Source organism: Diadema setosum, chromosome 3 (genome assembly GCF_964275005.1).
Source record: "Diadema setosum chromosome 3, eeDiaSeto1, whole genome shotgun sequence".
In the NCBI taxonomy this organism is placed as follows: Eukaryota; Metazoa; Echinodermata; class Echinoidea; order Diadematoida; family Diadematidae; genus Diadema; species Diadema setosum.
In genome coordinates, this window is record NC_092687.1 from 9,779,849 (window position 1) to 9,924,027 (window position 144,179).

At 39.0% G+C, this 144,179-nt stretch overlaps 2 protein-coding genes and 2 pseudogenes across 2 annotated transcripts in view; all 4 read left to right on the forward strand.

Moving 5' to 3' along the window:
• LOC140247021 (3-ketoacyl-CoA thiolase, mitochondrial-like) overlaps positions 1-14,956 on the forward strand; it is a 17,893-nt gene extending 2,937 nt beyond the window's left edge. The window contains exons 3-9 of the mRNA XM_072326325.1: positions 5,052-5,180; positions 7,076-7,192; positions 8,205-8,352; positions 8,908-9,080; positions 10,837-11,037; positions 11,269-11,423; positions 13,472-14,956. Of these exons, the coding sequence (XP_072182426.1) occupies positions 5,052-5,180; positions 7,076-7,192; positions 8,205-8,352; positions 8,908-9,080; positions 10,837-11,037; positions 11,269-11,423; positions 13,472-13,553 (1,005 nt within the window). The 3' untranslated portion in view covers positions 13,554-14,956. The remainder of the gene's footprint in view (positions 1-5,051; positions 5,181-7,075; positions 7,193-8,204; positions 8,353-8,907; positions 9,081-10,836; positions 11,038-11,268; positions 11,424-13,471) is intronic.
• Positions 14,957-42,403: 27,447 nt separating this feature from the next.
• Positions 42,404-55,813, forward strand: LOC140246531 (NACHT, LRR and PYD domains-containing protein 3-like). The gene is made up of 4 exons (XM_072325876.1): positions 42,404-42,605; positions 43,069-43,194; positions 46,864-46,938; positions 54,246-55,813. Exons 1-4 carry the CDS (start codon positions 42,404-42,406, stop codon positions 55,811-55,813), a joined length of 1,971 nt encoding a protein of 656 aa, XP_072181977.1.
• Positions 55,814-59,034: 3,221 nt separating this feature from the next.
• Positions 59,035-79,818, forward strand: LOC140246532 (uncharacterized; annotated as a pseudogene).
• Positions 79,819-79,866: 48 nt separating this feature from the next.
• On the forward strand, positions 79,867-85,557 carry LOC140246533 (uncharacterized; annotated as a pseudogene).
• Positions 85,558-144,179: the final 58,622 nt, after the last annotated feature.

Sequence of the window (144,179 nt, forward strand, 5' to 3'; positions counted from 1 at the left end):
CTGCACTTTTATTTGATTGAATAAATGTAATTTCTTACCTTCTACGAAGGAGATATTTTAACAGAAACAAAAACACAAGAAAGTAGAAGTATGCAGACTGAACTGAGCTGACATGTTAATCTAAAAACTGAGAACTGTGTTCTGAGACAATATAGATCTAAATGCAAAAAATCTACTCCTGTGTCACATTACATGGCATTTGTGAGGAAGAAGAAAATATGGCCTAGGGAAGGGGGAGGGGTGAGGAGGAAAAACTATTTGTTCATAAATATTCGATGACACAGAAAATCCAATCTTTATCATTTTTTTAATTTTTTTATTTATATGATTATTATTTAAATTATTTTTTTTTATTACCTTCTACTGGGTGGATGGCATAGTTGGACGAAAGCAGATGGGGGGCCAGTTTATGTAAATCTGAATTATTTTCAGCGGCCATGTTCTTTATTGATGTACATGCAGGTAGGCATTAATTTTGTGTGTGTGTGTGTGTGTTTATCACTATCATGTGTGTGGTACTGTCTTTCTTCCTATGTACATTGTTTTAAAGTGTTTTTATGTATTAAGTACTAGTAATTTTTGCTACAATTATGTGTATGCACCTTCTTCCAACAAATCCTTCCATATTTCCTCTCAGATGTTGTCCACATTTACAAAATCATGTATCATCCTCAGGGCTGCCAACTCTCACTCATTGAGAGTGAGACTCACTCATTTTGGTCCTTTCTCACTCTAAAACTTTATTTCATTTGCATGCATTTCTATTGATCTCACTCATTTTGACTCCGAAATTATAGCATTGGCCTGTGGGAGTCTCACTCTCAAGTAGTTTCCAATGTTGGCAGCCCTGCATCCTTCTCACACATTCCAATAGCAGCATCACTTTCCTCAATGATTGCCTCTTCCAACTCGGTGCACATTAGATTCTAGTTCACAAGTTAACAGAGGGATGATCTGCATGATTGAGTGCTTTGATTTCTACTTGAATTTTATTATGATTTAGAGTTTAAATGTTAGTGTTACTTCCGATTCAGCTTTGCTGGCCATGGTCATTGCTAAATTCATAACTAGGAATAGAAAATTTCATAACAAACACATTCCTGCTTATGATTTTTATGAAGAAGTTAATCGCATGTGCTACCAAAATCGCAAAAACAACGCGCAAAATCACAAGCTTCACACCCGGGCCTCACACATTCACAAACACAATCACAGGCTCCTCTCAGCTTTCTACCAACTGCTAAGGTCCACCGCCCGGGCCGGCCTGGCCGGGCCGAACCTCGAACTCGGCCTCGACAGAGATGCGCCGCAGAGTCCGAAACCACATCATGTCAGACCGTTACATTGTTATGATTATTTTACTCATTTAAACGAGCCCGGCCATGGTCCAGTCGAAAAAAAACAGAGAGCATGTTTTGCGAGAGGTGATTTTCAAAAAGCTTTAATATCTCAAGTTCTAGTGCAGCAAATTTCATAATTTTTTCATCAAAAGGAAGATTTTTAAAAACTTAGATAGTGTGGGAAGTTTGAGTTTACTAGCGGCACGCATAGCGGCACAAGGAGAAGGTAAAGATTTGACTTTTTCATGCACTCAGTTTCGGGCAGCCGTGGATGCCCGTTGGAAATTCAAATAGAACGGGGCGATAATGAGATGCAAATTGGGGTGCTCCACCGCGCCTGGTAAGTTTCTGCCAAATCCCATACCGGCAACTACTTTTTGTGTTATTTTGCACACCCATGGACAAACACACACACAAACAAACAAACAAACAAACAAACAAACAAACCAAGGGTAGTGAAAACATAACCTCCTCCCTTGGCGGAGGTAATAATACACCTACAATATGATGCAATGACGATGTTACCCAAAATACGTCGTAGTGACTATACTGTTAGTACCGGTACACATTATTAGCATTGATGCAGCTTGATCTTGTTGATAGACTATATGAAGAGTTTGTTTGCAAAAACCGATAAGTCCATTTTTGAAGATTTTGAAGTACGGTCTCTGTCATAAAGCACAAAATCTTTTAAATGATATATTGGTCACTACATATTAAGGTACATTTTTGAAGTTATGGTCAAAAGAAGCAAAATTTTTCGTATTATTCTCTTTGTTTTTCTTGACCTTTAACCGCGAAGATCTCCATTTGGCAAATATGGACTTATCGGTTTTTGCGAAAAATCTCTTCATATCGTCGGCTGAGAATGATAAGGGCGTTAAGTTGCCACTAAACCCATAGTGTTCATGACCACTTAGCGCCCTTCTCATTCTCAACAGACGATATATTCTGTAGAACCATCAAGAATTTGTTGACGATCTGTATTATCAGTTCACGAAAAACACTCAGTAAAGAGCTACAGGAATAGCATCCTGAAGACACAATTTCATTCGTCGGTGCATTCTGATTAAATAGTTTTGTAATTAAATCGTTATCAACTCTTGACAACACAATGTGCAGTTACTGTAGGCCTAATGTAAATATTTTTGCACAGGTGATCAAAGAGGGACTTGAGAGTTTATTTGTTGTTGTTTGTTGTTTGGGGGAGGGGTAGGGGTGGTTTCAATGAATTGTAACTGTAATACGGCTGTAGTATAGAATAGAACACAGAATTGCTTCAAGTTAGAGCACTGCTTTTTCTCTGATTTACCATTGCTATCTGTACAAATGCCCATTCTGTTTAAAAGGAATAATTTTTATTGGCATCTATGCAGTATTACATCTTGAGAGGTTGAATTTGATGATGCATTCAGATTACATTGACAGGTGTGTAATGACCTCTGCCAAGGGGGTTTAAAGGTGCATGGTCCCGGTGTTTTAGTCAAATGCGTGTAACTACACGCGGGCGCACGGCGCAAGTTTCCTATAGAGACCTACGCTATCGACTTCTCTTTAGCACTTACGCTGTGGCCCACTTTCCCGAGTCCGAAGAAGTCCGATTCAGTGTAGTCAGTGGTCTGATCACAGTTCGGCTCATAAATCAACTGAGGGGGATGACAGCTTTAGCAAACTTCTTTTGTTTTGTCATAATAAGAAACACATATGCACGCACCCTGACATTACTACAGACTGCGTGATGTGCAGAGAAGACAACAAAGGCAACGTTACTCTATAGGAAACTTGCGCCGTGTGCCCGCGTACGCATTTGACTAAAACACCGGGACCATGTTGTACCTTTGAAATGTTTTTGTCACTGTTGGTTTGTTTGTTTGGCTGTCTGAACATTGCAAATTAACTCAAAGAGATGTGAAGAGATAAATCGGATGAAACTTACACAAACAGTTGATAATGACAGAAAGAGCAGATAGTTACATTTTTGTAGTGATCTATGAATCTTTATCTTTAAAGAATTGTTGTATCTTTTAGCAAATACTTTTTACGCTGAATATTTCACGAGGTTTTTATTTTTTGTGGATTTGGCGAGTCAGCTACTAGATTGCGAAATTAAAAACACGCAAAAATATGAATTGACTCTGATCGTGATATGAATGCGACGTACCCGTACACATTTCTCCATTCAGTACGGGGACTCCACAATCGGGAATTTACCACTTTCAAAATCGTCGGGAAGTCTCGATTCGCGAAAATTTAGACTTGAGAAATATATGGCGTATACAGTAGGCTGAATGAACTTGAAAGTTGTGGATCAGCATGCGTGTATGGTGGAAATGAGCTGCGTGGCAGAGGTCTGCACTCTCGGAGTGCTTTTCTAATTTCTTAGTTACCAGTATGTCATACGTACCATTACTATACTTGTTTGAACTTTGCTTGTGCTATTGTACCAGCACAAAATATGACTGGGTGGATTCCAGGGACACACCTAGAGAATTTACATGTACAGTATGTGAGCACACACACTAGTCTTTACGCGATCGCAGGTACCTGTACATAATTATAGACTATTATGCACTCATGTACAATTGTACACTCACCTCAAATACAGTCACGCACATTTGCATATTTATAGATTGCATACATGCCCCCATTTGAGGCACATTTCTATGCCTGTAAAAGTTGGTTATAAATATTGCAGATAAAGATCTTTGTACATATGATATATGTATTATTGAACAAATTGATGGTTGTTAGTACAAAGGTTTGTATAGGTTATTCAAGTCAAAGCATATAGTACAGTGTACACTGTACAAGTATGTTATAATAATTGGCCCATGTTCCGGCATGATCTCTGGGATGTAAACTTGAATGTGTTGAATATCTCTTCGAATAACTGCTCTAGAAGCTTTTTTTTTTCTTTTTTTTTTTTTAAATAGCAAAATAACAAAAGTTGGTTGCATTTTATGAGTGAAGCTGCCTTCTCTGGACCTTTTTGGTTCATGTTTGAGCAAATTTCGACTGAATTCACCCTAGCAAGATGTGCTGTAGCACAGTCATTGCTTTAGTTGGGACTGAATACAGCTACTTAGAAATGTACAGTATGTAAAGGCCTTTTCTTTTATAGTACGTACACATTGTACACTGTACACGTACAGGTGTACCTGTATGTGTGTGATTTGCACCAATCTGATTTTGTGAAACAGCCAGAAGTAACATCAACTTAGAGAACATACTTAAAACTGTGTTTGGCATTTATGCATCCAATATGCAAACATTGATTTGGGTATGTGGGGCAATGTACACATACAATCATTATGCTGTATGTAGGCCTACAATTTGTGTGTCGTTGGAAGGTTTAGTCCTAAAGAATTTCAATACAGCGGTATATCCCCAAACCGTGCTTTCATCAGTGAAATATAGTTTAATGAACCTTTGGGTTTTTTTCTCTCAAGTTCATTACTCAGTAGTAAATAATTATGTGTGATTTCATTGATTTATCGAGTATCAAGCATTTGCAAATTTGGTTTTGAAATTAACCAATTGCGTAAAACAACACTGGGGTCAGTCATTATGTTGGCAAACCAAAGATGAAATTGCAGCATAACTTGCTTTTAGTAGAATCAGTTCTGGTGATGAGCACTAAGTTTTTATTCATTTATTTATTATTATTTATTTATTTTTTCTTTTTGCTTTTTCATTTGTTTTTCACTTCAGACATCATCCGATGCAGCATACACAGCTAGGCATGTCGCTCTACGGTGCGGAGTTCCCAACTCGAAGCCTGCCCTCACTGTCAACAGGCTGTGCGGGTCTGGCTTCACCTCCATCGTGTCGGCTGCTCAGGTAGGTTTGGGAAAACGGTGTATCACCATTATCATAGTTCATTCCCTGCCCAGTTTGGAATAGGTACATTGAATTTTGAAAGCCACAAAAAACACTTGAATGTGTGCATCAAAGTGTGGGCTCATGGGTAACAGTCAACTCCAGTTAAGTTTCTTTGGCTGTGTACATGTATGTACTGTAACTGAGATCAGTGATAAAGCTATAAACAATTCAGTGGGGATTCTTGAATATATCGTCGCCGGTCGCACGAACCGACGAATCACTCGATTTTTGGTCAAATTTTCGATTTTGAGATTTTCAGTCATTTCGATAGTAGATATTCCATACTACATATTCTGAAATTCTCAGTGTGTAATTCGGTGTAATTTTTACGTAGTTATCACTTTTGTAGAAGTATGTAATTCCATTTGTGAAAATTAGTTGTTTTCCCCATAGACATGTGTGTTAAACAATCAGGCGATTCGACGGTTCGGTGACCGCGCGAACTAGTACGCGCGGACTGAACCGACGAATCAGTGCCCATTGACTTGCGTGTAGTTTTTGAGATTCAACAGTTCATTGACCGCGCGCACAGTGCGCGTACTATGTAATACATGCGTTGACAATGACAACGCTCAATGTACATGTACATATGGACACACATGGAAAATGACAACGTTCTTTGCAGACCGAAAATACATGCATGCAGCTCTTTGACGATTTCCCGCTTATTTGTTAACAATACAATTCGATAAAAACTTCACAAGTTAGAGCAAGAATTGAAGTCTGATGTACTACAAAAATAATTGGAAATTATAGACATGAAAGTGTAGCAACCATAAGTCAAAAATGGGTTAACTTCAAACGCGATTTTCTCGAATTGTCATTCTTACGCAAACCTGAGGGATTCGTCGGTTCGTGTGACCGGCGACGATATATGGGGGGTGTTTCATCAACGCTTGCAGCGCCGACAACTGTCGGCACTGACCAATTTCAGCAAAATCCTTGGTTTTGATTGGCTGAGATGCTCTGGTCACTGCCTGTTACTATGGTGATTCAAGTTGTCAGCGCCGACAAACGTTGATGAAACACCCCCCCTGAGCTGGGCTACAGACCTGTGTAGCCTTCCTACTCTGTGAATCCCCACACTATCTGGCCTTTTATCAAATTCGTTATATACCGGAAGGTCAAACTCAAGGAAATTGTATGTCTGATATAGTATATGTTTATAAAGGTGAAAAATTGTGCTGTAGTATGAAAAATAAAAAGTTTTAAAGATTCATAATGTGTTTGATTTTTAAAGTGTATTTGCATTCCTTAAAGTCACAATAATGGCAGAGCTGCAAAGAATACACTTTAAAACAGTAGTGAAAATGAATGAGACTTTTTTTTTCGTAGTCTTTCTTCTTTCTTGCGCACGCGCAGTAGTGCAGAGACTCCAACTCTCCCGCTTTTGACAGGAGATCTCCCACTGAAAGCCCATTTTGTCAAAATCTGCCGTTCTCCCGCTTGAGATTTAATTTCTCCTGCCCTGGCTCTGTGTCTCCCACGAGAGAGATTTTGAACCCGAGCGCTTCCAGGGTTCTTAAGCGGGCCCTGGACCCCGGCCGCAAGGGTTTAGATTTTAGATGTTAGATTATAGGCCTACAGCTTCGCGCTCATGATGTGCGCTTCGCGCACATCAAGTTTGAGTCTCCCGTTTGCTAGGGGTTTCAGGCGGGAGAATCTCCAGATCAGAAGGCGCTTGGGGTTGGAGTCTCTGCTAGTGACCCAAACTTCTCAATCTTTGGATCGAGAAGTTTGCCTACCGGTGTGAAGGGACGACGAAAGAAGGTAAAGACGTCCACAACCGTAACCTTCTCAATCTTTTGCCAGACTGACCGCGGCTTGTGATGTCATCTGTGTCTTAAATACAGGAAATCCAGTCCGGAGATGCTGAGGTCGCCCTCACGGCAGGTACGGAGAACATGAGCATGGCTCCATATGCCCTGAGAGGGGCGAGGTTCGGGACCAAACTTGGAGAGGACCAAAAGGTAGGGGGGCAGAAAGAACATTAACCTAGAGAGATGCCAATGACTGTATTTTTTGCAATATTGTTTACTTTGTATCTGTGCTGTTTTCATCATCTAAGGAAACAGTGTACGTACAATTTAAAAGGTATATACAATATATATTTGTTCCCAAAGTTCTGTTGAGAAAGAGATAGATAGATAGATAGATATATAGATAGATACAATGTAGATAGATAGATAAATTTTATTGAGGTAGATTCAGGTCTCGCAGTCATAGGACTAAATTGCACATTTCAGTATTTAAAATTACATCGTAAAAGAGACAACAAGGATTACAAAACAAGTATTCATACAAAAGAAACATCATTTTGAATGATGAGCAATGTACTGTTTGTTTGTTTGTTTTTTCCTTCTGCTTTTAATCAAAACATGAATTTTGCTTTCAGGTTATTATTAGTGCTAATGTGCCCACATATGCATCTCCGAGGAGAGACCTCTGCCTTGGACAGCTACTGTAAAAGTGGATATTTTCGCGCGACTAATTTTTCGCGCTCGGCCGGATAAGAAGAGTTTCGCGTGTTTTTAATTCCGCGGTATCAAGACATCAACTACAGGAACATATGGCAAGCAGAAATATTCGCGTGCTTTTATTTTCGTGCTAGTTTCTGTTTGCGCGAAATGCGCGAATATTTCAACATCGCGAAAATTTCCACTTTTACAGTATTCCTTTTTTTTTTTACTTTATGTTAAAAAATACTAAAGGTTTCATGGGAAATAATGTTATTTTCACCAAAACTATGCCTTTTTAGTCCCTCAGAATGCTGTTCTGCATTTTACAAGGTTAGTATTCCTTTGCTAATATCAATAACATCAACTGGCCATACTAGTTTAACCCATTGAGAACGAGTCCCAAGTATACTCAGGCAGGTGTCTATGGGAAATGCATGTTTTAGCAAAATCAAACCATCCTCAACGGGTTAATATCACTCAGATTGCTTGACCATCCGAGTTCAAACTGTCTGTACGTATGCAGCTAGAAGACACACTGTGGGCGACACTGACCGATGCACACATCAAGACTCCAATGGGCATCACGGCCGAGACCCTGGGGGCCCAGTACAACGTGACCAGACAGGACTGTGATGAGTTTGCCCTCCTTGGCCAGCAGAGATGGGCTGAAGGTGAGTCCCGAGCGCCAGCCACTGGGCCATTCCATTCCATTGGGTTGTGGAAAATTGTTATGATAATCAGAATGTAGAAACTATGTCTTATGTAATGCTGAGAAACATCTGCAGTATTGTTTTCACTGATAAAAACATGGCCAATAATGTGAAAGTACACATGCAGCATGGTTTTAAAACTGACATATATCTGAAATTTAGTGTCAGTAGATAATGATGTCCATGTAATGTACCATACTTAAATAAAAAATAGCGGAGTTACTTCACAGCAAATCTATCGAAAATTACCAAAGGAAACATCACTGGTAAGACACAACTACGTATTCACTCCTCAAACTATGGGGTTGATCAGGTGGAAGCTAAAGGTCAATTTTATTCTTGCAGTTTTTGTGCCTAATGTGCATTTATGGTATATTCATGATACCTTTGCTGCAGTAATTACATACTCTGCTGCTATCCCCCTCCCATCTCTGTTAGTGCAAGCTCTCCTTATTCAGTTTGTACAGTAAAAAGTCACCATAAAGCCATGATAAATTCTGCACAATGTTGCCGCAGCAAACAAGGCAGGAGTGTTTGAGGCCGAGATGGCCCCAGTGGAGCTGGTTTCCAAGAAGGGCACCAAGGTGATTGACACCGACGAACATCCACGAGAGACGTCCCTGGCGCAGCTCGCCAAACTTCCTCCCGTCTTCAAGAAGGATGGCCTGGTCTCAGCAGGAAATGCCTCCGTAAGTCTCGCATGGATTTATAGAGTCATGGAAGTAGAGAAATCTACATGACTGAGATTTTCTGTAGCAGTCTGCAGCCTGGGGTCTATCATTTCCCTCAATATTAATTACAAGTCTTTATCCTTTAGACTCCCGTATATTACAAAATACATATACCACAGTAATAATATTGATGATACTAGTAGTGGCTATTTTTATAGCCCATAGGTCCACCTTTCTGTGCTCGTAGTGCTTCAAAAAAGAAAAAAAGAAAGAAAGAAAGAAAAAAAAATATATATATAGTATTTGTGACCCTGCATCCAAAACCAACAAAAAGTCGCCAGACATGGATTATCAGTTAAGGACAGATTCTAAAAGAGCAGACTCTAAGCTATAAAATGATTTATAACTCAATTCAAATGGATCCCTCTGACCTATCTAAATACAGTGCACTCCCGTTATAACGAACACGGTTATAACGAAATTTTGTTATAACGAAGTAAATCTTCTGGTCCCAAAATTACCACCACTAAAGTCTATGATAAAAAATTCGCTTATAACGAACACGGTTATAGCAAAATTTCCGTTATAACAAAGTCTTTTCCGAGCGCCACAGACAAAGAAAAACAAAAGAAATGTGCTCCGTTATAACAAAATGCGAATTGCTTTCGAAAATACGTAGCGGAACAAGCATTTATAGCGTCTCTGCATGGGTGAACGCTTCACACCACTCTGTGTTCGCTCTTTGTGTCACGCACAGTTTGTGAGGGGAACTTGCGTTTATTATTGTGATACAGTTATCCCATCATACTTCACATAGCTTTCCAGTGTATGATGAGTATTCAGCAAACAGATAAGTATATACGTGGTTTCCTTGTTTTCGTTATATATTGTATTTGTTCGGTTATAACGAAATTTCATTATAACGAAAGAAAACTGCCAGTCCCGAGCATTTCGTTATAACGGGAGTGCACTGCACTGGAAAGAAAGCAGACACTCTGGAAAAGTGTGAACTAAGAAAAGAGGTTTGAAGTACAAGAGGCTCTGAAGTACTGGGTCCATTCAAGCACTTAATCTTTCTCAAGCCGTGTTAGCTGTGTGATGAAAGGACAAAACGCAGGATGTAAATCACCGAAGCAACAACAATGAAGATAAAGCTGAAATTAGATAAAGCTGAAATTGGGCATGTTCTATATACACATTCTGTCCATTATTAATACCAACTTTCAAAGCAGTGGAGTTATCCTTTTAAAAGTTATTAGACTTGAAAGTGAATAGTGTTCAAAGGATTTCAAGAAATGAAAAGGGGCCTCTAAGACATATCTGGTCATTCTACTTTCTCCCCTAAAAAGGGTTGTAGAAAGTCTCCTGAAAACACACCTTCCCTTTCATTTTATGATCCAGAACTAAAAGATAATGTAGAAGAAGGATACTAGTAGTTCTTTCAGAAAATATGAAAAACGTAAGATTGACTCGGTTGACCCGTTTCACCTTTTTTGAGTCCTTGTGTAAAATCAAGGGGTGCAACTTTTTGTTGGTTTTGTGATGCAGGGTCACATATGCACTGAAAGTCAGTGGTGATTCGCGAAAATTTCTTACCACAAAAGGTGCTGTCGTCTCCAATTTCCGAAAATTCATGCCACAGATAAATTTTGTTTCACAGAATGTACACATAAATCATAATGCAGAGAATTTACTTATAATGACTTATTAAAAACACATTAAATGAAAGCCTAACCGGTTGAGCATATTTATCTGTTATCTATCACTATTTTAGGGTATCTGTGATGGAGCCGGAGCAGTGATCATCGCCAGTGAGGAGGCGGTTGCCAAGCACAACCTGACTCCACTTGCCAGACTTGTCAGCTACAACGTTGCCGGGTGTGACCCCAAGATCATGGGCATCGGACCGGTGTATGCTGTGAGGAATGCTCTGGGCAAGGCGGGTCTGTCTCTGGATGACATGGACCTTTGTGAGGTAATCTCCAGAGACTCCAACTTTCCCGCTTTCGATGGGAGATCTCCCACCGAAAGCCCATTTTTACCAAATCTTCCATTCTCCCGCTTAGCTTTAATTTCTCCGGCCCTGGCTCTTTGTCTCCTGCTTGAAAAGTATTGTGTTAAGGAAAACCCAAAAGAAAATGTAGGAACTAAAAACCATTGAAAAATTTACTTGCATTACCAAAGTTTTGACAATGACTTCTCCCAGGTCAACGAAGCCTTTGCTGCCCAATTCATTGCGGTGGAACGGGAGCTAGGATTGGACCGTGCCAAGACCAACCTCAACGGGGGCGCTATTGCACTTGGCCATCCTGTTGGAGCCTCGGGGGCCAGAATCACCACCCACCTAGTGCATGAACTCAGGTACAATTTGGTTGTGACATGAAGGCAGCTGATGAAAGAAACATGGGGCTTTCTTGATGTTCAACTCTTTCGCTCCTAACACTTCAACATTTTAATTTTCTAGTGTGATGAAAAAACACTTAAGTAGCTTACCTCTTTCAGGAAAAAAAGGGGTAATATGTGTTACCTTTTTGATAACGTATGTTGGTATCAAAAAGAGAGACTGTGTGCTTTTGAAAAGAAATATATCATGTTTTTTTTTTTTCAATTATTCATTCACAGCAGCCAACTAAAATGTCTTTTAAATATCAAATATGTGACTGCTTAACTCAAAACCCACAAAAAGTAGGCCAAAATGAATTTTCACTTTTCTTTGTACGTATGGCTAGTAACTAATCAGTGGGAATCAGTTGGATTGCTGGGGAATGATTGTTCCAATCCTCGTACAGTGCCTTAACAGTGTTGGGGTTTGTTAATGGCCAGTTAACGATCTCCCGGGCCCGACACTGTACAGGCATGCTAACCTGGAAACATTGAACTGCACATTACTTGAATATAGGACCATTCTGAAGCAAATAAATTTCACACAACGTTAGATATATAATGTCCTCTCAATTGAATCCAATAAGGATTGGAACAATCATCCCCCAGCATTCCCACTGTTTCCCACTGATCAGCTACATTGTACTAGCCATCCCTTTTAAAAGAGTAAGCTCTGAGCTTTGAAATAATAACTTGCTGAAATTGGACAATACTAACCCATTCAAAAAGTGTTTGAAAAAAGAGAGAATTAGGAGGTGCAGTTTTATAGAAAAGGGAGAAAAGAGGATTTCAAAATTAGGGTCACTCAGGGGTGCTGAGCAGAAGTATGTTGTACATGTTGTATCAGTGAAAATAACAGTGAAGCAGCGCCTCTCTGAATGAAATATAGTCCTGAAAAAAGAAAAAAGAAAAACAACTCTCAGTTTCTGGATTTGGCTTTGTTTTAAAGGAGACCTCCAGATGATTTTCAGATTTTTACATTTGAACAACTATTAATTAGTTATACTGAGGACAGAGTTTCAGAATATATGATAATTGGAATGAAGAAGGATGATGACATGGCAGAGTCGTCATAAGAATGCATGAGTTGGGGCTCAAGGAAGCAACAAAAAAAGAAGGCATGCATAGATTATACACGGGTGAACTTGCAAGCAAACAGTAATGTAATGGAATTACAGTGCTACATTTCTGAGATATGTGAACCTCCTATGTCATCATCATTGTACAGTGTAATTTGTTTAAGGTTTTTCAGAGTATTTTTTCTCTGCTCAAGAACCACAATAAATTCCACAAATCAATACATGGAGTTGTCGATTTATGTACTACATGATGTGAAATTATGAAAATCGTCTGGAATGCTCCTGTTTCTATTAGAGATGACAAAAAATTCTGTCCCATGGCCTTTTCTGTCATAGTATGTACAAAAGGCAGGGCTGCAAACATATCCTTTTTTTCCCCCTACTGGTCAGACCTGTCCCTGTTGAACCAGTACATAAATGTAGATGCCTGGTTATTCCATTTTTTTTACTAATTCTGTTCTTTTTTAGACTGGCCCCAACGATGTTATTTTTATTTTCTTCTTCTCCCCCCCCCCCCCCCCCCCCTCCCCGTAATATCACAACAATAAAGTTGTCAATTCTTTATTAAAGTGTTACTGGACTGACAGTGATTTTTACGGGTTTCAGACCTTCGAACCAGTGTCAGTGTCAAGCCTTGCAAAAGTCATGTAGTTGATGTTTACCATCTCAAAAGGATTACCATCTCAAAAGGTTTACCATCTCAAAAGGTTTACAATCTCAAAAGGTTTACCATCTCAAAAGGATTACCATCTCAAAAGGTATTCATTTATGAAATTGACTAGGCCACCAGCCTACCTTAGAAGCAGCCATTTTTAAAGAAGGCCAAGTTTGTATTTTAATAGACAGATATGCTCGTTTGAAAGTCTACTATTTTGTCATACATGTATCAGTTTGTGTCTAACCCACCACCCACCTATTCTTGTCTCGTGAATGTTTTCTGATGTGCAGGCGCAAGGGTCTGAAGTACGCTGTGGGATCAGCATGCATCGGTGGTGGCCAGGGCATTGCTGTCGTCTTGGAGCGAGTCTAGCGAACAAGACTAGCTGGTCTGCAAGTTTCATCCATGTGCCCTGTCCTCCAGATTAAAACCCATTAATTTCATTTTCAGTTTTGATTTCATTATGTCGGTTTCAATTCATTTTTTTTTTTGTCAGAATTACCGTACAATTCAAAAAGAGTGCATTAACAAAAGTGCATATATGCAAACAGAAACTACAGTTTAATTCATTGTTCAAATTAGGTGAAACCTAAAGTCTACAGATATAAAAAATAAAGTTATTTGTGAATTCAAGTGGTATTTGTGACTGTAATCTTGCAAAGCAAGTGAAATAACGCCTACATAAATGCAGGCCTGTGAAAAGATGTATATCGGTCAAAGGAAAAGTGCATCTAAAGCATGGACAACTACTGAGACCAAAGTGTTGAGTGAAAAGAAATAATGAATAAAAAAAAAAAAATCTTTATTAAGATTTATCCTGAAGACTAGCATGGAATTCACAGGTTAACCTGTTCAGGATGGTTTGATTTTGCTACAACACGCATTTCCCATAGACGCTTGCCCGAGTATACTTAACGATCTGTAGGACTCGTCCTCAATGGGTTAAGGTCCATGTCAGTAGCTGAGTAATGACCTAGCAGAATCTGACACAGCTCTGTGTCTGACTGAACAGAAATCAGTTGCAGGCAGTTGGGGATGTTCCTCTCTTTAACCTGTTGAAGACTAGTCCCGAGTATACTCGGGCAGGTGTCAATGTGAAATATGTACTGTGGCATTATCGGCTTGTCCTCAATGGGTTAACCCTGTTACTGGTGTCTGTATCCTGTGCTACTGTACATCAATGACATTGTGTCGATGGCAAGAGGATTGAAGAGAGTTGATTGACTGAAGGACGAAGCTCGATGAAACATGCATATTGCCTTCTCTCTCTAGGTTTTTCAGAGGTACATGTGTCACATGAGTTCAGAATTAATTTTAAAATCCACAGTTTGAAGTACAATTTCACGTTTACAAGCTCATGAATTTTGTGCATGGTATTCATTTGATTTAAAAAAAAAAAAAAAGAGAATAAGAAAAATGAACTAGAGTTCATTGGTAGTAAGAAACAAAAAATTGATAATGCCTCGAAAGTATTCAGTGAATAAGTGTGTACAGGGTGAAATTTTGCAATGATTCCAACAGTGAATGGTGGAAGAAAATCATTCAAGTATCATTACTGTGCCTGAGCTGCACAAGATATAAAAGACTTTCTGTGGCTTGGGAAGAATAATGCAGTTACCGGTATATGGATTTTTTTTTTCTTTTTTATTTATCATTGTTTGCTTGTGTCTGTACTTGTGTGTACAGGAAATACTGAATGGTTTATTTTAATGTTGTATGCTTTCATGGCAAGTCGGCCTGTCATATTTCTGAATATATGAAATATATAAAACTATCAAGGACTCTCGTGCCTACAGTTTTAGTCTGTTCTGTTGTGTCCTAACGTGATTATAATACATTATACACTGTACATACATATGAATAAATAACAGCAATAGGTTTCTGCTCGGAGTCCAAGAAAGTATAGATTCACAACAGTAGTTCAACACAAAAACTACGTCTCTCACCGAGTTTTCATATTGAACTACTCTTGTGAATCTAAACATATAATACACATACATACATTTTGGGGGTAGGAGGAGTGAGGGCCTTGTGTTAACCCGGTTCGCCCACAAGGCCACAAATGAAAGCAGTCCTTTCTACATTTTGCGAACATGGCATATCAGGTTTGCGTTATGAACGGCTTGAATCAAACTGGTAATTGTCACGTACTGTATATCGTCAGCACAAGCAAACAACGCAGTGGTTGTTCCTTGGATAAAAACAAAACATACCAAGAAGCTACAAATTCTCAAGTTAACCATGCTTTCATGACAAAGGGGTCTAGGGCAGTGACCCCCTGGGCAATTACCCCAGAGCCTTCCCTGACCCTAACCCTATGTAATCTTTATCCTGAACCTGGTAAAACATGGTACATACTTAGCTTTTATTGGTTTTCCTGGCCAGTTTCACACTTTTTGTCAGTCCACTTGATAGAAGGTTCATTTGATTTAGCAGAAACCGTCGTTATCATTGCCTGTCTTTCAACTTTGCAACTTTTGCGTTCAATTCAGCATTTCAACCAAATGAAACTGGTTTTATAATTTCAACATTATGGCTAACGAATTCATAAAAAGGGTATTCAAAATCGAACTTGTAAAAAGGGTATTCAAATAGGCAGGTACACTACTGTTCGTTCAAATGCGCCATCAATGGCCGAAAAGGGTATTTTGAGTCATTCAATTTCGCGAATGGGCAGTCAAATTCCAAACATTTTCACAGAATTTACCTCGGGTCATTTCTATGTATAGTCAAAATGTGAGAACATTTCTCAAACTGTGTAACTTCAATATAACCTGTATTTGTTTTTCATTTATTAATTTTATTATTTATTTATTTATTTATTCATTTATTTTTTGTTTCATCCACACACTGCTAAGCAGCAAAAGTTTCATAGTTTTGACCGTACATAACTATTGGCCGGGAAACCTAATTGATGTGTTTAACTGTTTTTGGGAATCTTAGCCGTTTCATAACCGATTTTCAGCAAATAAACTTTGAATTCCTCTTGAAATGATACACGTGTGCTCTGTTACAAGTGGTTTCTTATAGTAGGCCCTATCTCGCGAAAGTTAAAAAGCTCAATCTCTTTAACTATAAAAGAAAAAATCACTACGATGTACAGTAAGTTTGAAAGAAATCACTCCTTCCCTACAAGTACCTAACTTGTAATTCTAATTGGGACCACATGTACTTTCACAAAATCTACATTTACATTTACTTAATTAAATTACTTAATTAAAAGAGGCCCCAAGTTGTATATCTTTCAAGATTGATCAGAAAAAAAAAAAAAAAAAAACTGAATGGCAGGCAACAAAATTTCTCCGTGTCTCATTAAATTTCTTTTTGTAATATTAACATTAAGATATTGTAAAATGAAGCTGACTTTTTAGTGGTTGCAAAAGGACTGGAACATTACGCTTTTTTTTTTTCTGTTTTTTTTTTTTTTTTAAGATGAAGCCATTACTATGTGTCTCCCAGCACTCATTATTAAACTATTGCGTTGATATCACATATGGTATGGGGTATGGGGACAAGACTCCCAACTCCCAATCGGAGGACCCGAGTTCGATCCCCACCGAATGCTTCTGTCCTTGGACAAGGTGTCTTTACCCGCCATGTACGGTAGGGGAGACCGGGTCTAGTTGTTACAATTTTCACATTTTTAGGTCTGTACAAAAAACGAATAGAGGAATCGGCTTCATTTTTGCTGTGAGGATACCTTATTTCCTCCTTTACTTAAAAACAGTACAAACTTTGGAAGTCCAGATAATATAAACAAGATATTACGTAATGTGTGTGTGTGTGTGTGGGTGTGTGTGTATACAACCATAAATTCAATTGAAAGTGCATTGGGGTAAGTTGTTACACCACTCGATTCTCCAGACGGGTCAAGTTGTAACAACTTGACCCAGTGCGTTTTCAAAAACTTTTCACACGTGTGGCCAATAAACAATCATACATCACGTGTTGCTACTTTCACCAAAAGACAGCCAAAACACGCTTCTTTCAACCACATACCCATCACTTACTGGAGAAGAATGGATTTGGTGTAATAAAGAAAAATCGAATTTTTCAAAATTTTACTCGGAGAGGTAAAAAAGTGTTTTTTGGACCTACCTTCTACATGTGACGTCCAGGCAACGCCAGATTTCGCATGCAGAGATCTTTGGCTATACGTTTTGATTTGATATTACTTGTATAACGCCATCTTTTGATCATAATAGAGAAAAATAATGACAGTGTAACAACTTGCCCGTGTAACAACTAGACCCGGTCTCCCCTACAGTCAGGCCTCTCGACCTGGCAACGCTATAGGGCAATAATAAATAATAATGACGGGGCCCTCTTAGAACGGTGGCAACACTGCAAGGGTATCCTCTTTAATAGAGGATACCCTCGATAAAGATTGTCCTGTTTATAGTTATCTACGTTTTTATCTTCACACCACGAAATTAGTCTCTCTTTCTATCTCCCTCTCTCACTCTCTTCCTCTTCATATCTGCACGACAGCCTCTTAACAAGGCCTCGTGGATGAGGCTTGGCTTGGAAAGGCCAGGAGGCCGTTTTGAACCTGGCATGCATTAATCTTGAACTTTGTTTTCCGTCGATACTGCTACCAAAAAGGTAGCGGCCAATCAGCGACAGCATTGTTTACAATGACGTCACATCTGGATGCATAAACATGCGTGAGATGCTGCTTGCTCATCCGTAACTCTTCGTATTGTAATTCAGCCTGCTACCTGCGTTGACACACGATTCATGTGCCTTGCAAACTGCGGATTGATTCCTGAATATTATAATTAATAACTCATAATATTCGCGTACGTCGTGAAGAGGCAGGGAAAAAAAAAAAAACAACCCAGGTTTGAATAGGTCTCGTTGAATCTGCGCCACTGTGTCGCGGGTTCACCCGTAACTCACAATGCTTGGTGTGACGAGTTAGTCTCATTTCTCAGCCACGGGGTCTTTTGTCGAGAGGCTGGCATGACAACGACTATAGTTATTGTAGGAAATTTTATAGGATGCTTGTTTCGGTTAGATAGGTTTGCATAATCTTATTGAATTCGTATTTCCTCTCTTTATGTATAACAGTGTATATCCATCGTGTGATTTGCTGCACAACGTGTGGGTAAAATGCACCTTGAGCAAGCATTGTTGTTTAGCATTTCTACCAAATTTGATATACTTGTGTACAGGAAATAGAGAAATAAACGTATAAAGAAAAGAAAAGAAATATGTACATTCGTGGATTCGCGGTTTTGAGCTGCTTGAGTAACGATGCAAGCATAACCCTTCAACATTATTATTGTACGCGGGGAAACTGACAGTTTTCAATCCATTTCTTGCAATTTCTAAAAGCAAGAAACTGTGTATTTTTATGCCTCCGCCACGAAGTGGTGCCGCAGGCATTATGTTTTCGGGTTGTCCGTCCGTCCGTCCTTCCGTAATGAATTTTGTGGACAGCGTAACTAAAAAAAACCTTTTGAGGTGTCCTAATGAAACTTTGCATGTATGTGTATTAGGGGGTGAATTTGTGCCTATCAACTTTTGGGTGCACATGCTCAATGTCAAAGGTCAAACGTTCAAGGTCAAATACGTAAAATCTCACTATTTCCACCATATCTATGCAATGCCTGAAAGGTGCTGTACAGTCCTGGTTGAGGTGGGGATTTATGTGAGAATTAAGTGAGATAATGAGAAACCTCTCATGAAATAGGAAAGAGCATGTAATTTTAAGAAGGGTTCAACGTTCATTTGATGAAAATAGGTTTTCAAATGGCTGAGATATCCAAATAAGTGATAATAATAAAAGACTACAGGCCACAACTTTATTAGGATCTCTTTGTTTCACCTTGTTTTTGGATATCTCGGCCACTTCAAAACCGATTTTCATCAAATAAAGTGTTGATACCCCTTAGAATTGCATGCTCTTTGACATCTCATAGAGTGGTTTCTGAATATCTCGCAAAGCGTTAAAAGCTAAATCCTCACCTCGACCAGAACTGTACGCACCCTTGAAGATATTTTCTTGAACCATAGTGTATACATATATTACCCAAATAAGATTCTCGGCTGAAAGTTTGGGGCCCTGGGGTCAAAGGTCAAAGGTCAAAAGGTCAAGTAAAATATTAAAACTTAACTTTTTTCTCCGTACCTTGATATTGTTCAAGGTATCTTCATTGAACGTTGTATATATACATGTACGACTGGCAGTGATTATCTAGAGAATTTAGGGTTCATGGGGTCAAAGGTCAGGGGTCAAAGGTCAGGGGCAACACTTCAAAATTTTAATATTTCCCTCATATTTATGCAATGCCAGCAGGATTGTTCTCTTATTTTTTTTTACGCTTGGTGTATGCATGTATAACCCAATAGAGATTCTCTGGAAACTTTTTTTTTTTTGCCTCAAAGGTCAAAGGGTCAAAGATCAAGGGAAAGTGCTGAACTAACGTTTTTCTCCATATCTCGGGAGTGGGCTCAAGTTATCTTGAAACTTACTACATGTCTTTGCATGTTCTACCAGACAGTGATTATCCTATGAATTTTAGGGTCAAAGGCCAGATGAAAGTGGTAACATTGTACTTTTCAATACTGAAATTGCACTTTTTCTCCATACCTTGAAAATGACTCAGTGCATAAAGTTATGAGTGGGTCAAAGTCGAGTTAAAGTTCTTAAATCCCCAAATTTTCGTGCTTTCCTATTCATCCAATTAAACCTAGGTCAAGGAAGGTGAACATTCAACACATTTGTGACAAACTTGTCATTCTAATATTTTGCCAATTTTGTGAAAATGTAATCACACATTGTCCACATGTACTATAGACCTATTGGGAGAATCATGCATTATGGCGGAGGCATACCAGTCGCCCTAGCGACATTTCTAGTCTTATATTGTCACTATGACTAATGTCTAGTCAAATTGCAACTAATACGTCTAATACCAACAATTCATCAGACAAAATTGGAAAAAATCACTTGAGACAAAATTGTAGTTAGACCATGTGGTTATTCGACGAAATTGAAAGTAGATCAATTAAGTATAAATAGCCGTAGTAGTTGTTTCAGACGAACTAGGAAAGTAAACCATCTGATAGTAGACCAAATGGCACTTAATTTCCATAAAGTAACGCATTCTCACGACGCACATACCTATGTGAATAATGATTATTTCTTAACATGCTTAAGGGTCTGATAGTTATGCTTATATAACCTTGTTTGGATATCTGATATGAAGTTTATTCAATACGTTTTGACAGACATAATTATGCTTTGATAATGTGTAATATAGAAAATCAATACAAGTTCGCAATGAAGGGAATAGAATTACTGAAATAGCGGTATCGAAAAAGTTAATTTTCAATTCATCAGTACAGGGAAACCAAGGAAGTGCGAATCCCAGTATAAGCGAACATTGCACGTTAGTCAAGGGGATACGTCTCCTGGTGCCAAACTGTAAAAACAGCCCTTGATCCCGTTCACATACTACACTATACATGACGCAGAGTCACATGCTAATTCATATTTCAACGCTACACATAACTCACATTGAATTTACCACAAAAGAGTTTCAATGGCATTCATACGTTTTTGTCCCCTAAAAAATGTGCACCGAATTGGGTGCCGTCTCCCATGCAACGACAATGCCACGATTTGTTAGGTCTTTCAGGACATAATAGGCAACGGTGCGGCCCGCCAAAATGTGATGATGATAGAGCAATGATGTGTTTCATAAGACGAAACTTTGTGTACCATGGACCTATTTCGTTGTTGTAGGTAAATATCCAGCGAAATAATCCAATTTCGTCTCGAAATGGTGCATTTCACGGATGCGTTCGACAATCGCCACGTCTTGAGAGCTGGAAATAAAAATGTGATAATTTGACCGGCCTGTCGGACATATTACGATCGTAAAATTTGTTTCTCTGAACTGCTACATGTCTTCGTCTACTATAACCTGCTATGGATAGAAGATACAACTTCGGTCTGCTACTAACATTGACTATTTCTTTGATATCTGGTCATGCTGTAGAAGGTTAGTGTAATTTTAAAATTTCGATCCTGTGCTTGGATCACTTTAACATTGGCGGGTCTCAACATTATAAATGATATCAGCAAAATGTGTATGTACAATGAGAGAGACAACCAGAATATCACCAGGGACTATTCAAATATTAGGTTAGATCAGTGGAATTTGGAATATTATTACAGATCAAAACAAGATACGTCCGTTTAAAACGTGAAAGAGGAAAAAAGATGTTAAATTTCAAATGCATGTGTACAATATATTTCATGTGAAAATCAATCATTTGTTATTTATTTTCTATGTTTGCATTATTTCGAAGATGTCTCCAATGAAGTTATTTAGGTATTTCGTCGCGAGTTTGATAAGTGCTTCATGTCATTAGTGCCATTTTCCTCTTGTTCGTAGTGTTCCTTACACAAAGTCGAATTATTACAATTAGTTATAATAGGCTCATGTTAGTACTTACGAACTGATTAGGGACAGAATGTATAAAGTCAAGGTAAGGATAATTCATGCTCGCCCCTTAAGACGGTCCCTTGAAAACATTCCTTTCTCATTACCGTGACTCCCGCCCCCCCCCCCACCCCCATGACCCCCTTTGAGAAATTTTCGCAGGCCTTTCCTGCCTTCACCACCACCCCTCTTCCTCAGATCAAACCGGAAACCATAACGAATTCACACAAGGTGTCACTATAGATTTACTCATGACAGATCTTCAGTTTGTGTAATGAAAATGAGATTTCAAAAACTTAAGAATGAAATTAAACAAAAACGAAATCAAATCTCATGACATGAGATGAATTCTTGTAGAATCCAAACAGAAAGAGAGAAAACAATCAATTTTTTTAGAAGAAATCTAGGTGTTAATAGTAAAAAACAGTTTATGATATCATATATGTAAAAATAAGTATGTATATATATATATATATATATATATACAGCAAAAAAAAAAAGAAAGAAAGTAAACACTTTTTCAAGTTTATATTTCTTATATACAACTTTTCCCTAATTGTCAATGTATTATATACCATAAGAAAGGTTTTTTTTTTTAATTGGCTATCAACTGAGTAAGTCAAAAAAAAAAGGAAAAATTTATGCATAAGTGACAACAATGGTTTTTCTCTTCAAGGGCACAAAAGTAAAAAATTGCAAAAATGAACAAGTTGTCGTTCATTCGTAAGTGCTCTTCCATATAACAATAAGAACAAAAGACAGATTTAAGACAATAAAAAAAAGTATTCAGTTGCAAAAATCTACCCATGATCTCTGTAATATCTTTGAAGCCCTAAAGATCAATAAAGGCTAGAAATATGATGAAGGAAAATGAAGACTTTTCTGTCAAATCCAAATTCAAATGAAACGAGGGAAGAAGTAATTATGTTTAAAAAAATGACAGGAATTGAATTGATTTCTCCTATTATGAAAATTGTAAATTATATTTGGTTCTTCAGTTTTTCACATGAATTCTTAAATTATTAAGTTGAATGAATGAAATAAAGATAGTTTGTTCATTTAATCATCTTCATGCCCTTACTCCCAATGTCATTTGAAGTTTGAGTTGACAGAAAAATTTTTATTTTCCCCCTTAAGTGTCCCACTTTGATATTGTTTGAGGTTATAAAGAGAACGAAAACTTGTTTTTGTTATGCATTCATGTCTTTCATTGTGTTAAACTGGTCTTTTGTTATCATTGTTACCTTAAAGGGCACTTGCAAATGAAAGATAATATGTCAATTTTTGCAAATAGTTACTTGTGTGCCTTGATGTTCACACATGCGTAAGGTTTCCCTTGAACTTGAAATAGTGGGGTTTTTTGTGTTTTTTTTTCCCGAGTTTATCATATATATACATCCGAAAATGTAATTGCTCTGGGGTATGCGGTACCTATGACCGAGAGTCTGTGTGTGTGTGGTGGTGGTGGTGGGGGGGGGGGGGACGGAGAGGAGTCAGCGAGGGATAATAAAGCATAAAAGGCAGTTAGGAGCTACGAGGAAAAAAGACTATTGTACTGTTCAAACCACATTACATTAATGCACAGTGCGTTTTATATGTGCGTCTGCCACCCACCCCCTGGGTCGTTCAGCAATTGTCCCCCTTTGAGAAAAATACGCGCGAGATAATACAACGACGCTATCCAGGCATATAAAGAACTCTATTGTGTCATCTTCCACCACCCTACGTAGGTGCAGCTATCCATTGTAATTGCATTCTGAGTCTGACTATAAAAGGTATTGCATTCAGGTAGTGGGAATTCCCACGTGAACTTAATTGAACTTGGCTCGTCTCGTGCAAAAGCATGCTATTGGTGAAAACGGTATAACAATCCCAGAAATTTGCCTAGCATAAAATACAATGCAGTTGTAGAGTCTCATATAAAATTGCACCGGGAGATGCTAGACATTTAATTATCTTTGGTTCTGAGATAGGAAACTGACGAGTAGGTCTTCCTGCACGGTTTGAGTCGGATCCAATATTGGTCTTATTTAATTTCTTTTAAAATTCACTACAAGCCTCTGGACCGGAAAAGGTCTGTGTGTCAAGCTGAGAGACACTTGCTGATGTGCTACGTTTTCCCCGTCAAATGTCCGCTATATCACAGCAAAGCAGCTCACGAATTTGTCCTAATCACTGTTTTACAAAGATTTTTGTTTTGCATGTAGTATCAACTGCACTTTTGTTTTGTATTGTTCCTTTGTCATTCGGTTATGTTTGGGTTGAATTTGTCACATTGATGTTATTCGCTTTTTATTTGATTTGATTTGAAAAGCAAAATAAAATACGAACGAACGAACGAACGAATCACCTGATGTTTCTGTACGGATTCTTTCTTTCTGAATTTCTTTCTGTACAAATCTTGTGCAGAGTTTATCTCTAAAAGCTCAAGATCTAATAGCTACTGAAACGTGCAGCAGATATGTATAATGAGCTCCAGATGCTTTGAATATTTTTTCAGTGATCGCTCAACCGTGGTGAGTTGGCTCAGTCGGTAGCGCGTCTGCCTCACGATCACGCGGCCCGGGTTCGAACCAGAGTCTGGACTGAGCAATGTTGTGTGTAAACATACCGTCCCCTCTAGCAAGAGGCAAAACACTCTGTCCCTCGGATAGGACATAAAATGGAGGTCCCGTGTATGAGAGAGTCACAGCTCATGCACGTAAAAGATCCCGCTTCATTCATTCTTCGCAAAGAGCAGGGTGTCTAACCCGGTGAAGTGGTCCCACCCCACATCCAACTGGACCCCATGGAAGACCAGCTTATTGTAGCTGAATATGGGCTATCCAGCCATCTTCTTAGATGGAAAATGAACAACAACAACAACAACAACAACCGTGACGTCATCATTTTCTAAAATCACATTTTAGCCTCTAGCTCCATTTCCAAACATTATTTTCCAATGAAAGTTGACCGATGCATGTTTCATGTAATCATCTTTATTTCTAATATAGAAAATTGCCCTGACGCGCGTCAAAATTTCAAAATGCTCCAATCTATCTAGCCAGACATCATTTTGCATAAATTTCAGACCATTTTTAGCATTTTGAAATTTTGCGCGCGCGTACTTGCGCGTCTCTAACGGAAAACTAAATTTTCTGCATGGAATCCGTTTCTCATTTCCTTGAGCATATTTTTTCAACAAATTCAAGTTTATTCGACTTGATATGACGTCATACGGGCCTGTCAAAGTTGAAATTTTGTGTGTGTGCCAATGGCGATATACAATGCGAATGTGCGGCAAAATGTATAATTATGTTAAATCCGTTGTAGCTCATTGTAACGGGAGATGACTCCGTTATTTTCTTACATATCCTGAAAGCTGACCAGTGGTAAATGTCAACTATTTGGACTCTAAAGCTGGCAAAATTACTGAAAGCTATACAATTTCTGCATAAAATGAAAAATATAAAAATTCATAAAAACGTCATCAGATCTGAAATTCATTCAAGCGTATCTCTCTTATCTTTCACCAATTTATATCCAAATTTCAGTATGTCGTAGCTTACAAAACAATTGATTCTCTTCCGAATTTGTAAAATACAATTATCTAATACTATGACGACATCATCGTGAAAAAAAAAAAAATCGATTAAAGTCAGCATTGTACAATTTGACCATTTTCTATGGCAGTCCATTTTTCTCTCTCTCTCTCGAAATGCCCATTGACATGACTGTGTTCACCTAGCAGTAACTCACTTATCCATACACTTTGGACGTTTGAGAGTATTGTTTAACATTTAACATTTGCCATTTAGTTTACGTCTGAATCATGTCTTAAAATTGATTGAAACCGAAATTTAGGATTTGATTTACGGAGATTTTGTTAAAACATGCATCAGTGTACGTAGCTCTATGAGCGCAAAAAAAAAAAAAAAAAAAAAAAAAAAAAATGACCGGAACTTTCATATAGTGTGTTCACATTTCTATAGCCTCAGTGGTGAGCACTGCCCCCACCGTTCGAGGATGGAAAGGGGAGGACATCCGATTGCGATGTGACATCCAGGAGGAGCCTCTTGCTGTTTACTGGGTCAAGGAAAGTATCTTGCAGCAGGAGGAGATGAGGACGACCAAGGCTTCATTTTTCCAAGGGAAATTTGAGAGAAGGGAGGACCGATTCAACATCGACACAAACTATGGCCTTGTTATTACCGACTTAAAGGTGGCAGATGAGGGTCTTTACTATTGCCAGGTGGTGTTTAAAAATCTTGAGGACTTTGATAATTCCACCGTCATGACGATAAGCTGTAAGTCATAGTTTTGATCATTTGACTAGACAATATTTAACGAGAAAATATTTTCCTAATCAGGTAAGTGGAATGAATAAAAAAGAAGGCATCTAGTGAACGTTGTACTGCCAGGCTAAAGGAACTAGAAAGAATAACTTGTCAATGAACCATCTGTCATAAAGGCAATGACCTTGTTATGTGATGTAATACATAATGTGTTCAGGGATACTTGTAGTTATATTTTGCTACCATTACTATTAATATTTTTATCTTAATAAGATCAAGCCCAGATTTTTCGGGGGGATGGGTTTGGAGGAGGAATCAGACACATCAGTTTCTGTACAGCGTTCGGTAATGAAATCGCATTGCTAAAGCTCCTACACCTGATAAACCAAGTGTAGTTAAGAACGAAGGTAATCGTCACATACAGTTTCCCGAGCTCAGGTATACCACAACTGAGAAATCTTTGGCAGTTACGAAAAGGACCTCAACTCACACTTCTTGCTTCAAATCTGTATCAAATCTCTACGGCCACTTAACGTCCACTGAATAGCAGTCATACATAATTCATGTATGCCTATGATTATGACTGTGAATGATATTTGCAGGGTAAAAGGTAGCGATAACCACTTTGCTCTAATCTGGGTTGCTTAATATACGACGATATCGTTCTCAGCATCATAATTATTTCATGCCATGGTTCTGAAAGTAGAAACCTGATATCAATGATATGTACCCACATTTCTACAAAACTCTGTTCATTTAATGCAAAATCAGTAAAGAATAACCACTGACATTACTGAATTTGTACTTGACAATGATTTTGACATCATTGCTTTGACTGAGACATGGCTTAAGGAGGATGACGATGTCATTGTGGGTAAATGTACACCTGATGGATATGTCTTTGATCATAAAGTTCGACAAGGAAAAGGAGGCGGTTTGGGCTCCTGTTCAAATCTTTATTGTCGGTCAAATCGGAGCCTGTACCATACACTTATGAGTCACTTCAAGTTTATCAAGCGCGAGTTTCATGTCAGTCCCGATCTGTTCTTGTTCTTGTTATTTATTGCCCGGATACTGTAGAAGGGCAGCTAGGGAAAACGGATACCTTACAGTCTGTTCCTCGAAGAATTCGCCTGTCTGCTTGACACGCTCATTCTTCATCATCCTTCCGAAGTTCTCCTCACAGGGTATTTAAATGTGTAGGTGGATGATTGGACATGACAGATGTGCAAAGCAATTCACGAACTTACTTTCATCCTGTGGAATGAAGAAGCATGTAAGGGAGGGGACTCATTTACACGGTCACACACTTGATTTGGTCATCACACGGCGTAATTATGTCTGTTGTCTTGGGAGTTTCCGACCATCATGATGTGCAGAGTAGCCTTGATTTGAGAATGCCGCCCCAGTCCTCGAAGGACTGTCACAACTCACTCTCTACGATCTATGGATAGAGAACATTATTTTCAAGCAGGAGTTTATCGGTTTCCGTCAGAAATAGACTTTGCGAATGGTAGCATCTCTTCTTGTGTCAAATGATATAATTCTCTTTCCAATCTTCTAGACAGTTAGCACCGACAAAAACAAGAAGTGTCGTCAGTAAAGGAAATTCAAACCTAAACAGAAATATGGCGTGAGTGAAAAAAGGAACATTAGAAGAATATATAAGTGAAAGTTGGGGGGGGGGGGATCGGACAATCGATGCAAAAGTTATGATTCTTTTTTTTTTTTTTTTTTTTTTTTTTTTAGTATTGGTGTTGGAACCGTTGGATGAGGAAACTACTAGAGGTTATGTTGTGATGTGTGGATAACAATTATAAAGTAAATGCAAATTCCACGATCTTTCAAAATAAAAATTACACATTCCATCAATTTGATACGTACACTGACCATTGTAAAGGGTAGCAATTATTCCCTACTCCTCCACCCGCTTTCGGAAAGTGGTTAGTCAAGTGCACTATCATTATGTTAGAAAAGTGGTTTTTTTTTTCTTTATTTTGTTTTCCACACATACCTCATAACCTATGGTATCTCCTCGTCCAGCAGTTCCAACACCAAAACTTTGAAAATTTCATAACTTTTCCATCGATTCTCCGAATTTACTCCAACTTTTACTGATATGTTCTAGTAATGATGCTGGTTTTACTCAATTCACATTGCTCTTTGGGTTTGGAATCCCTTTTAAGCCAACAAGCCAATGTATACTGAAAAGATTCATGCTGTGAAGTGTCTGAGAAGGCGCATTGAATCGCAAATGGGTAAGTATCAGGAGTAGTGCAGACCGTGAGCTATACAGTGCATTCCCGTTATAACGAAATGTTCGGGACCAGCATTTTTCTTTCGTTATAACGAAATTTCGTTATAACCGAACAAGTACAATATCTACCGAAAACAAGGAAACGATGCATATACCATATTGTGCTTGTGGAATACTCATAAAACACTGGAAAACTAGGTGAAATGGGATGGTACCTTTTTAATTTCGATTAAACATTACATTTCAAAGAGAGCATAAAGCTGATTGTATATTGTCACACATGTATAGAAAATGATGGTTTAGGATTCGGTTACAGTTCGCTATTCCAAAGGTTCGTTTCTGTACTCCGTAGGCTCCTTATTCCGAAGTTTCGCCAATCCCGAGATTCTGGAGGAGGGTTGTTCATCTGAAGCTTCGCTCTTCCGGAGATTCGTTACTGCGAAAGTTCATAATTTAGATGTATAGCTTCGTTGATCGGAAAATGACACGAGGTTCGTCATTCTGAAGATTTGTAAATCAAAAACTGTGAAAGGTTCTCTATTCCGATGAAGGTTTGTTAATCTAAAAATGATAAAGGTAAGTTATTTCGAAGGTCCGGTTATCCTAAGATTATTTTAAGATCTGTACGTCCCAAGTTTTTGTTATTGGACTCATCTCTTTTGCTTCATGATAAACGAAACTCTTTTTTAATGTTCCGATTAACGAACGTTTGGAACTTGTATTATCTTCAGACTAACGAACCGTTGTAATAAGAACCATATGTCATTGTCGTATTAACGAACCTTATGATGACTAACCTTTGGAATAACGCCAAAATGCTCGCAATTACAAACCCTAGGCTCATCTCCAAACTAACTGACGTTTTAGGTGTATGAGAACAATATGTGTGTTTTGTAATAAGAAACCTTCTGAACAATAAAATGAATAGTTATCTAATTTCAGATTATTGTATTACAATAACTGTATTACAATAACGCAAGTTCCCTTTGGAAACTGTGCGTGACTCGACACACGGAGCGAACAAACAGTGATGTGAAGCGTTCACCCATGCAGAGACGCAATAAATGCTCGTTCCGCTACGTATTTTTGAAAGCGATCCGCATTTTGTTTTTCTTTGTCAGTGGCGCTCGGAAAAGACTTCGTTATGACGGAAATGTCGCTATAACCATGTTCGTTATAAGCGAATTTTGTACCATAGACTTTAATGGTGATAATTTCGGGACCAGAAGTTTTACTTTGTTATACCGAAATGTCGTCATAACCGTGTTCGTTGTAACGGGAGTGCACTGTATAGGTACCAAACAGCGTTAGGGTGTGTCTCTTGCGATTCAAAATGCAAAAACCAAATACTACTCAGAGTGTGTTGCAGAGTTCGTGGGTAATCAACGACGTGTCTTCACGATATTGTTGACACGCTTGGTGCATCAAAGGAATGATGCCATTCTCCATAAAACCCCTTCTGTCCAGATATATATATTTTTTTTCAGATTTTCTTCTACAAAATTACCAAGATCCGTACATACATTGATAAGGAGCATGAGTCAAGACCACTGGCGTAGCCAGGGGGGGGGGGGGGGGATGGGGGCTGTCGCCCCCCCCCCCCCTAAGATTTGGACCGAGGAGTTGGGAGGCGGAAAAAAAAATGCGTGTATACAGTATGCATGCACATGAAGCGGGTCTCCTTTGCAACCTTTCATCAAATAAGATATATTTTTTTGAATATTTCACTCAAAGTGTGCACCAGATCGTTGAATTTCAATTCAAAATATGCAAAATCTCTCGTGCTTGGGAGGGGGATACCCCCTCCCAAACCCTCCCCCTCTTTGCTGCTTTCCCTAGCTAAGTACACTTTTTAGATTAAAAAAAATTCTGAATAATTCTGAGTGCACAAGACTTTTCACTAATATTCCGAAAACTGAAGGTTCCCTCATGTATAAGGGGAATTTACCCTTTTAATCGACCCTTTCCTCCCTCAGCCCCCCCATCATTTTTTTTTTTTTTGATTACCCAAATGTTGATTCCATCAAATATGCTTATTATGCGTATACGAGATATCTCAATTTCAGCCTTAAAAAGATACAAGCTCCATCGGAAGGGAAGAGTGGAGATAACACTCGCCAACGCCTTCTTCCTGTTCCCCCCCCCCCCCGCCATGCAAAGAAGTAGACTGTGGCTATACCAAGATCGCTTTATTTCAATTCTAAAAACGCAAAAGCTCCGCGAGCGGGAGGGGGAATCCCCCTTCCCCTAAGTTCTACCTCACTAGACTTTATACATACGCACAGATGGTGCACATTCGGAATAAGAGCTAAATTCCGTGATTTTAACACTTCGATGAAAAAGTGTTGCACCAAAAATTTGCACCAGATCGCTGAATTTCAGGTCTGAAAACGCAAAATCACCTTCGTGTGGGAGGGGATATGCCCCTATCTACACCCTCGTGTGCATGCTTTTTCTGTTTGATTGCTGAACAGACAGCGTTCATGATATTCAGTGTAAGAATTAATACAAGAAGACTAGTGTGTTTGAATTATACTGTTTTATAGGCAAATTGTTCAATAATAATCTACAATAAAATATACGGCAACCTTAAACAAGTGGGACTGTTTCAACTCGTTAAAACACGCAAAAACATGCATCAAATTGCACCATTTGCAACATCAAAATGCAAAAAGTTCTCACCGTAGGAGGAGGGACACCCCCTCCCACACCCTCCCCTACCCCCTCGCTCGCTCCGCTCGCTCGGGTTCAGTCGAGTTCGTGATATACAGTGAAAAGAATTAATACAAGAAGTGTATCTAAATTATACCATTTTATAGGCAAATTGTTCAATAATAATCTACACTAAAATATACTGCTACCTTAAACAAGTGGGACTGTTTCACGTCGATAAAACGCGCAAAAACATGCATCAAATTGCACCATTTGCAAAATCAAAATGCAAAAAGTTCTTACCGTGGGAGGGGGGACACCCCCCTCCCACACCCTCCCCTCCCCCCTCGTTGGCTCCGCTTGCTCGGGTTCAGTCGCGTTCATGATATTCAGTGAAAAGAATTAATACAAGAAGTGTATTGGAATGATACCATTTTATAGGCAAATTGTTCAATAATAATCTACACTAAAATATACTGCAATCTAAAACAAGTGGGACTGTTTCACGTCGTTAAAACACGCAAAAACATGCATCAAATTGCACCATTTGCAAAACCAAAATGTAAAAACTTCTCACCGTGGGAGGGGGGAAACCCCCCTCCCACACCCTCCCCTACCCCCTCGCTCGCTCCGCTCGCTCGGGTTCAGTCGCGTTCATGATATTCAGTGAAAAGAATTAATACAAGAAGTGTATTTGAATTATACCATGTTATAGGCAAATTGTTCAATAATAATCTACACTAAAATATACTGCAATCTTAAACAAGTGGGACTATTTCACGTCGTTAAAACACGCAAATACATGCATCAAATTGCACCATTTGCAAAATCAAAATGTAAAAAGTTCTCACCGTGGGAGGGGGGAAACCCCCCTCCCACACCCTCCCCTACCCCCTCGCTCGCTCCGATCGCTCGGGTTCAGTCGCGTTCATGATAGTCAGTGAAAAGAATTAATACAAGAAGTGTATTTGAATTATACCATGTTATAGGCAAATTGTTCAATAATAATCTACACTAAAATATACTGCAATCTTAAACAAGTGGGACTATTTCACGTCGTTAAAACACGCAAATACATGCATCAAATTGCACCATTTGCAAAATCAAAATGTAAAAAGTTCTCATCGTGGGAGGGGGTTTCCCTCTCACCCTCCACTACCCCCTCGCTCGCTCCGCTCGCTCCGCTCGCTCGGGTTCAGTCGCGTTCATGATATTCAGTGAAAAGAATTAATACAAGAAGTGTATTTGAATTATACCATTTTATATGCAAATTGTTCAATAATAATCTACACTAAAATATACTGCTACCTTAAACAAGAGGGACTGTTTCACGTCAATAAAACGCGCAAAAAGATGCATCAAATTGCACCATTTGCAACATCAAAATGCAAAAAGTTCTTATCGTGGGAGGGGGGACACCCCCTTTCCACACCCTCCCCTCCCCCTCGCTCGCTCCGCTCGCTCGGGTTCAGTCGCGTTCATGATATAAAATATACTGCAATCTTAAACAAATGGGACTGTTTCACGTCGTTAAAACATGCATCGAATTGCACCATTTGCAAAATCAAAATGTAAAAAGTTCTCACCGTGGGAGGGAGGAAACCCCCCTCCCACACCCTCCCCTACCCCCTCGCTCGCTCCGCTCGCTCGGGTTCAGTCGCGTTCATGATATTCAGTGAAAAGAATTAATACAAGTAGTGTATTGGAATTATACCATTTTATAGGCAAATTGTTCAATGATAATCTACTCTAAAATATACTGCAATCTTAAACAAGTGGGACTGTTTCACGTCGTTAAAACACGCAAATGCATGCATCAAATTGCACCATTTGCAAAATCAAAATGTAAAAAGTTCTCACCGTGGGAGGGGGGAAACCCCCCTCCCACACCCTCCCCTACCCCCTCGCTCCCTCCGCTTGCTCGGGTTCAGTCGCGTTCATGATATTCAGTGAAAAGAATATTTGAATTATACCATTTTATAGGCAAATTGTTCAATAATAATCTACAATAAAATATACGGCAACCTTAAACAAGTGGGACTGTTTCACGTCGATAAAACGCGCAAAAACATGCATCAAATTGCACCATTTGCAACATCAAAATGCAAAAACTTCTTATCGTGGGAGGGGGGACACCCCCCTCCCACACCCTCCCCTCCCCCCTCGCTCGCTCCGCTCGCTCGGGTTCAGTCGCGTTCATGATATTCAGTGAAAAGAATTAATACAAGAAGTGTATCTAAATTATACCCTTTTATAGGCAAATTGTTCAATAATAATCTACATCAAAATAAACTGCTACCATAAACAAGTGGGACTGTTTCACGTCGATAAAACGCGCAAAAACATGCATCAAATTGCACCATTTACAACATCCAAATGCAAAAAAGTTCTTACCGTGGGAGGGGGGAAACCCCCCTCCCACACCCTCCCCCCCCCCCCCCTCGCTCGCTCCGCTCGCTCGGGCTCGGTCGCTTCGCTCCCTCGCAGACTAACCGCCCCCCCTAAGACGAAATCCTGGCTACGCCGTTGGTCAAGACAGTGTGTACAATCCAGTCAATCACCAATAAGTCGTTCCTGCATTGACTGATATCTCTCCAGCATCTATACTGAGGTCAACAAAGTCACCATGATCTCACCATCATCATGTAAGGTATTGGTGACTTTGTGCTGTGCATTACAGACATTTTGAATGAGTCTCTATGCAGTGCTATTACTTTCCAGCACCAATACAACAGGCTCTAGTATCTGTTAAACCTGTCTTGAAAAAGGTACAACTCGACAAACAAGACTTTGCAGGCTAATGTCCCGTGGTAAATCTCAGCTTTCTCTCAAAGGTTGTTGAACGCATTGTACTGATCTATCCATCTGCAGGCCTATCTGAATGACAATAACCTTCAAGATGACTTCCAGTCTGCCTACAGAGAAAAACACAGCGTTGAGACTGCCCTGTTATAAGTGCAAAATGGCATTCTCACCGCTTTGGATATAGTGATAAAGTGACTGGGCTTATCTTGTTGGATCTGACTTTTAGAGCGTTCGACACTGTCGATCACGTTGTGCTCTTTGAACGACTCAAACATATTGGCATATGTGGACTGGCACTCCAGTGGTTGCAATCCTATACCTCTCAACTGTGTATAGATCACAGAGGGTGTGTATTCTTCATTGACTTCAAAGACGTGTTCATCTTGACTTCTCCTTTCCTCAAGGATTGGTTCTTGGTCCTCAACTTTTCAATATTTACACTCCTCCACTGCGCATCATTATCATGCAACACAATCTTCATTTCCATTATAATTGTATTTATACGACACTAATCTATACTTCTCCTGCCTGCCATTGCAAGCACAAGTAGATAGTTGGATTGCTCGTGTCGAAGCCTGCATCAGGTACATTAGAAATTTGATGAAAAAGAGGTACCTGGAACTCAATGATGGAAAAACTGAGTTTATCATGTTTGGAACAAAACAGCAGCTTGTGAAGTGCAAAACTCCCAGTCTGTAATATTGGAACAGCATCCATCCCCCATGTAAACAAGGTTCTTGATCTTTGAGTAATATTTGACCTCAATATGACAATGGACTTGCAAGTGTCAAACACGATAAGACTTGCATTTCACAGCCTCCGCAATCATCGTACCATAAGCAAGACTAGTATGTGACTCCTATAAGGCATGCCGAGCAGATGCAGGCCATGCATTCATCACATCCCTCATAGAGTGCTGAAACTCTCTATTGTAGAGTTAAGTGGGGTAAGTGGGACACTTAAGCATTTATGTAGAAACTTTAACAACAAATATTCAAGTACCAAAATGTCAGCATAAACAAGAAATAAATATGTGATATATGTTTATGGTAAATTTTATCCATATTAAAGGTCAAGATGACACTTTATTCATATCTACTCCATTACGTGTTACGTGCGTCTCACTTACCCCAACCGCATGATTTTAGTCCTTTCTTATTTTTATGTACACGCCCTATATGCGCACAATCTTGTCCAATTTACCACATTGGTGTTAGTCCGATAAGAAAGGTTAAAATACAGCAATGACTGGAATTGTACAATTTTCTCCCTTAGTTTGATAGTTGCTTAAATCCATAGTTCCATACAAGTAGTTTTGTTGAGAAAGGGACCACCATAAATATGAAAACACTCTTATAATACGGATTTTCATTTTTTTCAAATGTGTCTGTTCGCTCATTCTCTTGTATTCTTCCCGGTATAATTACGTATATATAATTTTCAATATGTTCAATCCAGGCTGTATCGTACTTTTATCGTTTCTCTTACATCATGGAATCCATTGCACGTGCTGTAGTTTCTTTTTTTTTTCTTTTTTCCACTCCAAATTATTTTTATTTCATGTCAGTTCGTTTGATTTGGTTTCTGAGGGTCCCATATCGTACAAGCTTTATAGCTTCTTTAATAGTGGGACCCTCCATTTCCATCCTCATGCTTATAGTTAACTTGTATAACAGGCGTTATGCATATGGGTGAGAATTTTGAACGATGTACAATTGCCAATTTTCGCACCTTATGACATTCTTTCCCTTAGAACACGCCAGGATGATCTAAGAAACCAGATTTTGTCATGCCATCTCAAAGATTGGTAAATTTCCTTTCAGGAAACATATGGTTTGGTTGACTTTTGCCTGATATTTTTCATTTGTTTTGAGTTTCTGTCCATCCTTTGTCAAATAGGAAGCGAAATTATATTTTCAGACGAACCTCCGAGAAAAAAAGAACGTCCGTGATGATTAAAACGTTTTCGAGTGGGACACCATCTTGCTTTGATGACGAAGGTGCATTTTACCTTTGGCTCTCTAGCCGAGGAGCTGCATGTTATTTTTGGAGCGGACTGAGGCTTGTCCGCAGTTTTTGGACCATGCAATTCACCGAAAACCAAGCAAATAATTAATATTTTCTCTGAAAATATTAATTATTTGCTTGGTTTTCTGAAAATTCACCTCCCGATCCCCCTCTGAGCAATACATATGCTGTAAGGATGTCAAATTTCTTATAATTCGCATTGACAATACCTTTTCAAATTTTTGAAAGAGTTAGGAAGGCTAGGTACTCTCTGCCGATTAGTTATCCGTCCTGGAACATGACCCTATCAGTAGAACGAACGTCCGTGACAATTCCAGCGAACGTCCGTGACGTATGCAATCCCTCCGATAGGGATAACTTGTCCCGAAAGTGTCCTGTATTCTTTAAAACTTTTAGCTCCAATAGCCAAAAATAAAATTTTACAAAGTAAACAATGAGTTTAGAGCAGTAGTTTCAGAATTTTTAAGGCGTTATGTGATCATGATGAACAAACAGTTGAAAATTTACTCACAATTTTACGCTTGTTTTCCCTCTAAATTATTATACAAAAACAGCTAAACACTGAAAACAAAGTTATAGGAAAATGGAATTTTGCGTAATCTATAATTTCTGTGCATTTAAATTTCTTTCTAATGACGATCTGGAGACAATTTGCACTGTTACAGGTTCTGAAAGTTTCGCTCACGGACGTTCTGTCCGAGAAAGGAAATTTCTGATAATTACAAATATATCACTGCACATAGAGTTAATGTCAGTTGAAAATATTACCAAATCACCGAGACGCTCATACCCAAAAGTGAATAATGTTCAGCACTCAATTTACTTGTAATAACAAAAGGAAAACGTTTTGGTCACGGATGTTCGTTGGTAGAATAAGTCAATGGATTACATAGTAGGAGAAAGAGGATCAGTGCCACTTTTTAGTGACAGGTGCTCCAAGTGTTTATCTTTTGAGTATGGTAGCTGCCGTCTCAAACAGAACACAGCAAGTTGTGGTCTCCACAAGGGACGTTCGCTGTAATTGTCATGATATTAAATGCCTTAATTCATTCTTATTTTTCTCTTCATGACGACTTTTCTGTCATTCCCTCCATAGCCTGGACATGCTGCGACCAAACAGAAAACAGAAACAAAACAAAACAAACCAAAATGAATCCGAAAAGTGCTTCGTAATCACATGCAGGAAAATGACGGACTCAAACAGAACACATCAAGTTGTGGTCTCCACAAGGGACGTTCGCTGTAATTGTCATGATATTAAATGCCTTAATTCGTTCTTATTTTTCTCTTCATGACGACTTTTCTGTCATTCCCTCCATAGCCTGGACATGCTGCGACCAAACAGAAAACAGAAACAAAACAAAACAAACCAAAACAAATCCGAAAAGTGCTTCGTAATCACATGCAGGATAATGACGGAAGAAGTCTGTAATGGGCATGTGTTGAATAAAAAATGGAAACGTTTCAAAAGGACGTGGAAGCAGTCGAATGAAAATGACTGAGAAACAGAGAAGGGATCGAGCTCCAACATACAGAGAAAAGAATTGCCAGTGCACTCCCGTTGTACAAAATTCCTCTGGAGAAGTTTTTGTTTGTTTGTTTATGTTTTTTATTCATCGAAATTCCGTCACAAGCGAACAAAAATTATACAGTATACAATTATTGTCTGATGAAAACAAACAAATCCTCCGCTTATCATCACATGGTGTTGTTTTATACTCATCAATGAAAAGCAATGTTCATTTGTAATTCTTTCCAAGATTTTTTTTTTTTTCATTTTGCATTTAAAGGGGAAGGCTAGTAACTGATCAGTGGGAATCAGTGGAAATGCTGGGAGATGATTGTTCCAATCCTTATGGGATTCATTCAAGAGTTCATTGTATATCTATTGTTGTGTGAAAATTATTTGCTTCAGAATGGTCTCATATTCAAGTAATGTGCAGTTTAATGCTTCCAGGTTAGCGTCCCTGGTCAGTGACGGAGCATTAATCTGCACATTACTTGAATATGAGACCGTTCTGAAGCAAATCATTTTCACACAACAATAGATATACAATGAACTCTTGAATGAATCCCATAAGGATTGGAACAATCATCTCCCAGCATTTCCACTGATTCCCACTGATCAGTTACTAGCCTTCCCCTTTAAGAGACAGAGAGATCGTCAATTTGTTTGTGCTTCTGTGCTTACTTTGAAAACACATCTTAAAAAAGTAATGACTAAGAATAGGTTTAAGGTTGCACTTTCATACGTTCGCTCTTCCTAAGATTCGTTACTCCGATGTCCAAGGTTTGTTATTCCGAAAATGAAAAAAAAAAGTTTGTAGTTAATAAGGGAGGTTTGTTATTAAAGATTTTCTTATTCCCAAAGTTTATTAGTCCGAAAAATAAATATTAAGGATCATTATTTTTAGGTCCGTTCTTCTAAAAGTGGAAAAGGCCTGATATTCGTTTAGGTGAAAACGGTTATTAGTAGGTTTTGAAATTTGGAGGATTTTAGTTGTTAACTTGTTTCTCCACATTTGGATAAGCGAACATGATTTTTCATGTTCTAATTAATAGACCTTCGATTAACCTTCTGAGATTCCTATAATTTACCGAATAAAAAAGCTTCATAATCATACGAACTCTATCAATTTTCGTATTGACAAACTGTATGAATAACGAGCCTCCGAAATGACGCGCTACAAAACCATATTGTATAATATCGAAGTCACAAACATCCATCCAAGTTATATGGACTTATTGCGTCTTGTTATGACGAAACTTCGCAGTATCGAACCTATTATCATTTCTGACTAATGTAATAATACAAGTTCTCCTCGGTAACAGTGTGTAACACAAGGAGCAAACATAGAGGGATTTCTTCCCAACGTATTCGTTTGCCCTCCCCAGCTAAACTTAGTATTTCTATAACGGAGCACATTTCTGTTGTCTTTCTATGTTAATTCTTTGTCATAATTTTAGCTGTGACCATGTTCGTTATTAGCAAATTTTGCATTGTAGACTTTAGATAACAAATTTAGGACCTGAATCTTTACTTCATGATAACGAAATTTTGATAAATATATTCGTTCTCAAGGATGGACTACGTCACTGAGATTACACGTACGTTTGTACGTTCATTTACGAGAGACGGACAAATCGTTTTCTTTGATTCCTCAGTATGAGAAGATAAACAAGCTTATGTAATTGAGAATTGGTAATATCTATTCAGGATTTTGCAGAGGAGTTTGTTCTCGACATGAAATTGCTGTTTGTTGTGAGTAGAATGCGTTTCCAACTCAAGAGAGCTGCATCTTGTTTGTTCCGAGCTACATGCGAACCTCCGTGATGAAAACTATGCTATGTTTGTTGGGTTATAGAGACTACCTAGATCAGATACATCTTAAAAAGGTATGTTATTATTTGGGAGTGAGGATTAAAGTATGGGATAGTGAAATAAGAGGTCAAAATATTGAGTTTCTGTAAAATGCGCGTAAAGTGGAGAAAGTGTTTAGCGGAAAACCAATATTTCAACAGAAACGACGAATTTTGTTAAATCATCAGTTGTCTACCATTACGTACAGGTTAAGAGTACAAGCTTAATAATCTGCAAGCACGTACACATGTCCCTCAAGATATTTCGTTAGGATTTTGAACTGAATCAGATCTTTGTAAACTTTGTTAAATGGTATTCAAGTGTATGTGCAGTACTATTCCTCACGGACGTTCGCTGCTCTGGACATGGTAAACTTCAGCGGTGAATAAAAACTTGTTCCTTTGGGAAAATCCTAGTATAATTGGGTTCATATCAAAGCTTGAGTTATACTCTTTCAGGTAAGATGAATGATTTGGAGGATTTCCTACTTTTTAAATTTTGCCTTGTTTTGGCTCAATTGTACATCGTTCAAAATTCTGACCCATATATTTAAAAGTATGTTTTTTTTTTCACCTGTTCCACATTCTTATATGTACTCTGTTAAATCATATTCTGCAATTATTACAAATATCCTGTGCATATACATAGTATATAATTTCTTTGTTTATTTGATGGAAGTGAAAATAAATTTGAATCACTTGAAGATATCATTTCTGTGAGTAATTTTGTCCAAAAAGTATCATTTTTTATTTAAAAGATGGAAAGGAAACCGAGTCTTGTCAGGATTTTTCGGACCTGTGAACTTGTCAATGTAACATTTTTAGGAAAAAAGATATAAGACTGAAACGAGTCTAAATGAAACAAAGCTGAGGCAGGCAGCTACATTTTCTCGATGATGACGTCGCTGTCAACACGCCGTCGATCAATATTTCATCTGGCTAGGAAATATCCTCGATTCAACTGATAGCTAAAAAAAAAGTTTATCTGTTGTACAATTGCTCAATCACGTCACTAGAATACGCTTTTTGAAACAAATATGACACTAAGCACCCCACGTCTTATTCACTATTATTCATAAAATAGCTACGACGCAAAATCTTTCAGTCAGGTTGAGGGATGTTCATGATTTTTTACAATTTTAGCTCTGATGATTCATTTCTTTTTCACTAAGGAGGCATCCATTTTGTTTTTACGCATTTGTTTGTTCGTGCAAAACTTTTACTCCGCTAATGCCTTCTCATAAACGATGTAACAACACATAATCCTTCAAGTGTCCCACTTGCCCCAGTGGCCCATTTGCCCTATTTTACCCTATGGCATCCCCCAGAATCCCGGACTCCGTGAAGGATTGTGACACTGACAATGACTTCAAGAGAAAAACTAAAAACTTTTGGTCTACCTTTCTTGGAGGAGGAACATGTTGCATGTGAAGGAACGTGAATGTAATATACCGTCAGATCTGTATTTGGTTATAAACATTGATTGTGAGCGCCTTAAGCACCCATGAGTGGACATGTTGCGCGTTATTAATGTCTGTATCATTAACATTACCATCTCTTCACTTTTTTTTTTGTAACAGATGCAATACAGCAAAGCCTGTTGTTTTGAAAAGTACCAGGTGTTACAAAAACATTTTCCACTTTCGATCCTTAATAATTCAAAAAATAGGTATTAGATAACATTGATATTGATATGAGCAATAGCTGAATCGTGTACAATGTTGTTGGAGGTAATTTTAAAATGGTAGCATACATCAGTTTCGTCAAATGCAAGATTTATTTTCAAGATAGGTTTCCTATTCTGTTTTCAACCTTCCTTAAACAATTGTTATTTTGCACAGGGGTCAATTGGGGTGTATGGGAGTGTGTGATTAACACCCTGACAGTGGTCTTGAACAACAGACAGGATTGGAATGCTCAATTACGTATTCATGGGAAATTCCACTGTCACAGCTAGTCTTTATTCATCCTGAAATGCTATGTAAGCACATGAAAACACGTGCTTATATTTTCATGTGTGCATGCATTTTACCTGTAACCTTGAATTCAGACTAGCATTGCCTAGGGCAATCCATCATGAATATTATTATTGATAAAGCATGTGCCTTGGAGCAGGAGTCCAAAAGCCCGGTCAGCAGAGCTCTGAAAAGGTGGTATTTTTGATATTCATGTCTATTGTTCAGGGTCATTGTAAGCAGACACTCACATACACATCATTGGTTATTGTGTAAAATTCAATTTCGTACAGAGGGTTCAAATTTGACAAATCTGGAATTCAACTTTAGAATTAGTTAATCATGAATTCAACGAAACTGATTTATGCTCACATATTCAACCATATACCACCTTCAACTAAACTGTACACTTTTCCGCTATCATTCATATCAATTACAGCGTTATCTGATATATAGTTTTTGAACTATAAAGGATCAAAAGTGGGAAATGCTTTTTGTAACACCTAGTATATGTTTATATTATGCGTTTCTTCTTCTTCTTCTTCTTCTTCTGATTAAGTCTGCCTCCTTCAATAGACTGAAGATTCTTGCAGACTGGTGCTATTTACATTATAATACAATTTATTTACAGATATTTACAAGCACATAGAAAATTTGACGAAAAAACTAGCCATTGTGATCAACCGTTAGACGGTTTCGAAATGATCCCACAGATGGCGCTGAAACAATTTCTGACGACACGGAATTCCAGTTCCTTACAGTTCTTGGGAAGAACGAATGGCGATGCGATTCAGTTCTCGAATATGGTACCTGATATGAGTGTGGTTGCGAGGCTCTCGTTAACTGAGTAGCCTGTTTGATGATATAGTCCTGTGCTGAAAGAGGAGTGAGATTATTGTGTATTTTGTACATCATAATTAGCCTGTCATTTTCTCTGCGCTGTTCCAGAGTGGTCCAATTAAGTTCTTGTAGCATTTTGGTGACACTCGAGGTGTTATGGTAGCGATTTAAAGTGAATCGCGCAGCTCTTCTCTGGACCATTTCCACTTGGTGGATTAGGTTCTTGGTAGATGGGTCCCAAACTGTGGAAGCATACTCAACAATTGGTCGAACCAACGTTTTGTAAGCTGTGGCTTTAACATCAGAAGATTAATAGATGTGTGTGTGCGTGCCCTGTCTCTCCAAGAATGTGATTGAATAAACCCGTTTATTGTCATTTTCTTGCTGAATACAATTTGAAATTTAGATATTAACCATCCGTCATTTGTACATGTAATTTCCTTTCTTCCTAGCTATGCCATCAAAACATACAATCGAGGAATGCATAGAAGTGACCCAATCCCATCAAAGCCGTTGTGTATACCAAACTCCCTCCGAAACACATTTCTTCAACGCAACGTGTATCGTGAGTGGATTCAGGCCTAACATTTCCATGCTGTGGACCGATGAGTCTGGAAAGAGAATTAATTCCGTCGTTTCACAACAGATAACACTACCTGACAACACATTCGAGAGATTCGAGACAATAACCGTTTCAGCCAAACATAGGACACAGCAAACCTTAACGTGCAGTGCTACCGGTGTCTCGCTGAATGGAACGTCGACTACAGAAATCACTCTTCTGCCTATACCAGGTTTCGTAAAGAAATGTTCTCCGTTTTATGTTTCTTCCTGACAAAAAGAAAAAGTTACAGTGCTTGAATAATATTTCAGTCTGGATTTGTTACGGGAATGTTTATCTTGACTGGGTATTTCTAAGTAAATTTATTGCTTGACCACGCACAAGGGTACGTTTTACCACTAAAACACGTTCACACAGAAACATCGTCGAATACTGCTAGCTGACGACAAAGAACGATCAAGCTTAGAGTCATTCAACGTGTTTTCTTAAAGCATTCTAATTTCATCAACGTGTGTATGGCAGTTTTTTTTTTTTCACGTAAAATTCCACTTTATTGCAACAAGCAACAAAAAAAAAATGCTACAAACATTTTCAGGATTTTAAGATATAGAGGTATTTACATAGTCATTGTGATTGTCTTCTAAATCTAGTAAATAATGAAAACGTGTTTCGACTTTCTCCACATCAAACTCTAGGAAAAAGTGGTAGTTGGGGCCTCGTCATTGGACTAATCATTGGTGTACTTGTCGTCATAGCCATCCTAGTACTCTTTGTCGGAAGGTTTCTTCAACGATATCATCCTGACTACCTGCCGCGAAAAGGTATCGACATTGTTCTCTCTGTTTTATACATAATTATTGTAATGAGGAGGGCAGCCAATGATTGACTTTTTTTTCCTTTATTGATCTACGCAAAGCCGTTGAAAATATTTTGTGCTATGGGATACGTGTAAACTAAACGTAATTATTAAATGCATATTGTGCTAATCAACCAGCTCTGCACAAGCATTTCCGAAAATATTTAACATTATTTCAAAAATGCGAGCTACGATACTTGTATAACGTTGCAATGATAGATATTTAACAAGATATTTCATTTTTTTTTAATCTTCTGTCAAACAAATGTGACCCGCTACAACAAAAGGATGGCATTATTTCCTTACTCTTTTACTTTAATTTCATATATAGCACAACTCATAAAAGTACTCGATTGCGGGGATGTCGATGATTTTATTAGCGCATGTCAAGTGGTTGAGGAAATCAGAGTTTCGAGAAAAACGCCTTCAAAGTTTTCCTTCCGACGCTATCATGATCAAGGGGAAACGAGACAATTTTCACGGCTTGGTGATGCTCCTAGCGACCTCCGCTATGTTCATTCAAGCTTAGCGCCATAGGTCTACGCACGACCGATCAGTAATCAGGATGCCAAGCACTGACCAATATGATCACTGCCTCGTTGCTAGGGGTGGATTCTAGCTGCGGCGCTAAACCTAAATCTTCGGACACGTATCTGTCACGGTAAAAGTCGAAAAATCATGGCCTTTCCTTTAATCATTTAGCTTTGAAATTTCGGTAGATGATAGACAAAATATTAGGGTGTGTTCGAGCGCTCCTCTACAGGGAACTGCACCGTACCGTACACGCGCAAGAGGAGCGCTCGAACGCTCCTAAAGTGTACCGTCCCGTACTGTACCGAGCCAAAAGTGGACCACTTCCCGATGTGCTCAAAAAGCGTACCAAAAAGGTACCAAAAGTTTGCTGTAAAGCAGTCAGACCGCAGCACGTATGCTAATGAGCCGATCCGGAAAGATCTATTCAGCGCTCTCGTTGACGATCTTTGCGTTCGAAAGTTTGTTTTTTTTTGATAGATACTTTATTTTCTGCAAATTAATAGTATATACATAAATTACATAATCATGAACAAGGGAAACATACGAAGTATATTTGAAACACAGTCGTTTGACTTGCATAAACAACGATATAAAAGGAAATTAATGATATGATATTACAGTATGCATGTCTATGCAGCAGGGATTACAATAACAATATTATATTTAAGAAGTGATAATGCAGAGGCCCGCCATTGTAAGCATTGCTTGAAAAGATGGCCGGCCCGAGGAAAAGGCAGGGACGTATTAAATTCGTAACAATACAAATTCTGCAGCGAAGATAGCAGGGGAAAATAAACTCTGATGTGTGGTTGTGGTGAATGTGCGTGCAAGTGCTTGAAAGTGCACAGGGGCAGAAAGGTGTCTCGTCGTGCGAGATTTTGCGAGACTTTGATAGGGCTATGTTTTTCACAGTGTAGCGACTTGTACGTACATTCGTCATGGCTACAAGTCACGGTAAATTGTTTTCCAGACTTTGATCTTTATTTTGATGCTAAATTTGCGTATAACATCGGATCTTATCATGACTATATGTGACCGTGCACCTCAAAACGAACATAAAGTCGCACACACTGATTTTGCGTGAGGACTGAAAATAAGTGAAATGGGTCAACCTAGCCGAACTTGACTTTTTCATACTTTCTGAAAGAGCGGGTCTTCTTTTAAATTATGCTAAAATTTGGTATCATAAAACGGGCGGGAAAGTGTGTCTTTTTAGCAGTTTATCTCGAACATTTTTGGTAGAATAGTGTGATTAGGTGTGTCTTTAGAATCCTTTTTTCATTTCTGAAAAACCTTGTCCACACTCTTCACTTTTAACTCTAATAACTTTTGAAAGGATAGTGCTACTGCTTTGAAAGTTGGTGTTAATTATGGACAGAATGTGTTAATGAGGCATGCTTAATTTCAGTTTAATCTGATAATCCCTTCATTGTTGTTACTCTGGTGGTTTACTTCCTGTTTTTTTGTCCCATTCATCGCACAGCCAGCACGGTTTGGTAAAGATTAAGCCCTTGAATAGACACTGTACTTCAGAGCCTCTTTTCTCAGTTCACATTTTTCCTGAGTTTGTGCTTTCTTTCTAATATTTAGATAGGTTAGGAGAGTCCATTTGATTTTGATTATGCATCATTCTAAAGCTTAAAGTCTGCTCTTTCAGAATATGGTCTTAACTAAGAATTCCTGTCTGGCGACTTTTTGTTTGTTTTGACGTGCAGGGTCACATTAAATCAGTAGAATTTCCGTAAATTTTACCTGCTTTTCACGGAGATTTTGTCGTCTAAAGTTCGTTTTTGGTTCGTTGACCGGATTAAGAAACTGTTGTTTCTGACTTTGCTTTTGCGTAGAGAGGAAACTTAGATGCTCATCATATATTGGAGTCAAGGAGACGCAAGCATGAATTATACTAGTTTTTCCGTTTTGAAATGTCTGTAAAATTCACTCCTAAGCCGGAAGTATGCTCCACACAAAGTGTACAGTGGTGCAAAAGAGCTCTCTCATTGGACAGTGCATGCATTCAGTGCTTGAACTACACGCGTGCCAAGAAACCGCAAGTGGCATGAAACCGTTATGTAGCAGCGTAATGACGTAATGCAAGCGCTGAATGCAAGCGCTGTCCAATGAGAGAGCTTACTCTTGAGATTGCACGGTTTCAAGCTGATCAGCACTGACATCGAGGTATATTTTACTGGTTCCTGACCGGATTAAGCAACAAATTGTCAAAATATTTACATGGATACAAAGATTAAGATATGGACTACCACATAAAGCATTTTCATTGAGACGCAAGGTAAATTTGGTATTTTTTTTACGTCTTGTGTACTGAACGAATTACTTTTTTCATCATTTCTCAAGCTCAATTTACGCTATTATATTTTTCATTTACAATAATTTGAGTAACATGTGACGATAGTTTACATATTTTCATTGAATTTCATACCAAATTTGTGAATATGAAGTGTATTTTTGTTGCCGAAAGTCAAAAGACAACATCCCCTTACGCAGCTCATTACGTATGCGAGCCTGGAGCGGGCTTGCATACGAGTTGAATAAATTCGAGCGAATTATCGTGTGCTGCGGTCTGACTGCAAGTATGAGTGACATTCTTGCTACAAAATACGTGACCTTTCCACTCGTGAGGTACGCTTTCTCAACAGAGCGCTCGAACGCTCCAAAATTGGCATGGTGTTAGGCACGGTACGCTTTTAATAGTTCAGTTCGCTTTGGTTAGCTTTAGCCTTCGACTACAAAATTATGCCAAAAACAGAAATCCGATTGTTTTGACCAATTTTAATGATGTGACTTCAAACCGTCTGTTGAGAATGAGAAGGGCGTTAAGTTGTCTTGAACACTATGGGTTTTGTGGCAACTTAACGCCCTTATTATTCTCAACCGACGATAACTCGGTTTTCTCAGCTCAGCCGTCAACGACTTTAGAATCCTTTTGTTGTAGAGGGTTACAGATATCTGATAGAGACAATAATTGATTAAAAATGATTTCAATGCTTGAAGACATTGATATCCTACCAATGTTAGTATACATGTTGTCAACATTATTGGCAATGATCATGAATGCTTTTGTCACTGTATGGCGTTTTTACAGGATGTAACTGGAATCCATGCTGGCGGAGGCCACAAGAGCCACAGCGATTTCACGAAGAAGAAGAATATATGCTGAGTATGAAAAAAAAAATACTTATTCTGTCATCCTTTAAAAAAAAAACCTATCAAACCATCATTAATTTGCAAACCATTTTCGTACGTTGATATGATTAATGCAACATGACTGCTCATTTGGTATTATTTCTTATTCCTGATCATGATACTTCAATGATACAACGTACGGATAAGTGTCATAAAGTTCAAGAAGAGACCCAGAAATAATTGTGTGGTTTTTTCGTTGTTATTGTTTATTTTTCTGAAGAGAATGCTGATGTATCCTCTCAAATTACAAATATTTTGCGTAACTAATGTTAATTAGATGTGAACATTTATGAAAAATGTCGGTTGGCATGAAAAGACTATACATTATTTAATTCGATGCAATGATTTTAACTTAAAAAAAGAATCTGCAAAAATTGACATGCACTTTATGGAATGATACACATGTAGCAAAGAATAACGTGTTCATGTCTGTAGTCATTAGAGGAGACATACTTTATACTAACATATCTATATATCTTGTGAGTAAAATAAAACAACAAATTCAATTGAATTCATTTAAAATTCATGTTCATATTTCTCAGTGAAGGAATAATACATTGAAACACAATATTTTGATAGGATGCTTTTGAATATAATAGAACATGGCGGTCAAAATAAATATGATGGAACGATGGAACATACTTAAAAGCAAGCTTGTTCAGCGTATATCCAACTTCTGAACAGATTATAAAAATTCAGGTGAAGAGCTCGGATGCAACCTTGGATCAAATTAAAGAAAACAAAACAAAAAATAAAAAAAAAGTATCCGGGGGATAAATCAGATTCTTCTCAAATACAGATATAGAAAACAGGCAAACAGCCACATTCTGCAGACGAATGACTAGTTGTTTTAGCGTCGCTGACAATAAAGGCAGGGTGCAATATGCTACGATTTGAACAATACTGAAAAAAAAATCGACATATGGGTCTTCAGAAGAGACATGGGAAGTCTTGATAAAACGGGGTTCCCACTATCTTACGATCTATAACGAGCGCCACGATTGGGCATTCGTAACTGATCGTGGAAGTTTCGTTGAACTCGTCTGAAATTTCACGTTTGGATACAAGGTTATGCGAGACAATACGTGTTGGTTCGCTTGGATGCAATATGGTCGCGATTGGTCTATTTCAAGCAATACGATCTGTCGCGATCTGGTCTCCCGTTCAAATATTATCCGATAGGATTGTCCCGATTGAGTCCATGATTAATTCCGATCTATCGCGATCATTAAGATCGGGATTCCCGATTTGGTGCGTGCAGATACGTTCTGATACGTTCCAATACGAATACCGTGAACCAGGCTGTTGAGATAAGATATGATATCGTTCATGATCGGGATCAAAAGCGACCCCCATTTAAGGTGCGATTGGATCCGAATGGATAATAGATTTCATTGTTTCCTTAACGTCTGCAGAGCGTTTACACCTACTATCCACAACCATTCATGACGTCAAGGGTTGACAGGTTAAGGATGATGACAACGTGACCTTCGTAGTATTGCGAATGATAATTGTTTGCTTGTTTAAAAGATACTTTATTTTCTGCAAATCGACATATATAAGTTACATAATGATGAACATATAGGAAATATACAAAGTAAATTCAACACAGAGTCGTTTGACTTGCGTAAACAAAGATACGTAAGTTACATAATCATGAACATGTAGAAAATATACAAAGTAAATTTAACACAGAGTCGTTTGACTTGCATAAACAACGATATGAAAGAAAATTAATGATATAATATACACTATGCATGTCTATGCAGCAGTGATTACAATAACAATTGTAGTTAAGAAGCGATTATACAGAGGGCCGCCATTATAAGCATTGCTTGAAGAGATGGCCGGCCCGAGGAAAAGATAGGGACGTACTACATTCGTAACAATACAAAGTCTGCTGCGAAGATAGCAGGGGAAAATAAACTATGATGTCTGATGGAAGTGAATGCGCGTGCAGGTGCTTAAAAATGCACAGGGGCAAATAAGCTGGATCAGAGAGAAAGCATCACCTAGGCCAGCCACAACCTCAGATTGTCAATCCTCTGATTTAACCTTAAGAAATAGATTATTGAATCGACATGCTCACCTTGCCCCCCCCCCCCCCAAAAAAAAAAGAGCCCAAAACGAATACACGAGATGAGATCATTGCCCCCTCTTCCCCAGAAAAAAATAAGGACAAATGAAGAGTTTATTTGCAAAAACCGATAAGTCCATATTTGCCAAATGGAGATATTTGAGATTAAAGGTCAAGAAAAATAAAGAGAATAATAAGAACATTTTTGCTTCTTTTGACCATAACTTCAAAAATATACCTTTATATGTAGTGACCAATATATCATTTAAAAGGTATTATTTTGTACTTTATGACAGAGATCGTACTTCAAAATCTTCAAAAATGGACTTATCGGTTTTTGCAAACAAACCCTTCAAATGTTTTCACCTTCCTTTGAAACACATAAAGAAATTATGATGAAATTAACTTAAGCTAAAAAAGGATGATATCTTTTTGAATGCTGAAATTATCATGTGTTAAATACGCTAAATGTAAGAAAGTTGGCCGAACTGATAGTATTGCTTGCGTTTGATTAAATATTAGCATTATAGTATGTATCATATGCATTTTTATTTCAAAATGTCGTTATCTCATGGGGTATTGAAAGTTTGGCTGGTTTGGCATGAATTATTGTTTTATTTAACAGTGGTTAACAAAACTTATGTACACTCACAACAGAAAGGTAACTCCTCTAAAAGAATGTCACTTTTAGACAAAAAAAAAAGGTTTGAGCAAAATTATTTCGCAGGGGTATTGCTACACTTATTGACTAACTTCTATGTAAAAAGGTGATCTTTATAGTTATGCATGAGTGACCTTATCCACGACAATGGACCCTTTTCAAAAGTCACAAAAGTTATTTTGTGGGATATGTGAAACATTCTGCTGCTGATGGATGTTTCAGTGGTGTTGTTTTTTTATATTTCATTATGCCACCTCTCCCTTATTTAACCTCGCGGAATGCAAAATGTATACGATTTCGGAGTATATTATAGTAAGGGCAAATGTTAAAAAAAAAAAAAATCAGCAGAAGGAAAGTGAAAAACTCGATCCCGTTTAACACGATTAAGAAGCACGACAAGATAAGATTTCCTGTGTTTAGATACAATCCAAGACAATCTGATGCGATGATCACAATCAAAAATTAATTGTGTTAATCGTAGAAAATTCTTGAACCGTACAAAAATTTTCTACGATTAACGCTATTGCCACGACTGACCTCAAAACGTGATACAATTTGATACGATCTAATAACATCACCACTACTGCTTCACGATTAAGACCATGATTTCAATCGTGGTGCCAATCGTGATAATGGGAACCCCGATTCAGGGAGAACGTACATGTACTAACAATTCAAGAATGATTTGCAAGCCAGTAGTCCTGAAGTGACAACCCCAAAGCCAGCTGTTGACACGTTCCGAATTCTTTAAACTAGGAAGACGAATATTGTTGTGAAATCATCTAAGAGTGCAAACAGTGAGATTCAACTGATTTGAATGACAACAACCAAGTATAACATCAAAGCGCTCATAAAAAAGATAGAAAGGGATTTCAATGAACTTACGCGATGTAATTATTTAATTGATTATGTCTTCCTTTGTATTGATTTAAAGGTTGACAGCGATTTAAAAAAAAAAAAATGCGAGTTCTACGGGGAGACCGTTCCAGTATTTCGGCCCTGTACAGTATAATATGATACGTGATTGGGTTTTTTGGTTGGTGGTAAGCGTCACATTGGTGGATGGGATAATTATGGACGGACTAATTTATTTTAAACATATGCAGAAAAAAAAAAAACGCCAGGAAGTTTATGTTGGGACAATATTTACAGCAAAATCACTTAATTGTACACTCTTAAAACATCCGGGTCAGAGCTGACTTGGAAAGGGTCCGTTAGGCTCACAGCCCGTTCCGGGTCAGAAATGACCAGGAATGGGATCAGATATGAACCCATTCAGAGTCATGAATTGGGTCAGGGTGACCCCATTCCGGATCTTCATGACCAAGTTCCAAGTCATTTTTGACCCGGAATGGAGTGTGACCCCAACTGACTAGGAGAGTGTACATAATCAAACACTCTGTCAATTTTCAAATTTTGTTCTAATGGCAAAATTCGTCTATAGCGTTTTTTTCTTGAAGCAGGAAAAGCAAATGAAGTAAAAATTAGGACATGTTACTCCATGCCTGAATTCCATAGTCGAGGTAAAGGGAAATCATAGCTGAATATATTATTTGCAATATATTAACCTGTGTAAATATTAGAAAGAATGCACACACTCTGCAAAATTGTAAACTGAGAAGAAAAAAAAAAGGCTCTGAAATACAGGTTCTATCACAAGCGCTTAACTTTACCAAACCGCGGTAGCTGTGCGATGAGTAGGGCAAAAAAAAAAAAAAAAAAAAAAGCCAAGATTTAAACCATCGGAGCAACAACGACAAATGGATTATCAGATTAGGCTGAAATCAAGAATGCTCTCTATTATATACTGATCATGATTACTGCTAACTTTCAAAGCAGTAGCATTATTACTTTTAAAGTTATTAGAGTTGAAAGTTAAGAGCGTGCAGAGGACTTTCAAAAAATGAAAAGGGGCCTCAAAGACACACCTGATCTCATTACTTTACAACAAAAAGGCTGTATAGAAACTGCTGAAAACACAATTTCGAATTCATTTCAGACATTCCAGACTTAGGAATAATGTAGAAGAAAAATAGCTCTTTTAGAAAATATGACAAAACCTAAGATTGATTTGGTTGACCCGTTGCATCTTTTCTTTTCTAGTCCTCGCGTAAAATCAAGGGAGGTGACTTTTTGTTTGTTTTGTGATACACGGTCATATATATATATATATATATATATATATATATATATGTGACCCTGCACCTCAAAACAAACAAAAAGTCGCCAGACATGAATTTCTAGTTAAGACCATATTCTGAAAGAGCAGACTGTAAGCTTTAAAATGATGTATAACTCAAATCAAATAGACTCTCCTAACCTATCTAAATATTGGAAAGAAAGCACAAACTCAGAAAAAGTGTGAACCGAGAGAAGAGGTTCTGAAGTACAGTGTCTATTCAAGCGCTTAATCTTTACCAAACCGTGCTGGCTGTGCGATGAATGGGACAAAAAACAGGAAATAAACCACCAGAGTAACAACAATGAAGGGATTATCAGATTAAGCTGAAATTAAGCATGCCTCATTAACACATTCTTTCCATAATTAACGCCAACTTTCAAAGCAGTAGCACTCTCCTTTCAAAAGTTATTAGAGTTGAAAGTGAAGAGTGTGGACAAGGTTTTTCAGAAATGAAAAAGTGATTCTAAAGACACACCTAATCACACTATTCTACCAAAAATGTTCGAGATAAACTGCTAAAAAACACACTTTCCTCCCCGTTTTATGATACCAAATTTTAGCATAATGTAAAAGAAGACCCGCTCTTTCAGAAAATACGAAAAAGTCAAGTTCGGCTAAGTTGACCCATTTCACTTATTTTCTGTCCTCACGCAAAATCAGTGTGTGCGACTTTATGTTCGTTTTGAGGTGCACGGTCACATATATATATATATATCTTGAGTTGATTGATAACAAATCTCAATGAGCAAGGATCATGACAGAATAGCTTCATCATAAGAATGCATAATTGCATGCATCTCAAGAAAGCAGAACAGGACATAGAATACATAAATTCTACACAGGTGCCCTTGTTAAGCAGGCGATGTTGTAATGGTATTGTATTGCTACATTTGTGAAATGTTTGAGCCTCCTAAGCAAGCATTCTTATGATGAGCGCTCACTCATTCATTCTTATTGCGAAGCTGCTGTTTTTGTCCTTGTTCAGTGTAATTGTGTGTTGGGGGTTTTCAGAGTATTGTTCTTACATCTGCTCAAATAACACAATTAACTCCACAATTATAAGCATGGAGCTGCCGATTTTGTACTACATGCTGTAAAATAAAAAAAAAAAAAAATCGCCTAGACCACTCCCTTAAATAAGCAGTGAGCAATACTGCCGATTCATGTAAACATCCACTTCATCGAGAGATGACTCCTAACTTTTTCAAAATTCCCCCTTTGTACGTGTATTTCAAAGCGGATGCTGAATACCGAGGAGAAACTGAAACCCTATATGCGTTCATGTTCCATGAGAGCAAATCAATAACCACAGGTATTATTGTAAATCATGTGTTCAAAAAAAGTAACCATTAATATGACCCGAAGTACACGCACACTCGTGTAATGTTTCCTTTATCTGCATAGTAATCTGACCCTATTTTGATCCACACAATCTTTCTAATTCCCTTCCTTCCCCAACTCTCTTTTTCTTACTGCCTCTGTCTCTCTAATTTTCTGTCGAAGAGTACACACACACACACACACACACACACACGTAAACACAGGTAATATATATATATATATATATCTATACCGGGTGTCCCAAAAAAAGCGGAACGGTGGATTTTCAGTATTTTGCGTTCTAAAAGTGATGTATTTTTTGACATCATTAGAAAGAGCATTTTCCGCAGAAGACAATGATACCAAAATCATTAAATTTGGTTCGGTACTTTTTATTCTACGCCAATTTCTGAAAATGCAGTCATTTTCACATTTCGCCGGATTTTTGGGACTTAAGAGATAATAATTTGAGTGCAACACGCGATCCATACGGTGAATATTGTGTAAGCTCGGTGATCCATGTCAACAAAAGATACAGCTCTCACATTGGGCACTGGCCAGGAAAAAGCAGTGTGTGTGTGTGTTTGTGTGTGTGTGTCTGTGTGTGCGCGCCCCCAATATGAAAGCGTTATCTTTTGTTGACATGGATCAACAAGCTTATACAATTCGCCGTATGGAACGAGTGTCGCATCCAAATTATTATCTCTTAAGTCCCCCCCCCCCAAAAAAAAAAAAAAATGAAAATGACTGCATTTACAGAAATTGGCGTAGAATAAAAAGTACTGAACCAAATTTTATGATTTTGGTATCATGGTCTTCTGCGGAAGATGCTTTTTCTAATGATGTCAAAAATGTATCACTTTTAGAACGCAAGGTACTGAAAATCCACCGTTCCGCTTTTTCGGGGACACCCGGTATAATTATATACATATATATTAGTGTGCGTGTGTGTGTGTGTGTGTGTGTGTGTGTGTGTGAATAAATACAATAATGTGTTGAACGTTCCCTTCTTTTTCTGATTTAATTCTCTGTTCTTCCAAGGACCATCACATGGCTCATCGTCTCTTACAAAGGAACAGCTACAGGAATGTAAAGAAGAGCTTAAGGCGTATTACCGTGTGTCACGACGGACGGTCACGTTGAATCCGCTCAACTTTATGGAATGTGTTGACTTGGATGATATCTATACCAATTTGACAATAGTCGACCGAAGCAACATGTGTAAGACACCAATAACCTACGACGATCTTTTGATCGACATTGAACATGGAAATCTTTCAAAACGAGTTCTGATCGAGGGTGAGGGAGGTGTCGGCAAATCAACGCTTTGCGCTAAAATTGCTTGGGACTGGTGCCAGGGTAGAATTCTCCAGGAAGTGGATATGGTTCTCCTAATTCTTCTTCGAGACGTCACCGACGGCAACAGTATTGGGAGTACTATGAAGGGATATCTCTTTGATTCAAATAGAGCAACAACAGAAGCGATTGACAACTTTATCTTAACAAATCCAAGTAAAGTTCTCTTTTTGTTTGATGGGTTCGACGAGTTTAAAGGGAAATTAGGTGAAGGCAACAGCAATGAGGTTATTCGCATTCTAGAATTACAGCGACACAAGTCATGCAAGGTTATTGTAACCACTCGACCGTGGAGAACAAATGAAATCAGGATGGACAAATATCTTGGCGAAGCTTACACTTTTATAAAAGTTGAAGGATTTAACGAGGAGAACTTATCAGCTTATATCAGGAGGTACTTTCGAATGAGAGAGCAAGACACTCTTGCAGAAGACTTGATTAGTTTCATTGGAGAAAATGATGTTATTAAGTTTAGTATGGCCCCGTTTCCAATTTACTGTGCAATGCTTTGCCTAATGTGGAACGAATACAGTGAAGAGAGACGAAAAGAAATGAAGGAACTGCAAACTTTCTCCAAAGTCTTTCGAGAAATGGTCTTTTTTCTGAAAGAACATTACGCCTCGAAATTTTGTCAAAATCTACAAAATCAAAAGGCTGTTAAGTATCTAATGAAGGCCAATGGAGCAATTCACCATATAAGTGAGATTGCACTAAACGGTTTATTAGAAAGGATTCTTTCATTTCCTGAAGAGCAATTCAGAGAGTGTCGAGACGCCATGGAAACATGCTGCAGAGTCGGAGTCCTGACAATAGAAAGAGATGTCATCACAGGGGAGCGACGGCACGATGTGAACATCACATCCTTTGTTAAGTCAACGGTTTCATTTCCCCACAAATTATTCCAGGAATATATTGCTGGGCTATACATTGAAAATGTATTCAACGATGATCGCACCGTGTACTACAAGCTGAAAAAGAAACTTATTCCTCGATTTGAGGAGTTCCGTTCCCTACTCTACTTCTCTTCATCCTTCGGAAATGAACTTGGTGTTGATATTATCAATGACTTGACAAGTACTAATGACCAGTATTTCTGCGTTGACGTTGCGTTTGAATGTCAAACTGAGATGGCCGCCAGAGTAGTGGGAGAACGATGGAAAGAATATATAATATTGCCAAAAACGCCACAACATACAACGTCAGGAATATTCTTCCTGATGCATTGGAACCAGGTGGTGAGTGACACAGCTTGAAGATCAATATAATATACAGGTCTTATCCAAAACAAAAATTACACTTTTGAAAAAAAAAATCTTAATTACATTTTAATATATTTGGAATATTTTTTCACATTTATGGATGCCTAATAGTCTCATCTATCAAGTGCAATTAACAAAACAAATTTTTGTTCACGCTTGGCTGAACACGGACGCTCTTCGTCCAGAGTGTGAAAAATGGCTTGCGCCAAAATGAAAGATGGAAAATTCAGCCAGCAATTCAAATCAGTGCTCCTATTCAAACAAATTGCTCTTGTACTTACATCTTTGATTATGTTATGATAGTCTGAGATTTTTTTTTTTTGTCAGCTTTATCGTAATTTTAGTGATTTCATTTCTAAATCAATTGGTGAGAATTAGAGTGTGTAATTACTTCTAGCTCCTTAAAGCACAGTTTTCACAACACACGGACGCATCAATACCATATGCCAGTTATTCATTAATGCGGTAGTACCAAATTAATCAACATTCAAATCATTCATCCCATTAATCAATCAATTGATCGACCTATCAATCAATCAACCAATCAACCCATCATACATCAACCGATATAATAGGTAGTCAGTCATTGAGTTGATCAATCAATAAGTGAATCAACCCAATAATCAATCACTTTTCAGTCATTGAAATAATCAATTGACTGATTGAACGAAAAAACTAACAAATAAATCAGTTTTTCAAACATTGGTCAGCCTTTAAGCCATTGGGGAGGAGGTGATATTCCCTATGTCGATTTGCCACTTTTTTTTTTATAAAACATGCATACAATTGTGACTGACTGACTGATTGATTGATTGGATTGATTGAATTGATTGTATTGATTGAATGATCTGAGGATGCAATAATTTTGTACTTTTCTTCTTGATTGAGTGACTGGCATGTGGGCTCGATATGTCTGTGCATGATTTGTGATAGCAGTGCTTAAAAGATCTTGATGTTGTTAATCAACCTTCCATATAGCAGCGGGATCATTTAAAACATGACAGAAAATCGCCAGAAAATTCCTTCAATAACATAACAAAACTGTGAGCAAAAGAGCAATTTGTTTGAATGAGAACACTTATTTGGACTGCTGGCTGAATTTTCCAACTTCTTTCAATTTGGCGCAAACTATTTTTAACACTCTGGACAAAGAGCGTCAGTGTTCAGCCAAGCGTGAACAAAAATTTGTTTTGTTGATTGCACTTGATAGATGAGACTATTGGGTATCCATAAATATGGAAAAATCTTCTAAATATTTTGAAATGTAATTAAGACAATTTTTTTTTTCAAAAGTGAAACTTATTTTCTTATACATTCTGTATAATGTGACGAGCTACAACAAGAGGATTCGAAAGTAAGGGGAGGACAATTTTCTGAAAATGACATGACATTATTGTCTATTCTTCCACTTTAATTTCAAATATTACACGACTCATACAATGTAGAAGTACTCGGTTGCGGAGATTTACATGATTTTGTTATCGCATGTCGAGTGGTTTAGGAAATCAGCGTTTAGACATAACCGCCTTCAAGGTTTTGTTTTCCATGTTATCATGATCAAGGGGGGGGGGGGGTGGGGGTGAGACAGTTTACACCGCTTGACTATAGAAGGTATGCTTCTAGCAACCTCAGTGATGTTTATTCAAGCTTAGCGCCAGCGGTCTACGCATGACCAATCAGTAATTAGGATGCCATGCACTGACCAATTAGATCACTACCTCGTTACTAGGGGCGGAGTCTAGCTGCGGCGCTTAGTTTCCAATCTTCGGACACGAGTCTGTTACCTTGAAAGTCGGAAAATCATGGCCAAGAAAAATGCTTATTTCTTGCTTTTCCTTTGATTATTTAGCTTCGAAATTTCGGCAGATGATAGACAAAGCATTAGACTACAAAATTATGACAAAAACAGAAATCCGATTGTTTTGACCGATGTTGATGATCTGACTTCAAAATCGATTTACTCGCTTCAGCCATCAGCGACTTTAGGACCCTTTTGTTGTAGCGGGTCATATATATATATATATATATATATATATATATGTGCATATATATATATTATATATATATATATATATATATATATATATATATATATATATATAATATATATATATATGAAGACTTTGTTTGCAAAAACCGATAAGTCCATATTTGCCAAATGGAGATATCTGCGATTAAAGGTCAAGAAAAATAAAGAGAATAATAAGAAATGTTATGCTTCTTTTGACCATAACTTAAAAAATGTACCTTTATAATATGTAGTGACCAATATATCATTTAAAAGGTATCATTTTGTACTTTATGACAGAGACGGTTATTCAAAATCTTCAAAAATGGGCTTTTCGGTTTTTGCAAACAAACTCTTCATATACGATCCATTCATTCTAACTGAGTGGGTGCAACTTTCACTGTGTGAGACTGATTCCAGAATTGTTACTCTCTTTGTTATTTCCTGACGCGGATTTGGAAAAGAAAAATAAATTACATGCAAGTCGAATGGAAGTCGTAAGTGCGAAAGTCGAATTTCGACTTAGAAGTTATCTTTAGACTTTAAAACTGTTTTTCTCATCGATGATATAGTGCAGTGAAGGTAAATTTGAAAGTGTCTTTCTTTTTTCTCTTTTTTTGAGTAGACGCTTTTGTGACTCTTTAATTGTAATGCTTTATTTGTGATACCTCTTCGCAAGAAGTTCTTTTTTCCGGGCGGGGGGGGGGGGGGTGGCAACCAACTGCAAGTTTGGAGTCATTCAATGTATTCATAACGACAGGGTTTATGAATACATATTAAGAGGAAGAGAGGGAAATCAAAATTTTGCATGCTCTAATCAAATAAGACCTATCTTCGAAAAGTTAAAGATTCCATATTGCTGCCAGACGTAAGCACTCAGATTTGTTCATGGTCACACCCAATAAGATTTATCTCCAGTTTAGATGCCTAACTACCCAAGTATGCCCTACCTTCATTGAAGGGCACTAAGCATATCTAATGCTGATACTCATACCTATAGGCCCTACATACCTGCCAGCTGTAGTTCAGTTTTGTCGTGACTTTCCACCTCCAAAACAACTACGTTTACACATTCCAACATCACTGTATTGTTGATTGAAGGCTACGCCGTTCAATACTGCAATTATTTTTTTTTCTCCACTAGCAATCGTTAACGATTAAAAGTGTGATCTTCGAAAGGACTTTGTCTCGTGACTTAGCGGAGGGTATGTGTTCCAGCAATGTGCTGCGTGAAGTAGTACTATCTAACGCACACTTTCACCCCGACTTCTTCAAGATCCTCGGGGCAGAGGCTTCGAACTGTCAGGTAAAGTCCATGTCACGATAGTTCCGTGCATCAAACGTATATTATGCAACACAGATTGAAGTCAAAGTATCATCACAGTTTTCTATCAAACATGACAATTTTTTTAGATTTGTGTGTGTGTGTGTGTGTGTGTGTGTGTGTGTGTGTGTCACAGTACCTTGGTGTATAATAGGGCTCATATTAAAGTGAATATAGATAGGTTCGGCATGCAGTGGAGACACGGAAATCTACGTTTACAAGTCAGCGCTGCTATTTGTATAAATCACCATCATGTGACCCTGCATCACTAAACTAACAAAAAGATTTTGGTTAATGATAGATTCTGAAAGAACTGCAAATGTTAAGTTTTAACATGATCTATAACTTAATTCAAATGGATTCTACTCACCCATCCCAATTTTGAAGAGAGAACAAACTCTAGAAAAGTTTGTGCTGAATAAACTGGCTTTTAACGCTTAATCCCATCAAGCTGTCCTTTTGAGGTACTGCCGTCCTTGTACAACTTTAACTATGTGATTTACAACATGAAAAAGATGGAAAATAAATGTCTTACAAACTTGAACTTCAACTTGAACTTGAAACTGTGCTCTGTGCAGATAAATAGGGCAAATAAACTAAGGATGTAAAATTCCTCGGTAATAACCATGAAGAAATTGTTAGATTAAAGTGAAATTAAGCCTGCTCTATCAACACATTCTATCCCTCACTGACGCTAAGTTTTTAAAACAGAAGCATTATCCTTTTAAAATTTATTACAGTTGAAAGTAAACAGTTTCTAAAGGGTTTTTAAGAAATAAAAACGGCCTTTCACACTAACCTATTCGAACTACATAAAAAGTTTTCTGAAATCAAAACACTAAAATCACAATGTCCCCTCGTTTTGGAGCGCAGACTTTAAAATAATGAAGAACGATTGCACTTTCAGACAATGTAAAAAAGAAATGAGATTGACCACGTTGACCCTTTCACCTATTTTGAGTCCTCAAGTAAAATTGGGGAGAACGACAGTTAGTTTTGTGATGCACGATGTCCCATTTTAAGTGCAATGTACAAGTATCTGACAGGTGTACTGTAGTGGAAATTTCTGTGGCGTTGCAGAGATATGCCTCGTTTATGACGCATTGGATGAACACCATTCAGTTGAAATACTATAATAAAAATGGCTTATGTTAGGATGCCTCTATAATATCAGATGGTTTCTTTCTGTTTTGGGAGTACCCTTTCTGGCTATGTTGGCAAGGGAGCCCCTATTGCACACGAGGTAGCTCTTACAGCTTTAGAATTAACGCTGATCCATATAACTATCAACGATCTATAGTGCACAAATATAGGGGGATATTTTGAAGAACGTAATTATGAAATACGCTTAATCAATATTTGGTTATTTGGAGAAAATATACATTTGTTTGTTTGTTTGTTTGTTTGTTTTTATTTATTTCACCACTTTCAGTTCTCTCTGTCAATATTTTTCACAGAATAAAAAAATATCACACATCATTCAAATGGCATTTAAAGAAACCCTTTTATTGCATTTGGTGTTTTTGGATGTATTTCGAATCAAGAGCATCTTAAATTAATTGGGATTCAGCACCTTCTGGAACTGAAATATTGGCATGTCCTTCTGGGTATAATGTTCGTTCTCGTTTATTGCATTAAGAGGCTAATGACTGCCATGGAGTCATGCATACTATTACCATTAAAACCCTGCTGTGCATGAACGCCAACTTCTGATCAGGCTTTGCACTTTGATTGTAATATTTTGGGGAAAAATGAATTAAATAACGATGATGCAAACGCTAAAGATTTCAAACGGAAAGGTCGCAGGGCAGATTTTCACATTCCTCCCATTCTGAGTCATAATTTTTGTGATAAAATAAGTGAAAGAAGGAGCAGTTCTTCTTCAAAATACATTTTCCGACATCAATTATACGAATAATGCACTGGTACTTATAGTGATGTGCATTTTTCTGGTTTGAAATATTCTTCTCCAGTCTTTGTCTGTTTGTGCTGCATTTCATTTGTCAGTATATGCAAGAACGTTCTATGTACAATAAGAATTATATTATGAAGGTAAATTATGCTGGCCTATGATATTCTATTCAGAAAATATGAAAAACTCAAGATTGACTTAGTTGACCCATTTCACTTGTTTGGAGTCCTTACGTAAAATCAAGGTGTGCGACTTTTTCTTTGTTTTGTGGTGCACGGTCACATATTATGAACACAATAAACCACGCATTCACGCAGTGATTGATACCCCAATATAGCAGAAAGACCCACTAGTGTTACCCATCAACTGTGCTTATCACGAAGAATTGCAATAAAACAGCTGTCATTGATCACTTACAGAGTGAGTAATCTTTACCGTTGCAATGTTTTAAGGAAGACCTGCTTCATTTGATTACACAGTATTATGGCAATGTGTCGTGTGCCCTTTTTCTGACAGGTGATTTGTTTTCCTTAATGCTAGAAATTGATAGCTGTTTTATTGTTTAAATTGGCTTTAGCACATAGGAAGTACTTAACAAGAAAGGATGGCGAGATTAAGTTTGCGTTTAAACGTGTATTTCATTTGCTTTCTGCATCTTCAGATCCGTCGGCTTTCCATGGAGATTCACCTATCTTCGACCTCAGAACAAACTAATCTGGCTACATTTATGTGTCGTGTTCGCCATCTTGAACATGCTGATCTCAAATGCCGCAATAAGCCCGAGATGTTCTTCACAGCGATTGCTTCACAGGCCACATGCTGTAAAGTAAATATGTTTTATTGTACTTTAATAGTTTGCTAGTTGGGGGAAAAGGGTAAAAGGTATAACATTGACTGCCCACAATATACCGGGCAAGTTTGTTCACATCGATTGCCACAGCATAACTGATACCAACTTAAAAGTACAAAACCTAGCATTCATTTGGAATAGTCACTTTCTTAGTGTCTCCACTGTCTTTAATCGAGGATGTATGAAAGGGACAATGTATTTGTTCTATGGCGTTGTGAGGCAATTTATTTTCATGAACAGGAGAATCGATTCATTGAGACATGTCATTATGTGTATTGTTATTTACAGATTTCGGTTTATGTGTTTTTAATTGTTATTTTTTTTTTATCTTGCACATTTACAGCTGGATGACATTACCATGAATGGACAGCCGTTAAACAAGTTGCTCAGTGAGATCCAGTATGGCATAACTGAGGTATATAATCCATTTTCATGTAACATGTTTTACATCTTATCTTATTGTATCTCATCTTCGTTAACAATTACTATTTTAATATACATTATCTGGGATGTGAGGTTATAATAATGGTTTATTATATAGTTTTGTTATTTCATTATTATCACAGCTTTAAAGGGATGGTATAGTATTGGTGGAGATGAGGATGGGCTTTTACATAGTTTTTTTTTTTTTTTTTTTTTTGCGAGACACCAAGAAACAACTTATGAAATAATAGAGAGCATTATTATTCTAAGAGTAATTCAAAGTTTATCAGATGAAAATTAGTTTTGGGGTGGCTGAGACATCAAAAACCAAAGTAAAACAAGGGGATCTCAATAAAAGGTGCATCCCACCGTTTTAGGATCGCTCTGTATTACTTTGTTTAAGATATCTCAGCCATTTCAAAACCGTTCATTAAACAAATGTTGAATTCCTCTTGGAACTTTACATGCTAATCATTAGATATCTCTCATTATCTCACCAAAGATGTTAGATGTTTGAAGTTGGTATCTAAGAAAAATGTATGATCCCTTTAATAATAATAATTGTTTTGAATATAAACTCCAAATTTTATTGTCCAAGAATGGAAATTCATTTTGCCCAGTTGATCGTGGGCCTGGCAGCCACTGAGCAGCGCCAGATCGACGTTGCTCTAACCTTTTCAACTGTTGAACGGCAAGGTAGCAGCAACTCCCATCTTTTAACGTCTTTTGGTATGACGCGGCCGGGGTTTGAACCCACGACCTCCCGATTGTGAGGGCAGCCGCTCTATTCACTGAGCCAACACATCGTGTTGTATGTTGTTATGAATTACCTTTTTTTTTGGGGGGGGGAGGTATATAATGCATTAGTATGTACCGTGAATGAAAGACTGATGCGCCAGGCAATCAAGCCTGTCTTTTAAAGGTTTTCCCATTCATTTCTAAACTTTTTTCATTCCATTTCACAAATTTTTACTTCAATTTCGTCGCAGGATGTCGGGAATAGGCCAATCTTACTTTCAAATTCGTCTGTCGTCGTTCATTTTCAAATAAAGTTATTCAATTTAGTCATTTGGCATACATTTTCGTCATTTACAGTTCAAATTCGTCAGTCTCACTCGCAGCACTCAAAACAGCAGGATCGATTCCGTCTTTTGTCAATCATTTTCGTTAAATTTTCATTCATATTCGTCTCATATCTCTATCCGATGTGATTTTCCAGTCATTCACGTATTTTTTGTTTCTGTAACCGTTCACATTTTACATTCAGGAGTTAACATACACACAAGTGCCCCCCCCCCCATGCACACACACACACACACACACAAAACCACAGATACAGACACACACACAAGCAATCCGAGTACACACTGTTACAAACAGAGGTACCGTCTCGCCAACGAAAACACTGACAAATGATTTCTAGACAAACATGATTAAAGACAAAATTAAAGTGTAGAATTGTAGCCTCTTAATGTCAAAGAATGGATAACATAATTTTATTACATAACACTTCATACAAGCTTTCAGAGGGTTAGCATATTCCTGCGTGCTTTGGCAGAGAGATCACACAAAGGAGACTCAAATTCTTTTGTTATGATAATGAGTTTGACGCCCCAGTCCCCATAAACACCGGGCGTTCCCACCATTCGACATCTTTTCTTCGTGTGTTCGGCAGAGAGTTATTTCGCACAGTGCAACTGCGCGTTATAAGCTTCGCTTAAATTTTTCGACGTGTGACAAATCTGAAATGGCAGACAACGGTTTACAGCCGGTGGCGGCAACCGGGGCTGTAGATCAGGCAGAGCTGCGGTCTAAACTTTAAGCTCAGGAGAGCGAGATTCAACGTTTATCGGTCCAATTATCTCGCTTCTTGGATGGACAGATATCTGTCTCTAAAACCTCTGAGCCAGCCCGACATGCGCTGCATGCGGGGACACTTCAGGCCCCTTCGTGGTGTGACCGCGAAGATGATCCACTCAGCATTTTAACCGAGTCGATCAGTCAATTATCCACCCAGTCACCCGCCCAGCTACGATCCGGAGGCGGGGTTAGATAGCTTGGTGCAGGCAGCACAGCCCGTGGGAGGCAGTGCAAACGCCGGCGACAAGCTCATAGAGCTGGAAGCAGACGATTTGTACGAAGGACCGGAGGAATTCGGCCCTGCAGTTTCAGAAGGATTGGCCACTAGGCTGACCCAGGCGGTCACCTTACCCCCGCGAAAGGAGAGCGTGGAAAAAATCTCCAAACAGTACATGACGCCCTCAAATGCACGTTTAGTGTGTGCACCGAGAGTCGAAGAGCAACTATGGGCCACGATCCCCCCCCCCCCCGACAAACCGTTCAGCTGACAGCAGAGCACAAAAGCTGGAGAAGATGGTTGTTCAGGGGATGCTCCCTCATGATGCTGAAATCACCCGGGAGTTGCAGACAGCGGCCAGAGAGCTCGCAGCGGTCAGTTAATTCGGCGCTCATCGCTCGACTGGCGGTCGACGGGGTTACTCTGTGCGGCAACGTCTCGTATGAGATGAGTATGAGACGCCGAGAGGAGCTCAAGCCGGCTTTCAATCAGAAATACAGGGTCATATGCAGTAGATCAATCCCCGTGGGGGAAACGCTATTTGGGAAAGACTAAGTCTTGCAAACAACAATAAAGAATGTTGGCGAGTCCTACCTCGTTGGCCAAAAAGTCAATTCCTCCGACCGGCCGCGTCGTAGGTCGTTCGGTAACAGACGCATGGAGCCATACCGTCATAATTTCCAACAACGAGATCTACCGCGGGACCGCTCAACGGACCGGCATGGGTTTAGCCGTCGTACATCTCGCCCGACGGCGACTGCACAAATACCCCGAACCCCTTTCCCGAAGTTTCGGGCCCCATCCACTGCGCAGTACCATCAGGAATCTGCAAAAAAAAAAAAAAAAAAAAAAAAACTAGTAAGTCCCCTTTCACGTCATGTGGGACGACTCAGATTTTTCAAAGAGGCGTGGTCTCTCATTACTTCTGATCCATGGATTTTAGACACTATTTGTGGTTACAAAATTTTATTTGACGACTATCTACAACAGACCTTATTTCCTTCCTCAATTGCCACTGTCGGAGAACGAAAAAGCGGCAATTAATCTGGAAGTTCTTTCGTTGCTCCAGAAAGGAGCAATTTCAGAAATTCCCGAAGGGGAAGTTTTATTTCTGTCCACTATATTTACAGTTCTAAAGAAAACCGGGGATCTCAGACCCATCATTAATTTGAAAAATCTGAACTCGTTCGTTAAGTATGAACATTTTAAGATGGAAACATTTCGGAATATCAAAGAAATCTTCATGCAGTCCGACTACCAAACGTCACTGGATCTTAAAGATGCCTATTTTTCCATTCCTATTTATACAGATTATCAGAAATATCTATGTTTCACGTGGAATGGTCGTGTTTTTTTTTTTATTGTTTTACCTGTTTGCTTTTTGGGTTAAGTTCAGCGCCGAGGGTATTTACTAAAGTAATGAAACCTGTTATTGCCTCTCTGAGAAGTAGAGGTATGAGAATAATGATTTAGTTGGACGACATCTTGATTTTCGCCCGCTCTAAGGAGGAGAGCATCGCTAACACGAACTGTGTCATTGATTTGCTAACATTATTGGGATTTAAATTCATGAAATTCTTCCGTCGAGATGTTTTCATTGCAACTGATTGACAAATTGCCCTACATCGACGTAAATAAGCACTGAATTGATCAGTGTTTTAGTAGTAGCCATGATAAAAAATCATGGGCGTACATACTCGAGCAGGATTCGAACCTACGATCTCCTGATCACCGGACAGGCGTCATCTCCACTAGACCACCGAGCTTTCGCCCGACAGCAAGTGTTGGTTCTAATCCTTATAGCATGCAGCGGGTACTGCTTTGTTATTTAAATTCATGAAATTCTTCCGTCGAGATGTTTTCATTGCAACTGATTGACAAATTGCCCTACATCGACGTAAATAAGCACTGAATTGATCAGTGTTTTAGTAGTAGCCATGATAAAAAATCATGGGCGTACATACTCGAGCAGGATTCGAACCTACGATCTCCTGATCACCGGACAGGCGTCATCTCCACTAGACCACCGAGCTTTCGCCCGACAGCAAGTGTTGGTTCTAATCCTTATAGCATGCAGCGGGTACTGCTTTGTTATTTAAATTCATGAAATTCTTCCGTCGAGATGTTTTCATTGCAACTGATTGACAAATTGCCCTACATCGACGTAAATAAGCACTGAATTGATCAGTGTTTTAGTAGTAGCCATGATAAAAAATCATGGGCGTACATACTCGAGCAGGATTCGAACCTACGATCTCCTGATCACCGGACAGGCGTCATCTCCACTAGACCACCGAGCTTTCGCCCGACAGCAAGTGTTGGTTCTAATCCTTATAGCATGCAGCGGGTACTGCTTTGTTATTTAAATTCATGAAATTCTTCCGTCGAGATGTTTTCATTGCAACTGATTGACAAATTGCCCTACATCGACGTAAATAAGCACTGAATTGATCAGTGTTTTAGTAGTAGCCATGATAAAAAATCATGGGCGTACATACTCGAGCAGGATTCGAACCTACGATCTCCTGATCACCGGACAGGCGTCATCTCCACTAGACCACCGAGCTTTCGCCCGACAGCAAGTGTTGGTTCTAATCCTTATAGCATGCAGCGGGTACTGCTTTGTTATTTAAATTCATGAAATTCTTCCGTCGAGATGTTTTCATTGCTGTCGGGCGAAAGCTCGGTGGTCTAGTGGAGATGACGCCTGTCCGTTGATCAGGAGATCGTAGGTTCGAATCCTGCTCGAGTATGTACGCCCATGATTTTTTATCATGGCTACTACTAAAACACTGATCAATTCAGTGCTTATTTACGTCGATGTAGGGCAATTTGTCAATCAGTTGCAATGAAAACATCTCGACGGAAGAATTTCATGAATTTAAATAACAAAGCAGTACCCGCTGCATGCTATAAGGATTAGAACCAACACTTGCTGTCGGGCGAAAGCTCGGTGGTCTAGTGGAGATGACGCCTGTCCGGTGATCAGGAGATCGTAGGTTCGAATCCTGCTCGAGTATGTACGCCCATGATTTTTTTTTTTATCATGGCTACTACTAAAACACTGATCAATTCAGTGCTTATTTACGTCGATGTAGGGCAATTTGTCAATCAGTTGCAATGAAAACATCTCGACGGAAGAATTTCATGAATTTAAATAACAAAGCAGTACCCGCTGCATGCTATAAGGATTAGAACCAACACTTGCTGTCGGGCGAAAGCTCGGTGGTCTAGTGGAGATGACGCCTGTCCGTTGATCAGGAGATCGTAGGTTCGAATCCTGCTCGAGTATGTACGCCCATGATTTTTTATCATGGCTACTACTAAAACACTGATCAATTCAGTGCTTATTCACGTCGATGTAGGGCAATTTGTCAATCAGTTGCAATGAAAACATCTCGACGGAAGAATTTCATGAATTTAAATAACAAAGCAGTACCCGCTGCATGCTATAAGGATTAGAACCAACACTTGCTGTCGGACGAAAGCTCGGTGGTCTAGTGGAGATGACGCCTGTCCGGTGATCAGGAGATCGTAGGTTCGAATCCTGCTCGAGTATGTACGCCCATGATTTTTTATCATGGCTACTACTAAAATCACTGATCAATTCAGTGCTTATTTACGTCGATGTAGGGCAATTTGTCAATCAGTTGCAATGAAAACATCTCGACGGAAGAATTTCATGAATTTAAATAACAAAGCAGTACCCGCTGCATGCTATAAGGATTAGAACCAACACTTGCTGTCGGGCGAAAGCTCGGTGGTCTAGTGGAGATGACGCCTGTCCGGTGATCAGGAGATCGTAGGTTCGAATCCTGCTCGAGTATGTACGCCCATGATTTTTTATCATGGCTACTACTAAAACACTGATCAATTCAGTGCTTATTTACGTCGATGTAGGGCAATTTGTCAATCAGTTGCAATGAAAACATCTCGACGGAAGAATTTCATGAATTTAAATAACAAAGCAGTACCCGCTGCATGCTATAAGGATTAGAACCAACACTTGCTGTCGGGCGAAAGCTCGGTGGTCTAGTGGAGATGACGCCTGTCCGGTGATCAGGAGATCGTAGGTTCGAATCCTGCTCGAGTATGTACGCCCATGATTTTTTATCATGGCTACTACTAAAACACTGATCAATTCAGTGCTTATTTACGTCGATGTAGGGCAATTTGTCAATCAGTTGCAATTATTGGGATTTGTCATTAATTTCGGGAAGTCACATCCCTGACCTATTTAGGCTTTAATTTGGACACAGTGACCATGATGGCAAGTCTGCCAGACGAAAAAATTGACAAGATAGGAAATCTTGGGCACCATATTTTGTCTTCTCCCTCGACGAAAATTCGAGATTTAGCACAGTTTATTGGTTTTCTGACTTCTTCATTTGATGCCGTACCGACGGGTCGTTTGCATTATCGTGTTCTAGAGTGGTGCAAAACCAAAGCACTGCAAGCGTCAGGAGGTAAATTTTATGCATCCTTTTCACTTAACAATAATGCCATTGAAGAAATTCGTTGGTGGCTTCCCTTGCCAAACGAGGAATTTAGGTCCCGCATCGACATTCCTGTCATCTCATTGACAATTCATACAGATGCCAGCACCTCAGGATGGGGTGCACTCTGTTTGAATGATAATTCCTTTGCTCAAGGTGCCTTGTCTCGAGAGGAAGCTAATCTGCCTGTCAATGCGCTAGAATTACTTGCCATTCATCGAGGCCTTGCCTCCCTGTGCGACACCTGCTATGGCCAACACATTCATATTAAGTCAGACAATAGTACAGCCGTCACTTAATATGTCAAGAAAATGGGTGGTAATATTCTATTACTTAATAAATTGTCATGTGACATTTGAGCGTGGTCGCTAGACCGCAACTGTTGGCTATCTGCTTCCCACTTGGCTGGTGTTGCTAACATAGAAGTAGATAGTCTGTCTCGGAGAGATATGAATAAGGAAATTAGCCTTCGTCCTGACATATCTTATTTGCTTTTATCTAGACTTTCCTTCAGACCCGAGGTTGACGTTTTCGCATCCAGTGCCAATAGGAAATTGGTTCAGTACGTGTCTTGGAAACAAGACCCCCTTGCTAAGGCTATCGATGCTTTTTCAATTTTAAGGGAATTTTTCCATCCCTATATTTTTCCTCCACTTTGTCTACTTTCCAGGTCCTTCGCAAAGTCCGCAGGGACAACTCCCTTGTCAAAAAAATACCATGGTTTGACTATGAGGTATAACCATGGTTTTACATTAGATCCATCGTACGGTTAACTCATGGTTTAACCATAGTGCAATATGGTTTGATTATGGTCAAACCATGGTGCACTAGTGTTTAACCATAGTTCAATCATAGTTAAACAATGGTGCACTATGGTTAAACCATGGTAACCACGGTGAAACCATACGTTTAGCATGGGTTAATCATGGTAACCATGATTTAAAGGTGGTAAATTGGAACGCACTTACCATGACATTACTGTGGTATTACCATAGTCACTACTGTGGTTCTACCGTGCCCAAACCATGGTTAAGAAAAAGTAAAAGCATGGTTAAGGAAAAGTAAAACCATGGTTAAGAAATGGTGAAACAATGGTTAGGAAAAGATGGAACCATGGCAAACTCATGGTTTAACCATAGTGCAATATGGTTTAATTATGGTCAAACCATGGTGCACTAGTGTTTAACCATAGTTTAACCATAGTTAAACAATGGTGCACTATGGTTAAACCATGGTAACCACGGTGAAACCATAGGTTTAGTATGGGTTAACCATGGTAACCATGGTTTAAAGGTGGTAAATTGGAACGTACTTACCATGACATTACTGTGGTATTACCATGGTTACTACTGTGTTTCTACCGTGCCAAAACCATGGTTAATAAAAAGTGAAACCATGGTTAAGGAAGTTTAAAACCATGGTTAGGAAAAGGTGAAACTATGGTTAGGAAGAGATGGAACCATGATAAACTCATGGTTTAACCACAGTGCAATATGATTTAATATTGGTCAAACCATGGTGCACTAGTGTTTAACCATAGTTAAACAATGGTGCACTATGGTTAAACCACGGTAACCACGGTTAAACCATAGGTTTAGCATGGGTTAACCATGGTAACCATGGTTTAAAGGTGGTAAATTGGAACGCACTTACCATGACATTACTGTGGTACTACCATGGTCACTACTGTGTTTCTACCGTGCCCAAACCATGGTTAAGAAAAAGTGAAACCATGGTTACGGAAGTGTAGAACCATGGTTAGGAAAAGGTGAAACTATGGTTAGGAAAAGATGAAACCATGGTTTTACAGCTGCCAAACCACAGAATTACAACCCAAATCACGGTACAACCATGATCCATTGTATAGTAAACCCACTATTTAACAACAGTGCAGTATCGTAGAAAATATATTTTTTAACTACTTCACAAGTACTTTGAGAAACCATGGGGAAAATTGGTTGGAGAAATATATTTTTCCACAATTGCTTTACTATTTGATGAATAATGATCAATAGATAGCACAATAGAGTCTTCACATAAAGTGATGAAATAAAAATATTTTCAGTAAATTACCTGGAGCAGAATGATAATTCTTACAATTCCTATACATATGTATTATGATACAGTAAACATGAATATGAATCTGGACGCTGAAACAGGAGAAAACCAATTCTCTATCATTTTCCTTTTAGCTATAGTCTAAAAAATATATATTTAATGACTGACTTCCATGTGTGTGTTGGTGGATGGGTGCAGATTGTAAGTGTTAATTGATTCACTGTTTAATAAAAGAAGTTATATGTAGCAACGAGTAGGATGATGCTCTTACCAGCATTGACTCTCACACAGCCAAAGCTCTCCCAAAAACATATATCGAATACACTATGACCAAATTGAGGAAACCAAAAAGTCCCAATTTTTATGGCCTAGTCATGTGTATTCCTCTGAACATGCAGAGGTCAAACATTGCCCAGTTTGATGCGCTTTTTCAGTCAAAACTGACTGACTGGAGTTGACTGTACTGTCATTAGCATTTAAAGGCACATAGACCCGGTGGTTTGCTGGAATGCGTACACGGGCGCACGGCACAAGTTTCCTTCAGAGACCTATGCTATCGACTCCTCTTTATCGTTAGCGCTTACGCTTTGACCCATTTCCATGAGTCCGAAGAAGTCCAATCCACTGTAGTCAGTGGTCTGATGACAGTTTGGCTCATGATTCGGCTGATGATGACAGCTTTAATATTTTTTTCTCTGAAGTCATACAAAGAAGCATGCACCCTGGCTTTCAAATTCTACGGACTGTCTGACACGCAGACAAGACAATGAAGGCAACATTACCTAGCAACACCTACGCGCTTTACTCTTGACGACAGCTCAATTTCGGCAGTCTTTGTATCAATGCTAATGGTGATCGGCACTCTCATCCAAAAGCGCCGCAGCAACTACCGGGTCTAGGCACCATTAGAATAAAAAAAGTACACAAGGGTAGAAACAGTCAATTATGATTATTCATTCAAAAGTTATCTCTCAGCAGCTGGGTGTGAGAAGTCAAAGTATCATACAAATATCACATTATTTCTAGTTGCAAAACTGTAGGTTTATGTAAACAAATCAATGAAGACAATGTACTCTTACTGAACCTCAGTCAACAAATAAGACATAAGAATGCAGATTTGCTCACTTTGCTGTTACGATTGAAAGGTAGCTTTTTATGGCTTCATGAGCAGCATCTTGACTTTAGGTATGGTTTATTGCCAGTCACATGATTTAAAACTATAACAATATCACTGGCAAAGATTTAGTTGGATAATTAAATACAGTGTACATACATTAGTGCTTGTTTGATGTACATGATCATTTGTAGCTTTGTATAGATAATGCAAATTTGGACTTAAGTGACAACAGGAGCACTGGACAACAGAACAATACAGCATCTTAAAAAATATATATATATCTAGCAACCAATAGTCCTGACATGAGAGCATACATGCACACTTGACATGCTTTGAAAACTGTTCTTGTACTTCTACTGTCCAAGACTGTTCAGCAGTAAGCTTTAGTGCAACTTCTGAATGAGGCTTCGCAGGAACTAGGTCTTGATATAGCTTGGTTAGTGTGCCCTTTGTCGTTGTGAAGCCTTGAGATGTCCTTCTTTTGCAACCGCGAGCCGTGAGAAATTTCTTGGGGAAGATCACTCCTGCACCGAACTGAGAATTATTCATTGCGCTATTATTTTTTTTAATAATAATAACATGTAGTACGTGTTAAACTCTACTTCAAACACTCGACACACAAAATTCTTGCACAGAATAGCTACCGTGCTAAAAACATAAGAAGAATGGGATTAGATTGATGTGGTACACCTAGTCATCATTTCATCACTCTAAAGTGCTGGAGAGATACTGTTTAAAATACAGTGTACTTTTACAATCATTTTAACCCCTAAGTGTCACATACAGGTGAAGCCATTACGTTCAACATTCCATATCATGTATTGTGCACAAATTGCATAGAGTAATTTGATGTTTTTCAAAAGTTGATCTCATTCTATTTTGAGCATGTTGCCAATATTTTAGGATGCCGCATAGCATGCTGCTGGTATTTGAGGATGTTGCACAGGAATTTGGGTATGTTGCAGCCTTATGCTCAAATTCCTCATGAATCATACTAATTATGGGTAGAAAAAAGAAAGAAAGAAAGAAAGAGGAATATCTTACCCTTGATGACGTGGACAAGCAGGAGAAAGTATGACATCAGTATGTGGACTTCTCTGCACCAGAATTCAGCCAGGAGGATGCCATGCACGTATTGACGTAAATCAGCACTGCATGTACTTGTACTTGTACTGGGTTGAAATAAAGAAACAAAGAAAAAAGAATACCTTCTCCTTGATGACATGGTCAAGCGGGAAAAAGCATGACATTTTTTTAGTCTGATTGGCTAATTTCTCTGAACTTATCGGATATAATTGACTTGTCGGACATTTTATCCGACAAGTTCCTTCATGAAATGCCCCCAGATGATCCACTTCTTTGCACCAGAATTCAGCCAGGAGGATGCCATGTTCACATATTGATGTAAATCAATCATTGAATTAGCATAAAATGTACATGCTACAGGCCTAACTCTTACACTAATGGCGGAGCTCGGTTCAGCAGACGACATTCTTTGATTTCAAGTTATACACCAAGCCCAGCACTTGACCGAAAGATTGGTCTGTATCTCGTTATTGATATTGATATTGATATTGGTCTGTATCACGGGGATATGTTCCACAGAACAGAGACTGCATCTGGCTTTACGGATCCCCTCCTATAGACATAGTCCGGAGGTACAGAGCCATAAGTAACGTCAAAAAAATAAAAAATAAAAGACTCCTCTTCCGGACAAACGAATCTTTCACAAGTTTGTCCAGCACCAGCAACCAGAAATGGGTCTAGGAACAATACCCCCTGGAAAACCACCCTCCGGATAACTACCACTGGGATAATAACCCCCCAGGACAATTCCCCCCAAGGGCAACTACCCGCCGGACAAATACCCCCTAGGGCAATTACCTTCCAGGGCAATTACCCCCTAGGGAAACTACCCCCCCGGACAACTACCCTCCTAGGACAATCACCCCTCTGGGCGATTCCCCCTTAAGACAACTACCCCACGGATAACTACCCCAAGGATGACTACCCCTGGATAACTACCCGTAGGATAACTACCACCCAGATAACTACCCCCAGGATATCTACCTCCTGGATAACTACCCCCGGATAACTACCCCCTGGATAACTACCCCCCCCCCCCCCCCAGATAATTACCCCCCGGATAACTGCCCCCGGATAACTACCCCCTAGATAACTACCCCCGATATAACTGCCCCCTGGATCACTATCCCGCGGATGACTACCAATAGATAGCACTATCAAATGATACATTATTACACAAAAAAGCAGTAAATTCAAATACAAATACAATTTAAACACTCACTGAATATTACCGATGCCCCACCCTGACCTGGTGGTGTTAGCTCATCCAGCAAAACTGGTGATTGGATATAGTTCTTTCAGAAAAACAAATGTGTTATTATTGTTTATAGTACCTCGGCAACACATTGCCGAACGATGATCAAAGATATGTTCCGTTCATTCAAAATTGATTATCCTTACCCAAATCTCAATGCACAAACCTGAACAATTGAGTGAGCAAAACAGTGGTAATATTTTTTTTTCTTCTAAAAATACTGTTTCCGTGACAACACATTGTATAACACCGACAAATGACGAAGGTTACACTACAATCGGGATAACTACTACCCGCATTAGTACCCCTGGCATAACAACTACTACTATCCTGGGTAATTTCAACTGCAATCTTTAATTTTCCCAGTGCAATTACCCTCCAGGAAATTCCCAGGGCTAGCCTAGAACAACTTACCTCCAGGGCTATTCCCCATAGGGCAACAATTTCCCCCTCCCTCGACAACGACCCCCCCCCCCCCCCGCGGGATGAATATCCCCTGGACAATTTCCCCAGGGCAATTACCCACCAGATAAACATCAAGTCATCAACCTGGTTTATTACTCCCTATAGGACTCTCCCATCAATCTTGATAGCTTACAACTACCTCCGAATATCAAACTTCTTACCCCCCAGGCCAATTTACCAGGACAATTCCCCATAGGGCACCCCCGAACCCCCGGCCAAGACAACTACTCAGAGGCAGTTCTGCCTTGGATGAAAGGTTAATGAGTAGCCGCAATATTTCATAATTATGTCTAGTTATAGGCCCACGTATATTACATTTATTTCATAAATTAATGAATACATTACTGTGTCTATTTTGACAATCCTTATCACTGCCTCCAGATGTGTCTAGGAGATTTTCGATGCGATTTTCTGTTTATACCGTAGCGCTCATTTAAGTATTGCCCTGTTGCATCATTTTGCTTTCACCACTATAGATTAAAGCTAACACAGAACATTATTTCCATTGAAAATTGCCCTTTTCTGAAATTACGCCCCAATCAATCACCTCTCTGCCAATTAATTTGCCACAAGAAAATTACCCCTCCCATTTTTATTTTCTGACATCGTTTGTTACTTTAGTCGAAAAATAACGGGTATCAATGAAGTCTTAGCAATCACAGTGATAAATTATTCGTTTCTTTTTAATGATTTTGGTATTCCCGAGCCGCATCCGAGCAAATAATACATTAACCATCTGTGTTTTTGTCTTGTCCCTTTGCTTGCTTTGCGGCCGTGTTGGTTATCCAAGGCTAACGCTCAGAGATCCATATTTCTGCATGTCAGTCTAGGAATACAATAGTGAAAAACTTGCATGCTTTACAAATAGTAATGGTGATGATGATGATAATAATAATAATAATAAAAATAATAGTAATAATAATAATGATTAGCTACATAAAGAGACAAAGAAAAAAAAAACGGGCCTCTAGCACAAGCCTGGGGTAACCAATAAGAAATAACCAGTAACCAATAATCAATCCTGGCATGATTCACTGCAACAACTCAATAATCATCATCTTTCAGTGCGTGAAACACACGTGTGCGTACGTATAGGACATAAACATAATGCACATGTAGGCTAATACATAAAAGTAGGCTTCATTACAGATGTATATAATAATGATATACTAGTACATGACATAAAAGTTAATGTCTTATATCGCACGAAATGCACACAAAATGTCCGAGAACGTGGCTACAGCTGCTAACGTCTTTCACGGTGAGGGAGGTATTTTACCAGGGGGTATAGGCCCTATTTATCCAGGGGATATTTTTTTTTTTTTCGGGGGGGGGGGGAGGGAGGGGATAGTTATCGGGGGGTGGTGGTAGTTTTCCGTGTAATAGTTATCCGGGGGGTATGTGTCAAGGGGTAGTTTTCCGGGAGGTAGTTTTCCGGGTGGTAGTTATCCGGGGGTAGTTATCCAGGGGGTAGTTTTCCGGGTGGTAGTTTTCCGGGGGGTAGTTATCCGGGTGGTAGTAATCTTAGTGGTAGTTATCCGGCGGGTACTTATCCAGGGGGTAGATATCCGGGGGGTAGCTATCTAGGGGGTAATTTTCCGGGGGGTAATTATCTGGGTGGTAGTTACCCGGTGGGTAGTTATCCGGAGGGTAGTTGTCCTAGGGGGAATTGCCCTGGGGGTGATTCCCCTAAGAGGGTAGTTGTCCGGGGGGTAGTTACCCTAGGGGGTAATTGCCCTGGAGGGTAATTGCCCTAGGAGGGTAGTTATCCGGGTGGTAGTTGCCCTAGGGGGGAATAGCCCTGGGGGGGGGGGGCAATTATCCTTGTGGTAGTTATCCAGAGGGTACAGTAGTTGCCCAGGGGGTAAGTGCCCGGATACGCTGAGACACAATCAAAGAGTATAGAAGCTAAGAAGGCGTACTCTCGCGATTTCACACGCAAACGGGTGTAGTACGCCATGGAGCTGGAGCCCCACATGGAGCCCAACGGCAGCCATTTTATTAATAACACCGCAAGCTTCTTGCGGTGTGAGCCTATGGAGCAAACCCTACCTTCCTTTCATTTTCTTCATTTTAAGGAAGCACACAGCGGTAGAATTGCGTTTCAGACCTCAAAATATCACAAAAAGTATACTTTCTGTCGATATGTTAAAAAAGAATTTGAAGTAATGTAATTACTTTTTTATAGTCTCTCAGCAAGTTTGTGTTTGAGCTGACAAACGCCGTCTATCTCTTTCTCTCTCCCTCCCGAAACATAGTTTGATCTACCTACTTCAGCTCAAACTTTGTGGGGCTGCAGATTGGAAAGTAAATGACATTTTTTCAAATACCGGTACATTTCATGGTTAGACAGGCATGATACTTCTTTACGACAAAACAAGATCCTAAGTACATACATATCTTCCCCTGTATGCCCCCTAAAAAGGGAAAAAATAAAAGGGAGACAGGAATACGAGGGCCCAGTGATATGGCACTGATATCATGATCGCGTAATGTACGCCCTTTCGCCCATGAGCGTACTACGCGAATTCGACGGAGTAAGCCCTCGTGTAGGACTTAGCGTAGCTTCTACTACTTACTAGTATACTCTTTGATTCACTGGAGCAGTTATCACTAGCAGAAAACTGTTGTTGATGTAGTTTGCACCGAACCTGATATCACCCAATATGAGGTAGGCCTATGCCTAACATTAGGCGTAACTGTTAACGGTTAACAAGTTAGAACTACCGACTACCGTCTTGTTAGCCCGACCAGACGCTGTTAGTACGCTGTGCGACTACAGCCTGTCGCTACTACAGCGACTGGGCTGTGTGTAGTTACCGTCTTGTAGAATTTACGTGACACAGTAACACTAACAGTTCAGTGCAGTAGCTGAGTTAGAACAACTCATTTCTCGAGCTCTAATGTCATACTCTCACACTCACTGACTCAGTCTCACTCTCAGATAAAGAACAGTCTAACTGGTTATCCCCATCGATAGCTCACAATATTGATACGATCATGCGAAATTTGCACAGCAAGGCCGCTGCCGGCCCCGGGTCGGTCGGGACAATCAGATGCAAATCTCGCTGATAATTATTTTAGCTAAGATTAGGTCTACTAATAATGTATTAAAAGTTATGTTGACCAACCTTCCTCGAAGAATCCCAAAGGAGAAGTTTGCTTGCCATTTCTCAAAATATCAGATGGTTCGTACATCGAGATGTTTGACTCAGAGATCATCACGAGCGTTTGAAATGAACAGCGAAAATCGTACATACACCGTGTGTGTTTTTTGAGCGGTCGCGGTCTGACGGTTCAGCAGTACATACACCTACGGTTGAATCAGCGACAACAACAACACGCACATGACATCTTACGTTACATTATTGTCAAGAAAACTTTTAATCATCAATTTTTTGGTTTTAAATCAAAGAATATATTCTTAAAACTTTTTATTGCAAATAAAATTTTTGTTCTATGTGTCGATATTTTATTTTTTTTTTTGCTCCATATATTTTCAAAAATATTTTTGTTGTGATCTTTGGTACGAACGAGCCTCATATCAACAACCCGGATGCGGATCTCCCATTCATCGTACACAATTACTACCTGCCGATTGCATTCATATAGTTTTCTATTGTTGTGTGTTCATGCCAAAGCTACGGGGAACGAACGGGCGGCAATGGGTTACTACTTTTTTTATTTTTTCACGAGTATGTAATCTCATTTAAGGTTTTTACGTGCTTTATTCCGTAGTGAATATAGATGTTGCATTTTACGAATGCTGTAAATCAACCAAGTGAAGCAGCTTTTTGCTTGCAATGGTAAGACTACTGTTTGTTTACATATAACACCTGCTGAAGCCAAACGGGTGATTGCGTTAGGTGAATGTCCGTCATGACTTACATAGGCATTGCGGCCATCAAAGTATGAGTTTTCATATTGATTTTTGTGATCGACATCATTCAATGATTATAGTGTACGTAGTTCAAACTTTGGTAAAACAGAAAGTTAAACATGGTTTAATAAACACGTACTGTTCTTATGCTATCATACAAGGTTCCATGGTTAGAAATTCTAGAATATGGTTTTATTACTAAAACCACGGTTGAAACCATTGTTAAAATAATGGTGTATAACCACTTTTTCAACCGTGGGTAAACAAAAGTTAAACCACGATTTTATAACCACTGTTCTTATGAGCTATCATACAACCATGATGAAAATCATGGCTTTTTAACCGCCTCTTCACTACAATAAAACCACGGTTATAGAACCAATGTTGGCCCCAATGTTTCATAACCATCCTTTGCACACTATGATAAAACCATGGTCCAAATCCTGGTGTAGTTATGACCATCGTTTCCTTGCTAAAATGGAATTTTAATCATTGTTTTAAAACCGTTGTTTTCACATTTTCATTAAACCACTGTTAAAGTCATGGTTATATAACCATCATTTTAATTCGTAATTCTCCGTACGGCATAATATGAGATCCCGCTCGCGCATGCGCCAACAATTCGCTCGCAATATGGCGCCGTTCTACATTCTCTCTCGCCGACCTGATTTCTAAATCGCTTTCCATCGCCGTTGTTATTCGACATCGACGTTATCTTAAGCTCCTACGTTTTTGTTTGGATGCTAGTAGTTTTTTTTTTTCTTTTTTTTTTGCGAAGCTGATTTGATTATATTCCTACTGTTAAGAGGACAATTTTTCGTCAGTTTGTTCGGACTTATCAACTCGCATGGAAGGGAATACAGCAGCGGAGGTGAGGCCGGCACAGCCGCGCTCTGCCCCCGGAACTTCGGCCCAGACGCCGGTAAAGCCAGGCGCGGGCACGGACAGCACGAAGAGCAAACGAGCAAACGAGCAAACGAGTGCAACGCATTCATTAGTGCCCACTGCTAAAGCTGGTGGAAGTAAAGGGAAAGAGAAATCTGGCTAAGGGAAAAGCGTTTCTACCGCTACAGCGGGTTCTTCGGACATTTCTAGTATGGAGAAAAGACTTCAGAACCTGGAAGGTTTGCTAGCAAAAGTGATTGACCATCTCCCGTCTACTCCCTCGCCTAGCGGCAGATCGGCTTCAAGCTCACGTCAGTCAGCCTCTGCGGGCCACGACGCCCACTGCTATGCCTATCAAGGAGGTGCATATGAGTATGAAAGAGAGCATGACAGTGATTATGATGATCAGTACGATGAAGAGGGAAGTAGTTCTACTATTTCTTTCCCCACAGGGGAACATGAGATGGATCCTGATATGGATGCTAGCGTGCCCTCTCTCGCCGCGAAGTTTGCACGCCCAAGTGAGGTTGGGGAGGCTGTTGATGACAATGTCGCACAATCAGTCACGTACATGCTTACTCATCAATTGGAAGAAAACTCTCTGGAAGAGACAGCCAAGAAATATCCTTCCCCAAACAACTACAGCCTGCTTGATGTACCTAGAGTTAATCCTCCTATTTGGGAGAACTTAAAATCAGGCACAAAAAACAGAGACTTGAAACTCCAGCGGGTTCAGCACTCTCTCTCTCTCCAGAGGTCTTGTTGCCTTCATAAATGCGCACAATTGACTCCACAGATATTTCAGAACAGCAGCAAGATGCTCTTGCTCTTCTCAGCAATGCTACGTTTGAACTTAGCTGCATCAGAAAACACCTCATCCGCCCTGACATGAATTCGCAATTCACGCATTTGTGCAAACCCTCTACACCAATTGGGAAATTTCTGTTTGGAGATGACTTGCCCAAACAAGTTAAAAACCTACAAGAACAACAAAAGGCCACCGCAGGTGTTATGCGGGAACAAAACAGAGATTTCCGAGGACGTCGCGGTTTTTACCCATATTCGCGCAACAGATACCAAGATGTAGGCTGGACATCCCACAGGGATACGCCACAGTCAGGGACCTCGAATCGGCCTTTTTTAGGGGCACGTTTTCAGGGGCAGACGCACAGACGCCAAGCGGCACCTCCAGCCACGAAGAACAGACCGCCGCCCCACTCCTCACAGCAGAGGCCAGGGACAGGCCAGGCTCCAAGGAGAGTCTAACAGGAGCTTGCCTTGAAGAGGTAAGTTCTCCAAATTCTCAGTCTATGCATAATTCTCAAGTTGGAGGTCGACTGAAGCAATTTTATGATGAGTGGTGCAAAATAACATCAGACCCGTTCATTTTGTCAGCTATACAAAAGGGGTACGAACTTGAGTTTGACCCAGAACTGGGACCACCATCGAGATCCTATCCTATCTTTGAATATCAGAAAGACAACAAAGAAAGAGAAGCCATTCAGGAAGATATACGAAAACTTGTGGCTCAGAACGTGATTGAGCCATGTACACATGAAAGTGGAGAATTTGTGTCAAACATTTTCACGAGGCCTAAGAAAAATGGCAGCCTCAGAATAATTCTAAATCTTTCCGATCTTAATAAGTACATGAGTTACCAACATTTCAAAATGGATGGTATTCACGTAGCCATGGATTTGATCTCGTCTAATTGTTCCTTTGCTTCGGTCGACCTCCAGGATGCCTATTATTCTGTCCCAATTCACCCTAGCCATAAGAAATACCTGAAGTTTGTATGGCAAAGGCAGCTGTATCAGTTTAAGGTCCTCCCAAACGGTCTGAGCACAGACCCTAGATTATTCACTCCTCAAACCAGTTTTTGCTTCCCTGCGGCAAGAAGGGCATGTGGTTTTCGGGTACTTGGACGATACCATCATAATAGGAAAAGATGCAGAGCTTACTCATAAAGCAGTTCAAGCAACTACAAGCTTATATTGTATTTGCTCAGCTTGGGTTCCTTGTTCACCCTGAGAAATCAGAACTCCAACAAACCCAAGTAATTCAATTCTTAGGATTTACTTTGGACTCCCATGCAATGACCATCTCACTCCCAGAAAGTAAGGGGGAGGAAATAATTGAGGCATGTTCAGACCTACGTACTTGGGCAGAATAAGCCATCAGTCCGCATTGTTGCCAGAGTGATTGGGAAAATCATTTCTACATTCCCAGCTATTCAGTACGGCCCACTCCACTATCGCTCCCTAGAAAGGGATGAGATAAATGCTCTTAAGAGGAATAGGGGTCATTTTTGACCGTCCAATGCATTATCGGAGAATGCTATGCAGAACCTAAGATGGTGGATTCTTAATGTGAAAGGATTTAAATCCCCAATACAGCGGAAAGGACCGCAACATGAGATACGCACTGATGCAAGTGGGGCTGGATGGGGTGCTAGTGACCTCCGCATAAAGACAGGAGGAAGATGGAATGAACAGAAAATGGTCAGGGCAAGAAATAAAGACATTGATTTCCTGGAAACACTGGCAGCAGAGTTTGGATTGATGGCCTTTTGTGAAGATATGCATGATGTGCACATATCAATTAGACTAGACAATACCACAGCTGTGGCATATCTGAACAATATGGGAGGATGTAAATCTAGAGACTGTGATGAGGTAGATGCAGTATCTGGGGATGATGCATTGAGAGAAATATATGGCTCACTGCAGAGCACCTCCCTTGGCGGCTTAACACAGAGGCAGATACCATGTCCAGAAAATTTAATGACAAATCAGAGTAGATGCTTAACAGAGAGGTGTTCAAAGATGTTGTGGATCATTTTGGTACCCCGGAAATTGATCTATTTGCATCGAGATTGAATGCACAAGTACCTCGATATATCTCATGGAATCCAGAGCCAGAAGCAGAATCAGTCAATGCTTTTCTGACAGATTGGGGTCCGCTGAAGTTTTATGCCTTCCCGCCTTTCTGTCTAATTGCAAAATGCTTACAAAAGGTACAGGCAGATAAAGCAACAGGGATAGCATTTGAGGGGAGGTATAATATGCCCCCCTCTTCCCTTCCTGGGATTACTCAAACTTCAGTAAGTTCTCGTAGTTTTATCTCCTGATTCTTGTGACTGTTGCTTTGAATATTGATGGCGCATGCGCGAGCGGGATCTCATATTTTACCTCCCCTCAAATTACTCATTAAAATAAATCTCAAACTTCGAACGGTAAGTTCTCGTTTAATCTTTCTATTTTTTTTTTACTGATAAAACCATGGTTAATAGCCATCGTTTTCAACCATTGTAAAACGAAAGTTTAACCATGGTATTATAACTAGTGTTTTTATGCTTTTTATCTTAAAACCACGGTTAAAATCATGGTTTTATAACTATCGTTTTTACACTATCATAAAATCATGATGAAAGCATGATTTTATAACGATGGTTTTCAACCTTAGTAAAACGAGAGCTACACCACATGGTTTCCTAACCGTTGTTTTTATACTATTGTGAAACCATGGTTACAACCATTGTTATATTATTATGTTATTTTTACCAAAGTAGAACGATAGTTTTGTTGTGGTTTTCTCGCCATTGTTTTTTTTTTCTTAAAACTGTGGTATAACGATGATTTTTTTAACCATTGTTTTAAAACATTTTCATTAAACCACTGTTAAAGCCATGGTTATATAACCATCATTTTTTAACTATGATAAAACCATGGTTAATATCATGGTTAGTAGCAATCGTTTTCAATCTTTGTAAAACGAAAGTTTAACCATGGTATTATAACTAGTGCTTTAACGCTATCATAAAACCACGGTTAAAATCATGGTTTTATAACTATTGTTTTTACACTATCATAAAACCATGATGAAATCATGGTTTTGTATATAACGATGGTTTTAAACCTTAGTAGAACGAGAGTTACACCATGGTTTCCTAACCATTGTTTTTATACTATTGTGAAACCATGGTTACAACCATTGTTATATTATTATGTGATTTTAACCAAAGTAGAACGATAGTTTTGTTGTGGTTTTCTCGCCATTGTTTTCTTTAATTTCTTAAAACCGTGATATAACAATGATTTCTTAACCATGATTTTAAAACACTTTCATTAAACCACTGTTAAAGCCATGGTTATATAACCATCATTTTATACCTATGATAAAACAATGGTTAATATCATGGTTAATACCCATCATTTTCAACCTTTGTAAAACGAAAGTTTAACCATGGTATTATAACTAGTGTTTTTATGCTATCATAAAACCACGGTTAAAATCATGGCTTTATAACTATCTTTGATGAAATCATGGTTTTATAACGATGGTTTTCAACCTTAGTAGAACGAGAGTTACTCCATGGTTTCCTAACCATTGTTTTTATACTATTGAGAAACCATGATAACAACCATTGTTATATTATTATGTTATTTTTACCAAAGTAGAACAATGGTTTTGTCGTGGTTTTGTCACCATTGTTTTTCTTTGATTTCTTAAAACTGTGGTATATTGATGATTATTTAACCATGGTTTTAAAACCGTCGTACAATGAAAGTTTTATCATGTTATCATAACTATGGTATTTTAACAATGGTATTACCACACTTCCGCCACACATTTACCATGGATATGAATTAAAAATCATGGACTACCATCGATCCATTGTAAAACCGTCCATAACCATGGTTATACCATGGTTACGGTAGTAAAACCATGTTTGTTTGTTTTTGTTTTTTTTTTTTATAAGGGCTGCCAGAAAGCAGTCTCGATCGCCCCTCTGTGGAGGGCACAACCGTGGTTCCCGCTCATCCTCCAGCTCCTGGTACCCCCACCCCTCCTCCTGCCACGGGACTGCCTGGTTCCCCTTTCCATTTCAATGCCCGAGTTGAAGTTATTCGCCCGGACTATCTCAGCGAACGTTGGAGAACAGCAGGAATTTCAGAGCAAGCTTCCGAGCTCATCGCAAATACTTGGCGCAACAATACTTGCAGGCAGTATGACTCTGCTTGGAGGCAGTGGATTAGTTGGGTGCCGCAAACAATCGCTTGATCCATTTAGCTCATCTATTGCCAATATCGTAATATTTTTGTCTGACCAGCATGTTTTAGGGAAAAATTACAGAACAATAAACTCGTATCCGTCAGCCTTATCATCTGTGCTGCCCTCTATTGACGGGTTTCCCGTTGGTAAGCACCCGCTGGTAGCACGAGTGTTGAAAGGTATTTTTAATAAGGAACCGCCCAAACCGCGTTACAACACCACTTGGCAAGTGTCTCAAGTGTTAGATTACTTATGTTCACTGGATGATAGTGCAAGACTTAATCTGTTACTTCCAAGCGAGAAGTTGATTGCCCTAGCGCCCCTTGTTTCAGCACAGAGAGTGCAGACTCTTAGTTTTTTAGACATTACAAATATGTCAATTTCTGAAAACAGAGCAATCTTTCAAGTGGTTGTGTTATTGAAAACAACAACTACAAAGAAAGGCATTGCTAATCAATCTGTTGAATTGTCTTCCCTCCCCACGAACGAGAAGGTGTATGTTTTATCTGTGCTTAAGGAGTACTTGAGTCGGACAGAACCCTTGCGCCGAGTTCACGGTGTGACTAAACGTTTTATTTCTGGTAGAAAACCTCACAAAGAAGTAACCACTTTTATCCTGTCTCGGTGATTAAAGAGCACATTGAATAAGGCAGGCATAGATACATCCGTGTTTTCTGCTCACAGTTACCGGAGCGCCTCAAGTACTGCAGCTTTTAATCAAGGCGTTACCACTGAGGAGATTATGTCAAAGGCCAATTGGTCTAATACCAAAACCTTTCAAGATTTTTATTTTAAGCCAGATCAAGAAGCCAAATTCGCTTCAACCATTCTCAGCTCATCTTCATAAGTTATAATCAATATGGAGACACTGTATACTTTTGTAACTCACAGAGGTTGTCAAAATTATATTGTTCTTTCTCCTTGTGATCATGTATTCAGACGGAACATACACCTTGTTATTGTACTATTCAGATTGCTCATGAATAAAATCTGATCTATCATGAATGCCCATGTGCAACAGTTGGTTCACTGCCTCAGATATACTCACTTGATAGTTTCTGTGTTGAACTTTGAAAGCTGCTGACCCTCTGAAAGCTTGTAATTCCTAAATTGTGCTAATAATACTATGAAGTACAATTTGAATTCTATTGATAACAATGAAGTACAAAATGAAGAGGGTCACGCCCAACGCGTTGCGTGTATATAACATATTGTTTGATAACCCTCCCTCTCTCTTCTGGTCACAGAAACTGTGAACTCATGCCTGTAAGATGTGTAGCGATGACTCGGATGAATGATTGTTGATATGTATTTTGCCCTGTGAAACGTTAGTGGAGACAGACGTTCAGTGAACGTGTGGATATGTGGATACTGCCTCGGATACTTTGAAAAGATGTCGAATTTGAATCTCCTTTGTGTGATCTCTCTGCCAAAGCACGCAGGAATATGCTAACCCTCTTCATCTTGTACTTCATTGTTATTAATAGAATTCAAATTATACTTCATAATATTATTCGCACAATTTAGGAATTATGTTTACTGCTTTCCAGGGTAGAAGAATTAAAGTTTGCTTCATGCATTATGACGAAGGAACTTTAGCATGCATTTTTCTTTTTAAAGGGAAGAGACAAATCTGGACCAGATGCACGCGTTTGATGATTTACTGGGAACTCTGTCAGTCTAAAAGTGTACTAAGTGTATGAGAAAGGGACCCGAACGAGGGAGGGTATGAAGGGGGTATCTATTTCCCACAAAAGAAAGAATTTTCATGTTTTTTGTGTTTTTCAGAATCTGGTGCACACTTTGGGTGAAATATTGGAGGTTTCTATCAAAGAAAAAAAAAACAAGAAAATCTTATCATCTCGGGATTTATGGGGTGGGGGGAAAATGATATGGTTGCGCCCCCCGCCCCCAATATTTCCACTGGCTCAACTGCCCCCCCCCCTCCCCCCCCCCCCCCCCCCGTAATTCCCGGGATCGACACTCCTGGTTTCTTAGCATGAGTCTGTGTAGCTTGTGCCAGGGAGCATTGGGAGGAATGTTGTGATCGCGATCCTGGGTTCTTCCCGTCCACTATTATTTCCAACCGAAATTTTGCATCTTCATGTATTTTTCAAGGAAACGATTTGTCATGGCACAGAAGTACAACGATAGAAATACAAAGAACATTTAACATTAATTCTTTTAGGGGAATAAAGACAGCGCACATAACTTACTTCTATCTCGAGGAATAGGAATTATAATACCATTTTGTTATAAACTATGTTTGTAAACAGTCAAAGATATGTGCAGTTTTCATGAAAATGTAATTGTGTTTTATTCTGTGCTATTTCATTAAGATTATTTGAAGAGTTTGTTTGCAAAAACCGATAAGTCCATTTTTGAAGATTTTGAAGTACGGTCTCTGTCATAAAGTACAAAATAATACCTTTCAAATTATATATTGGTCACTACATATAAAGGTATATTTTTGAATTTATGGTCAAAAGAAGCAAAATTTTTCTTATCATTCCCTTTATTTTTCTTGACCTTTAATCGCAAGTATCTCCATTTGACAAATATTGACTTATCGGTTTTTGCAAACAAACTCTTCATTTGTAATAATGAGATCCTCTAAATTAATGTGGAAATCGCATTCGTTGCATAGTTGGTTCAGTAATGACTTGCTTCAAATTGAAATTATCCAATATCTGACAAAAAAACGTGAATCACCAATAATATAAACCACTTCCATGTTGATATTGTCAATTCTCCGAAAAGGTGCCTCAAAATTACACCAATTAGGCAGTCTGTTCCATAACAACATAAGAAATTTCTTATATGTGTAAACTTCATTTCAATAGGAAATTACTTCAACAATTTCTCTGCTTAATCTAAACGTAATTCGTAATCAATGCTCGACTTAATATATGCAACAATTCCTCTTCCATTTCTGTCTCTATCTTTCCGAATGAGATTATAACCATCTATTTTGAGTTCAGTATCATCGATATTTTCATTTACGTGCGTTTCACTTTGAATAGTATTATAAGGGACATATCAGAGAGAATTCGTTCATGCAACAATTTAATCTCTTCTACTTTTTGGAACAACGACACGCAGTTTAGACGAGTGAATGTGAGTGCTTTGCGCTGACGGAATTTTCGAACCTGAACATCTGTATGGTCATCTTCACACGGACTTACGTAACAATCTTCCTGCTCGTTTACAGCACTTGATGTTGGCGCTGCACATGTATCATTTAAGAATGAATGAAAGGGAATTTCCTATAATAAACACAGATCACAAATTTAGTTACAGTCAGATTCAAGTATTCTTTTATTGACATCTATGCAGTTTAAATGACACCACTTCTGGCAATATGCACATACCAAGCAATTTTGATTATTTCTAACCGGAGGGCAACATGCACTACAAAGAAATCGAACCGACATATTATCATCAGATACAGAGTACTAGTATATCGCTCACTTGGTTCGAATTTCAAGATTGTGGATATTGGGACTTTCCTGTCGTCGTTTGTAAGAGCCGTGGCTGTGCCATCCAGGATCCAAACTCGCCGTTTCACCTTCACATATGCTTTCGCACCTCACCGACGAGTTGTCCCGTCGACGTCCGATCTTCGTGGATGTAGATACGCATTGCCTTGAGATCAGCGCGCTTTTTGTAGATTTCCGTTCTCTACGACTTGTTGTAGTTCGCTAGCTTTACGATGTCCGTCCCACTCTCGCAGAGTGACGCGATGACTCCGATCAATGTGCAGCTGCGCGATGTCGATTTTGAGCTTCTACCGGACGACGTCGATGACCAGTTGATCTGTGTCCTCGTCTCCCTATTTAGGAATTCCTTGAAAGCGCATGCAATCTCTGCAACTGTATTGTTCTTGACTTTCACAAACTCGTTGGAGGTGAACGACCTTCTTCTGCAGTTTGTCAACTGTTTCGGCGAGTGACGTGATCTTTTGTTGTTGTTGAAGGAGGTCCATCTCAGTTGCTCTTATACCCCCTGGTTACTTGTTCCCGGATTGCTGCCACAATAGCCTCCACCAGTCGACTACGTGTATCGTCATTGTTCAGAGCTTTGTCGACATGGGCATGTACAGTGTGCAAGAGTTTGGCGTCTGCCTGGACAGTTGACTGAAAAGCAGGACCATCGTCACCATCTATGGATCCCCATGCTCCCGTGTCTGCCAGCAAGACCACTGATGGTCCGGACCTCCCTTTGTTACGAGTTATTATCAGCATATCTGGACTGGTTTCCTTGTTGATTTCTCAAGCTCCATGTAACGACAGTGTGTATCGAAATAAATTATGTTATCGATGATCGCAGAGTGTGTTCTGTGTTCAAATAATGTGATATGACATGACCGTGTACTCAAGAAACAAACCACGAAAATATTGCCAAGTTCCGGAGCCTAGTAAACAACATGTAGCATTTCATGTTTTGTGAAGCTGCTCCTAGTCTTCATAATAAATTCACCTTTATGTTTGAAGAAGGGGAGGGGATCTTTGTTCCTCGCTCGAACGGGTAGATGAATTAAAAGCAGAAGCTGCTGCTAGTGCCGGGGGACACAATCGCATTGGGCGGCAAAGGATATTTCTAGTTTGATTTATCTCTCTCTTCGATCGTCATTCCTGCATCTCCATTGATTCTTGGTAAACGTGTAGAACCCTACACAAATTGCATTGTACACACGCGATTCAAGGAAGGTGTGCCCGGAAGAACGGCGCGAACGCACTCGAGGCGCGTGTTATTCTTGTTCATGGCCTTGCCAGCGTTCGCGTTGTGTGATTCTACCTGATAAAATATTTGGCATCATGCCTGAATAATTTAATTGCAAAACGAGTTTACTCATATCTATGTCAATTTGGATTATTTACCATTTCCAGATGAAACGAAAACCAGCTTTAGTGCTTCAAAATAGTTCTCAAATATGAGTTAGGCATAGAAAACAACCAGTGTAAAAGAAGTTTGACATTATGTTTTAGGTGTTAGAAATTCATACGGATACAAGGACTAATGTTGATTAACGTGGCATACTTTGGTGCAGAATGGAAATACAGGCTGTTTTACCTTGTCACACAAGTTGTTTTCAAGTACAGGTGATAAGCATGAGTTTGCCGGGTTCGGGGCACATTTATCTGAAAATGAGACCATTAATTCGTTTGATTGATTGTTTTTATTCATTTATAACGGGCATTTACGGGTGTTTCTTTCACTCCCCCACACAGAAAAGCAGTGAAAACAGCATCCAAGAAAACGAGAGAAGTCATGGAAAAGGCCACGGTTCTTGGCAAAGAAGTTTACGAGCTCCGAAGCAACCTGCAACTCGCAGAGATGGAATTGTGCTCCATTAGACTTCTCGAGAGGAGAAAGGCGAGCAAGAGAAGGACGTTAATTTATGAGAAGAACTTGAACTTGAACTTGAACTTTATACATACATTCCATATACATGTCTATTACACACACATACAAGCATAAATACATGAAAAAAAAGAATATGAGTAAATGTAATATAACAGGCTAACAGTTATAACAAGATGGCAAAAAGTATCGGAAAGATGAAACTATATCAAATACTGTAACTATAAATTCGCTTTTTCATCACACTTGCAAATCATAACAGATATAACTTGAATGATATTAATGATAATAGGTACGGTAAACAACTTGGAAAAAAGAATATATGTGACCCTGCATCACAAAACCAACAAAAACTCGGATGGATTTTTAGCTAGGGACACTTTCTGAAAGAGCCGAATGTAAGCTTTAAAGTGACGTATAACTCAATTCAAATGGACTCCCCTAACCTATCTAAAAACTGGAAAGAAAGCACACACTCTGGAAAAGTGGAAACTGAGAAAAGAGGCTCTAAAGTTCTGGGTCTATTCAAGCGCTTAATCCATACCCAGGCGTGCTAGCTATGTGGTGAAAAGGACAAAACAAAGGATGTAGAGCAACACGAATGAAGGAATTATCAGATTAAGCTGAAATTGATCATGTTCTATGAACACATGATGTTCATGATTGATACCAACTTTCAAAGCAGTAGCATCCATGATCCTTTCAAAAGTTATTAGACTTGAAATTAAAGAGTGTGCAATTTTTTTAATAAATGAAAAGGGGCCTCTAAGGCATACCTGATCATTCTACTCTACCCCAAAGAAGGGTTGTAGAAAAACTGCTGAAAACACACTTTCCCATTCATGTCATGATCCCAAACTAAAAAAAAAAAAATAGTGCAGAAGAAGGATAGCTCTTTCAGAAAATATGAAAAACTCGAGATTGACTGGCTTGACCCATTTGACTTTTTTGAGTCCTCACGTAAATTCAATGGGTGCGACTTTTTGTTCGTTTTGTGATGCACGGTCATATGAAGAGCTCAGTTGCGAAAGGTACTACATCCATTTTCCGTCAAAATCCACTTTTTGGTCTTGATGTACTCATTTTTAGGACCTCTTTACACCTATACTAACGAAAAGCTGAATTTTCAACCAGAAAGTTTTTAAAAATGACATTTAAAAATCAGTTCGGTTGAAAAAGGTACTACATCCATTTTAGTTGGGTTGCAAAAGGTACTACATCCACTCCAATGACATCATCGGGAAATTGACCAATCAGAGAGCAGCATTGGCTTGACCCTCTACCATTGTCTACTGACTTTAATCTGTAAACAATAGAAGTTGGCTTTTGGCTTTTTGGCTTTCTGTTAAAATCACAACGCAAATCTGACCAATATCTTGAAAACTCATCATATTTCGATCAAGCAATGTAGGAAAATGAAGGAGAACTCACTGATAAAACAAACCATCCCAGGAGAAGGATTGTGAATTAAAAGCAGTTGACAGGAGTAAAGGAGAAACGGCGGAAAAACTGGAGAAATTACGAGTACGCGACTCTCATGTAGTCCCATGTACTGCATTTACTGTTAGTTGCGGTACCGTGCGTTACTGCTAGGGAGTTGAGTTTTAGCCATAAATTGTCCCCAGAATAAAGTACACACACTTTGTAGTATGTTTTTTTTTTCTTTTTTTTTTTCAAAAACTCATTACAGGCTTATCCTTTGTTTTAGAATCCTCTCTTTCCAGTTGTAGGCATCAACAAATGTAGATTAAAATTATCAGACAATTAGAAAATGTCAGTACAGTTTTCTTTTAAGAGAGAGGCAAGTCAAGTGCTCTTTTATTATGCGAAAAAAAGTGAAAATATGTTGAATTTTCTTTACATTTTCTTTAAACTGTTGTACTCATATGACATCACGAGCCCTAGTAGTCTCCTCATCCAGCGGTTCCAACACAAAAAATTTAAAAATTCATAACTTTTGCATCGATTGTCCAATTTTCTTCAAACTTTCACTGATGTGTTCTACTAATATTGCTACATTCTCTCAATCCTTATGTTTATGAAGGTGAACTTGTCCTTTAATGATCATTCGAAAATAGATACAAAAATATTATACGAATAATTAATGTTTATTAGTGCAATGGCCAGAATATTTCATGAGGTGAACGATAAAAATTAATGATCAATTCAACGAGGCGCAGCGTCGTTGAATGGATCAAACATTTCATCTTCCGACGAATGAAATAATCTTTCTGTCCATGGCACGAATGAAAAACGTTTCTTACATGTATATGTTTTACGTAACCCCTAAAATAGATCCTTGTCATTTCATATTTTATCAATTATATAGAAACAAGAGAGAATCTTAGATCGCGAGAGTGCTCACTAAGCCCTTTACACTAGCGCGTCCTCGCGTGGCATACACACACTGCAAACGCAAGCGTTTTACACGCGTAGTGTGCATGGTGTGCCGGACCCTCAGCGCGCGCGCAATTGAGCAAATCGTATGGATCCAAATTGCGCGGCATTAATGGAGCCTCAATTGCATAGATGATGACATCATAGTAAAACAATCAATCATATGACAAGGATTTCTTCAGGAGTTATATAAAATGAAATTAAAAATAGAAAAAAAAAAGACATTGTGGGAGGAGAAGAGGAGAGAGAAAATGCCTCTTCCTGTCTGGCCTCAAGCATGCGCAGGAAGAGGCATGTTGTGGAAAAATGTGTAAATATGTCAAATAGTACTAAAATGTTTTAGCCTAAGATTATATACTATGTGCCAATGAAAAGCTTTAATTGCTAATTGAATGTTAACAAAAGTTGACGCGATTTTATGTTTTTATCTTTTTTTTTAAAACTTTCAATTCGTCGGTTGCAGTATTGCAGTAACAGTATTTCTCTTTTCACTAGCTTCACTGTAGAATGTCCGAAACAGCCTTAAAATCTCGGAGTTTATTCTATCGCCTGAAAAATTTTGACATTTTCCGCGATGAGAAGTGCGCCCTCCCTAGGTTTCAGATGGTTATATTTAGGGTTGACATGTATTAGGGTCGATATTATAATTTTAGATTTAGAGCTAAGATGTATTGCGTTCAGCGCTGGGATTATACTATATTCATGGTTAGAAAAACAAGCACGTTTAGGGTCGATATTAGATTTAGGGTTGATATGTAGGCCTATTACATTTGGGGTTGATTATACATTTAGGGTTGATTTTACATTATAGCGTTGTTATTACAATTAGGGGTGATATAATAAGTGTGGCATACTTAATCTTGTTAGATTTTATTTTTGGACCAGCAAATAACGAGAAGAATGAAGAATAGCTAAATCCCAATAGCTTTATTGAAACATTATTATCATTTGGCGCGACTCTTTTTTTTTCTTTTTTTTTTTTTGCTCGCCCTTGAAGGACTTCTCCTGTTTATTCAAGCTTGTAGACACACCACGCAGAAGAAGTACCTGTACCTTGTGATTACGGATAAAATGAAGAGTTTGTTTGCAAAAACCGATAAGTCCATATTTGCCAAATGGAGATATTTGCGATTAAAGGTCAAGAAAAATATAAAGAATAATAAGAAAACGTTTGCTTCTTTTGACCATAACTTAAAAAATATACCTGTATATGTAGTGACCAATATATCATTTAAAAGCTATTATTTTGTACTTTATGACAGAGATCGTACTTCAAATTCTTCAAAAATGGACTTATCGGTTTTTGCAAACAAATCCTTCAAATACTCTTTAAAAAAATATGATAGCTCTTCGCTTGTGGCTGTTTGTTTATTTTTTTCTTTTTCTTTTAACGAAATATACATTTCTATCTGTATTTGTACACTTCCTGTATAATTTTACTAAACAACTAGAAATGTCGCTATTGATTATCAGTTTGAGATGCAGTACCAGGTACATGTAATGTCACTACACTGCATTGGCAACTACACATACTTCTGATGCTTTCTATCTCTTCACTGTCACTTTCTTCTCCTCTCTCCCTTTCCCATTCTCCTAACTCCTTCTCTCTCTCTCTCTCTCTCTCTCTCTCTTTCTCTCCCTTACTCTCTCTCCCTCTGTGTATATATGCGTGTGAGTGGCCCCGGACCGTGTGTGTGTACTTGAAATCGTTCGTGTACTTGTTACAAAATGTAGTTGCTGTGAGTACTTTACACACAGGGCGTGTGTTACATGTTTTGCATATGCCTACAGCACAGGCACCAAGGCACGCGTGGCACGTCATGCATCCACTTTCTTTGTGTGCTGAGTAGTATATATAGACCGATTCAAGCGACTGTTCATGGAAGTGCGCCCTCTTAAGGCGACGCCATAACTGGGGGCCAAACAGGCCGGGTCGGCAAGCGCCCTGCGTGCGTGGCAAGGGTGCCAGCGGCAGCCAGTGCTTTTACCACCCGGCGCCAGCCGGCCAGCTAGCTATCTCTGGCGCTGGCAGCGATCGACGCATCTGGCTTTGTGACAACCAGAGTCTACATTTTTTTTTTTCGCTAGCTAATTAAAAATAAACAAAATCACACAACTTATACCGACTATGAGCGAATGGATAGATGACAAACGGCTGTAGCCAAAAGTTGAATTTCAAGGTAAATATCGGTACGATCCGTGAATGTTTGTAGACTATTTCTTTGGCGATGACTTGGGTACTGGCGTGTAAGCCCCGTATATTCACATTTGTGTAAGAGAATAAAAACCGCTGGGGAGAATCATTGCTAGGCGCAGGCAGACGTCTTGCTAATAAGCCTAGGCTGTTGACAAGTTAACTGATATAATCAAATATAAATAATGAATAAGAATCTTGAGCAAGATATGGCGCAATAAATTGCAAGCTATCAGTTAACTTAACCTTTTTAGGGCTGGCTTTTGCCTTTACTCGTGAGTGTCGGGCCCGCAGGGTAGAATCTGTCTAACGTTAGACCTTGTCTAGAAATCTAGGCAAGAGTCCAGACTAGATCTAGACCTATTGACTTCTAGAACCCTACATCCTTTATCATTTTCGGTTGTCGATAACTTTAGGCAAGCCTAACTAAGCAAACCAAACGGAATATAAATCTAGGCGTTTCTGGGCCGTATATGCCTATTGCCCTAAACTTAAGTTACGACTACGTCGCCTGATGTCTACAACCAAAACTTCTACTGTTTTAGGTCTAAGTACCCTTGCATAACATCACACTAACGCCTAATATTATAATCTACAAAAGCGATTTTAAATCATACTTTGTTAGTATGATTATGAAACGGATGTTTGCCACCATCCATGGTTTAATATTTATAAGTATCACTTTATCAAAAGTCAAATTCAGAGTTCCAGGCCAAAATTGAATAGGCCTATGGTCAATTCAGTGCTGAAAATTGAAGAAGTGAAAACAATATAAGAATTTAATGCATCTTGAAAAATTTATTTAGCTGTAGTGTAGGCTGTAAAATGTTTGTCATAATAATAAATCTAGCCAGGAAGTGTATTCTAACTTTGGCAAATACGACAACAAGGATTAAGAAAAAAAAAATAGTGAATTACCAAATTCTTTGATCTAAACTTGTCTTCTAAGATGAACAACATATTTTACGAATATGCAGTGATAACCTAATTAAATAGAGAATCTAGTAGACATAGTTTGTTTCGAAATCTGTGCATTTTTATACCGTTGTATTTCACTTAAAGATAATAAAAAGTTTTGGTACCTCAAAAGTTTCCCTGAATTTCCTTGTCTTGGTTTGTGTTTCACGTTAAAGTACGTTGTCTGTGAGAATTACTCGCCCCAAAGTGCTCTCATGTCTTAGTAATCATGCAATAATGGTTTCGTACCAGAGCCGTCGCCGTACAGCGTCGATAAATATTGTACGAAACCACTGACTGCGACCAGCAGCGTGCAACCCATTGTACGCATAGCTAACTGCGACCAGCAGCCCCATACGCATAGCGTAATGGGGCTTCGCATTGTAACATTCAGGATCATGACAGAATTAGTATCGCGGGTAAATGTCAATTTAAAATCCCAAAATTTCTTCGATTTGAAGACTTACCAATTAAGTTGAAGTATTGAAAACAGGCTTCGAACAACGTTTGGTTCTGCCAATAGTCCCTTTCTTTTCGAATTGATGACTGAATGTGACTCGGTCGAGAGGACCTTGGGAGAGCTACATACACCATGGACCGATGCATACACTGACTACTACGGCCAGCGCATGCGCACACAAACATCTTATCCGTTGATATGGGATTTGAAATTTGGGCGCATGTGATGTATTCGCATGCACTGGCTGTAGTATTCAGTGTACATGGTGTATTAGCTCTCCCAAGATCCTCTCGGCCGAGTCACATTCAGTCATCAATTCGAACAGAAAGGGACCTCACTGTAGGCAGAACCAAACGTTGCCCAAAGCCTGTTTTCAATACTTCACCTTAATTGGTAAGTCTTCAAATTGAAGAATTTTTGGGATTTTAAGTTAACATTTATCCCGCGATACTAAATCTGTCATGATCCTGAATTCTACAATGCGAAGCCCGATTACGCTATGCGTATGGGACTGCTGGTCGCTATGCGTATGGGGCTGCTGGTCGCAGTTAATTGCATGATTACAAAGACATGAGAGCACTTTGGGGCGAGTAAGTCTCACAGTGTTAGTTATATGAAAGGTACTTTAAGCTGAAACACAAACTAAGACAAGGAAATTTTTGAGGTACCAAAACTTTTTATTATCTTTAATTGTCTTTAATTTTGCCTTAATTTATCATGCGTCAGCGGTGTCTCAATTTCACACACTGCCGTGCAGCTTCCATTTCCATTTTTTTTCTGTTATTTGTGCACCCAACAAGCAACAACTGCACGATGTGTTTTCCCGATCCTTCCTTTGAAGCTTTCAAAGTAGATCAATATGTCTGAATCACTCAATTTGTCCAAAAGAAAGGCATTAAAAACCGCTGAATGACTTTTCCACAGTGAGTAAACAATCACAATATTAGCGCGGCGCCGGCCGTGGCGCGGCGGCCGCGCCCGGCTAACTATGCGCGATGGGTACGCTAGGCTGCTGAGCTGCAAGTGCAACTCGCTGGGTAGCTAGCTCGCTGGAAGCCCCCGTTGGCCCCCAGTTATGGCGACCGTTTTAGCGCCGCTAGCGGCGGTAGGTGATTAGGTCATCGAAATTGAATCGGTCTATAGGCAGAGGGATGCACGCACGGGATTGAGGAGAGTACACAGAAGGCCAAGGGCTTGGGTGGTACTAGAAAAAGAAAGCTAACGCAGGGTTGGCAACAGGCAGACATCAAGAGCAGCTGTACCTGCCCCTGCTCTAGAGCTTTGATGTGATGTGTGTGATACCGTGCTGTACTAAGAGCTGAGATCGAAGAATAAAGTTGATCTTATTAAAACGGTAATGTACACCTGTGCGGTATGGATTAATTAGAGTCTGACTGGAATGAGAGAGAGAGAGAGACGAGAGACGCGAGATCGAGATTTGCAATGACATGACATATGCACTCGATCCATAATATTGGAATCCCCGACCCAGTTTGAAAATATAACAATAGCTAGACACAGTGGTGAAAGTGTTACAATATCTAAATCAAGAAAGTTTCCTTAAAGGGACAGTACAGTACTGCTCGAGGTGGGGATTCATGTTTTCAACATTCCATGGTGAGATAATAAGAAATCTTTTATGAAATATGAAAGAGCATATCATTTTGAAAAGGATTCAACGCTTATTTGATAACAGTTGGTTTTCAAACGGCCGAGCGGATATCCAAAAAAGTGATAGAAATAAAAGGCGACAGGTCACGCCTTTTTATTAGGATCTCTTTGTTTCACCTTGTTTTGGGATATCTCAGCCATTTCAAAACCAATTTTCATGAAATAAACTTTTGACACTCCTTAGAATTGCACGCTCTTTGACATCTCATAGAGTGGTTTCTAAAAAAGTTAAAAGCTAAATTCTCATCTCAACCAGGACTGTACATACCCTCTAAAATCAAACAAAATTGGCGACATTATTACGAACTCATTTTGTGATATGTTGCCAAATAGCGGCTTGGCTGCAAAAATGCACACCGCACCGTACATACTACAACAGTAACTCAAAATGTGCAGCTGATCCACACGCTGTCCTGGCGAAACAAGCAAGGTTCTCCCACTGATCTCTTCAGGAAATAGAGATCTGTGTTTTCTCCATAATACCAAAGGGTCCCTCATTAGTTCTATATGAAAGTTGTCCTCCAGTTTCCTTTAATAGGCGAGAACAGTGTCCATACCTATTCACCTCAAAAGAATCACTTTTCTTACATATTATTTCCTGTATGTTCCGTATTCAAGATATTCACTTCTTGATATACATAATTTCATAACGAACTACAAAATCGGACTTACCTAAAGCCCAATATGATTTGAATTGTCATTCTTCCATTTCCATCACTACGTACCGGAAGGTTGAAGTTCAGCTCAATATGAGTTTCAATTTTGCCCAGAAATTTGTATGGGATGAATGCGACTGTTACCATCTACCCGGCACATAACACATAGCGTTTTCAGAACGTTTCCTCAGCATTTTTTTTTTCCTGGTTTCATACGTATTTGTACAAATGGATTTTTAAAAACATATGTTATGTCAAGATTTTGACTTAGCATTTACCGTAAACCAGATTTCTTTTTGGAGATGTTTTAAAAACGTCAATGGACGTTAAACATTATGTCTGCTGCGTCTTCGTCATTTATGAACGTGCACAAAAGGTTTTTATTAGGTCTGCTACGTTGAGTTCGTCCTTAGTAATAACAATGATTAAAGAACAATTTCATTTGGTCTGCTACGTTTTCTTCATGGGTTTCTTTATCATGAATATTCATGCATATCTATGAATGATTATTCAAATAAAAAGTCAAAAATATGCAAACTAGTGGAAATAGCTAAAACACATTGAAATCTTAAGTATATAGGGCCTACTGTATGCTGGCTTCTAACTTTATATGTTAAAAATTGAACCTATGTTATTGTTCAGTTCTTCACAACGTAGAGGTATGTTCATTTTCAGTAGACCTAATTAAAGTATGTGTCAATTAATTTGAATAACCATGTCTTCATGCATGACAATCTTTTTTTTTTTTTTTTTTGTCGGTATATGAAATAATGTGATCCACATACAACAACTGGGAACAAGATGTAGTACAGATATGGATGGTACGACGTTAGGAACAGGTTAGGATAGGATTAAAATTAGGATTCAGCTTTAGGGTATATTAATCCCACATTGTTGGTAAGATGTGTAGAAGCGCAACTTCAGCTGAGTCGCCTTTTCACATTTCCTATCCCTCCCCTTCCACCCTGCATGTATCACTGCATGTATGACTGCATGCTATCCCTTATATTCCCTCTGCTTTAAACTTCCCTCCTGTCCCCCTATATGTTTCTCCTCTCAATGCTGTATGTACAGATAGCACCCATAAGCCTGTCTGTCCATAATCGCCTCTCTGCATATAACTCAACCCCTACCTCCCCGTGGTACCAACTGGATGCCTGGGCTTTGCAGCTTGGGTAACAGACAGGGGCTCTGGGTCGGGAGGGGTAGTGGTGTCCCCCTCCTAGAAATCAGCAGAGCATCGCTTCACCGGGCTGGGAAGTCCTTCGCCAAGTGCCCAGCTCTACGTGCCTTGCACAATGGCAAATCTCCTTCGGGAAAAACTACCTCAATATGAATCACAACCTTAAGCCACGGCCCCAAGTCCTGGTGGCTGCTCGTAGACAGCAGAGCGGCAGGGGTGCTAAAAATATGCCAGATGATTCCCAGCTGTCAACCCAACAGGTACACATCGCTGGAGAAACATCATCCAACAACGCAGGGACTAAGATGACACCAGAGGAACTAAGGAAGAAAACACAAGCACCAAAGGAAGGAAAGGATTTGACTGAAGGAAATCCAGACTACTCATGGAGTAAAACATCGAGAGTAAGTAATCACAGCATGATAACGTTAACAAACATACCAGATATGACAAAGGAGGTATCTTCCAGGGCCCCACCTATGTCTGAGAGGAATAACAATGCCAGAACACTTAGTATAGGCACCTGGAATGTCCGGACCTTGAGAACATCAGGTCACTGGGACCTACTGATTGCGGAAGCCAGAAAATTTGAGCTGGATATTCTGGGAATTAGTGAAACCCACCTTACCGACAAAGAGACACTTGTAAATAAAGAAGAATATACTATTCTCTTGTCTAGCAGAAAAGACATCGGTCGTGACTGATTTCACAGAGAATGCTGCAATGTTTAATGAATTACGATGCAGTTTCACCAAGAATTATCACTGCAAAGTTTAGACTCAGAGAAGGAATCTTGAACATTGTACAGGTCTATGCTCCCACAACAACCCACTGTGAGGAAGACAGTGACAAGTTTTACGACCTGGTGCAGCTGCAGATCCAGAAGATACCAAGGAATGAGAAACTGATGCTACTGGGTGACTTCAATGCCAAAGTAGGCACAGACTACCAAACCTGGGCTCCTACACTAGGCAAATATGGGCTGGGTCAGATCAACAGTAGAGGGGAGAAGTTACTGGAGTTTTGTATGCTCCACAAACTCACAGTATGCAATACACGCTTCCAGCACAAGACTTGCAGAAGAGCCACCTGGATTTCACCGAATGGTCTTTATAAAAACCAGATCGACTTCATCATCACAAATCAGGACAATGCTAGATTCATCAATAACTGCAGATCATACTGTTCTGCAGACATTGGATCGGATCATAACCTAGTCATAGCCAATGTTAGGTTTGGACCGATTAAGTCAAGAAGAATGAAAAGCCTCCCAAAATCATTCGATGTAAGCAGGTTTAGCAATTACTCTGTTGCTGAAGAATTCCGAGCCCGCATTGGTGGAGCTTTCGAGCCACTGCTACAACTTGAGGACACTGATGAAGAAGAGGTATGGGCGAAGTTCCGTGACACCACAAATGCCATCACGGAAGAAACAGTTGGATTCAGAAGAGCTAAACTAGTAACTGGGCTTCCGGAAGAAGTCAGAGAAGTATGTGAACAAAGAAGGAATGCAAGAATCGCCAAACTAAATCACCCCAATACTGTTAATAATAAAAGATACAAGAAGTTATATAAATCAGTTAAGTTACAAGTTAAGAAGTGGAGGAAATGGAAGCAGCATATGCTCGCAATGATAGCCATGAACTTTTCAAGAAGGTGCGGAAGTTGGCTGGTGAAAGAGACACAATACAACCAATAGCAAAGAACAAGGAAGGGACCCTGAAAACTGCCCCTAGTGATGTGCTGGACTGCTGGAGAGATCACTTTAGCACACATCTGAACACACAGTTCCCAAGAGATGGCAATGTCCTGCAATCAATACCAGATCCACCTCCTGCAGTTCCTGAGAGTGAACCTTTCACAATGGCAGAGGTTGAGTCAGCTATTAAGACCCTGAAAAAACCACAAAGCTACTGAAGCTGATAAAATTTCAGCAGAAGTATTAAAGGCAGGGGGACAATCTATGGCACAAATGATATTAAAGATTGCTAATGAGATTCTTCTGCAAAAGAAAACACCAGAGGACTGGAGTAAAGGCCTTATCACACCAGGGTATAAAAAAAGGAGACAAATCAGACCCTGTGAATTACAGAGCTATTGCTTTACTATCTGTACCAGGAAAAGTTTTCTGCAGGATGATACTCAATAGGATCCAACATACAATAGACAACCACCTTTCAGAGGAGCAGTGTGGATTCAGAAGCTCCAGAGGTACAACAGATGCAGTATTTGTAGTCCGCCAAATACTAGAAAAGGCCAAGGAAAGACTTTAAAGCCGCCTTTGATACTGTATGGAGGGAAGCACTGCTGAAATGTCTCTATGCCATAGGTGTGGAAAAGGATCTGGTTCATCTAATCAGATATATGTATGAGCAATCCAAATGTGCTATGCTTGTTAATGGGAAAGTTACAGAGTGTTTCACAGTTGTGACAGGAGTCAGGCAAGGATGTCTATTATCCCCAAGTTTATTTAACATCTTCTTAGAGTTTGTAATGACGGACGTCAAAAACTTAGACAGCGGAGTGAAGATGGGCAGTGGTGTACCAACAACATCAGGTATGCAGATGATACTACCCTGGTCGAGCTGGTCTTTGAAAAACTCCAAATATCAACTACCAAGCTAGAGGAAGCCTGCGGAAAATGGGGTATGAAGATAAACACCTCCAAGTGTAAAGTTATGACACCCTCAGAAGATGACATAACAATCAATGCTACATGTGTAGACAAAGTGCAGAACTTTGTATTTCTTGGCAGTGTGATACCGTCAGTACACTCTTAAAAACCCCGGGTCAGAATTCTAACCATTTTTCCCAGTCAAAAATATCTCACCCTTTCCGGGTCAATGTGACCCGGAAAGGAGTCGACTGGACACAAGCTCTGGAGCTCCAGCACTTGAATAAATGCTTGTGACCCCGTTCGTGGTCAACGCTTTGCAGACGTTCAGGAGATGCAATTTGATTGGAGGAATCTTAGTAAAGCGAGAGCCTGATTGGTCCTTTCGTTCATTGGCCTAAATCCCATCAACATTCATCATGGCGACGCTGCACGATAATGCCGTGTGTCAGGAGGCTGCTTGAAACCTGGGGTTTGGAGAGATTTGCCTCAAATTTCAAAGGTACGTAGCTATGATCAGACAATTTGATACTCTATATTCATGTTCTGATTTGACTAATCATGGAACTAGATTGAGCTTTGGTTTTCTGCGGTAAACTTAACATGTTATTCATCATGCGAAGATCAATGCGATTGGGGCAAACAGTGTAGACTATGTGTACAATGCAGTCTGTACACCCGGGGTGGATCACCAGCGGCAGTTCACTGGATCAAATCGGGACGAAACGAAAAGTCATGGGTCTTATGGTTATTATCTTTTTGGGATTGGCTGCCACTCTCACATATTTCACAAAATTCTCACGCTCATAAGTAGATGAAAATAACAGAGATATGCTCCCAAATATGCCTGATGGCTCGACTTCGATTCTAATCTGTCAAGAAAGACACTATCGTATAGAACCTACCCTGCGCCTGGCTGTTGTGTTGTTGCCCAATCCACTGTGTAAACAGCAGTGTACGCACTGTAATGCAGCAGCTACTATTCTACTGTATATACTAGTTACGTCTCATTTCACGAGCGCCGACTAAACTACGCGTGTGTACGGCAGGAGATCTTCAGCCTGGATAAGTATCGAAAGCATGGTAGATTCTAGGTAGGACCTAGCGTCCTTCGTAGGCCTAGGCCTATTCAAAAGTTGTATTTTCTTACCGTAAATAGTAGGCCAAGAGGGCCTAAAGTGTTAACGGTTAGAGGATAAGGCTAGATCTATTTCTGTTAATTTAATATCGCCTTGGCTTGGGCTTGGCCTAGGAATACAGTAGGATCTTAGTTAGTACCAAGTAGCCTATAGGCCTAAGTTATAGACAATATAATTCTAACATAGAATCTATTTAATAGCTAGGTCCTACCGGTCGGGTAGCTATAAAGACCTAGTCTCTAGCTATATAAGTTAGAGCTCTAACTTTAAAATTAGATCTATCTGGTTGGTTTCAGACTATAAGAACAAAGTAGCCCCTGCAGTTTTAGATATAAGTCTCTTTTTTTTTTAAGCTAAAGCCGTAAATTTAGAGGTATTGGTAGGAGGGATAGCTAAGGATGAGGATGCAGGCACCCCTAATGTCAGTAGAAACTCTCGTGCAGAGACTTATTGGCTATAGTTTGCTCGATCAAATTTGTTTCGTCAATTATAAGGTGCAAATTAATTCCCCCAGCTTAGTCCACTCAACAGTAGAGCCTATCTAACGTGGTTGCTGTCTGTCAAGCGTACGGTAGGCCTATCTATCCATGACTGGCTGCCAGTAGGCCTATAGTTCACCTTTTACAAGTCTGTGGTCTAATATAGTACTATAGTAGTAGTAAAAGTAGTAGAAGTAGTAGTAGTAATGATAATAAGAATAATAATAGCAATAATGATAATGATAATGATGATGATTATAGCGCACAGGTCCAGCTTAGTTTCAGTGCTCATGGCGCTTCAAGAATTAAAAGATATAGAACTAGATCTTTACATTTGTCTTGATAGATCTATGTTCAAACAAGACAACAAAGAAGACAATGACATACCCAGTACAACAAACAAACATAATAATAAAAGAATACAGCATATACCAAATAAAGAATATTTTTCCGAACATTAATGAGAGCAATTTCGGTCCTCAGTGTGATAGGAACAGTACATTGTAAGATTTGAATATCTCTGTAGATGACAGTTGCTCTTACTGAATAGGTAACTGGTTCCACAATTTTGGTTCCATATAACGGATCGGATAAAGCACGATCACCCTGCATCAATGATTTATTCCGAGTGTAATTTCCACTTGAAAGATATGAAAAGCTCACGATTCACTTTATCTTTCTGCGTGCGAAATTTTGTACCATCGCACTCGTGTCCATTCACTTCTTGTATAATATTGGAAATGATCATTATGATGACAATGTCGATGACAACAGTTACAATAGTAATATACATTGTACTGAAATGAAATGATTCCTCACATATGCCGCTTTTGTCAGTGCTTTTATGCCATTAAATTATGTTATCTCAGATCTACAATCCATATATAACTGCCTGTCTGTTTTGATGCTATTGTGACTGGCTACGCTCAAATCAGTTACAATAGCGCACTTTTAGACAGACATGTGGATGGTCGTATCTTGTTTGAGGAGAGAATCACGACTAATTCTCATGATCAAACTCATCATATGGACAGGGAGAGAACATGAGATGCACGGCGGATTTGCAGCGTGAGATGAAAAATTGGCTATAATCATTTTCTGTTTGTTTGTATTAAAAAAACAAAAGAAATAGAGTAACGAGAAGTGACCGGTGAAGATGCCCCGCCCTGCTGACCCACCAGCTGAACTCCTGCAGTTTGCTGAGCAAGAACAGCCTGAAGCCTCTTGGGAGCTGCTGACGATTCCTCGGGCCATCCTTGATCAATAGCACTTAGCCATCTTACTGTTGTCCACTCACTAAAGGGAATGGTCATCAAAGGTATAGATCTTCTACTTTGTACGAGATTATATTGGCAGGCTGCGTACTGTTGTCCATTTACTCATAGTTTGTATTTGTTCTTTTATTGTAGGGCACTTAGAATCATTCCCTTACCAAGACAAAAAAAAAAAAAAATGGTCACTAAAACAAAGACTAGGCCCTACACTATTATAATTGTTATTACGTTATTTCACTGTAGTTCTATATCTGATATTTGCATCATAATTTCTGTCAAGCCTATTGTGAGGTTCTCCATTCATGGTCGTGATGCGGTGTAGGCCTATTGAAACAGTGTTCAAACATGTTTCAATTTCTCTGAACCGTCAGCTGAAAATGTGTTTTTAAAGAACAAAGAAAAGAGGGGAAGAAAGTTCTCGTACTACTGGATGAGAAAGCACTGTACTTGTATAGTGTATGTTTGCAGTATTCCTATAATTTTAGCATTTGAAGAAAATGTCTCTCACGTTCTCTGGTGAGGAAATTTGTGAATGACATGCAGGAATATTTGATTATTGAATTATTAGCATTATATCTTTGAGTCAGGTGTGACCCAGCGAAGTCAAAGTAGCACCTGTTAAACCTTTGGCAATGTGAGTTTGAACATAATTTTATGGAAACATGACATGCATTATGTCGGACCAACTATGGGACTATATTTATGTGGGACCAAGCAATGCAATATTTAATAGGAATATGCAACAACAACAACAAAAAAAACCCACACAATTAATGACAAAATTCATTTTCTTATTACTGCATTCTTTTTGATCTCTGCTAAGCATGAATGTTATTGTAAAGATTTTGCATGATTTTGGGCAATTTGCTCAGAGATCACGAATTGCAGTAAACTTTGTTAGGAACGGCTTTGGGCAGGGTAGGGTGGGGCAGTATAAGGCAGGGCATTGGATTGGGAATTACATGTTACATGTAATGCCAGTTTGTCTTCTTCCCCCCCCCCCCCCTTTCTCTCTCTCTCTGTACAGGTATTGCGGTCTTAAAGACATACCAGTCCATTTTACACCAGGTGTGACATCAGACTTAGCACCAGCACGTTCACTGAGCGGATCCTCACACTCCACTGCACAGAACTCAAAGGAAGATTCATCAATGATTTGACTTCATAATCATATAAATATCCCTATTTTAGGCTTTACGATAAGTATTTTCTTTGTTGTGAATATTAATGTGTGTTTTTCATTTTTTTCGATGTACATGTATACAAGTCATCGTGACAACTACCGGAAAAAAATTCATATAGTTACTCGAAATATGATCACAGCAGTGTTGGTATAAACTTTGAGCTTTTTATGCCTCCGCCACGAAGTGGTGCCGGAGGCATTATGTTTTCGGGTTGTCCGTCCGTCCTTCCGTCCGTCCGTCCGTCCGTAATGAATTTTGTGGACAAGGTAACTATCAAAACCTGTTGAGGTATCCTAATGAAACTTGGCATGTATGTGTATTAGGGGGTGAAGTTGTGCCTATCAACTTTTGAGTGCACATGCTCAAGGTCAAAGGTCAAAAGGTCAAGGTCAAATACATAAAATTTCACTATTTCCACCATATCTATTGAATGCCTGAAGATATTTTCTTGAAACTTAGTGTATACATGTATTACCCAATTAAGAATCTCTGGTGAAAGTTTTGGTCATGAGGTCAAAGGTCAAAGGTCAAAAGGTCAGGGTCAAATACATAAAATTGCACCATTTCCACCATATCTATTGAATGCCTGAAGATATTTTCTTGAAACTTAGTTTATACATGTATTACCCAATCAAGATTCTCTGGTGAAAGTTTGGGTCATGAGGTCAAAGGTCAAAGGTCAAAAGGTCAAGTAAAAATATCAAAACTTCTTTTTTTTTTTCTCCATACCTTGGAAAATTGTTCAAGGTATCTTCATGGAACATAGTATATACATGTACTGACTGGAAGTGATTATCTAGAGAATGTAGGGTTCATGGGGTCAAAGGTCAGGGGTCAAAGGTCAAGTGCAAGACTTCAAAATTTTACTATTACCCTCATATTTATGCAATGCCAGCAGGGTTATTTTTTTACACTTGGTGTATGCGTGTGTAACCTAATAGAAATTCTCTGGAAAGTTTTTTTTTTCTCTTTTTGCCTCAAAGGTCAAGAGGTCAAAGATCAAGTGAAAGTGCTGAACTAACTTTTTCCTCCATATCTCGGAAGTGGCGCAAGTTACCTTGAAACTTAGTACATATTATGCATGTTCTACCTGAAAGTAATTGTCTTATGAATTTTAGGGTCAAGGGCCAGATGAAAATGGTAACAATTTACTATTCAATTCAGAAATTGCACTTTTTCTCCACACCTGTACCTTGAAAATTATTCAATGCCTTAATGTATGAGTGGGTCAAAGTCAAGTTAAAGTCCTTAAATCCCTAGATACATGCTCTCCTATTCATCCAATTAAACCTACGTCAAGGAAGGTGAACATTCAACACATTTGTGACAAACTTGTCATTCCAATATTTTGCCAATTTTGTGAAAATGTAATCACACAGTGTCCACATGTACTATCTAGACCTATTGGGAAAATCATGCATTATGGCGGAGGCATACCAGTCGCCAAAGCGACATTTCTAGTTAGAAATGTACTTTACTAAATAACTTCACAAACATTGACAAAATACTGCAAATAATAGTATATCAACCAAGGGCATGTCAGTTGCCTATTCATCACGTGTAATGGGAAAGTTAGTAAATCCTCGCTGTTTATGAATATTGTTTTTTTTTTATACAAAATAGACCGCCAGATATGTGTATAACTTAAATTAAAGTAGTGAATTGTATTAAATACAATTTTATGATGAAATAATTTCAAATACTTTGCAGTGTCATGTGAAGATGTATCGAGAGTCATGCAGCATTATGTCGCGGGGGCGATTTTGACCCCAACGGATTTGAATTCTGGATCAAACTGACCCGGAGAGGGTACAAACCAGTGACACAGATTTCCGGGTCGCTGTATAGAAACGTAACCCAGAAAGGGGTTAATATATTACCAACTCTTTTCTCCGGGTCACACTGACCCGGATGGTGTATGACCCCAACAGACCCAGTTTCCGGGTCAATTCCGGGTCAACACAATTCCGGGTCAACAGATTTCCGGGTCAATTCCGGGTCAATTCCGGGTCAACAGATTTCCGGGTCACTGAATAGAAAGGTGACCCGGAAAGGGGTTAATGTAGTGCCGACTCTTTTCTCCGGGTCAGGCTGACCCGGACGGTGTATGACCCCAACAGACCCAGTTTCCGGGTCAGAATTGACCCGGAAAGGGTCAATTCTGACCCGGGATTTTTAAGAGTGTAACAGAGGATGTGAAGAGGCGCACTACTCTTGCTGCCTGGTCCTTTGGAAGACTAAGGAAAAATATCTGGACTAACAAAGACATTACCAGATCTCTGAAGGTACGTATATACAGAGCACTTATAAGACCTATTGCAACATATGGGGCTGAAAGCTGGACTTTGAAGAAAGGAGACAGGGACAGATTGCAGGTCTTCGAAATGAGATGCCTGAGAACTATTGCCGGGGTATGCCTTATGACAAAGTAAAGAACAGTGACATCATATGCCAACTCCATATCACTAACACCATCAATGAGGAAGTAACAAAAAGGCAACACAAATGGTTCGGCCATGTCATTCGGATGACAGAGAACCGATTGCCCCTGAGGGCATACAGGAACAACTTTGACACCCCCAGACCACCTGGACGCCCCCCCCCCCCCCCATTGCGTTGGAGTGACCAGATTAGAAGTAGGATACAGGATGCTGAGGAACTGGCCAGGGATAGAGGCATATGGAGGAGGGTTACCCGAGGGAGCGCAAGGGGACACCACGTCCTGTGCAATTAAGTCAAGTCAAGTAAGTCAAGTCAATCCCACATTGTGCCTGTACAATCTCATAACTAGGGCCTATGCATTTTTAATGCCCAATATAACATACACATTAGACGTTCTTAAAAAGGTTTTCTGGACATTCTAGACGGATATGAATGGTTCTCTATACGTTCTAGAAAGGGTCAAAAGACTTTTTAAAATATTTTTAAACGATTAATTTTTTTGGTCGTTCAAGACAGCTTTCAAAGATTTTCTGGCCGTCCGCAGAACATCCATAGAACATTTCGAATACTTCTAAAAGGTTTTTCAGACGTCTTTAACTTCCTAAAAGTTTTCCGTAGGTTCTTAACAAACTCTGAAAGTTATTTTACTGTTTTCTTTTAATTGTTAAAAAGACCTTTTTATAACCCCCATTTGAAACGTTTTGAATACGTCGAAAACCTAATTCAACAAAAAGGCGTTCTGGAAACGCTTGGACATAACTTTAAAATAACGAACTTGGAACGCTTCAAGAACGTTCAGAAAACGTCCGAATGTTGCTGGTTATAGATCACCACGTTCAATATACCAATAACCAAGAGACTTACAAATTTGGTAATTGCCATTCCTTAAAACAATTTTCATGGTAAAAGAATTGCAATAGCATGCATTTTTTTAAATCAAAAACATACTCGTTTCGCTGCATATCATGAATTCATTAAATGGTATGTTGTTAACCTACATCTAACTCATCGGTCTACTCCACAAATTGTCCGGTGACATGGTATGATACGTTGTGCAAAACGAGGTAGAATGTGTAGCTGTATGTGTGTGAACTGCGTGTTTACACTGCGAAAGAAAACCCCTCAGGATTGTATGGGTGAAGGTCAAAAAAGTTAATGTGATTCATGTAAGGTGCGGAATTATCCAAGAAGAGAGAGTTGTAAACCTGTCAGGTGTTTACCACGGGGAGGAGAAAGCAGAAAAAGCACACGTTCAGGGGTCTTCATACCTATTGCATAGGAGTCAGGGATATGTGCACTTGTTTGTTTAAAGAAGTGTTCTTTTGATTTGAAAGTAAATATGACGGTTTTTATATGTTAAAAAAAATATGTAATAATTTGTCCCACAAAGACTAGTTCATTTTAATTGCTCAGGGGGGAAACAACTGGGAAGAACTCGAGTCGGAGGCTCGGATATAGTTGCTTATAGGGAAGAGAGAGAAATGCAAACAAAAGTTGAATTGAGTCAACCAACCTCTGCCAAATCGGTTGTGAGAAATAGACAAATAACCATTTCAAATAATATTTTGGATTTAAGTAGGTCCGAGTTTTGTAGCTCATTATGATAGAGTGAAATAGATAGAACAGAACAGTTTTCATAGAGGGCAAGCATATCTACAGCAATGAAAGCGATTGTCTTGTTGCTGTTGTTGTTATATGCGTGAATGGGCATGGAGATTTCAATGTTCGTCTACGTATCGGCAAACAACTTTAACCCTATAAAGCCCAAGGGGGGGGGGGGAACATTATGTGCCCCCCCCACCCTACCAATTTTTTCGTTTGCCGCTCCTACACCTTCACCCGATTTCAACCAAATTTGGTGACTTTTCCTGAAATCATATTGCAAACATTTTGATGTATAATTTACGTATGTCCGATATTCCTGGTTTCCATGGCAACCATAAAATGACAACCATGTTAGTCAGATTTTGTATGATTTTCTGTTTCAATTTCAGTTAACAATATAATTTTGGATAAAATGGGGTTTTTCTTGGCTGTAATTTGCTGAAGGACCGAAATATGAAGTAATTATGGTTGAACTTACCAGGAAACGGTCTTCTTATCAATAATTTTATTTTTTCCCTTGCGAAAAAGTCCTGTGGTACTCTTGTGGTAATTACCATAGGATGGTACCACAGGACAGTACCACAGGAAAGTACCACATGCAGGACAGTACCACAGGAATTCCTGTGGTATTTTGGGACGTACCAAAGGGTAGTACCACAGGAAAGTACCACAGGACCAGTACCACTGAACAGTACCACAGGAATTGTCCTGTGGTATTTTGGGACGTACCACAGGGCAGTACCACAGGACAGTACCACAGGACCAGTACCACAGAACAGTACCACAGGAACTGTCCTGTGGTATTTTGGGACAGTACCAAAGGACAGTACCACAGGTCATTACCACAAAGCATTACCACTGCAGTACCACACAGCATTACCATGGTACCACAGGAGAGTACCACACGGGATAGATCGAAAAAAAAAAATCTGGGAGAATTTTAGCCACATATCAAGGAATATTCCTGATAGGCGAGTGATTTCAGGACAAACATGGCCCTACTTAATAACCTGTCCTACTCCTAACATATAACCTCAAACGAAAGTCTAATATGGCCAAGTGCCATTCCTAGTATTAAGTCATTGGTCGTATCAGTACATATATAATATATATATATATATATATATATATATATATATATATACATATATATATATATATATATATGGCCGTCTATCCGTAAAGCATTAAGGCATGGTAAATTAAATTATACTTATTATCAAGATATGAAATTATACTTTCATAACAATATTTATGATGTTGGGAACAACAAAACATATGTAGACAATATTTAATAAAGTTCAAAGTACGTCCCATCATTAATACTTTGACTTTTTAAGTCATTTATGTATTTTCTAAAATCTAGAGTGCTTTTTTATGAATATTCATGAGCTATGTAAAAATTTGTACCACATGAGTACCACAGGAGTACCACAGAAGTCCTCATGAAATGTCTCATGCCTTACATCAGCACTTTCACTAAATTGGTAATGCTGTAGGAGTATAGGACAGGTTAAGTAATGGCAAATCAATACGGTCGTGATTTGGCAAAAAGGTGTATGTCTGCCGTTTTACAGCGACTACAAAGCCGAGAAAACCGACTTTAAAGTTTTGGCAGTTTCCTTGACCGTAGAAGCCACCTAAACTGTGCAACGCTCAGGGATTCAATTCCATGATTTAGTATACACTTCAAATTTCATTTCCTGATAATTTTCTTGCATCTAACTTTAAAGAATACTTCAGAATTAGCACTTTTAGCATGTTTAGAGACATACACCTTTTTGCCAAATCACGTTTACAGGGACTGCGACCCACGCTATTTTGGCAAAAAGGTGTATCTTCACATACACCGTAAGAAATCATGCATTTAACTTGGCAAAAAGGTGTATGTATAGAGATACACCTTTTTGCCAAATCACGTTTACAGGGACTGCGACCCACGCTATTTTGGCAAAAAGGTGTATCTTCACATACACCGTAAGAAATCATGCATTTAACTTGGCAAAAAGGTGTATGCATAGAGATACACCTTTTTGCCAAATCACGTTTACAGGGACGCTATTTTGGCAAAAAGGTGTATCTTCTCATGCACCGTGAGAAATCGTGCATTTAAGTTGGCAAAAAGGTGTATGTATAGAGATACACCTTTTTGCAAAATTAAACGATAACAAAATATACCAGAGATTTTGTAGGGAGAAGGGTGTATGTGAGACCATTTCTAATCAAATGTTAACTCTTGACAATCTTTACTTCATTATTACAAAAAGATTTAAAAAATAACAATAAAGAAAAATATCAGGATGCACAACTTGTTCATTAAACAAAGAAAAATGTGCGCAAATTACAACTCACCCTAGAGTCTAAATATTAACAAAACATGGTCTCATGGATATGCATGGTTAAGGATTACAGCTGAAGAATTTTTCTTCTTCCTTCTCCTCCCTTTTTTCCAAAAACTTCTACTTCCAATGAGATGATTCATCATATTTTTAGCTTTGTGCCCTTTTTTTCCGACAAAAGGTTCGTTTGTTTTCTCTACTGAATGCTTTAGCAAAGAAAGAGGCAGTTGTTTGCATATCATGTATCTGTTCTTAAAAACGCAGTTATCATGCTGCTCCCAATTTTTGCAATAAATTCAATAAATGTGAAAATTCAGGTAGGATCATTTAACTGTTTGCATCCACTGAGCACTTTGAGCAGTACATCCAAGTATCATTTCCAAAGACAGGGACACATCTTTCTCTAGACCTTTGTGTGTAACTGCCACTAAATGTCTGTTAGGTAACAGCCCCATACGCATAGCGTAATGGGTAGCCGATCTTACAGTCACACAGCACACCATTACACTATGTACTAACTATACACAGCCCAGTCTCTGTACATGGTGCGTCGCGACAGGGCTGTATGCGCGCGACCACCAACCACTAGGAGAGCGACGTAATCGTATTACGATAGCTTTGAATTTTGATACTTAACATCATTTTTGTCACCTCAAACTCAACGAGTATACTTTTCAATATTTACTCTACATCTGATGCTATCAGTATTCAAATGTACGCAATGAAACTTACCGAAATTGATCATCATATCCAGCATGTCCACACGGTACACAATCTTTCACGCCAGGCCTAACTATACACAGCCCAGTCGCTGTATGGTACGTCGCGACGTACATTACCATGTACAGCGACTGGGCTGTGTATAGTTAGGCCTGGCGTGAAAGATTGTGTACGGTGTGGACATGCTGGATATGATGATCAATTCCGGTAAGTTTCATTGCGTACATTTGAATACTGATAGCATAAGATGTAGAGTAAATATTGAAAAGTATACTCGTTGAGTTTGAGGTGACAAAAATGATGTTAAGTATCAAAATTCAAAGCTATCGTAATACGATTACGTCGCTGTCCTAGTGGTTGGTGGTCGCGCGCGTACAGCCCTGTCGCGACGTACCATGTACAGCGACTGGGCTGTGTATAGTTAACTATGTACAGGCTTCTACATGCAGTGCACAGCACGGACAGTGCAGGGATCACTGTCATTTTGAAGCGTAGAGAACTCTCATCCCACAGCCACACTTGCCGGAAAAGCTGTCATTTCAACAGAAATGCTAGATTTTACGAATCTGCGCATCTAATGGCATAGAAGTGGCCATAGAAGTCTAGGACAAACGTTAGATCTGAACTTCTAGATATTAGGCTCTATTTACTCACCGACTAGCAACAAGGAGAAACTTCTGCAGTGCAACGGGCTGCCAGTTTTAAGTCAGGAGCATGGCCCGCCACCGCACCGACCGGTGAAACGGTACACATACATGCCAGCAGCACGTATAAACAACAGAGTATATAATATACACAGAGTATAAAAGATACACCTTTCTGCCTTATCATACTTCGCAACTATAATTCATGATTCATTCGGCAGATGGATGTATCTAAAGATACACCTATCTGCCAAATCTTTAAGCGCTCCCCAGCGTGCACGGTTAGAGGTGTATCTAGAGATACACCCTTTTGCCAAATCATGTAGTTCTCTATCCTGGTACGTCATTGTACGTCAAGGGTGTATGTAAAGATACACCCTTTTGCCTAATCAAAAGCAGGAAAATTGATAAAATAATACAGAGATAGCCCCAAGTATCTCGGAAACAAATGATCGATGACTTACGAAAGTTGGTCACATGAAAATTTCGGCATCGAAAACCCCCCAAATGGTAAAAACCAAAAACATGATATTTTTCAGACATACACCTTTTTGCCAAATCACGACCGCACAGCATAACTCATCTATCAATGAATTCAGGAATATGTGCTTTTTTATATTTTTGCTATTTCAATTGGTTCTGCTTTACACTTTTTCTGTGTGGACAAGTGTGGTACCGTACTTCTGTGTGGTACTGCTGTGTGATATTCTCCTGCTGTGATAGTCCAGACCTGTGGTATAAAATGTTATATTGTATATGTGTGGTATTGTTGTGTGGTATTGTTATGTGGCACGACTGTGTGATACTATGCATTTAATTTGCTGTGTGGTACTTCTATGTGGAAAAGTACCATATGATCTGGCTGTGGTATTTTGGGATACATACCACAGGAATATCAGAGGATATAGTTCCTGTTGTACTGTCCTGTGGTAATGTCCCAAAATACCACAGGACAGTTCCTGTGGTAATGTCCTGAGGTACTCTCCTGTGGTACTGTCCTGTGGTACGTCCCAAAATACCACAGGACAATTCGTGTGGTACTGTCCTGTGGCACTGTCCTGTGGTACATCCCAAAATCTCACAGGATAAATTCCTGTGGTTCTGTCCTGTGGAGCTGTCCGGTGGTACTGTCCTGTGGTACGTCCCAAAATACCACAGGACAATTCCTGTGGTACTGTCCTGTGGTACGTCCCGAAATACCACAGGACAATTCGTGTGGTACTGTCCTGTTGTACTGAATTCCTAAGGTACTGTCCTGTGGTACGTCCCAAAATACCACAGGACAATTTGTGTGGTACTGTCCTATGGTCCATCCTATGGTACTGTCCTGTGGTACTGTCCTGTGGTATGTCCCAAAATACCACAGGACAATTTCTGTGGTACTATCCTGTGGTACTGTCCTGGGGTATACATCCCAAATTACCGCAGGAGTTCCTGTGGTACTGTCCTGTGGAACGTTCCAAATTACCACAGGACAATTTTGTGGTACTGTCCTGTGTTACTTTCCTTTGGTAATGCCCTGTGGCACTGCGCCCTGTGGTACGTCCCAAATTAACACAGGACAATTCCTGTGGTACTGTCCTGTTGTACTGTCCTGTGGTACTTTCCTGTGGTACTGTCCTGCGATGCTGCCCTTTGGTACATCCCAAAATACCACAGGACAATTCCTGTGGTACTGTCCTATGATTGTTTCCTGTGATACTGTCCTGTGATACGTGCCCTGTGGTAAGTCCCAAAATACCACAGACAATTCATGTGGTACTGTCCTGGGGTATATGTCCCAATTTACCACAGGGATTCCTGTGGTACTGTCCTGTGGTACATCCCAAAATGCCACAGGACAATTCGTGTGGTAATGTCCTGTGATACTGCCTTGTGGTACGTCCCGAAATACCACAGGACATTAGACCTGTTGTACTGTACTGTATTGTATTGTATTGTATTGTATATGTGTGGTATTGTTGTGTAGTATTGTTGTGTGGCACGACTGTCTGATACTATGCATTTAATTTGCTGTGTGGTACTTCTATGTGGAAAAGTACCATATGATCTGCCTGTGGTATTTTGGGATACATACCACAGGAATATCAGTTAATTCAGGAATACGTGCTTTTTTTATATTTTTGTTATTTCAGTTGGTTCTGCTTTACAATTTTTCTGTGTGGACAAGTGTGGTACCGTACTTCTGTGTGGTACTGCTGTGTGATGTCCTCCTGCTGTGATAGTCCTGTGGTATAAAATGTTATATTGTATATGTGTGGTATTGTTGTGTGGTATTGTTATGTGGCACGACTGTGTGATACTATGCATTTAATTTGCTGTGTGGTACTTCTATGTGGAAAAGTACCATATGATCTGCCTGTGGTATTTTGGGATACATACCACAGGAATATCAGAGGATATAGTTCCTGTTGTACTGTCCTGTGGTAATGTCCCAAAATACCACAGGACATTTCCTGTGGTAATGTTCTGAGGTACTGTAGCTCCTGTCCCAGATAGCTGCGTTGGCCCAACGTTGGTCCAACGGCATACATGTACGTCGGGCCAACAACAGAAACGTGACGTCGCTCCCACGTCATTTTGGCCATCGGGCCAACGTTGGTCCAATGGTAAAGCCTTATGTTGGGCCAACGTTTGTTAAGGTCTTAAAGTGTAACCCGGTCTTAAAGTGTAACTCGGTGCCTAGGCTTCTGAAAGTGTGTCTCGCATATAGAGCGCCACCTGTGGTTTTGGATAAGTTTATAGGCCAGTTCTTTCTGTCGTCTGCTCACACACCATCCGTGGTTTTGAGTACGTTATCAGCCAGTTCTTTCCGTCTTCCGCTCGCTTGCTATAAGAATTGCACTTTGAAAGTTTCGAAAATGAATTGCAGAGTATTGTTATAGTGGTGTTTGTTCCTGTTTACATCGCTATTTGAGTGTCAGTGTCAACCACGTCCAGGCAGAAAATCATTTGATGATGGCGAAGAAAGGCTCGGCGAATGGCAAGAAGATGGACAGTCATTTGCGTGTCGAGGCAGTGGTGATGCTGGCATTCCAGCTGCAATATTTCAAATCCAACCTACTCGGCGTTAGCAGTCCAGACTCATTTTTCGTACTTGTTGTAGTAGTGTGTGATGATATAAAAAGCAATGGATTGTACGTAGGACTATAATCATATCGATGATTGTTCAACTTGAGTTGTTTTCAGTTGCCAAATAACCTCTGTGACTTGGAAGTCATTCTGACTGGGACTGTAACAAGTCTCCCAATCTTGCCATTTCTGATGTATACATGCATGTATATGTTGATTACATTCCAGCTATTCCACTTCCAGTTGACCTATTCAGCATTCTGGTATTCCAAGCTGTAGTATTGTATTTGTTGTAGTAGTGTGTGACGGTATCTAAATAAACTAATAATCTGTACATATTCTATGATCGTCAAAATTTACAATGTAAGTTGCATTCAGTTTCCAAAGTATCCTCCATGAAAAGTTTTCTATTTAAACATTTTGTTAAATATCTACTTTTCGAGAGTCATTGTACCTGGGAGTGTGACAAGGTTTCAATCTTGCCATTTCTATAGTCTTATTTCACGATTTCACGGGTATTTCAGCTTTTTATCAGCAAGTATTTGTTTATTCATATAATTCCTTTTTTTTTATTTGATGCATTAGTGTGCAAAAATATTGTATGTAAATGTTCACTGTTACCATTAGACACAAGCAAATTCGGAATTTGTAATAGGCTGGGTTTTTGCTCTTTTTGTTCTCAGTGTCTTAATAAATATTCGCTTGATATATTTCCTCAGCTTTTGAGTAATCATAATGGAATCTTACACATTAGAGCCTTTGAGGGCAGATTTAGAAACATATAATATGCATTGCATTGTCGAAAAGGGCATTATCAGTGATGGCATTTGACGCAATATTGTCGATGTGTAATTCAAAAGAATATATAGTGTGGTAATCCTCCCCTCCCAAACAATGCTCAGGAGGGGACTGAAATGGGCTCCATAACATACGTGTGTGCAATGTTTCCCTTGAACTATCAAAGTAGATTATTGCACACTGTAAAACGTACATACACATGTATTTTCACTCTGAGGTGACCAACCTTATTTATGTATGATGCACGTCATGTCAAGATACATTTTAATATTGTATTGCTCGGAAAGGATTTGGTATACTGTGCAGTGTGTATAAGCGACTGTCAGCAGAATCACGTTATATTTTCAAAGCTTACCAACTCATTTATATCAGAACTTTTATATTTGCTATGGTTTTAGAATAGAAAAAGTACATTTATTTTGCATGCCTATATTTCAACATGTCATAAATAAAGAAATATTATAATTTTCTTCCCTACTTACAAGATTCCATCATTATAATATGAAGTGCGCTTACTTCTTAAGAGGCGTTATAGATGAAGAGGTGGATGACAGATGAGGAGATGACGGATTAAATAGCACTGAAAGGGGGGTGGAATGACAGGTATGTGTGCAAACCATCATACTGGCAACCTAAATTTAAGAAGTGAAAATTGCCATCTTTTCACAATTTGGTTTGGTAGCTAATCTATGTATAACTTGATATATGTGAGTGTCTCGTGTCAGTGTGTTGTTAACGCGTGATGTGCGAGTGTCTTGTATGACTTTAAGGAGCAATATGATACTTGTAGATGTTAAAACCTCTACAATAGTATTTGATATACCAAGCAACTTTTCCTTATCATAATGACTTGTAAAATGTTTGTACACTTAATAATCACAATAGGGATGATGATTTCTGTATGCAGGATATTTTGTGAGGTGTTTTCGAGAACAACCATGTGCAATAAACAGCACATTATTTGGAGCAGATACCAATATGTAGGCCTACACGTCAAGTCCTATGTGAGCAGTTCTTTTCATATCATTTATTGTTGTTTCTGTTTGGTATAATGTATCAACAAACACCTTCGAAAACATACTTATTTGTTCACCATTAATCATGGCTGATTTTGCAAATGAGAAATAAGGAAATCATCAAGAAAGAAAGCAGAGATAAAATAAAAAAGAAAAGTGAAAGCATGGGGAATGAAGTTTGCATTTCCAGATATGATAATTGTGGATTTTACCATACAAGCAGTAGATACCTCACCGATCAGAAAAAAAAAAAGAAAGGCAATAAAAATGATGAAATCACTTTCCTTCGCTGCATCAGTGGCCACCATCTGGGGTTTCAAAGTGAAAAACCACGGAGGACCTTCCTCATCATGGGATGTAAAACAGTCAAGAATGTGCTATAGGCAAAATTTGAGCAAATAAAAGTCCACAAAAAAAAAGATTTACAAGCCAGCAAAACCGTTACATTGTTTATGTAACAATACAGTGTTAGGTGTTGAATTACTCTGGGGTTGCTACCTGCCATGTAAAGTAAAAATCTTTTCAAGAAGATGTCAAAAATATGAACATTACCCTCCTCCTCCCCCCCCCCCTCCGAAATAGCAAATAAAAAGGTATCATTCATACATTCACCTTCTAATATAGCATTGCATCAGCTCTGTTACTTCTGGTTTTGGAGAAGATTTGGGTGTATTTTGTTCAAACAGTCCCGTATGTTGAAGTCTTTGGATTTGGTGCCCCTTCAAACAAAGTGAGATTCCTTTACCCAGGGATGCTATCTCCCAAATTTAAGTTTACTTGAGATGTGTATGTCATAATTATATTTTTCAAGAAGATGCTGGAAATGTGAAAATTCTACCTCTCCCTACCATGGACACGCCTGGATACCGCCATAATCTAACATGAAGCTTCTAACTTAACTATATATTTGCCTAGCTCTATCATTTGGTTCTTATTATTGAAGAAGGTATACCAAAAAAATCCATAATTTCTTATGTAATTATTTGCACATTAATTTTGGTAATGGAATATATTTTGATAATAGAATTATTATGCACATTCATTCTTTTTTTTTTTTCCTTTAAATCATGTACATAGTGATCTGATATTTTCTGAGATTTCGCTGAATGCTGAAAATGATTTTGATTCATAATTCATAGCAAAATATGTCGAAGAAAAATTAATAAATCTTACAAACAAAATAAGAAATATATTATGAAAAAAAAATCGTAATTGTTCTATTTATCGTTGATTTTGCTCTTTTTTCTTCATTTTGTTCTTTTTCTTTTAGTGTATCAAACCTATAGCTCATGTCTGCATCCCCCTTCCTATTATATTCTGAAGTACGGGCATCTTGTCCTCATATTGTCCGTGTTCGTATGTCTCGAGATGTGGTGTGCTGCGTTGTATAGTAACTATTTCATTCCTTAGTTCTTTGTGCAAAAAAAAAGAAGAAGAAGTTTGTTTCCTTTCTTTTCCTCACTCCAGTTGCCCTCTAATCTATTTCTTTAGAAAGGTTATACTCTGAGGAGTACATGTCAAGCTATTGCTTTCTAGTGAACTCCTACGTTCTTCAGTACGTGTTATTAATCTGTAATAGTTTGACATGAATTTTGTTATTTTTCGTTGGTGACAAGGTAAGGTCCTTTGCCTTTAAGTAGTTTGTATTCTTTAAAGATTTCATTTATATCATGTTGAAGAACAAGTGAATTCCATTCAACTGAATTGAAATGAACGTACTTGATGATGACAAATGTACTATTTATCATGATATACCGCTAGTTTGCAGGCACACACCCTTGTTGGTCGTAAATGAGTCTGCACCACAGGACCACTGGCACTGAGCCTCTCTCCCATGGGAGATTGGCACAACGAAATGTGTGCTCGAGCGCTGCATACGCATCGCTCCGACACATTTTCAGAAGCCTATAGGCATTGAGTTACACTTTAAGACCGGGTTACACTTTAAGACCGTAACAAACGTTGGTACAATGTCAGACCAACTTCATACCAACCATTCTTCCACTTTGCATGATGCACTGGCCCAACGTTGGCCCAACTACTTGTGTGTATGTTAGGAGAACGTCAGACAAATGACGTCCAACGTCATTTTGGCCGTCTGGCTAACATTGGCCCAACAATGAAATCTTGACGTAATACCAAAGTTATATCAAGCACTTTTTCACCCTGTTATAACGTTAAGCTAAGCGTTATACCAACCATTTTTTCCGCTGTAATATGACATTATCACACAATTATACCAACCACATTCTGACTATGTAATGACGTTATCCAAACCGTAGATCAACGTTATCCCAACCACTTTTCCACTTTGTTATGACGTTATCCCAATGTTAAACCACCGTTGTAGCAACCACTTTTCTGCCATGCTATAAACACTATCCCAACGTTATTCCTACCACTTTTTTTTTAAGTCTTTTGATGTTATGCCACCGATAGACCAACCTTATACAAACCATTTTTCACCGTATAATGACGCAATCTCAACTTCCAACCAACGTCATAAAAATTTCCCTCCGACCTTATTGTGACGTTGTCCCAACGCTGGACCAACAGTTTATAATTCACTTTTCACCGCTGTACCAACGATTTACCAACGTTGGTTCAACGTCATCCTTTTACTGTTGAGCCAACGTAAATGGTGCGATGACCATAAAAAGTTTTTTAGGCCAACATCATGTTTCTGACGTTAGGCAATCGTAGTCTTGTTTCTGGGCAGAAGCCGCTTGAATTAGAGTCTATTCCTATAATTCCTACAATCTACCCTATTCCTAAGCTTCTATATCCTATACCTATTCCTGTACCTATATCTATTCCTATTTGCAAGCTGAAAGAAAAGTATTTGGATTTCTTTATGAACCCCTGCGTGATGAAAATGTTTCAAGACATGGTTACTAACTTGATGACACTTTCATTGCATTTTCGTCAAAATTCCATTAAAACATCGGAATACTGTTTACAAACGCGAGTGGAAATTGTGCATAAAGCAGCAATAATTTGATGGCAATTTCTAACACAGCTTACAATTTAATCCCAGCATCAAAACGTTTAAATTTAAGGTTTTTTAATATTTTCGCTAGATTTGAATTGCAAATTTTCTCATAAATATTCAAGATCTTTGTACGTCGTTATTACAACGTTGGGCCAACGTTTTCCCAAAAGCTTTTTTACATGAATATGACTTGGCAAAAAATCCCAATACAGTGTATTGAAAAAAAAAATGTCTTTATATCATGAACATGTCGCAATTATAAGCAGTAAACACTTAAATAGCTTAACAGCTTCCTCTTTTCCGTTGTTATAATTAATATTTTTTTTTTTAAATGACAAAGTGTTCATGTTTTTTTTTGAAAAATATTTTTGCCTTTTTTATATTCTGTTCTGTTAACCATCATTCAATGAATGAAAATCAATTTGATCAATTTGAATTTAAATATTTTTTTTTCCTTTGGAGGAAGTAAGAATAAAACTGTTGAATCTAAAAAAAAAAAATAAAGTTTAATCTTGCCATCAATACATTTTCATTTGATGTCTTTGCCTTTGGTCTATCTTAATTGGTTATCAGTTAACAGACTCTCTCTTATGATGGAAAATGATGGAAATGACGTTTATCCCAACTTTAGACCAAGCTATAGTGAACTTATACGGAGTATCATTCCAGGAGTCCACCAATCCCACTCCAGTAGACCATTTTTAGCTAACTCAAATGCATGCTGCAATTCATCAACATTTTGGATAAGTACCCGGTTTTGAATTACATATTATATGCTATAATCTCCATAACATTGGCTAACACTCACGCAACTCTTTGCCAAAGCGCCGACCAATCTCATGTTTCTGACGACCAACGTGACACCATACGTGCATGACGTTGGACTAATGTTGGACAAACGCAGCATTCAAAGTGGAAAATTGTTGATACAATGGGGGTCTGACATGTGACATGAAAAATGTTGGTCCGACGGACAAAATGGCGTTGGGCCAACTTCACGTTTCTGACATTGTGCAAACATACACACATAATGTTGGACCAACGTTGGACGAACGTAGCATTCATATTGGAAAAGTATATAGTTGATGTAATGTTGGTCTGACATTGTACCAGCATTGGACCAACGTCAGGCTTTGCAAACGTTGGTCCGATTGCCAAAATGACATCGGAACGACGTCATATTTCTAACATTGTGCCAACATACACACACTTAAGTTGAATTAACATTGGATAAACGCAGTGTTCAAAGTAAAAATGTGGTTGATATGATTTATTTGACATATTGTGCCAACGTTATTCCAACGTCATACTTTAACTGTTGGACCAGTGGTAACCCGACGACCAAAATGACGCTGAGCCAACGTCATTTTATGATGTTGTGACAACATACACGCATAACTTTTGACCAACATCGGGCCAATGCAGCATTCAATTTGGTTACAATATTGGTATCATGTCGGTCTGACTTTGAACCAACGTGAGTCCCATGTCAGGCTTTCACTGTTGGACCAATGTTGGCCCGATGGCCAAAATGACGGCGGAGCGACGTCATATTCTAACGTTGTGCCAACATACACAATTTCAAAGTGGATTAACATTGGACAAATGCAGTATCCAAAGTGGGAAATATGGTTGATATGATGTTGATTTAAAATTGAGCCAACGTCATTCCAACGTCAGACTTTCACCGTTCGTCTAGCGGTAAACCCGACGACCAAAATGACGTTAAGCCAACGTCAATTTTATGATGTTTTGACAACATACACGCATGACGTTTGACCAACATCGGGCCAATTCAGCATTTAAATTGGTAACATGGTTGGTATACTGTCGGTATGACTTCGAACCAACGTGAGTCCAATGACAGGCTTTCACTATTGGGCCAATGTTGGCCCGATTGCCAAAATGACGTCGGAGTGACGTCATATTTCTAACTTTGTGCCAACATACACACTTTCAAACTGGATTAACCCAGATAGCAATGCTGCGTTGGCCCTACCTTGATCCAACGGCATACATGTACGTCGGGTCAACATCAGAAATGTGACGTCACTCCGACGTCATTTTGGCCATCGGGCCAACGTTGGTCCAACGGTAAAGTCTTGTGTTGGGCCGATGTTGGTACAAGGTCAGACTAACTTTATACCAACCATTTTTCCACTTTGCATGATGAACTGGCCCAACGTTGGCCCAACCGCTTGTATGTATGTTGGCCCAACGTCAGAAACATGATGTTGATCCAACGTCATTTTGGCTGTCGGGCGCGGCTGCATCGACCACTATTTAACCTTGTAATGACGTTATCCCACCATTACACCGACATTGTTCCAACCAATTTCATACCAAACCATAACATTATCCCCACGATATAACTGCCACTTTACAAGTGTGTCATGGTGTTAGACCAACCTTAGACCAACGTTGTATCAACCACCCCAAAATGACGATATCTCAATTTTAGACCAACGTTGTACCAACCACTTTTCCACAGTTATATGACATTATCTCAACGTTAAAGTAATATTGTACCATCAAATTTTCCACCATACTATGACGGTATTCCAACGTTATACCTACCACTTTTTAAACGTGTATTGATGTTATCCCATCGATAGACCAACCTTATACCAACCATTTTTCATCATATAATAATGTAATTTCAACTTCCAACCAACGTAATAAAAATTCCCCTCCGACCTTATTATGACGTTGTTCCAACGCTGGACCAACAGTTTATAATTCACTTTTCACTGTTGTGCCAACGATGTATCAACGTTGGTTCAACGTTATCATTTTACTGTTGAGCCAACGTTGGTGCGATGACCAAAAAAAAGTTTTTTAGGTCAACGTCATGTTTCTGACGTTAGGCAATCGTAGTCCTGTTTCTGGGCAGAAGCCGCCTGAATTAGAGTCTATTCCTATAATTCCTACAATCTACCCTATCCCTAAGCTTCACATTCCCATACCTATTCCTATACATATATCTATTCCTATTTGCTAGCTGAAAGAAAGGTATTTGTGTTTTTTTATGACCCCCTGCGTGATGATAATGTTTCAAGACATGGTCACTACCTGGATGACACTTTCATTACATTTTTCGTCAAAGTTCCATCAAAACATCGGAATGATTTTTACAAACGCGAGTGGAAATTGTGCATAAATCAGCAATAATTTGATGGCAATTTCTGACGCAATTTACAGTTTAATCCCAGCATCAATACTTTTAAATTTTACTTTTTTTAATGTTTTCGCCAGAATTGAATTGCAAATTCTCTCATTGATATTCATGATCTTTGTTCGTCGTTATTCCAACGTTGGGCCTACGTTGTCCCAAAAGCTTTTCACATAATTATGACTTGGCAAAAATCCCAATACAGTATATTGAAAAAAAAAAATGTCTTTATATAATGAACATGTTGCAGTAATATAAGCAGTAAACACTTAAATAACTTAGCACTTTTCTCTTTTCCGTTGTTATGATTAATTATCTTTTTGTTAAAATGACAGAGTGTGCATTGTTTTTTTTTTTAATAATATTCGTGCCTCTTTTATACTCAGTTCGACGAACCATCAGTCAATGGATGAAAGTCAAATTGACAACATGTACGGCTTTAAATATTTTTTTTTTCCTTTGTTGGAAGTAAGAATAAAACTGTTAGGGAAAAAGTTTAATCTGGCATCAATACATTTTCATTTAATGTCTTTGGTCTATCTTCATTAGTTTTCAATTTACAGACTCTCTCTTATGATGGATAATGATGGATATGATGTTTTATCCCAACTTTAGACCAAGCTATAGTGAACTTATACGGAGTATCATTCCAGGAGTACACCAACCCCAGTACTCCAGTGGACCATTTCTAGCTAACACAAATGTATGCTGCAATTCATCAACATTTTGGAGAAGTAACCGGTTGCGAATAACATTATGCTATAATCTCCCCAACATTGGCTAACACTCACGTAACTCTTTGCCAAAGCGCTGGCCAAACTCGTGTTTCTGACGTGACACCATACGCGCATGACGTTGGACTAATGTTGGACAAACGCAGCATTCAAAGTGGAAAATTGTTGATACAATAAAAGATCTGACATTTTACCAACGTTGGTCCAACATTAGGCTTTCACTGTTTAAATGTTGGCCCGACGGACAAAATAAGGTTGGGCCAACCTTACGTTTCTGACATTGTGCAAACATGCACTCGTGGTGTATGCTGGACAAACGTTGGACGAACGTAGCATTTTAAAACTGGAAAAGTATATGAAGATTTGTTTGCAAAAACCGATAAATCCATATTTGCCAAATGGAGATATTTGCGATTACAGGTCAAGAAAAATAAAGAGAATAATTAAAAAAAAATTTGCTTCTTTTGACCATAACTTCAAAAATATACCTTTATATATAGTGACCAATACATCATTTAAAAGGTATTATTTTGTACTTTATGACAGAGATCGTACTTCAAAATCTTCAAAAATGGACTTATCGGTTTTTGCAAACAAACCCTTAATATATATATATATATATATATATATATATATAGTTGATGTAATGTTGGTCTGACATTGTCTGACGTAATATTTTGCACGTTATGCCAACATACACACTTTTAAGTTGGATTACCATTAGACAAATGCAGTACTGAAATAAGTGAAAATATGGTTGATATGACGTTGATTCGACATTGTACCAACGTCATCCAACGTCAGACTTTCACTGTTGGACCAGTGGTGGCCTAACGAACTCAATGACGTTGAGCCAACGTCATATGATAATGTTGGGTGAACATAAATGCATGACGTTTGACCAACATTGGGCAAACGCAACATTCAAAGAGGTAACATGGTTGGTATGATATCGATCTGACATTCAACCAGCGTCGGTCCAACGTCAAACTGTTGGGCAAATGTTGGACCGATGGCCAAAATAACGTCGGTGTGACGTCATATTTCAAACGTTGTGCCAACATACACACATTTAAGTTGAATTAACATTGGATAAACGCAGTATTCAAAGTAAAAATATGGTTGATATAATGTTAATTTGATTGTGCCAACATCATACCAACTTCAGACTTTCACTGTTGGACCAGTGATAGCCCGTCGACCAAAATGACGTTGAGCCAACGTCATTCTATGATGTTGTGACAACATACACGCATGACGTTTGACCAATATTGGGCCAATGCAGCATTCAAATTGGTAACATGGTTGGTATAATGTCGGTGTGACATTCATCCAATGTGAATCCAATGTCAGACTTTCACTGTTGGGTCACTGTTGGCCCGATGGCCAAAATGACGTCGGAGCGACGTCATATTTCTAACCTTGTTCCAACATACACACATTCAAATTGAATCAACATTGGATAAACGCAGTAATCAAAGTGGAATTATGGTTGATATGATGTTGATTTGATATTGTGCCAACATCAGTCCAACGTCAGACTTTAACTGTTAGACCAGTGTTGGCCCGCCGACCAAAATGACGTTGAGCCAACGTCATATTCTGATGTTGGGCTAACATACACGCATGACGTTTTACCAACATTGATACAACATAGCATTCAAAGTGGTGTCATGGTTGGCATAATATCGGCCTGACATTGAACCAATGTCGGTCCAACGTTATGCTTTCACTCTTGGGCCAATGTTGGCCCGATGGCCAAAAGGACGTCATCGCGACGTCAAATTTCTTAATGTTGTGCCAACATACACACTTGTAAGTTGACATTGGACAAATGCTGCCCTGTGGTATTGTCCTGTGGTACTGTCCTGTGGTACTGTCCTGACATGGTACGTCCCAAAATACCACAGGACAATTCCTGTGGTACTGTCCTGTGGTACTGTCCTGTGGTATACGTCCAAAATTACCACAGGAATTCATGTGGTACTGTCCTGGGTTACGTCCCAAAATACCACAGGACAATTCGTGTGGTACTGTCCTGTGGTACTGTCCTGTGGTACTGCCCTGCGGTATGTCCCAAAACATCACAGGACAATTTCTGTAGTACTGTCCAGTGGTACTGTCCTTGGATATACATCCCAGTTCTGTCCTGTGGTGCGTCCCAAAATACCACAGGACAATTTGTGTGGTACTGTCCTGTGGTACTGTCCTGTGGTACTTTCCTGTGGTAATGTCCTGTGGCACTGCCCTGTGGTACGTCCCAAATTAACACAGGACAATTCCTGTGGTACTGTCCTGTAATGCGTCCCAAATTACCACAGGGCAATTCGTGTGGTACTGTCCTTATGTACACCCCTAATTACCACAGGACAATTCGTGTGGTACTGTCCTGTGGTATTGTGCTGTGGTACTGTCCTATGATTTTTTCCTGTGGTACTGTCCTGTGATACGTGCCCTGTGGTACGTCCCAAAATACCACAAACAATTTATGTGGTACTCTCCTGTGGTACTGTCCTGGGGTATATGTCCCAATTTACCACAGGGATTCATGTGGTACTGTCCTGTGGTACATCTCAAAATACCACAGGACAATACGTGTGGTAATGTCCTGTGGTACTGCCTTGTGGTACGTCCCAAAATACCACAGGACCTTAGACCAGTTGTACTGTCCTATGGTACTGTCCTGTACCACACATCAGTGCCTGTGCTGACATATGCTTCTGTTGTATATGTTTGGTACTGACAAGTACCACACAGAGTACCAGACGAGTCTGTGACACAGTACCACACGGTTCCTGTGTTATATATTTGTGTGGTACATTGTGTGGTACCGACCAGTACCACAGGGAGTACCACACGAGCCTGTAAAACAGTACCACACAGTTCCTGTGGTAACATTTATTTATGTGGTACGTATTGTGTGGTACTGACAAGTACTACAGGAAGTACCCTACAAGCCTGTGGTGCAGTACCACATAGTTCCTGTGGTAACATTGCAAGAGTGTGGTACATTGTGTGGTACCGACAAGGAGTACCACATGACTTTTTTGTTAGGGTTTAGTAGAAATAATCGAAAATACAGCATTTTTCAAAGATTACCTTTTTATTCTTGTTATCTTCACACAAGCTTTGCCTGTTTTTGTTTATCATTTGTTTATCATAATATCAATCTGCAAACTCAAAATGTCAATATTTTGGAAATATGAAATGTGATACCAATATGTACCCAATCCAAGCAATACATTTTATGTTTCATATATTTCTTTATATTGTAATGAATTTCACACCTACATGTCGACCTTGAGAAATTTCAACCATAACAAAAATAGTGATGGCTGACTTGCTCTTCCTTTATAGTAAATATGAAAATGATTGATAGAAAATAAAAACATATGTGACCGTGCACCTCAAAACGAACATAAAGTCGCACACACTGATTTTGCGTGAGGACTGAAAATAAGTGAAATGGGTCAACCTAGCCGAACTTGACTTTTTCATATTTTCTGAAAGAGTGGGTCTTCTTTTACATTATGCTAAAATTTGGTATCATATAACGGGCAGGAAAGTGTGTTTTTTTTTAGCAGTTTATCTCGAACATTTTTGCTAGAATAGTGTGACCAGGTGTGTCTTTACAATCCCTTTTTCATTTCTGAAAAACCTTGTCCACACTCTTCACTTTCAACTCTAAGAACTTTTGAAAGGATAGTGCTACTGCTTTGAAAGTTGGCATTAATTATGGACAAAATGTGTTAATGAGGCAGATACAGATACAGATACAGATATTTTTATTAGTCTTTCTTCCAACAAAAAAGATAATCATTTTCCAGGTGAAAAAAATACAATATGTATTATACAAAGTATTCAGACATAAGAATATAACTATAACAATATAACTAAGCAGTTGCACATAGTATACAATCCACATAAATTAAAACACAATTAGAATATCTTCACAATCATAACACAGAATAACAAGGAAGAGAGACTAATAAGAGATAAAAAAAGACAGAGAGAGAAAGAAATAAGAGAGTGAGGGAGAAAGAAAAAAAGGGAGACACCCAACTAGAAGTGGTAAAAAGAAAGGAAAAGTCTGATATAGAGAAGAGAAAGAGAGAAAAAAAGACATCATTTATGCACTGCACTGTGTCTAAATTAAATTACAAGAAAGAAATACCTATACAAAGACTGCACTGGGAAGGACACAAAGACAACCTGTCGATAGCGCCCTAGTTAAAGACACAAGCTGGAATGCAGTGATTCAGGAGTAGCATACCTTCATGTAACTTCATGTAGCTTCAGATGCGGAATGTCCCACCAGGTGCAAGTCAGGCAGTGACCATGCCAACCGAATCATGCAAATTCATGTAGTTAGCACGATCAATGCCCGGCACACTCCAGGCGAGACAATCCGCATCTATTGAAACATTTTTACCATGGTCTTGTGTGAGTGTGCTTAAAGCACGTGAGGTTAGAACAAATCGAGTGGTAAAAATAAATGAATATGACCAAACGTCTTCATTGACGAGGCGAGAAGTAAAGGTGAGAGGGGAATGAGGGGAATGAGGGGGGAAGAAAGGAAGAGGAAGAAAGAAAAGAGAGAGAGAAAGCAAGAAAAAGAAGAAAAGAGAAAGAGAAAAAATGCATATGCTGGTAGAGAAACTACATGTACCTATTCCCCAACAATAACAAATTGAGTAGCATATTATGATGCATATAACACATTTAAGTGGCATCTTATGATACATATAAATCCCTAAACACAAATTCATGGCATGCTTAATTTCAGTTTAATCTGATAATCCATTCATTGTTGTTACTCTGGTGGTTAACCTCCTGTTTTTGTCCCATTCATCGCCCAGCCAGCACGGTTTGGTAAAGATTAAGCGCTTGAATAGACACTGTACTTCAGAGCCTCTTTTCTCAGTTCACACTTTTCCTGAGTTTGTGCTTTCTTTCCAATATTAAGATAGGTTAGGAGAGTCCATATGATTTGAGTTATACATCATTTTAAAGCTTAAAGTCTGCTCTTTCAGAATATGGTCTTAACTAAAAATTCATGTCTGGCGACTTTTTGTTTGTTTTGAGGTGCAGGGTCACATATGGTCTCCAACACAAAAAAAGAGGGATATTGTGTGTGTGTGTGTGTGTGTATAGGTGCGTTTATATACGAATGTGATTTCTACATGGACGAATATGTAATACAAAATTGAAGAAAAAAAAAGTCAAATAGCTAAGTATTTTATTTCGTGATCTTGTGGGGTTCGAACCCGCACGTGTGCAACCTCACGTCTCTGAGACGTCGCCTTTAACCACTCGGCCATACGTCTCGACGAGGAAATATGAGGAACGTAAACTTATGTATGTGAAAGATGAATCAGGAATCGTTTTGTCCACATTCCATTCTCATTTTCAGTTTTAAACTGCAAAATTGTCAAACTAATGAGATTTCAAAGAATAACATGCATGATTACTGCAGCTTATTGTCTCAGTTACAACATACTTAAGTTACAGAGGAAATGGAGCAAAATCAGCTGAGATACAGGTGCTTAAACGTTGTCAAGTCAATGCACATTAAAAATGGTTTGAAAAAAAAAAAAATCACCTCCCATAGACATAACACGTAAACTTGTCTGATTTTTAGTCTTTACCTTTAATAAAAATTTGAAGTATGATGGTAAGTCTTCTCGAACCAAGAGTGTGGAACGTAAGCTTCTACGTGAAAGATGAATCATGACGATCACCCGTGACCGACACATCTTCAGAGGGATCAGTTATTAGAAGTGGAAGCCCTCGTGCCAAGCATATTGTCTCAGCAATTCCAAAGCAATGATACCCTTACATTTAGGCATACCATAATTTCCCTCTGAAATCAATGGTAGGTATTATTCATGTACAATTGCATGCCTTGTCCATAAACTTTGCTTTACAAACTTTCAGGGAAACGTGTCATAACATAATTCTGTAACTCAATTGGCAGGGATTGACTTCATAAAGAAAGATATATCAAATTGAACGCTTAGCGCGTATAACTAAGGGGGATTTTAGCCTGATGCTCTGTTCTTCACTGCTCAGATACCAACAACACTCATCACCTACGGCTACGTATAGAGAAACAGCCATGACGAAAATAAGTTTTTCCTTTTCTTTGGCAGATAGACACACAACCCCTTTAAACCACACTATAATTGACATGGAGGGACATGAAAAAGTTCATTACTACTACTAAACAGTGATGCCTTCTACTCATGTGGCACAAGATACCTCTATAGCAACATAAAACCTGTCTACAACTCCGTTATTGCGTCAAACAATAACAACCTGGAATTTCAAAGAGATGAGCGAGACGCCATACACCTGGCCTAGAGTTAATTCATTCAGTTGCCATTCCTGCTCCAGTTGAGTTATGCAAATTATTTTCCGACCTGTCTTGTGACAGTGTAACAGGAACAAACGTAGAGAAAAATAAAGAGAAAGGGAAAGGTGGCAAGCGGGGCACTGTAGAAAGGGCAGTTTAAACAATACGTATGATAAATGAAGCAAATCCAACCTCCAGCCTCCGACAAACAAAAAGGAACTTGAGTGACTGTGTGTCGTGGGGTAGTATAATTGATAAGATAATACAATAAATGACATCGATTGGAATAAAGCTGAACTGCCAAAAGAAACACACAGAAAGAGAGAGAAAAAAAAATTATAGCGTCCTGCGGGTCTCCAACATCTCGTCCTAAGGTAGTGCATAATGATCATGCAGCGCGCTAAGCGACTATAAAGCCACACGGCTGTACCGAAGATTGGATGTGAAATTTATCCTTAATCTTTTTTTATTTATTTATTTATATATATATATATATTTTTCTTAAATCTTTATAACATTTACAACATGAAAAAGTTCATTACTACTACTAAACAGTGATGCTTTCCACTCATGTGGCACAAGATACCTCTATAGCAACATATAACCTGTCTACAACTCCATTATTGGGTCAAACAATAACAACCTGGAATTTCAAAGAGATGAGCGAGACGCCACACGCCTGGACTAGAGTTAATCAATTCAGTTCCCATTCCTGGAAGTTATCTAAACGTATATGTTCCTACCTATCCTGTTACAGTATAACAATAACCAATGAAGAGAAAAGGGAAGAGCAAACGAAAGGTGGCAAGCGGGACACTGTAACAAGGGGCAATTTACAACATTAAGTGTGACAAAATTAATGAAGCAAACCCAATCTCCAAACTCCAATACAAAACAAGGGAAATAGAGCAGCCGTGTTCACGGGTTACGTACACTTGATAAAATAATACGATAAATGACATCGGAGTAAAGCTGAACTGCCGAAAAAAAAAGAGAAAAAAGAAAGAACGGATAAAAGTCCTGCGGGAGTCGAACCGCTCGCCTTCCGGTATGGCGTTATGAACAACCAGCGCGCTAACCGATTATGCCACATGGCTGTCCTGAAGATCGAGTGCGAAACTTAAATCTAAATACTATCGTGACAGTGTTGACTTGTGATGGCGCTATTCAACTTCCCACAAGTGGTAGCGTGGATTCGATCAATATACAGTTGCAAAGAAAAATTGGGAATCATTCCGTACAGATTGCATTCTCATTTTCAGTTTTAAACTACAAAATTATCAACCTGATGAGGAGATTTGAAAACATAAATTGCATGATTACTAAAGCTTATTGTCTCAGCTACAACATATTTATGTTTCAGAGGAAATGGAGCAAAATCAGATGAGGTAAAGGTGCTTAAAAGTTGTCAAGTCAATGCATGGTTTGAAAAAAAAAATCACCTCCCATAGACATAACACGTAAACTTGTCTGATTTTGAGTCTTTACCTTTAATCACAATTTCTAGTATGATGACGTCATTATATATCAAAACCATCACATGGACTTGAGAGGCAAATGTTCAAAGTACAACATATCTGAATTTGGGATAATATTGAGCTTAAACAACAGAGATACGAGCAAATGAATGTCAGAAACAGTACCTCAAAAAAATCAATTCCACTTTTTTTATATAAAATGACGATATGATGACGTCATCGCGTTTTCCTGGCAATATTGATACTTGGAATGTTATTTACAATTCATATGCTTTTGTAATATGCAATAGAAATATAGGGTCAACGGACGATTTAAAGAGCTATGGCGAAATAAACAAAGACATGTTTTTTCACTATATTTGCAGAAAGACGCGCGTGCCGAATTTCAACTTTGACGCCTGTGCATTCCTTTGTTATGGGTCGAAATCGATCGGAAATCAATGGATACTGTTACTCAAAGTATCAGGAATCCAAATCAGTCAAAAAAATTGCATTTCCATGTTTCTTACGCGCTCTGCGCGCGAAATTGCGCGGACGGACGCGCACGCGAGAAAATGTTTGAAACGCTTAAAATTGTCTGAAACTTCGAGATTTCCCATTGGGAAGTCGTTTTGAGCCTTTTAAAATTTTGACGCGCGCTTACGCGCGCCTAATGATGACCTGGGTAACTAGCGTTAGAAAGTAAGATAGAGCGTGACCTGAACTTTATGTCCAGCGAAAATGATACAGAAATGACATCTAGTTATGAAGTTATGATTGATCATGTGACAAGGTCCGAAAATCACAAAATGGCGCCTAGATGACGTCATAGATATGTTACTGTCATGAAAAACTTATTGTGGCTAGATATTGTTATGAGACATGTTGACTGAAAATGTCATGTCATTCCGTGATGTCATTGTTGAGATATTGACGACACAAAATGTGGCAGAAAGAAAGAAGAATAAACAACGAGATATGAAACTCGTCACACTGAGGACGAGTTAGGTGATACGCTTGGGGTCATCAGATGTCGGTCATCTGTGATCGACAAAGAAAAGAATGTGATATAGGCACCTTGAAGTTATATTGAGTGTGCATGCAAATCCATTTCTCTAACCACTCAGCCACGGGACATCCACGGAAATAGGCAAAAAAAAAATGTATAAGTATTACAGGGGAAAAAGTCAATGCCCACTCAACAAACGGGGCCGCGTGAACATGTATTGCATTGCTAGACGGAAATGCGGCCTTGTAACGACTGATGTCGCTATGCCATTTCTGGCGACTTGGGAAAAATACGTGCCGTAGACATAAAACCTATGATCGGCTGGTTTTGATACCTTGCATTTAATCACAATGTGATGACGTCATCAAAGTACGAAACAATGACATGGTCTTGAAAGACAATTTTTCAAAGTACAACACCTCCGTCGTCGTCATTAAATACTATGATCGGTTTGACAAAGTCAGCCTGCAGAATTTTGCAGCAGTCGAAGCAATGTGGTCTCCAACACAAAAAAGAGGGATATTGTGTGTGTGTGTGCGTGTGTGTGTGTGTATAGGTGCGTTTATATACGAACTTGACTTCCACATGGACGAATATGTAATCCACCATTGAAGAAAAAAAAAAGTAAAATAGCAAAGTATTTTGTTTCGTGATCTTGTGGGGTTCGAACCCGCACGTATGCAACCTCACGTCTCTGAGACGTTGCCTTTAATCACTCGGCCATACGTCTCGACGAGAAAATATGAGGAATGTAAACTTATGTATGTGAAAGATGAATCAGGAATCGTTTCGTCCACATTCCATTCTCATTTTCAGTTTTAAACTGCAAAATTGTCAACCTGATGAGGAAATTTCAAAGAATAAAATGCATGATTACTGCAGCTTATTGTCTCAGCTACAACATACTTTAGTTTCAGAGGAAACGAAGCAAAATCAGCTGAGATAAAGGTGCTTAAACGTTGTCAAGTCAATGCATGGTTTAAAAAAAAAATCACCTCCCCTAGAAATAACACGTAAACTTTTCCCATTTCGCGTCTTTACCTCTAATCACAATTTTCAGTGTGATGACATCATCAAAGTACAAAACAATGACATGGTCTTGAAAGACAATTGTTCAAAGTACAACACCTCCGTAGTCGTCATTACATACTATAATCGGTTTGATAAAGTCAGCCTGCAAAATTTTGCAGCATTTCTGGCGACTTGGGAAAAATACGTGCCGTAGACATAAAACCTATGATCGGCTGGTTTTGATACCTTGCCTTTAATCACAATTTTCAGTGTGATGACGTCATCAAAGTACGAAACAATGACATGGTCTTGAAAGACAATTTTTCAAAGTACAACACCTCCGTCGTCGTCATTAAATACTATGATCGGTTTGACAAAGTCAGCCTGCAAAATTTTTGCAGCAGTCGAAGCAATGTGGTCTCCAACACAAAAAAAGAGGGATATTGTGTGTGTGTGTGCGTGTGTGTGTGTGTGTATAGGTGCGTTTATATACGAACTTGACTTCTACATGGACGAATATGTAATCCACCATTGAAGAAAAAAAAGTAAAATAGCAAAGTATTTTGTTTCGTGATCTTGTGGGGTTCGAACCCGCACGTATGCAACCTCACGTCTCTGAGACGTTGCCTTTAATCACTCGGCCATACGTCTCGACGAGAAAATATGAGGAACGTAAACTTATGTATGTGAAAGATGAATCAGGAATCGTTTCGTCCACATTCCATTCTCATTTTCAGTTTTAAACTGCAAAATTGTCAACCTGATGAGGAGATTTCAAAGAATAAAATGCATGATTACTGCAGCTTATTGTCTCAGCTACAACATACTTTAGTTTCAGAGGAAACGAAGCAAAATCAGCTGAGATAAAGGTGCTTAAACGTTGTCAAGTCAATGCATGGTTTAAAAAAAAATCACCTCCCATAGACATAACACGTAAAATTGTCCGATTTCGCGTCTTTACCTCTAATCACAATTCTCAGTGTGATGACATCATCAAAGTACAAAACAATGACATGGTCTTGAAAGACAATTGTTCAAAGTACAACACCTCCGTAGTCGTCATTACATACTATAATCGGTTTGATAAAGTCAGCCTGCAAAATTTTGCAGCAATCGAAGCAATGTGGTCTCCAACACAAGAAAGAGGGATATTGTGTGTGTGTGTGTGTATAGGTGCGTTTCTATACGAACGTGATTTCTACATGGACGAATATGTAATACACCATTGAAGAAAAAAAAAGTAAAATGGCTAAGTATTTTGTTTTGTGATCTTGTGGGGTTCGAATCCGCACGTGTGCAACCTCACGTCTCTGAGACGTCGCCTTTAACCACTCGGCCATACGTCTCGACGAGAAACTATGAGGAACGTAAACTTATGTATGTGAAAGATGAATCAGGAATCGTTTCGTCCACATTCCATTCTCATTTTCAGTTTTAAGCTGCAAAATTGTCAACCTGATGAGAAGATTTGAAAAAAAAAATAAAATGTATGATTACTGCAGCTTATTGTCTCAGCTACAACATACTTAAGTTTCAGAGGAAATGAAGCAAAATCAAGTGAGGTAAAAATGCTTGAGCGTTATCGTCTATGCATGGTAAAAAAAAAAATATATCCCCCATAGACATAACACATAATCTTCCCTGATTTTGATATCTTGCCTTTAATCACAACTTCTAGTATGATGACGTCATCAAATTAGAAAACATCGACATGGACTTGATAGACAATTGTTCAAAGTATAACATATTCAACGTATGTCGTCAGTTTGGTATTGACTGGACGATCAAACACAGGAACACGAGGCAGCGATTAGTAATCTTCGCTGATTTTTATATCTTGCCTTTAATCACAACTTCTAGTATGATGACGTCATCAAATTAGAAAACATCGACATGAACTTGATAGACAATTGAAGGGGTCGGTGCAATATAGTGCTAACCCACACAATGTTCATTTTGAGATAATCGCTGTTGAATGTTTGGAAAGTCCCTACATTGTACATTGATAAAACATGAATGCATGCATTTTTTACCATCTTATTGGTTGAATTCAAATATGATATTTTCACGGAGGTTAGAGTGAAGGATAAGGATTATGAAAATGCTTAATCGTGTCATTAATTCCCAATAAATGACACCCCTACTATAGGAATATCATAATTTCTCATCTAAAAGCAATGGTCTATAGGATTCATGCACCATTACTTGGTGTATAGTGCATAAACTTTGCTTTTTAAGCTTTGAGTGAAACGTGTCATAACATAATTCTGTAATTCCATCAGCAGTGATTGACATAATGAAGAAGAAAGATATATCACATTGAACGCTTAGAACCTAAGGGGGGGGGGGTATTATAGCATGATACTCGGTTCTTTACTGCCCAGCTAGATGCCAACAACATCCATCACTCACGGCTACGCATAGAGAAACAGCCATAGCGAAAATAAAACTTTGCTTTCTCATAGGCACAATGACACAGAACCCCGTCAAACACACTTTTCTTGGCAGGGATGGACATGAAAAAGTTCATTACTAATACTAAACAGCGTATGCATTCCATTCATGTGGAGCTAGATACCTCTATAGCAACATAAAGCCTGTCTTCAACTCCGTTGATCGAACAATGACAACCTGAAATTTTAAAGAGATGAGCGAGACGCTATATACACCTGGCCTAGAGTTAATTTATTCAGTTTTCATTCCTACTTCAAGTTGGGTTATGTTATTGTAATCATTTCCATCTGCAGTATCACAAAACCAAAGTGAGGGAAATGGGGAGAGAAAAACGAGAGGTGGCAAAAGGAAAACTGCATGCACAACTGCAATCCATGGCATTGCGTGTGACAAGTGAAACAAATGTTTTAGTTGTTATAGCAGTGTTTTATGAGCATAAACAGACAAATAGACAGACAATGTCAAATTTAAAAACCATCAATTTAATGTCAGAGAAGATGGTAAACAAGATGCATTGAAACCGTAACTAAATCGAACAAATTCAGATATAACATTCTTGAATTAAAAACAAGATAAAGAAAAATAATGTCCACGTCAGGATTAAAAAAAAAAACGCCGCACGAACATGCATTATATGTGACCGGCGTCAACGGTTTCAGGCAAAAGTCGGGAATTTTGAAAATTCATTTTTTCACTGAATCACATTGCCTATTTCCTAAGCTTTGCATTGATATAAAACACTTGTATTCTTCGGCACCATAAGTGGGCATAGAAAGAGAAATAAAATGCACTTTTTAAGTTGTTAGCCTGACAAAATTGCGAGAAAACAGGCTTTGAAGATTCACCTCTTTCTCAAAGACAATGTCGGAGCGGCGATGCGAGGGGAGAATCACCCATCCGTACGATGGTGCCAATCGATGTTAAGCTCCGCCTCTAGCAACCACATCGCCTTCTGATTGGCTCACTGAGAGAGTCAAATTTCCCGGGCACCTTCCTCGGAGCTCAGCGTATGGAGCCGAAAAACAATGCGTTTCACTCGGGTTTGTTTACAGTACGTCTTTCAACATGGCGAATACGATAATTGCAGGTACAGCTGTATGGTGTACATGTACATGTGTATTTGGTGCACGCATTACGCAATGGCATCCACACGCCATGACCGTGTGCATGTAACAGGAGCGGTGGCGAATCCACACTTTTACAAATCGCGTTTTCATTGTGGTTGATTTGTCTATATCATTGGCGACCCTTTTGAAGGCAGAAAATTGCTAGTGCTGGCAAGGGTCACGCTTCCTGTTTGTTTTGCTTTTACAAGACATGCATATGTTGCTTTGTTCGGTGGTGCTAATTAGATTAAAAGAAACAAACAAACACGACTCGTTAGTTTAGTGCGATCTTGACGTGTAGTATTTGAATATAATTAGTCACATGTGACTGCTCCTTTCCTCTCATCTTCCTTCCATTGAGTCAGTCTGCTGTCACAATTTTTACTACATGTACAAGTAGACAAATTTGAGAATATCTAGTTTTCTTTTCACACGGTTATGTCATGCTACATGATTTTTGTTTCACTTCCGTTGTCGAACACTGCGGTAGAATAGTTTGGATATAAAGCCAAACGAAGAGCACGCACTACAGAGCGAGCGCATAAAACCACTATAGCAAGAACAATGGAGCAGGTAATCGTGCACGCGTGGACAAAGCATTCCCCAAACGCTGCAACTGGTGTCTCCGAAAGCCGAATTATGTAAATGTATGCGACGCACCGGCCAATCGCATGCGAGACCCTGCGCCGTATAGCAACGCTGGGGATATTGGCGCGGCGTTCGAAAAAAGCTCGAAACTGACGAGTGCGATCCAACATAGGGTGCTTAAAATTCCATTTTCGATAGGAAAAACTTAGTCTTATGCTATGGAATTTAGTGTAGATGCAGAAAACATAACAAAGATTCGATTTCTGCAAAAAACCTAAATCGACAAAAATAATGGTCAAAATCTTTGTACCCCGCCTAGGAGGGAATTTGCTCTTGCGACTTTTGCCTGAAACCGTTGTCGCGGGTCACATATTCTAGATGGAAATATGGTCTTGATGCAAAGTTCCAAGGATTGTCTCATTAATTTAAGAGCAATGATTCCCTTACCACCACCAGCACCACACCACAATGACGTCTCTAAAATCAATGGTAGCACATATCATTGCATCGTGCATTGAATTAGCTCCCTTTTCCTAAACTACCAGTGAAACGTGCCATATTAATAATATGGTGTAATTCGATCAGTAGTGATTGACTTTAAAGAAGAAAGATAATGCAACAAATTGAATGCTTACCACATTGCTTATAGGGCTATTCCAGTTTGGTACTGATCTGTTCTATTCTCCCAGATGCCAACAACACATATCACCTATGGCTAAACTAGTGAAACAGCCATGACGAAAATAAACGACAGAGAACCCTGTCATAATCACTACACTAATTGGAAATGTATTGCCCGAAATTCCTCATATAATATGAAGCAATATCAAGTCACTTCCTTCCCTGCCTGTCTTTAACTCCGTTTTGGTCAAACAATAACAACCTGGAATTCCAAACAGATAAGCGAGACGCCATACACCTGGACTAGAGTTAATTAATTCAGTTCTCATTCCTGCTAGTTATGTAAACGTACACGTTCCTAAATATCCTGCTACAGTATAACAAGAACAAAATCTAAATGAAGAGAAAAGGAAAGAGAAAACGAATGGTAGCAAGCGTGGCACTGTTTCAAGGGGCAATTTACAACATTACGTGTGACAAAATTAATGAAGCAAACCCAACCACCAAACTCCAATACAAAACAAGGGAAATAGAGTAGCTGTGTTCATGACATCAGAGTGAAGCTGAACTGCTGAAAAAAGAAAAGGAAAAAGAAATAAAAGGAAAAAGTCCTGCGGGACTCAATTAACTTCTCTCCTTCCGGTCGGACATTATAAACACGCAGCGTGCTAAGCCATTCTGCCACACGGAAGATCCGAAGATCCTGTGCGAAACGTAAATCTATCTATGTATGCTATACACAACACAAATTTACATTGATATTCAGTTTTTTGGCGATATACGTCAAGTGACTGATAGCGCTGTTCAACTTCCCACGAGTGGCCGCGTGGATTCGATCAATATACAGTTACAAAGATAAATCGGGAATCGTTTCGACCAGATTCCATTCTCATTTTCAGTGATCGACAACGAAAATAATGTTAAGTAGCGACTTGAAGTAATATTGAGAAATATTCGTGAAGTCCAATTCTTTATACAGTCCTACATAATTCAGATGAAATTGTTTCTGTCATGCAACCAATTGAAAATTTCGTGTGGTGTCGGCGTGTCCAAGTAAGTTGATTGGAAAGGATATGTGAATGAATATTTACCAATAGGTCTTTATATTGTAAAAAAAAAAAAAAAAATCAAACATGGCCATGCGGTCTTTCAAGAGTCATCTTTACTTTAACATTTGTAATTTCAAGTCCAAGTTGCCTGTCAAAGCAATGTGGTCTCCAACACAAAACAAAGGGATAATGTGTGTGTGTGTGTGTGTGTGTGTGTGTGCCTGTGTGTGTACGTTTACATGAAAACGTGATTACTACATGGACGAAGGTGAATACTCCATAAAAGGAAAAAAGCAAAAGACAGAAGTATTTTGTTTCGTGCTCTTATTAGTCTGGGTGCCAAAGCCACTTTTTTGGCCTAACCTTGTTTTACCGTCCACCCAATGTTTTTTGATGGTTTTACCCTATTTCGGGGGTGCTGAATTCGAATCTGGATGATGCAACTCTTGCATCCTTGAGGGTTTTGAGATATTCAAGATGGCCGCCAAAATGGCCGCCAAAACCGGAAATTCCCACGTATTTCCTTCTAAATGGTGAGATATTGAAAACAATTGATGGATTTCCCCTATTTTGAAGGTGCTGAATCCGAATCTGGATGATGCAACTCTTGCATCCTTGAGGATTTTGAGATATTCAAGATGGCCGCCAAAATGGCCGCCAAAACCGGAAATTCCCACGTATTTCCTTCTAAAAGATGAGATGTTGAAAACAATTGATGGTTTTACCCTATTTCGAGGGTGCTGAATCCAAATCTGGATGATGCAACTCTTGCATACTTGAGGATTTTGAGATATTCAAGATGGCCGCCAAAATGGCCACCAAAACCGGAAATTCCCACGTATTTCCTTCTAAATGGTGTGAAATTGGAAATAATTGATGATTCTCCCTACTTGGAAGGTGCTGAATCCGAATCTGGATGATGCAACTCATGCATCCATGAAGTTTTTGAGAGTTTCAAGATGGCCGCCAAAATGGCCACCAAAACCGAAAATTCCCACGTATTTCCTTCTAAATGGTGTGAAATTGGAAATAATTGATGATTCTCCCTATTTGGAAGGTGCTGAATCCGAATCTGGATGATGCAACTCATGCATCCGTGAAGTTTTTGAGATATTCAAGATGGCCGCCAAAATGGCTGTCAAAATGGCCGCCAATTAAAACCAGAAATTCCCATGTATTTCCTTCTGAATGGTGAGAAATTGAAAACAATTGATGGATCTACCCTATTTCTATGGTTTTGAATCCGAGTCTGGATGATGCAAACCTTGCATCCTTGATGGTATTGAGATATTCAAGATGGCCGCCAAAATGGCCGCCAAAATGGCCGCCAAAATGGCCGCCAATCAAAACCGGAAATGTGTATGTATTAGTTTTTAAATGGTGAGAAATAGAAAACAGTTGATGGTTTTACCCTATTTCGAGGGTGCTGAATCCGAATCTGGATGATGCACCTCGAGATAGTCAAGATGGCCGCCAAAACGGCTGCCGAAACGGAAACTCCAATGTATTTCCTTCTTATAAATGGTGAGAAATTGATAACAATCGATGGTTTTCGTCAATGGCACAGTTTGAACTTGCTGTACATACAGTGAAACCAGCTCTACTGGATATCTTTGAGTTGGTATATACGATACAAATGTGCCAGCAATTAACCCTTCAAGACTACAGATGCGGTTGAATAATTGCAAGATTACACTGTTTCGTCTACATATAATGGATAAGTTTTGAACACTAACAATTATGGACAAGACATGTTCATCTAAATCATATTGTGATAGTGATTTAGAGAAGTGTACTGAAATTACCCAACATTACCTTCCTTAATCCATGAGCAGTTTTAATCTCTTTATCCATGAACACTCAAATTGGTTATTTGGTTTATATTGGTGGTCTTGATGACATTTTTGAAGACACTAGTGGGACATTTTTATTGTTATGCTTCAATTTTTTCTTCAATATGATGTAACATTATGTATGTGTATATGTATATATGATCTATTACAAAACACACAAGGGGACGGACAAATCACAGGTAACGCGCCGTGAAAAAAAAAAAAAACTAAATAAAAATCAAACGACAACATGGAAGGTAATAGTTGATTATCCAGTACTTACGAATACCATAATCGCGCAGAGTGCTTTTGAAATGCCCTTATTGATATCTACTATAGTGGTCATGGATGCAACCATTTCCAATGACCTAATCAGAATATGCGACAAGTTTCACAAGAATACGAGGCGAGACTCGTCAGAATACAAGACAAGTTTCAACACTAAATACCAACATGCCATAATTTAATTTTACTCCATTGATAGCCGAAAAGGATTAACTTTACATCTATGGAGCCATATTATTGGCGACCACAAGCATTATTTCATAACAATTATGCATAAAGACAGTTTCAGTCGTATCTTTTTTGGCGTTTGTACGTTTCAGTATGATGTCAATATCACTTCTTTTTTTTTCCAGTACGTGTTAAAGTTCCGTTTGAGACATATCGGAATATCTCAGTATATTACAATACCATTGTGACAGTCATTTTGACTGTCAATAAATTTTGGCTGATTTGACAAATTCGCTCAACTGAGTTGAATTCAAGGATACGAATTATTGCTTTTCACCCTGCATGGGTTTAATCTCCCGCTTCGCATTGGAGCACAATACTTTACCATTTCAGTGTAAGGAGTTTCCGTTCATACAGAACATTTATAG

Coding starts and splice junctions, on each gene's coding strand:
- LOC140246531 (XM_072325876.1), top strand. CDS start 42,404: ATGCTGTGGACCGATGAGTCTGGAAAGAGAATTAATTCCGTCGTTTCA. Junction 42,606..43,068: donor CACTCTTCTGCCTATACCAG/GTTTCGTAAAGA, acceptor ATCAAACTCTAG/GAAAAAGTGGTAGTTGGGGC. Junction 46,939..54,245: donor AGAAGAAGAATATATGCTGA/GTATGAAAAAAA, acceptor TGTTCTTCCAAG/GACCATCACATGGCTCATCG.